Source organism: Mustelus asterias (genome assembly GCF_964213995.1).
Source record: "Mustelus asterias chromosome 26 unlocalized genomic scaffold, sMusAst1.hap1.1 SUPER_26_unloc_15, whole genome shotgun sequence".
Taxonomy (NCBI): Eukaryota; Metazoa; Chordata; class Chondrichthyes; order Carcharhiniformes; family Triakidae; genus Mustelus; species Mustelus asterias.
Genome location: NW_027590082.1, coordinates 834,972 through 979,150, shown reverse-complemented (window position 1 = coordinate 979,150; position 144,179 = coordinate 834,972).

Here is a 144,179-nt window from a genome sequence, read left to right as displayed (position 1 = left end):
TTGTCTGTACACAATCCCACACCTCTTTAACCTGTGCTTCACCCTTTCTCCACTCACATTGTCTGTACACAATCCCACACCTCTTTAACCTGTGCTTCACCCTCTCTCCACTCACACTGTCTGTACACAATCCCACACCTCTTTAACCTGTGCTTCACCCTTTCTCCACTCACACTGTCTGTACACAATCCCACACGTCTTTAACCTGTGCTTCACCCTCTCTCCACTCACACTGTCTGTACACAATCCCACACCTCTTTAACCTGTGCTTCACCCTCTTTCCACTCACACTGTCTGTACACAATCCCACACGTCTTTAACCTGTGCTTCACCCTCTCTCCACTCACACTGTCTGTACACAATCCCACACCTCTTTAACCTGTGCTTCACCCTCTCTCCACTCACACTATCTTTGCACAATCCCACACCTCTTTAACCTGTGCTTCACCCTCTCTCCACTCACATTGTCTGTATCTTTAAGACTTGATTTTCTTCTTTTCTTCAGTGTTCACCAAGGAGAGGGGCCATGTTTTTGAGGATGAGAGTGTGATACAGGCTGATAGGCTGGAGGAGGTAGATGTTCTGAGGGAAGAGGTATTCGCAATTTTGAAAAACCTGACGGTCGATAAGTCCCCTGGGCCAGATAGGATATATCCTAGGATTCTTTGGGAGGCCAGTGATGAGATTGCAGAGCCTTTGGTTTTGATCTTTGGGTCCTCACTGTCCATGGGGACGGTGCCAGAGGACTGGAGAGTGGCGAATGTTGTTCCTCTGTTCAAGAAATGAAGTAGGAATGACACTGGTAATTATAGGCCGGTTAGTCTGACTTCGGTCGTCGGTAAGTTAATGGAAAAGGTCCTGAGGGATAGGATTTATGACCATTTGGAAATAATCTGGGATAGTTAACACGGATTCGTGAAGGGGAAGTCTTGCCTCACAAATTTGATTGAATTATTTGAGGAGGTAACTAAGTGTGTCGATGAAGGTAGAGCAGTTGATGTCGTATACATGGATTTTGGTAAGGCATTTGATAAGGTTCCCCACGGTCGGCTCATGAAGAAAGAAAGGAGGTGTGGGATAGAGGGAAATATGGCCGATTGGATAAGTAACTGGCTATCTCATAGAAGACAGAGGGGAGTGGTGGATGGAAAATTTTCAGACTGTAGACCAGTTACCAGCGGTGTACCACAGGGATCAGTGCTTGGTCCTCTGCTATTTGTGATTTTTATCAATGACTTGGAGGAGGGGGCTGAAGGGTGGGTCAGTAAATTTGCTGATGACACCAAGCCTGGTGGAGTAGTGGATGAGGTGGAGGGCTGTTGTAGGCTGCAAAGAGACATTGGTAGGATGCGGAGCTGGGCCGAAAAATGGCAGATGGAGTTTAACCCTGATAAGTGCGAGTTGATTCATTTTGGGAGGACAAATTTGAATGCGGATTACATGGTCAACAGCAGGGTTCTGAGGAATGTGGGGGAACAGAGAGATCTTGGGGTACATATCCACAGATCTCTGAAGGTTGCCACTCAAGTGGATAGAGCCGTGAAGAAGGCCTATAGTTTGTTAGCGTTTATTAACAGGGGATTTGAGTTTAAGAGCCGTGGGGTTATGCTGCAGATGTACACGACCTTGGTGAGACCACATTTGGAATATTGTGTGCAGTTCTAGTCACCTCACTATAAGAAGGATGTGGAAGCATCAGAGAGAGTGCAGGGGAGATTTACCAGGTTGCTGCCTGGTTTGGAGGGTAGGTCTTATGAGGAAAGGTTGAGGGAGCTAGGGCTTTTCACTTTCTCTCGAGCGGAGGAGGATGAGAGACAATCTAATAGAGGTTTATAAGATGATGAGGGGGATAGAAAGAGTGGACGTTCAGAGACTATTTCCTCGGGTGGATGTAGCTGTTACTAGGAGACATAACGTTCATGGCGGAAGATATAGGAGGGATGTCCGAGGTAGGTTCTTTTCTCAGAGAGTGTTTGGGGTGTGGAATGGACTGCCTGCTGTGACAGTGGAGTCGGACACTTTAGGAACTTTCAAGCAGTTATTGTATAGGCACATGGAGCACATCAGAATAGTAGGGAGTGGGATAGCTTGATCTTGGTTTCGGACAAAGCTCAGCACAACATTGAGGGCTGAAGGGCCTGTACTGTGCTGTTCTATGTTCTATGTTCTATGAAAGAAAATAAAAAAATTCTGATGCCCCTGGCCAACATTTAAATCATTCGACAGTATTACGAGAACAAGTTGTCCTATTGTTAACGGTTAGAACTGCTGTAAGAAATGTGCTTTCCATGTGCCCAACGTTGTAGAATTCCAGCGCTTCAACATTCTGTCACTGAGATTAATTTCAACCATCTGAGGCTGCGAGAAGTGTTTGAGAAACATTTCTATGTTTATTTTATTAGCGGGCCATTTCCTTTACCTTCGTTCAAACTTTTTTTTTTATCTCAGCCACAATCAGCTTTCTTCCTGCATCCATATTTCTATCTCTGTCAGGGGACATTCATCTGTCTCACAGTAAATTACTGCGGATGCTGGAATCTGAAACCAAACGAGAAAATGCTGGGAAATATCAGCAGGTCTACTGCATTTTCCCTTTGCGGTCATCTGGACTCTAAACATCAGCTCTTTTCTCTCCTTCCTGATGCTCCAAAATCAGTTGAGATTTTACAGCATTTACCTTTTGGTTACATTTATCCACTTGTCGATTTAAGTCTCTCTACATCACATATTAAACTTCCCTACCTCTCACTCTCGCTCTGCCTCTTTCTCACTCTTTCTACTCCATTTATTTTTGTTTCGCTGACTAGATTTCTCTGCTTGGCTGCTTTATTTCTCCTATTTTCAAAACCTCGATCAATCATGGGTTCTCCTCGACGACCCCCCCCCCCCCAACACACACACACACACATATGGATCACTCAGTTTGTGCCCCAGTCAATAATCTCTCGTGGCATCTCTCAGAGGTGCTCTCTCTCTCTCTCTCCCCCTCTCTGTCTCTGTCTCTCTGTCTCTGTCTCTCTCTTTCTCTCCCTCTCTCTCTCTGTCTCTGTCTCTGTCTCGCTGTCTCTCTCTCTCTCTGTCTCTCTCTCTCTGTCTCTCTCTGTCTGTCTCTCTCTCACTCTCTTTCTCTCCCTCTCTCTGTCTCTCTGTCTCTCTCTCTGTCTCTCTCTCTCTGTCTCTCTCTCTCCCTCTCTTTCTCTCCCTCTCTCTCTGTCTCTCTGTCACTGTCTCTGTCTCTCTCTCTCTCTTTCCCTCTCTGCCTCTTCTCAAGTTTGTTTTTCCTTTTATACTGGAAAAATAACGATTGCATTGGAACCTGAGGTAAATGTTCTCCTCATATCTGTACCGTCTCCATGCCGTAATAACTCAGCGAGTTTTGCAGCTGCATTTTCACCGCCACCCGGCTTCTTCACTTTCTTCAATTAAATTGCAATGTCTCTTTTGGAAAAGCAGGATTGAACCAGCCCACAACAGACTCTCAGGCAGTTCATTCCGTATTCTGAACATTCGCCGTGTCAGGCCCAGTTTCCCCATCATATCAGAGCCAAGCTTTTTGCATACAACTCCTCAGGTTTTCGATATTTCCTCGCTCTCCTTTCCCGTTTTCTTTCATGCTATCTCTCCGTGTCTGTATCACCTCACCTTCTCCCAAAGCCCAGATAGTTAAATTTAATGCTGTTTGTTAAATATTTACACCTGAAGCGGAACTGCCCTGGCACGAGTCGCCATCCCGTCCAACTCAGGATGTGGTTCAGAAATAAAAGTTGATAATCAAACGATTAATCCTTTCAACTCGTGTAAATCATTATCTAATGACGACAAAGGCTTTGAGGAGTTATGAAATAAACTAAACTTTTAGCATGTTGTGAGCAGTTTGCATTCATGAATGAGAACAAAATGTGCTTCATTGTTTGTCTTTTCACGCGGCATGGGTCACCCGCACAACTGCTGAAATGTTATATCCAGAACTTGCAGTTGGAGGGAATCGAGTGGCCTTAACATTGCGACCAATGAATCAGGGGACGTCAGGATGGATCATAAATTCGATACATCTGGCTGAGGATGTTACATATGTTGCCTTCTGTATTTTCAATGGCTTCAAACACTTTTCCTCATTCAAACTCAAGATATTTTTGGCACGCCCTCCTCTGTTTACATTTTTTTGGCACTGCCACAAAATGTGACCAGATTGCAGAGATTTGCTGTGAGTTTATCTTTGTTGGGTTAGACAATTCTGTCTCTCACAAGTTGATTCACAGGACTGTGTCTGTTTCTTGAAGCTTCAGTTTGGGAGCTCAGTTTTCCAAATCGCCAGTGTGCCTGGTCCTTACATAATGTGTTCATTAATGCCGGTTTTATAACTTTTGTTTGCCTTATCATCTAGCTATGTTTTTCCAAATCACCGTTGAATACAATTCTCTGTTGATGACGGCCGCCTCTTGGGTAACCAGTTTTCATCCATTTATTACATGACGAAACTAACAGAATTTTTCCAATAAAATGTTGCTAAAATTATCCCTTCATCCCTTTGTTGACAGCATCTTGTTCAAATTTACACTGAAAGAAACTAATGTTTGACTATCTACCAAAATTATGATTTTAAACCTTTTTTTTCTCTTCGCAATTAGCAGTACCACAGCCGAGGACTAGTCTGTGCAATGTTATTATGAGTTCATTTTCACCAAATATATATTAATCTGATTTTAGCTACTGATGGACATTCTCCTTTCAATTGTTCAAAATTGATTTCGCGCTGTCTGTTCATTTGGCTGAGTGGTCTATCCTCCATTTTGCTCAAGGTTTTTTCTGAACTCAGCACAAAATGCCTGATTCCATGCTCATCCGCAGAACCCAATTATGGCAGGAAGTTCGAACTACAATTCTGAAGAACAGCTTTAACACTACTTTATTCAACAAGCTGATTCAGGCAGATAATGTTGTGGTGCTGATCACCCCCCCCCCCCGCCCCTCCCCCCCCCCCCGCCCCCGCCATGGTGCTGAAAACTTGGTTGAGCTCTGAGTAAATAATTTCAGATCCCACTATAGAAGCTGCTGAAAATTAGTTTATGTATATCAGAAATTGCTCGTCCATTCGATGATAAAATTTAATCTGCCATCTGATATTCGGGCCAGGGACCAGAAATCTGGATTTCAGGCCATTTTTCATGAGAAGATGAATTAATCGAGGTTTTGGGAGTCGAAGATTTTATCGAAAGTCTGCAACGCAGAGTGATAAGGTGTTTGGGGGAGGTGGCAGAGATAGAGACAGAAGATTTGGAGCGATGCCAGTGAACCATTTTGAACAGCTGAATCGCTATTTGAAAATGTAAAAATACTGGAGGCAAAGGCTCATTATTCTGAAACTTGACAAGCAGGTATCTGTTGTGCTACGCAGTGTTCTGACCATTGACTATTGTGGAGCAACAAACATTCATTTTAATTATTTTGCCCCGTATTGCCAGGTCATTTTCAATATGGCGACATAGCGACCTGAGAGAGGAATGGGACGTGAGGAATGAAGCCAGTTTTATTCAAGTGACTCAGGTGGCAGTGCAACAGGGGCCAGATATCTCGGGGCCTACAAAATTAAATTAAACCTGGCGTTAAAACCCCCACAAAGGCAAAAGTATCACGAATTCATATGGCTAACTGGGAACATCGTTCCTTAATGGTTTAAATTCTCAAATTGGTATACTGCGAGAAAAATATGTGAACCCAGGAGGCGGTAGTTCAGCCGTTGTGTGAATAATTAATAAAGAATATTTATTAAATTAAAAAAAAAACAGAAGCAAGAGAGACTGCAATACACTACAAAACACAAGTTCTCTGATGGCTATGTAAACAGATGTGACATGAAATTGCTAATTAGATCACAAATATCTGCGAGTTCTGCAGTCTCAGTCGCCACTTGTTCCGCAACGACTTCGAATAATATATGAAGCTGTGAGCTAAATCCGAGAAATGGTTACATCACACAAACTGTGTGGCCATGTTTGGTAAAGGTGTCTCCAGTTTCAGCGAAGGTTAATCCTTCTTCTTCATTTCGTGAGATGGTTTAGCAGCTGCCTGTGCTTGTGATGTGTGCAGGGATTCTGCCTTCCTCCTTGTCCCCAATCATTATGCTGTGGATATATCAATACTTCTTGATGTCAAAGGACTGCGGAGCCTCGATCTGGTCCGTTGGTTATGGGATCGCTTAGCTCTGTCCGTCACTTGCTGTTTTTTGCCGTTTTGACATGTTAACTAATTTTAAGATCAATTGCATTCCTATACACAACTGAATAATTAATCATCACTATATTAGAAGTGTGCATTGGGTTATGTACTATTTTTGCTCTCAGTTAAGTTTAGCCTCCTGTTGAAATGTCATTTCCAATTGAAGAAAGCATCGTGTTTAAATTGCCATCAGCATTTTTAGTTAACTAATAACTACATTGATCACGCACAATTTAATATTTAGCTGCATTTATGTAAGCTTGTTTGTTTAAAATGCCCATCTGTAATTAACAACAACTTAATTTCAGTGTGCAGTTATTATCAAAGCAAATTAAACAATTAATCCTAGTATTTGATGACTGCAGCAGTTGTAATGCTGACGGTAACAAAAATCTTTTGTATTATTTTCCTGTGTGCTGGATATCAAACCGAATACAAGTCGCTGCAAATGTATAACCCTTTATAGTTTATCAATTGCAGTTCAGTAATATACTCGAAGATTTTCTGCAGTATTTAGTTAATAATTATAAATAAACAGTTGATTGAAATGTTGTCCTCTTTCGAATCAGATTACAAAATGGCCGAGTCTCCAAGGAAATGGATCCGTTGGTGTATCTGTTATTGTGGAATCGGACGGGCTGTGGATTACATTTGGGAGTGCAACGCGTGACACAACTGGCCGGGTTTCACTGAGGATATCTGCTCCTGTAGAATTGTAAAATTCTACTCAGTGCGGGTCGCGAGGCCGAATGGAAAGAATCAGCACAATTTTGAAACTCGTGATTGATCATTCCAGAAAATGCAACAGATCCTTAGTTTAATTAATCTAATCGGTTACAACTAGGTGATATTTTTGGTGCCGGCGGAAGATATTTGGTAATAATCACTTAAAGCCCAAAGCACTGATATCTGTTTGCTTGCGGCTGAGTACAAACAACACAAAGAACCATTTCCGGCTGACTGAACGGTGAGGAGCCGGACATCGCAGCTGCAACATTCAATTCCTGTGGGCCAAGAATTAATCCAATTTTAACCTAGTTATTGCAACCAATTTTGCTGCTGATCACTCTATGGTCCCGGTATCTTCCTGTGAAGCCCAGGTGCTGACTGCTAAATTTGTGAAGATTTTTGAGACACAGGTTGAATATTAGGTGATTACTATAAGACCATAAGACCATCAGACATGGGAGCAGAATTAGGCCACTCGACCCATCGAGTCTGCTCCGCCATTCAATCATGGCTGATATTTCTCTCATCACCATTCTCCTGCCTTTTTCCCATAACCCCAGACATCCTTATTCATCAAGAACCTATCTTGCTCTGTCTTAAAGACGCTCAATGACCCGGCCTCCACAGCCTTCTGCGCCAAAGAGTTCCACAGATTCACCACTCTCTGGCTGAAGAAATTCCTCCTCACCTCTGTTTTAAAAGATTGTCCCTTTAACCTGAGTTTGTGTCCTCTGGTTCTAGTTTTTCCTATCAGCGGAAGCATCCTCTCCATGTCCACTCTATCCAGGCCTCGCAGTATTCTGTAAGTTTCAATGAGATCCCCCCTCACCCTTCTAAACTCCAACGAGTGCAGACTCAGAGTCCTCAACCATTCCTCATCCGACAAACTGTTCATTCCAGGGATCATTCTTATGAACCTTCTCTGGACCCTTTACAAGGCCAGCACATCGTTCCTTGGATATGGGGTCCAAAACTGCTCACAATACTCCAAATGGCGTATGACCAGAGCCCTTTACACCCTCAGAAGTACATCCCTGCTCTTGTATTCTAGCCCTATCGACATGAATGCTAACATTGCATTTGCCTTCCTAACTGCCGACTGAACCTGCACGTTAACCTGAAGATAATCTTGAACAATGACTCCCAAACCCTTTGTGTTTCTGTTTTCCGAAGCATTTACCTATTTGGAAAATAGTGTGCACTCCATTCATCATTCCAAGATGCATAACCTCACAATTTTCCACATTGTACTCCATCTAACTAACCAATTCTCTCACGCCTTATTGGTGTGACGAACACGCACTTATGAATGAATACAAGCGTCTTCTCATATAATTTGCGGTTATTTCTGTTTTTAGCACAGAGTCCGCTTCAATGGGAAAGATCCCAGCATCGACGATGTCAAATCGCTGAAGGAGTTTCTATATTTCAAGGAAATTACTTCCAATGCTTCCAGAATCCACTTGGTATAGATTAAGACTGATGGAGCTTTATCCCAGGAATCAGCCTTTTGAACATTCTTTAAACCGTCACTATCCTTCCTGTGAAAGAGTAACATTATTCCCTGCATTTCTGTTGCCGTCTCCAATTTCATAACCGGCGTTATTTGCCGGTTAATTGTTTGCAAAACCTAACTTGGCAATCAACACACTTTGATTCAATGTGCATTGCTTCGCATGTCGAAATTCACAAAAAATAAAGTTTATTTGTCATAAGTTGGCTTACATTAACAGGGCACCTTTTTGGATACATAGAGGGAGGATTTAGCATGGCCAATGCACCTTTTGGACTGTGGGAGGAAATGGAACAACTGGAAGGAGCCCATGCAGAGATGGGGACAACGTGCAACGTATAGACAGTGATAAAAGCCGGGAATCGAACCCAGTCGCTGACGCCGTGAGGCAGTAGTGCGAACCACTGTGCCACCGTGCCGCCCTCTGAAAATTGCCAAATAAAATTTAGCTTGAATCTCCTGCGGGTTTGCATATCATGACGTGATTTATAATGGCTTCTCGCCTTACTCTGTGTGCTGTCGATCATATCAAAGCAGCTACAACATAATAGCCTGTGGAATAAAGGGGAAAATAACATCTTGGAGACCCGATGAAGAATTAGTTCCGAGTGTACAGGACACAACTTCAATATTTACATCGTCATGAAACATAGAAGTATTGCAAACTATCAGAAATATTTTGGAGAATTCAAATGGACATAGAAAGTCGTTGGGAATCGGTGGACAACTGACAAGGAATTTACTGCAGAAAAGTGGGAAGTGATTCATTATGGTGTGAAGAACATAGAGAGACAATACACGATACAGGTTAAAAGACTGCAGAAGGTGCAGCAGCAAAATAAACTGGGGATGTACGCGGGACATTAACTTGAGGTTTATCAGTGAAAACAATTTTGCAAGGTAGCCTCACGGTTTGATATGGCACATGGTTTCCTGGGCTCGATAAAGAAGGGCATGGATTATTAAAGAAACGACACTGTAATTCCTGGTGTATAACATTATGCCACACTATTTTGGGTTAAAATCGAATATTATTCACTGTGCTATCCTCCAGACCTCGGAAAATTGGTGTTATTAGGATCTAAACCACACATATTCACAAGGATGGATACAGTGATGAGCAATTTTGGTAGGAAATGTAGCCTGGTAGAGCGTGAATCGTTCTCTTGAGGGGAAAAAAAGAGGTGTAGAAGACAGGTCTAGAGGAATGTGTAAAATCATCATCATCTGTAAATAGCAGAAAGGGAGAAACCATAATTGTTTATATTTGCAGAAGGGTCATAGAATAACTCAATCCGTATAGTACAGGATGAGGCCACTCGGCCCACCGAGTCTGCACTTACTCTCTGGCAGAAAATCTTACTCAGTGCCTAGCCCATAACCCCACATCTTTACCCCGCTAATCCCCCTGACGTACACATCGTGAGACACTAAGGGCCAATACACGTATCCTGGGCATCTTTGGACTGTGGGAGGAAACCTACACAGGCACGGGAAGAACGTGCAGACTCCATACCGTCACCCAAGGCTGAAATTGCGAGCATGGGAGCATAAATTTAAGACAATTAGTGAAAGGAGTAAAAATGTAAATGGAGTCCATGTAAAAAAAAAGGTAATTTAGACAGGCAGATGATATGAATCTGGATCTCACGGCCCAAGGGTGTGGTGAGGGTAGGTTCTGTTGAGAAATTCAAAAGAAATCGGAGTATGGAAAATATCTGCTTATTTTTCCAAACTGTCTTTTGATTTTTTAGCATTCCCAGTATTATGCTTTTTTATTTTTATTAATTTACAAGATCGGGCTGGCTCATGCAGCATTAAATCCCCAACGCTCAATCCCCGTGTGTCCGTGGAGATAAGCTGGCCTCTTGAACCGCTGCAATCCATGTGGTGTCGGTCCATCGAAAGCGCTGTTAGGGAGGGAATTCCCGGATTTTGACCCATCGACATTAAAGGTGATATATTTTCTAGTCAGAATGATGATTGATGGGAAGGGAGAAGTGGAATGCCCGGCTGTTGGTGTTCCCACGGAGCTGCTGCTTTCGCGGTCTGGTTTGCAGTGGTCATGAATTTGGAAGGCGCTGCCCCTGGAGACTTGCTGTGTTCCGGCAGTCTGACTCTTCCGTATTTATTATGGCTTTCACTGTTCTTCGGTATTGGGGAGAGTGAATGTTTATTAAGCAATACCAATGACACGGGCTGCTTTGTTCTGGATGGTGTCAAACTTCTTGAGTGTTGCTGTGCCTGCACCCATCCAGACAACTGGAGAGTATTCAATAACACTCCTGAATTGTGCCTGGTAGTTTGTAGACAGAGTTGGGAATCTGGAGGTGTGCCTCGCAGCAGGACTCTGGGTCTCCTACCTGCTCTCAAAACCATTGTATTGATATGGTTCCTATATTTGATTCACATTTTGCCCATTAGTTTAACGGTACTGTGGTGAGCCGGCTGATGTTTAATGCGAAGACATCCCAAACTACATAGGAGAAACTTGGAATTAAGGTTAATTGGAACAAATGTCAACTTGGTAAAGAAAAAACCTAGTAAACCTTTGCTGTACTCCCTCAATAGCGCTGACTTCCCTCCTCAGAGAAGGGCACGAAAACCACATACAGTACTCATAGAATCCCTACAGTGCAGAAGGAGACCATTCGGCCCATCGAGTCTGCACCGACCACAGTCCCACCCAGGCCTTATCCCCATAACTCCAAATATTTACTCGCCTCATCCTGCTGACGCCATGCGAACATTAAGCATGGCCAATTCACCTATCCTGCACATATTTGGATTGTGGGAAGAAACCGGAGCACCCAGAGGAAACCACGCAGACACGGGGAGAATGTGCAAGCTCTACACGGATGGTGACATGAGCCGGGAATCGAACCCGGGTCCCTGGCTCTGTGATACAGCAGTGCTAACCACTGTGCCACCGTGCCGCCTTTTCGAAGCCCTGTACAATTGGAGCATCTGAAACATCTCTGCATCCTCCTCACCGCTCACTCTTCCAGCCAAATTTGTGTCATCAACAAATTTTGAGATAATACGTTTACTTTGCATTTCCACCCTCCAATCGGTAAAAAGTCCCATTCATGCCAACGTTTTGCTTCATATCTGCCAAACAGCTTTCAATCAATCTCAGGACATGGTCCGTAATCCCATGTGCCTTCAATTTGCATCGTAGCCTGCGATGTGAGACCTTGTCGAAAGCCTTCTGAACGTCTAAATAAACCATATCCCCCAGTTTTCTTTGATCAACTCTACTAGTTACGCCCTCAAATAATCCCAATACAATCGTCGAGCAAGATTTTCCCATTGTATGTGCATGGTGACTTTGTCTGATTATACCATGATAAGAACAACATTTACAATTAACAGTAAATAACGTTTATTATTAACAATAAAGATGAACACTTACATTTAACAGTAAAGAACACCATTTCCAATGAACAATGAAGTAACATATTTACAATTAACAGCAGAAAATAGCATTTGCAATTAAGTACAATGATCTTTTCCCAGGCACACCCTCCATAATCTGAATCTATCCGGGAATGCACATCTCCCAAAATACCATTCTATAGGTTTTAGAAAATACAATAAATTATTACGACAAAGGGCCTGTAGTGCCCTTGAAAGCATTTTTTAAAAAAAATAGTGTATGATCTAAGGGGTCTGGCAGAGATAGATGTTCTTCTGTTTGAATTGCTGTGGATTCTTCCGACATTTATAGGCCATTCCCCTTGTAATACAAGACCGCATTACGTGTGTTTTTCTAATCAGTTGTTACATGTAAAAATTATCTCTAACTGATTTATGCATGAGAACATCTGGATAGATCTGTAGCCCCAAATTCTGTCATCCCTCTCAATTTCATTCACTCATGATGTATTTCTGTTTAAAATACAATGGTCCGAAACCCCAATAATTCTCCAGAGATATCACTTCATCATGTTTCGGGGCATCTCCCGGCAAAGCTATCACTGAACTCTTGACGTGTTATAGAAACCAGCTGAACATTGCAGATTTGGAGCAGTTCTTAATGAAACGTTGCGAGACAGATTGGCATGTGGCATAAATGACTCAACCAACCCACAAGATACGATTGGCCAAATCCAATTTTGACTTCAAATAAGCGTTCAGATAGCCTTGTCAATTGATAATCCATTCAACATCCATCCAACATCTACTATGAACACAACAACATAATGACCAATCCAGTGTGTTAATGATCAAATGGTCAGATGTTCGGTTTGGTGACTCAGTCTTTACTGTGTTATCACAGGCTTGGGGACGAGATGTGACCTGTGCCATGGAAATTAAAAACTTCCGCTTTCAGCCTTCCTATACCAATAAGAGTTGCCTGGAAGGCCATGGATGCGGGTCCAGGTTGATTTCACAAGTCTCTTTATGGATTCTATACTTTCATCGCACGGAATACTGGTTGTCTGGTTTCTGATAATGGCATAGCCTTCTCTCGCGGTAATTTTTCTGAACTTTGTGCTCTCGAATGGTATCTCACACATCCACATTGCACCATATCACCCATCTCAAATGGACTGGCAGAATGGGCTGTTCAATCCTTCAACAATGATAATAAGAAACAACCAGCAGCATCCATGGAGACTGAATTGGCACGATTTCTGTTTGATTACAGGGCCACATTGCAGACCACAAGTCTGCACATTGCAGACCACAAGACCCAGCGGAACTATGAATGGGACGATACCTTTGTCCTTGACAGAGCTCGCTATACCGAGACTTCTTGGAGAGGGTGGAATCCCGACAGGAAATGCAAATCTATACGTTGATTCTGCAAGGGTAGAAATAACTGCTGCATGGACGATGTGATTCATGTAAGGAACTTCGGGGATGGTCGCAGATGGGACCCGAAAACAGGACCGATATCTTACAAGGCCAGAGTCAGGGTAAAACCCAAGAGACGTAATGGACCAGGGAGCCACTGCCCGAGCCGCCCCACCCACCGGACATGGAGATAGCCGCTGCCAGTGCCAGGCCTCAGCTTGAAGCTGATCTGCAGTGGTGATTCCCGATATATAGAGGGTACAGACTCTGAGACTCAATTGGAACCTGAGGAAGAACCTCCTCTGGTAAATCGGCGCCGCTCCCGCCAAAACAAAATGTTACCCTCTTTGGTTTACACCTAGCCCCGCCTTCAACGGACCTCCAGCCGAGCTCCAAGCAATTGAAAGTCCCACCTCGCAAGTGGGGGTGCTGGGACCGACACGGACCTAAGGGGAGGGGGCTGTTATAACAACTACAAAACCCACGAAGAACATCAATAGATCTATCCGTAGGCTTCATGGAAGTTCGCCCAACGGGAAGCAGTCAGCGAGCGTTATTAAACGTATAAATTTACTTGGACTGGATTGTAGGCCCGGGATGAAGATTACCTGATTTTAACCACAGGAGCGGCCTTTTCCTTTGGTGCACAATAAAGGATGTTAATGGCGGGAAACTGGCGTGCGGCTGAATCACCACAGTAACATTCCAACATGTGTATTTTGGTCTCTTTACGGTCTTGCTCGACCTAGCACTTCACTTCATCCAGTGCCATCAGCTAGACCAGTATTCCTGGTGTGCTCTACATCGTGATATCTATATCTTTAGGCAGACGTCCTTTTTATAATCAAATCATTGAGAAATAAAGATCAACATCTGTCTTCTCTTTTACTTGCTGAACTTGCATGCTAGCTTTATGCGATTCGAGCATGAGTACCCTGAATCTTTCTGTGCTGCAGGTTCCTGCAGCTTCTCCATTTTAATAATATCCAACTTCTCTATTCTTCTCACCAAAGTGCATAACATCAGATTTTCCTCCATTATATTCCAACTGCAACTTTTGACCCACTCACTTATCCTGTCCATATCCCGTTGTAAACTCTTTGCTCCATCTTCACCACTTCACTTCCCAAATATTTTGCAGTTTGCAGAAGTGCAGAGAAGGGATATGGAAAATCAGACCCTCAGACGAATCATAAACACATAAAGAATGGAAATAGTTTTAAGAGACGGGAAGATGAAGATCGTTTCTTGTGGAAAATTAGGATAAAAAGTGAGATAACAAAATGTAGCAGTTCGGCCGACCTTTTCTTGTCAGCCCCACAGCAACAACGGCCATTTCTAGTCCCACATTTCTGTACTCGGCCCATAGCCCCGAAGTTTCCAGCAATTAAGATGAAGATGCAGTTACTTTTTAAAATAGTTTCGGATCTCTGCTTCCACCACCAACTCGGGCAGTGAATTCCAGGCACCCACGACTCTCTCTGTAACACAAATTATTCCTCATATTCCTTCAAAATCTACTGCCGCTTATCTTAAACCTCTGTTCCCTGGGAAGAGAACTCTCCACCAAGGGAAACTATTTTATGCTGTCAACTTTATCTCTTCCCCGTATAATTTTGTACACGTCCATCAAGTCAACCCTCAGCTTTCTTAGTTCGAAGGAAAATAACCACAACCTGCCCAAGCTTTCCTCGGAGCTAGCCTTTTCTATCCCCGGCAACGTACGTATTCTCTCCAGAACAAAAACATCCTTCCTATATTGCGTTGACTGGAGCTGTACACAATATTCCACTTGTGGCCTCAGCAGTGTTTAACACAATTCCAACGTTATTTCCTTATTCTTGAATGCTATTCCTTTTCCAATGAAGCAGTGCATTCCAAATGCCTTGTCCACTTGAACTGCTGCTTGAGGGACCTGTATGCTTGTACACCAATATCTCTCACTTCAAACGATGAAGGGGATAGAGAGAGTGAACGTTCAAAGACCATTACCTCGGGTGGATGGAGCTATTACAAGGGGGCATAACTATAGGGTTCATGGTGGGAGATATAGGAAGGATATCAGAGGTAGGTTCTTTACGCAGAGAGTGGTTGGGGTGTGGAATGGACTGCCTGCAGTGATAGTGGAGTCAGACACTTTCGGAACATTTAAGCGGTTATTGGATAGGCACATGGAGCACACCAGGATGATAGGGAGTGGGATAGCTTGATCTTGGTTTCAGATAAAGCTCGGCACAACATCGTGGGCCGAAGGGCCTGTTCTGTGCTGTACTGTTCTATGTTCTATATCTACCCCTCTTAAATTATAGAATATAAATTACCCCTTTATATCCTTTATATTTTTTACATTCTGTAACTGTTTGAAACCTCCCTAAATGCATAATCTCACACTTGTGTGTCAACATTCACCTGCCAATTTATTGCCCACTTCACCAACCCATCTATTTTGTTTCAGGTTAAAGCTATCCTCTGCACCATCCACTTCTCGGCCAATCTTCGCGTCAGCTGTAAATTTCTTAATCGTGAAAAGGAGACCGAAAAAGAGGGAAAACAATTCGGAAAGCAAAGGTGGAGAATGAAAGGAGATCAGTAATTGAAGAAAGCGAAAGAAATCGAGATTAGAGAACTTTACTAAGAATATGGACTTCGCAAGCGAGAATGTAAGAGAGCAGATGATCGAGGAACACGAAAAGCAGTGTCAATGTTGATAGGCTGGTTTTTGAAATGGACATCATTGTGGAGTTAATACAGAGTGAGCATTTATCCTGATCCCAAAAGGCTTATATGTTTTGCTACAATCCCTAATGAGGTCTGGAGTGAGAGAACAGCTGGTGTCAGCAGCTTGTTTGTTAACGAACCTTTAAGTACTATCATTGCAGATGTGTGTATTTAGCATCACTAAGCATCTACTTTAATATAAATAAACCCTCAATTCTCGTTACTGTCTCAGTGTTCAGCGGGACAGATCTTCTCCAGCAGCAGCAGGTTTCATTAAAACACAGAGAATGCGTTGGACTTTAATCACCCAGACAGCAGTTGTGTACTATCCGATTCTCGCAGCAATCGGAGTACCTGGTAAGGTGCTTTGATGTCTTCAACTTCTGAAATTATTTCTGTTTTATTTTCTGTACCAGCCAAATTACATTGGCCTCCAAATCTGAGTGAACTGTGGCGTTGTTCTTTAACGATGTTGAATTGAATATAGGCATAACCACCTGGTCTGGAATGACTTGTCCTTGTAGATTATTTTTTAATGCGACATTTGTCTTTCTGCTGTTTTCTCCCTGACTGAGTTGTCTCTGTTCCTTACATGTTTTGCATTTTGATATTAACATTTTCGTCTGAATATTTATTGTTTTAGATTTTCTTAAACATAATTTCCTCTTCAATTGACATTTTCTTCCCAGGCACCTGCTTCATTTTAACGATATGCTGCTTTTTAAATGTAATGTGGTGTTCTGCTCCCTTGACACCAGTTTCCAGTCGCTGTTCCAGAACTGTTGAGACCGGTTATCGTCTTCTTTCCTGCTGTTTATGCCATTTTTGTCTCGTTCTCTGGTCTTCCGTTTATCATTGGTATTGTCTGCTCCCTCAGCCCGTTCACAATGGACATTCTCTCCTCTCTTGCTTGCACTTCTCTTCAGTTTTAATTTTACCTTTTAAAGTAGCTAAATATCGCTATCTAAAGGCAAAAACACAGCATTGCAGCTGCAAGATGGGACACCACATCATAAACCAGCACCGTACACTGAATATTCAGGAGAGTAATGCAGAGCGCTGGACAGTGAGATTTTCAATATATTTGACATCAAATTATCGTGTGTCCAGCAGATCCTCTACTTTAAGATTGATTAGTTATTACGTTGCTCTATCAGCATAATCATCGTTTGGTTTTGTTACTGTTTTCTATTTCATTTCTCACAGTGAACATCGTAACAATTGCAATCCTGTCTTTCAAAAATTGTGGCGTCTCTAAGTGCACCACCCGTTACCTGGTGGCAATGGCGGCAGCAGATTTTATGGTTATTGTCTGTAATGTAATATTACATCGCATCGTTACACTGTATTGGTATGGCACTTTCCTGTTCCATACTTCCGTGTGCAGATTCATTCTCTACATGTCTCCGGCTGCCATTGACATTTCTGTTTGGTTAACGGTCGCTTTTACTTTTGATCGCCTTGTGGCCATTTGTTGTCAGAAGCTGAAAACAAAGTACTGCACTGAGAAAACTGCTGCTGTGGTTATCAGCATTGTGAGCTCGCTATTCTGTTTAAAGAACATTCCCTGGCCATTCCTGTATTCCTCTTATTCCAACAACATAGAGTTGGGTTGCAGATTATCAATCTTTTTTTATATTTTGCCCTATTGGATAGCATTTTCTTGGATTGAGCAGCTGTTAACCCCAGTGATTCCATTCTTCCTGATTTTATTCTTTAACATTGTCACCGTCAAGCGAATTTTAAGAGCGAATCGGGCCAGAAAGACCCTGAGGCAGAGCAACACTAACAGGAGTGAAAAGGACCCTGAGCTGATGAGCCGCAGAAGATCCATTATGTTACTATTTGCAATATCCAGTAGTTTTATCCTGTTCTGGATGACAACATTAATGTATTTATTATATTACAGTTTTACAACGTCGTTCAAACGCAGAGTTACATTGAGCAGCACCCCCATTTTCGAAGAGGCTGGCATTATGCTGCAACTTCTGAGTTCCTGCACCAACACAGCCATTTACACAATAACTCAGGGAAAATTCAGAAACCTGCTGCTCAAAACGATCAATTATCCCTTTACTTTGATTGGGAGATTCATGAAATCTGGGGGGAAACTTCAGTGAATTCTGAACTCCCATTCATGTCTACATAATTCAAGCATTTCAAAAGCGTCACTTAATGTTACCAAATCAGGGGATCTAAATATTACAAATTCACATTTTAAATATATTTGATGTTAAATTGTTAATCCAGCATAAATTTTCCAACATCTGCAATCCAATAGGTGAAAGTGCATGCTAAAGAATGATGAACTATAGTAATTCAAACTTACATTTTTCAAAAGAGCTTCAAACACTGACCCAAATACAAGCGTCCAAGTTGGCATTCAATTAGAAATAGTATATGTATCTCCACGAAACCTGTCGAATAATTTTACCCAGTTTACAGCAGCGTGTTTATTAATCCTATTCATTAACACATTCCTGCTACAATCTGCCTATGAAAAGTTAAAAATGCCAAATCCACGTTCATCCTGATATTTATTAAGTCAATACCAATTAGAGCATGCTTCCACTTTCAACAGATTTTGTTTTCCAACAGTGTTCAAAACAATTGATTAATTATGGAACCAAGGCGTCACTCAAATATCAGAGTTGAATTGCAGAAGTAGAAATTTCAAAGGAGCAGATTAAACTGACATTCTCCAGTTCACTTGACTCTATTTTATATATGAGTAGAAATGCCACAAGAGACAGAAAAGAGTGAGGTCTATTTGGCTAGAAACGTTGCCGTAGACGATAGCAAAATAAATAGATCATGGCTGGAGGATGAAAGGGTGAAGCATGTGGAAATCAGAAACAGTGCTGAACTCCGACATGGCAAACAGTGAAGATTGTCATTTGTAATGAGCGAAAGTAATAAACATGTAGGCACAAGCTATTGAGGTGCACTGGTGGAAGTTTATCAGAAGGAGTGGAGATTTCCGGAGAGATACATGATTAGCAAATGTTGGAGAGTAAGAAGAGCTGTTTTTAGTAGACATTGAGGAAGGATATCTCAGAGAGATGAAACTCGGAAGGATGTTGGCTGATGAGTGGAGGAATGACAGTGGCGGTGTGGAGGTAGCCATGGAGCTGGTTGCACAGGTGAAGAAATAATTTAATGAAGCCATTGAATTGGGATCTCCACGATGGAGGAATGTATCGGATTCGAGGATTTGTTAGCGGAAGGGAAGGGATTAAACATATCATCGGCTGTGGCGGTACACAAAACGACGTGGCCCACGAGGTGGGGCAGGTGATGAACTATCAGGTGGACGGGAAAATTGCAGTTAAGGATATGAACAGAAATTGATTGAAGAGATTTAGTTGTGGAATGACGATCACAGGGAATATTACATACACTGCATGAAGATGTAAGTGGGAGTGGGTTGGTATACAGCTTGATGGGGGGAGATCGAAATGCAGCTTGTCGAAGGGAAACGGTGTGACAGAAGGGGTCCAGAATTGGGAGGGCTTTGGTATGGTTGCTTGCTGCAAATTAAGAGATTGCATTGGGGAATGTCTGGGTGTTTATGGCCGTATGGAGATGTGAATAAAGGCTGCAGACGGGATGGGTTATTGGAGATGGAAGAACAGAACTGCTAGTGAAGCGAGTGAAAATGCATTGGAGAAGCAGGGTGCAGATTCAGACAGGGGTATCAGGGTGATTTAGGAAGTCCTGAAGTGGAGTTGGGGGAGGGGGGTGGGGGAGGGGGTCAGTGGTACTGGTCTGGAAGTGGGCGGGGGGCGAGTGAAGTGGTGGCAATTTGAGTCTTTGGTGTTAAGCAGCCAGGAGCAGAGTTGTTGGAGATGTTTGCAAGCGATAGGCTGGTCACATGGAGCTGGACAGAGTGAGCGAAGACTGTGTGAAATGGGAGATGCAGAAATGAAAGTAGAAGAGTTCGAAGAGGTGATGTGATGGGTGGGGGGAGAGAAGGAATTGGTTCGGGAGGAGATTAATATTTTGGAGAGGGCAGGATGGTGGGATTGTGACCGAAATAAATGTGATCTTCAAGATGTTTCAGTGCGTCAGGAACAAATGGTGGGGGTATCACATAGAGGTAGAAAATGGAAGGATTTCTGAAGGGAATGTTGAAAGAATTTGAGGAAAATAATTCAGAGTTTTATTGGCTGGCTGGGACCTGATTGACAAGAGAATTAAAGGTTTTGGGAAACAGCCTGGGAAGTGGAGCTAATGTCATCTGTCATGACCTGGTTGAATGATTGAGCTGGCTGGAGCGGCAGATTGACAGACGTTCATTATGATCGTGTAACCAGCTGCAACAGTTATATTGCTTGTACAATTCTACAGCCTGCACACTGCAGTTGGGAATAAGGATCGCATTTATTACTCAGAAATGTCCACACGTTTCACTGAAGCCTGTCATCTTAGAATCCCAACATTGCAGAAGGCCATTCGGCCCATCGAGTCTGCACCGACCACAATCCCACGCCCGCCTTATTTCCACAACCATAATTTACCCTGCTAATCCCCCTGACGCTCGAGTCAACTGAGCATGGACAATGCATCTAATCTGCACATCTTTGGGTTGTGGGAGGAAACCGGAGCACTCGGAGGAAACCCACGCAGGTACCGGGAGAACGTACAGACTCCACACAGACAGCGACCCGAGGCTGGAATTGAACCCGGGTCGCCTATCCTGTGAGGCAGCAGTGCTAACTATTGTGCCACCGTGGCGCCACTTTTGTCACAGTAACAGGATTTGCAAAACACAAATATTTGATTCCAGGCTGGGAAATCTGCCCCATTGAAAGGCCCGTTGCAGTAAGACAATGCTACCAATTATTTCAGTATTTCACTCGCATTTATTCTCAGATAGATGCTGCACTCGGGAAATTTGATTATTGTCCTTAAGATTTTGTAAAGAAAGATTTTTCAACGTAAAAAACGATTGGCAACATGGAAAAAACATAAAACTCACAAGCCCAATGATCTGGCAGCTCACGTTCAAATCTCGGATTATATTTTATAGGAGGGAGACAAATTAACTTCTCCAAACGCTCTCTGTACTGCTGTTCATTAACAAATGGCAAAAAAAGTTCCATGGCCATATGTCTTGATTCATTTCTTCACAGTTTTTAAAGCTCGGCAATTCTCACTTTCTCTGCTTATAAATTCAATGCAATATTTGGAAGATATGACATTGTCTCATTTGTTGCAGATTTTCACGGATCTTAAACAGATTTATCCTTTGTAAAGAAGTTTTCTGAATGTTTGGTTTAACATAGTCATCAGTAAATAAATCACGTGACAGAAGTTGTTGTTTTATTGGAGCAAACGAAAGGTCATACATACCTCTGAACCAATGACGAAAGTCTTATCCTTCGAAGTTATTTTACCATTTTGCTGTTAATTCGAGCTAATATATCCCGGCCTGTTCTTCCTTTCTGCGTCCTTAACACAAATGGCTGCAGAATCATGCTGGAATACCTCCGATTACCATTTCACTGGGTGGGACCTGTCCTCTCAGATGACATTCATTGTTACCTAATCGTTGTCATGGAAACATATAAGATAAGAGCAGGAGGGGCCATTTGGCCCTTCCAGACTTTTCCACCATTCTTCAAGATCTTGGCTGATTGTCCACCTCAGTAGCCTCATCCTGCTTTCTCCCCATACACTTTGATCCCTTTTGCCCCGAGTGCTATTTCTAGCTGCCTCTTGAACACATTCAATCATTGGGCATCAACTACTTTCTGTGGCAATGAATCCCACATGCTCAGCAGTCTTTGAACAAAGAACAAAGAACAAAGAAAAATGCAGCAAAGGAACAGGCCCTTCAGCCCTCCAAGCCTGCACCGACCATGCTGCCTGACTGGACTAAAACCCCCTACCCTTCCGGGGACCATATCCCTCTATTCCCATCCTATTCATGTACTTGTAAAGACGCCTCTTAAAAGTCACTATCGTATCTGTTTCCATGGCAGCAAGTTCCAGGCACCCACCAGCCTCTGTGTACAACACCTGCCTCGTACATCTCCTTTAAACTTTGCTCCTCACACCTTAAACCTATTCGCCCGAGTAACTGACTCTCCCACCCTGGGAAAAAGCTTCCGATTATCCAGTCTTTCCATGCCCCTCATAATCTTATAAACTTATATCAGGTCTCCCCTCAACCTTCGTCGTTCCAGTGAGAACAAATCAAATTTCTTCAACATCTCAAAGAACAAAGATCAAAGAACAGTACAGCACAGGAAACAGGCCCTTCGGCCCTCCAAGCCTGTGCCGCTCCTTGGTCCAACTAGACCAATCGTTCGTATCCCTCCATTCCCAGGCTGATCATGTGACTATCCAGGTAAGTCTTAAACGATGTCAGCGTGCCTGCCTCCACCACCCAACTTGGCAGCGCATTCCAGGCCCCCACCACGCTCTGTGTAAAAAACATCCCTCCAATATCTGAGTTATACTTCGCCCTCTCACATTGAGCCCGTGACCCCTCGTGAACGTCACTTCTGATCTGGGAAAAAGCTTCCCACCGTTCACCCTATCTATCCCCTTCATAATCTTGTACACCTCTATTAGATCTCCCCTCATTCTCCGTCTTTCCAGGGAGAACAACCCCAGTATACCCAATCCCTCCTCACAGCTAAGACCCTCCATACCAGGCAACATCCTGGTAAACCTTCTCTGCACTCTCTCTAACGCCTCCACGTCCTTCTGGTAGTGCGGCGACCAGAACTGGACGCAGTACTCCAAATGTGGCCTAACCAGCGTTCTATACAGCTGCATCATCAGACTCCAGCTTTTATACTCTATACCCCGTCCTATAAAGGCAAGCATACCATATGCCTTCTTCACCACCTTCTCCACCTGTGGTGCCACCTTCAAGGATTTGTGGACTTGCACACCTAGGTCCCTCTGTGTTTCTATACTCCTGATGACTCTGCCATTTATTGTATAACTCCTCCCTACATTATTTCTTCAAAAATGCATCACTTCGCATTGATCCAGATTAAACTCCATCTGCCACCTCTCCGCCCAATTTCCCAGCCTATCTATATCCTGCTGTATTGCCCGACAATGCTCTTCGCTATCCGCAAGTCCAGCCATCTTCGTGTCATCCGCAAACTTACTGATTACACCAGTTACACCTTCTTCCAAATCATTTATATATATCACAAATAGCAGAGGTCCCAGTACAGAGCCCTGCGGAACACCACTGGTCACAGACCTCCAGCCGGAAAAAGACCTTCGACCACTACCCTCTGTCTCCTATGGCCAAGCCAGTTCTCCACCCATCTTGCGACCTCTCCTTGTATCCCATGAGCCTTAACCTTCTTAACCAACCTGCCATGTGGGACTTTGTCAAATGCCTTACTGAAATCCATATAGACGACATCCACGGCCCTTCCTTCATCAACCGTTTTTGTCACTTCCTCAAAAAACTGGACCAAAAATAAGGCACGACCTCCCTCTTACAAAACCATGCTGTCTGTCACTAATGAGATTGTTCCGTTCTAAATGCACATACATCCTGTCTCTAAGAATCCTCTCCAACAAATTCTCTACCACGGATGTCAAGCCTCTAATTTCCTGGGTTATCCCTGCTACCCTTCTTAAACAACGGGACCACATTCGCTATCCTCCAATCCTCAGGGACCTCACCCGTGTCCAAAGAAGCGACAAAGATTTCCGTCAGAGGCCCAGCAATTTCATCTCTCATCTCCCTGAGCAGTCGAGGATAGATGCCATCAGGCCCTGGGGCTTTGTCAGTTTTAATGTTCCCTAAAAAATCTAACACTTCCTCTCTTGTAATGGAGGTTTTCTCTAACGGGTCAACACCTCCCTCCGAGACCCTCCCGGTTAACACGCCCCTCTCCTTTGTGAATACCGATGCAAAGTATTCATTTAGGATCTCCCCTATTCCCTTGGGTTCTAAGCATAATTCCCCTCTTTTGTCCCTGAGAGGTCCGATTGTCTCCCTGACAACTCTTTTGTTCCTAACCTATGCATAGAATGCTTTAGGATTCTCCTTAATCCTGCCTGCCAAGAACCTCTTTTTGCCCTTCTAACTCCCCGTTTGAGTTCTTTCCTACTCTCTCTGTATTCCTCCAGAGCTCCATCTGTTTTCTGTTGCCTGGACTTAACGTACGCCTCCCTTTTCATTTTAATCAGATCCTTAATTTCCCTGGTTATCAAGGGCTTTCGAATCCTACCTTTCCTATCTTTCCTTTTTACAGGCACATGCTTATCCTGCAGCCTTATCAATAGTTCCTTAAAAGACTCCCACATGCCAGATGCGGACTTACCCTCGAACATCCTCTCCCAATCAACATCCACCAATTCCTGCCGAATCCGGCTATTGTTAGCCTTCCCCCAATTTAGCACCCTGCCCGTAGGACAGTACTCATCCTTGTCCATTACTATCCTAACGTTAACAGAGTTGTGGTCACTATTTGCCACATGTTCCCATACCGAGACTTTGACGACCGGACCGGGCTCATTCCCAGAACTAGGTCCAGTATAGCCCCCTCTCTAGTCGGGCTATCTACATACTGTTCCAAAGAACCTTCCAGTACGCATTTTACAAATTCCTCCCCGTCCGGACCCCCAGCTCTAAGCACTTTCCAGTCTGTGCCAGGGAAATTAAAGTCCCCCACGATAACAACCCTATTTTTTCTGCACCTATCCAGAATCTCCTGACATATCCTTTCCTCCACTTCCCGTGGGTGGTCTGTAGTACACCCCCAGCATAGTGACTACACTCTTCCTGTTTCTGAGTTCCACCCACAGCGACTCAGTACATGACCCCTCTAAGTTGTCTACCCTCTGCACCGCAGTGATATGCTCCTTAACTAATATCGCCACTCCCCCACCTTTTTTAGCCCCTCCTCTGTCTCACCTAAAACACTTATACCCCGGAATATTCAGCTGCCATTCCTGTCCTTCTTTTAACCAAATTTCCGTCACCACAACCACATCCAAATTCCGCATAAGCATTAAGGCCCTAAGTTCGTCTGTTTTACCCGTTACGCTCATCGCATTGAAGCAGATGCACTCAAGACCTCCAGGCCCACTCAGGTCATCCTCCTCCAGAGTGCTCCTCTTCTTAGCTAGCCTTGCCCTGGCCCCCAGCTCAACTCCAGCCTCAGTATTTACTGACCTACTGTTTTGTTCCCCACCCCCCTGCCACACTAGTATAAATCCTGCCGAAACACTCTAGCAAAACTCCCAGTCAGGATTTTTTCTCCCTTCCAGTTAAGGTGTAACCCATCCTTTCTGTACAGTTGCCATCCTGACTTGAAGATTTCCCAGTTATCTATGAATTTAAAACCCTCCCTCTTGCACCAGTCCTTTAGCCACGCGTTCAACTGTAGAATCTCCCTGTTCCGAGCCGCACTTGCACTCGACACCGGGAGCAGTCCAGAGATTGCTACCCTGGAGGCCTTACTTTTCAGCCTAGCACCTAACTCCCTGAATTTCTCTCGTATGACCCCCCCTGCTTTTCCTACCTACATCATTTTCACCAATGTCACTCCTCATAGCTAATGCCTTCCATACCATGCAGCATCCTGGTAAATCTTTTCTGTATCCTCTCCAAAGCCTCCACATCCTTTTGGTAGTGTGGTGACCAGAATTGAACACTATATTCCAAGTGAGCCCTAACTAAGGTTCTATAAAGCTGCAACATGACTTACCAATTTCTAAACTCAATGCCCCAGCCAATGAAGGCAAGCATACCGTATGCCTTCTTGACTACCTTCTTCATCTACGTTGCCACTTTCAATGACTTGTGTACCTGTACACCCAGATACCTCTGCCGATCAATACTCTAATGGTTTCTGCCATTTACAGTATATTTCTCTCTGTATTAGACCTTCCAAAATGCATTTCCTCACATTTGTCCGGATTAATCTCCATCCGTCATCTCTCCGCCCAAGTCTCCAACCGATCTACATCCTGCTGTATCCTCTGATGGTCCTCATCGCTATCCGCAAATCCACCAAACTTTGTGTTCTCTGCAAACTTCCTAATCACTCCAGTTACAATTTACTATTCAAACAAGTTACATTTCCCTCCAAATCATTTATATATCTTACAAACAGCAAAATCCCAGCACTGATCCCTGAGGAACGCCACTTGTCACAGTCCTCCATTCAGAAACGCACCCTTCCACTTCTACCCTCTGTCTTCTATGACAGAGCCAGTTCTGTATCCACCATGCCAGCTCACTTGTTATCCCATGCGACTTCACCTTCTGCACCAGTTTGCCATGAGCGAACATGTCAAAGGCCTTACTGACGTCAATGTACACACTATCTGCTGCCCTACTCTTATCAATCATCTTCGTCACTTCCTCAAAAAACTCGATAAAGTTAGTGAGACACGACCTCCCCTTCACAAAACCATGTTGCCTCTCGCCAATATGTCCACTTATTTCCAAGTGGGAGCAAATCCTGTCTCGAGGAATCCGCTCCAATAATTTCCCTACACTGACGTAAGGCTCACCGCCCTGTAATTACCTGAATTTTTGTTGCTACCCTTCTTAACAAAGGAACAGCATTGTTTATTCGCCAATCTTCTGGGACCTTCCCTGCAGCCAATGGGGTTGCAAAGATTTATTTCAAGGCCCCAGCAATTTCCTCCCTTGCCTCTGTCAGTATTCTTGAGTATATCCCATCAGGCCCTGGGGACATGTCGACCTTAATGTTTCTCAACAACCACAACACCTCCTCCTTTTTGATCGCAACATGACTCAGACTATATACACAGACTCACAGGCTTTCCCACACTCATCATCCACCAAGTCCTTCTCTTTAGTGAATACTGACGCAAAATACTCATTTGATACTCATTTAATTGGGCGGCACGGTAGCATAGTGGTTGGCACTGCTGCTTCACAGCTCCAGGGACCTGGGTTCGATTCACAGCTTGGGTCACTGTCTGTGTGGAGTTTGCACATTCTCCTCGTGTCTGCGTGGGTTTCCTCCGGGTGCTCCGGTTTCCTCCCACAGTCCAAAGATGTGCGGGTTAGGTTGATTGGCCATGCTAAAATTGCCCTTAGTGTCCTGGGATGTGTAGGTTAGAGGGGTTCGCGGGTAAAATATGAAGGGATATGGGGGTAGGGCCTGGGTGGGATTGTAGTCGGTGCAGACTCGATGGGCCGAATGGCCTCTTTCTGTACTGTAGGGATTCTAAGAATTCTAAGAATACCTCACTTATTTCCTCTGGCTCCACGCATAGATCCCCTCTCTTGTCCTTGGGTGGGCCAACCCTCTCCCTGACTACGCTCTTGCTCTTTATATATGTATAAAAATCCTTGGGATTTTCCTTAATCGTGCTGGCCAATGCTAATTTCGTGATTTTTCCTTAATCGTGCTGGCCATTGGTTTTTGGTGAAGAAATGTCTCCTCATCTCCGTCCAAAATGATCCATCCCGAATCCTCAGTCTGTGACTCCTGGTTCTGGATTCCCCCACCATCGGAAATTCCTCCCTGCATCAACCCTGTCTAGTCCTGTTAGAATTTATAAATCTCTATGACATCCCCCCTCATTCGACTGAACTTCAGCGAAAACAATTCTAACCTAGTCAATCTCTCATCATGCATCAGTCCCACCATCCCCGAAATCAGCCTGGTGTACGTTCGCTGCACTCCCTCGAGGGCAAGAACGTCCTTCCTCAGAAAAGTAGACTAAAACTGCAACCAATACTCTAGGTGTGGCCTCACCAAGGCCCTGTATAATTGCAACAACACATCCCTCTCCTGTACTCAAAATCTCTTGCAATGAAGATCAACATACCATTTGCCTTCTTTACCACCTGCTGCACCTGCATGCTTACCTTCAGTGACTGGTGCACAAGGACGCCCAGGTCCCGCTGCACACTCCACGATCCCAATTTTCAGCCAATCAGGTAGTGGTCTCCCTTCTTGTTTTTGTTTCCGAAATGAAAAACTTCACATTTATCCAAATCATAGTGCATCTGCCATTGGTTTGCCCACTCACCCAACGTGTCCAGATCATGTAGAAGGATCTATGCATCCTCATCTCAGTTCCCCATCCCACCGAACTTAGTATCGTCTGCAAACTTTCAAATTTTACATTTTGTTTCCTCATCCAAATCATTAGCATATATTTTGAATAACTGTGGTCCCAGCACCGAACCCTGTGATACCCCACTGGTTACTGCTTGCAAATTTGAAAATACTCATGAATTCCTACTCTTTGTTTCGTCTCTGCCAACAAGTTTTTTATCCATCTCAATACACTTCCCGCAATTCCATATGCTTTAATCTTGCACAATAATCTCTTATGTGGGACTTTGTTAAACGCTTTCTGAAAGTCCAAACATGCCACATCAACTGGCTCCCCCTTGTTATCTCCACTAGTTACATCTTCAAAGAATTCCAACAGATCATAGTCCCATGCGGACTCTGTCTGATCCTGCCACTGTGTTCTACGTGCTCCGCTATAAAGTCCTTGATAATGGATTCTATGATTTGCCCCACGATCGATGTTAAGCTTACTGGTCACTAATTCACTGTTTTCTCTCTACGTCCCTTTTTATATATTGGAGTAACATTAGCTACCCTCCAACCTGCAGGGACTGTTCCAGAAACTATAGAATGCTGGAAGTTGATCACCAATGCATCTACTCTTTCTGGAGCCACTTCCTGAAGCACCCTTGGATGTATAATATCAGGCCCTGGGATTTATCCGCCTTCAATCCCACCAATTTTCCCAGCAGCATTTCTTTACTGATATTGATCACCCTCAGTTCTTCCGTCTCACTGAATCTTGCATTCTCCAACATTTCTGGTGTCAGATTTGAGTCCTCTTTTGCGGAGGCAAAACCAAAATATGTATTGAATTGCTCAGCCGTTTCTTTGCCCCGTGATATACATTCCCCCGTTTCCCTCTGTACCTTTGCCTTCACCAACCTCATTCTTTTCACGTATCTATATGAACTGTTAGTGTCAGTCTTTACGTTCCCTGCAAGCTTACTTCCGTGCTTTATTTTCCCCTTCTTAATCAATCCCTTGATCTTTCTTTGCTGAATTCTAACCTGTTCTCAATCCTATTATTTTTCTTCGCCAATATGTATGCTTCTTCGTTGGACCAGATACTATCTCTAGTTCCCTTTGTAAACCATGGATTGGCCCTCTTATCCATTTTGCTTTTCTGCCAGACTGTAATAAACAGCTGCTGCAGTTCCCCCATGTGTTCCTTGAATGTTTGCCATTGCCTATCCACTTTCATCCGTTTAAGCAACTCTCCCCAATCTATCAAGGCCAACTCACGCCTCATATCTTCATAGTTTCCTTTGTTAAGGTTCGGCACTCTCGTCAGCGAATCAACTACTTCAGTCTCCACCTTGACAATAAATTCTATAATGCTATGGTCGCTCATCGCCAAGGGGTCTCGCACAGCAAGATTCCCTTCTCATTACACAGTATCCTGTCTAAGATGGCCTGCTCTCAAGTTGGTTCCTCAACATATTGGTCAAGAAAACCATTTGTGTACTCCAGGAATGCGTCCTCTTCGGAATTGTAGCTAATTTGATTTGCCCAATCCAAATGTAGATTAAAATCACCCATGATCACCGATATTCCCTCATCATTCATCTCTAATTTCCTGCTTAATGCCATTCCCAACATCGCCACTGCAGTTTGGGGTCTATGTATGACACCCAATAATGCTTTTTGCCCCTTGGTATTTCTCACTTCTAACAATACAGGCTCCACATTGTCAGCTAATATCCTCCCTCACTATTGTGTTAACTTCCTCTTTCGAGCAGTGCCACTCCACACCGTTTCCTTTCTGCCTGTCCTTCCTAAATATTGAATACAGTGGAACATTCAGTTCCCACCACTGGTCACCCTGCAGCCACGTCTCTGTAATTCCAATCATATCGTGCTGTTTTACATCTTTCTGCATATTTAGTTGACCAACCGTATTGTAAATGTTCCCCGTATTAAGGCACAGAGCCTTTAAGTTTGTATTTTTTAACACCGTTAGTCTCGGCTCCAATATTTTTGTCAATATCCCAGTTTAATTTTGCCCTTTGTTTATCTGGCTATCACTTTTCGTATTCCCTTTTCTACCTTTTGTTTTTGTTCTTGCCCCCTCCTCTGACTGCTTCTATAGATTCCCACCGCCCAGGCATTTAAGTGTAAACCCTCCTCAACCACTCTCGAAAACAGTTCCCCGTGGACATCAGTCCCAATTCTGCCCACGTGTAACCCATCCAATTTGTAGAGGTCCCACCTCTCCCAGAACCGGTCCCAATGCCCCAGGAATCTGAAAACCTCCACTTGACAGCATCTTTTCAGCCATGTATTCATCCGATATATCCTGTCATTACGATTCTGACTAGCATATGGCACCGGTAGTAATCCTGAGATCACTACTGTTGAGGTCCAATTTCTTAACTTTCTTCCTATCTCCCTGTATTCTGCCGTTAGGACCTCATACCTTTTTTAGCCAATGCCGTTTTTACGATATGTACCACGACCACTGGCTGTTCATCCCCCCAGAATATCCTGCACCTGCTTCGAGACATCCTTGACCCTGGCACCAGGGAGGCAACATACCATCCTGGAGTCTCGTTTGCGGCCACTGGAACGCCCTTACAATTGAGTGCCCTATATTTTTTTCACTGACAGGCTTTTTAACCCTACCATCTGCAGAAGAACCAATCGTGGTCCAACGAGTTTGGCTGCTGCTGCTTTCCCCTGAGAGGTCATTCCCCTCAACACTATCCAAAACGGTATAACTGTTTGCAGGGGAGTGGCCGCAGGAGATTCGTGCAATACCTGCCTATCTCTCTTGTACTGTTGGACACCCATTCCTTCCTGCCTGCGGAGTCTGAACCTGCAGTGTGACCACCTCTCTATTTGTGCGATCCACGATACTCTCTGCATTGCGGATGCTCCACAGTGTCTCCAGCCGCCGCTCCAGCTCTGAAACTCGAGCTTCCAGGAATTGTAGCTGGAGTCACGTCCTGCACACGTGCTGACCAAGCGGACTGGAACTGTCCCCAGCCTGCCACAGGGAGCAAGAGGAGCAAACCACAGCTGGGAGCCCTCCTGCCATGTCTCACCATTTAAATTAAAAATTTGAATGATGTTGTGTTTCAGATTATATCCAATTGTCTCGGACTCTTCCTAATTGATACTTGTTACGACTGAAAATAATCTTAAGAAACTAAAAACCACAGAAATAACAGGGAGACACTATTTTAGTGTAAAACAGCAACACTCCAATGTCAAAAAAAGGAAAAATTTCTTACCGTTCACAGTCAACCACTTACCTGCTGGCTGTGACCATAGAACCATAGAACCATAGAAAATTACAGCTCAGAAACAGGCCTTTTGGCCCTTCTTGTCTGTGCCGAACCATTTTATGCCTAGTCCCACTGACCTGCACTTGGACCATATCCCTCCACACCCCTCTCATCCATGAACCCGTCCAAGTTTTTCTTAAATGTTAAAAGTGACCCCGCATTTACCACTTTATCCGGCAGCTCATTCCACACTCCCACCACTCTCTGCGTGAAGAAGCCCCCCCTAATATTCCCTTTAAACTTTTCTCCTTTCACCCTTAACCCATGCCCTCTGGGTTTTTTCTCCCCTAGTCTCAGCGGAAAAAGCCTGCTTGCATTCACTCTATCTATACCCATCAAAATCTTATACACCTTATCAAATCTCCCCTCAATCTTCTACGCTCCAGGGAATAAAGTCCCAACCTATTCAATCTCTCTCTGTAACTCAGCTTCTCAAGTTGCGGCAACATCCTTGTGAACCTTCTCTGCACTCTTTCAATCTTATTTACATCCTTCCTGTAACTAGGTGACCAAAACTGTACACAATACTCCAAATTCGGCCTCACCAATGCCTTATATAACCTTACCATAACACTCCAACTTTTATACTCGATACTCCGATTTATAAAGGCCAATGTACCAAAGGCACTCTTTACCACCCTATCCACCTGTGACGTCACTTTTAGGGAACTCTGAACCTGTATTCCCAGATCCCTCTGTTCAACTGCACTCTTCCGAGTCCTACCATTTACCCTGTACGTTCTTCTTTGGTTTGTCCTTCCAAAGTGCAATATCTCACACTTGTCTGCGTTAAATTCCATTTGCCATTTTTCAGCCCATTTTTCAAGTTGGTCCAAATCCCTCTGCAAGCTTTGAAAACCTTCCTCACTGTCCACTACACCTCCAATCTTTGTATCATCAGCAAACTTGATGATCCAATTTACCACATTATCATCCAGACCATTGATATAGATGACAAACAACAATGGACCCAACACCGATCCCTGCGGCACACCACTAGTCACAGGCCTCCACTCAGAGAAGCAATCCTCCACAACCACTCTCTGGCTTCTTCCATTGAGCCAGTGTCTTATCCAATTTACTACCTCCCCATGTATACCCAGCGACTGAACCTTCCTAACTAACCTCCCATGAGGGACCTTGTCAAAGGCCTTGCTGAAATCCAGGTAGACAACATCCACCGCCTTCCCTTCATCCACTTTCCTGGTAACCTCCTCGAAAAACTCTAATAGATTGGTCAAACATGACCTACCACGCACAAAGCCATGTTGACTCTCCCTAATAAGTCCCTGTCTATCCAAATATTTGTAGATCCTATCCCTTATCACACCTTCCAATAATTTGCCCACCACCGACGTCAAACTTACTGGCCAATAATTTCCCGGATTTCTTTTGGAACCTTTTTTAAACAACGGAACAACATGAGCCACCCTCCAATCATCCGACACCTCCCCCGTGAATACTGACATTTTAAATGTGTCTGCCAGGGCCCCTGCAAGTTCAACACTAGCTTCCCTCAAGGTCCGTGGGAATACCCTGTCTGGTCCTGGGGATTTATCCACTCTGATTTGCCTCAAGACAGTACGGTTCGATGCCTTTCGACCCCTCATTTGCCCTCGAGTATCCCTCGCAGGTCTGCCTTTTCACTCCTGCCGAAGATGAGTACATAGAGTCATACAATCAAATAGGTTTACAGCAGGAAACAGGCCCTTCGGCCCAACTTGTCCATGCCGCCTCTTTTTTTAACCGCTAAGCTAGTCCCGATTGCCCACGTTTGGCCCATATCCCTCTGTACCCATCTTACCCAGAGAACTGTCTAAACGCTTCTTGAAAGGTAAACTTGGACCCGCCTCTATTACTAACTCTAGCAGCTTGTTTCAGACACTCGCCATCCGTTGTGTGAAAGAAAATGCCCCTCTGGATCCTCTTGGATCTTTCCCCGTTCACCTTAAATCTATGCCCTCTAGTTTTAGACTCCCCTACCTTTGGGAATATATATTGACTATCTCGCAGATATATGCCCCTCATTATTTTATAGACTTGTACAAGTTCACCCCTGAGCCTCCTGCGCTCCAGAGAAAGAAGTCTCAGCCTATCCAGCCTCTTCTTATAACTCAAACCATCAAGTCCCGGTAACATCCAAGTAAATCTTTTCTGCATTCTTTCGAGTTGGACTGTACACAATGGAAGGAGCACCTCAGGAATGGGCCATCATCATCTCAGAGATAATTTGGCCACAGTCAATGTACATTCCAAGCAAAGGCAGAGAGAACAATTAGAGAGCTCACTGAATATCGAAAATGACAGCGATTAAATTTAATAAGAAAAAGAAAGGATCAAGGAAGTTAACACGACTAAGGAGCAGACTCACTATAGAAAGACAAGAGAACTTATAAACAAATCAAATAAGAGAAGCAACGAGGGAAGAGGATAACATGTTGGCTTCTTGCTATAAGAGAATTTCACAGATTGAATAACAAGTAGTAAGAGGAAGAATGGGGCTCATGGTGGGGGATGATTTATGCTTGGCGATATAGGTCATATGTATCATCAAATGAAGTGTTAACATTCACTTATAGTAGCGGAGACTGTAATTCTCAAGTAACCAATACTAAACAAATAATCCACTTACAGGACCCCTGCATCCTCCGTTTGAAGTCTTATATGTTAATCCCCCCTCCCCCCGTCCCACCCTCACCCACCTCACTCTCAGTTCAAGAAGGCTAATCACCTCACGGGCAACTGAAATTTCACAATACGCGCTGGTCTTATCAGGGGCCCGCCTACGCCATAATATGTTAACAATAGTTGCTGTTCCATTTCCATCCTCTGTTCCCTTCCATTTCTGCAGTTAATTTACGGGGAAAGTGTGTCTCTCCAGCTGCATCACTCGCTACCTGATGCCATGGCAGCCGGGGATCAGTGATTGTCATTATCACTGAGATCATACAGAGGCGCTTCAATTTCTCTTATTACCCAGGGTATTTCCTGGACTTGACCTCTGTGTGCAGTGCTGTCGATTGCCTTCTCTGTGCAGCCATAGACTGTTCTGTCTGGTTCACCATCATGTTCAGTTTTGATCGGTTTGTCGCCATTGATTCCCAGAAGCTGAAAGCTAAATATTGTACCAATAAAACTGTGGCTGTTATGATTGCAACAACAACCATTCTGCTCTGTCGAAAAAGATCCCCAGGGACTTTAGATATGAACCGAGTAAAATAGTCAACAATGTATCGTGGCTCTTTTCCATTAAGATAATCTACTATACTCACCCTAGATTGCAGGGGTTCACAAAGTTTTCAACAACATTAACGCCAAAGATTCCAATCGCTGTAATTCTGATCCTTAACGTTCTGATTTTCCGACCCATTTTAATGGCCAGCCGAGCTCGCAAGTTGTTGAAGGGTCATAATATTGGAGACAAACACTGTGACCCAGAGATGGAGAGTAGAAAGATGCCTATTATTTTACTCTTCGCCATAGACAGCAACTTCTTCATTTTGTGGTCATTCTATCTTTTGTATACGCTTGATGTGCCAGAACACATTTTCCATGCTAACAACTATGATATCTTTGAGGCAGTCGCCTATATGCTTCGGAATTTAAGCTGTTGCACAAATACCTTTATTTATATGGCGACTCAGCCCAACTTCAGAGCAGAGTTAAAGAAAATGTTGATATATCCGTTTGTATCGATTGCTCAGTACATTGATTGAAACAACAGTTTAAAGTAACCCAACTTTCCAGTGCATAAGGAACAAGGATAAGGTGGCCCAGTGAAAAGCAACATAACAAATATCCAGCTAATGAGGAGCAAGATGTGACCACGGGAGGAAGTGAAAAGAAATTGTCTGCAGGACTGAACTGCCTCAGGAAGACGTGAGCGGCTCAGGCAAAAAGCGGGAGAACCAGAGCTCTACTGGTCAGAGTAGGTCAAAAAGGGCGAGGAGAAGGCAGCGAAGGACAAAACGTGAACGTGACATAACCCAGCATAAAGAGATTAGAAAGAAAGTCTCCTGAATGTATTGATTTAAACGGTTCCTATACTTGACCAGAGCAGAAATTCAGGTTCTCGGTGGAACCTGAGAGAGGGGGCGAGGGGATTTGTTTTAGCTCTCAGCATGCTATTGCTTTTGGGATCTTACTGTGTGTCGACGACAATTGTGCGGATTCCAACATGATAGTAATGTTGCAGAAACAGATTGAAGGATACAGGAAAAGTGAGTTAGAGGGACAGAGATAGAAACGGCTGCAGATTGTGGGTTAGAGTCAGAGAGAGAAACAAAGAAGCTGTGAGTAATGTATTTGGGGTCTCAATGGGGAACGGAGTCTCCATTAAATTCAGAGGACCCCGGGCTGTGGATATCGCTGTCTCAGCCTCTCTCCACCTCGCTTTTTGTCTCTGTACAAACATTGACCAGATTTAAAAACCAGTCCACACTGCCGACTGTAAATTGTGGGATCTTGCTGTGCAGCAGGCATGTTGATTTAAAAAGTCATCACGCTTTTCATGAGGGACGTTTACCCTTTCAGGGACTGAAGGGACTTATCCAGACTTGGGAAAATGCCCACAGACACAGAGGTAGGGGTGTGTGTGTGTATGTGTGTGTGTACGCATGTTTGTGTGTCTCTCTCAGTGTCAGAATGTGTATCTGTATATGCGTACCTGCGTGTTCATGTATGTGTGTGTCAGTGTGTGTGGCCGTGTGTGTCACCCAGCGTGCGTGTCTATGTTTGTATCTCTACGTGTGTTTGACTATTCACATGTGTTCACGTGAGTTTGGATGTGTGTGCCTGCGTATGTGTTCATATGTGCATGTGCATGTGGCTGTCTCCGTATGTGCGTGTTTGTGTTTGCATGTGCCTGTATTAACGCGATTGTCTATGTGTGTGTGAGTGTGTGTGTCCCAATTTGTGTGTGTATATCTGTCTATATGTTTGCCCCAGTGTGTGTGCGTGTGCGTGCATGTGCCTGTGTGTGACCCAGTGTGTGCGTGCGTTTTTCTGTGGTACACATGTGTTTGTGTGAGTGCGAGTGGGCGTGCATGCGTGTGCCTCTGTGTGCCCAATTGTACATGCGTGCATGTCTGTCGATGTGGCTGTGTGTGTTGATGTGTACTTGTGTGTGTTTTTGTGTATGTGTCGGTCTGTGTCTGTGTGAATGTGTCTGGGTGTGTGTGTATGTGAACGAGTGTGTTTGCATGTGCGTTTGTGTATGTGTCTCTGTCTGTGCTTGCGCGTATCTGTGTGTGTGTATCAGTGCCTGTGTGTGTGTGTGTGTCTGCATATGTTTGTGTATGTCTCCGTGTGCTTGTGTATCTGTGTTTGTGCGTGCAGCTTGTTTCTGTGTGTTTGGCTCAATATCAGTGTGTGTGTTTCAGTATGCTCTGTGTGTTGAGGTGTATATGTGGGTGTGTGTATATGTTCATGTGTGCTTGTCTCAGTGTCGGTGTGTGTATTTCTGCCTGCATGTGTGTGTGTGTGTGTGTGTGTGTATGTGTGTGTGTCCCTGTATGCGTATGCCCACCTGCATGTGCCTGTGTGTGTTTCCCAGTATCCATGTGTGTGCCTCAGTGTGTGTGTCCATGTGTCGCAGTGTGTGTGATTGCCTGTGTGCATGTATCTTTGTGTGTGTGCGTGTGTGTGTGATTGTCGAAATGTGTGTTTGTGTGTATGGTCGTGTTCGTGTGTGTGCTCGCTCCAGTGTCTATATGTCAGTGTGTGTTTATGTGTGTACACCTGTGTGCGCCCCGTGTGTGTATTTGTGTGTGTGTGCGTGTGTTCCATGTGTGTGTGTGTGTGTGTGTATATATAGGTGTTTGTGTGTGTGTGTGCTCGCAGTGTGTGCCTGTGTGTGTGTGTGTGTTTGAGGAGACACAGTGAGGGGCGACTGTGAGGCGACGGATAGTGCGGGAATAGAGTGAAGAGGGAAAGAGTGAGCGGAGACAGTGTTTGTGTGTGTTTATATTTGCTTGTATGTGTTTGTGTGTGTGTGGGGACCTATGTGTATTTCGGTCTATGTATGTGTTTGTCTGTGTCAATGTGTGTTTCTGTGTGTACACCTGTGTGTGCCCAGTGTGTTTGTGTGTGTGTGTGTGTGTGCGCATGTGTGTGTGTGTATGTGTGTATGTGCGTTTGTCTGTCTCAGTGCGTTTGTGTGTGCATGTGTCTGCACACGTGGGTGTGATGGGAGACAGAGTAAGGGCGGACAGTGAGGGGCGACTGTGAGGCGACGGATAGTGCGGGAATAGAGTGAAGAGGGAAAGAGTGAGCGGAGAGAGAGTGAGACGGAGAGAGTGTGGCGGGATAGAGCAAGGGGGAATCCATCGAGGGGAAGTGGGGTGAGGGGGAAAGAGTCTGACCGGGAGAGAGCTGGGGCAGAGTGTGCGGGGAGAGAGAATAAGGGGGAGAGAGTGAGGGGGAGAATGAGGAGCGGGAGAAGGTGGTTAGGGTGTGAAGGGAGAGAGTGTGAGGGGGAAGGAGCAAAGGGTTGAGGGAGTGAGAAACTGTGTAAGGGAGGAACAGATGGGGTGAAGGAAAGATTGATGAGTTGAAAGGGGAGTTAACAGACAACAGTTGGGGACAATATAATTTCATGAAATTAAATCATAATTTGAATTTAACGTGAATTAATGAATTCGAACGTTCTAACTGAAGGAATTCACATCTGAGGATTCCAGTTAAAATCCCAGTGACCCTCCCATTGCGATGTTTCTGAAGCTTCTGTCTTTTGAAAGTGGAAACTTTATATGTCACAATGAGAAAATAAAATTTAATCCAGATTTCTAATGTAAGCATATCCTTACTGAAATGAGGAGACCAAAACTGTACACAATGCTCCAGGTGTGGTCTGGCCAAGGTTCTGTAAATTGCAGCAAGGCACCTTTACTGCTGTACACAAATCCCCTTGTGTGAAGGCCAACGGACCATCAACCTTGATAAATTCTTGCTGTCCCTGCTTACTAGCTTTTAGAGTCCCATGAACAAGGACACCCTAAACTCTTTGGACATCAACACTTTCCAATCTTGCACCACTGAATAATTACTTTGCTTTCCTGCTTTTACTACCGAAGTGGAAAACTTCACAATTACCCACATTATATTCCATCTGCCGTATCCTTGACTATTGACAGTTATCCAAATCCCCCTGAACAACCCTCACAAGTGTGTGAATGTGTGTGTATGTGTGTGTGCGTTTGTGTGCGTGTTTGCGTGTGTGTGTGTGTGTGTGCGTGTGTGTGTGTGGCTTCAAGGTGATTTAAACAAGTTGTGTGCGTGGCCAAATACACAATGGAAAGGCAATGTAATATAGATAAAAATAGTATAATGTAGATAAATGTGAATTTATCCATTCTGGACGGAGAAACAGAACACTAAAGTGTTATTCAAATGGTGACAGAATACATTTTAGAAAATTCAGTACTCAAATTCACAACAGCAAAGTGTTGGATTGGACATGTTCAATTATTACCCCAGGATTAAAGTTTCAAACATACACATTCACTTTCTGAAAAAGGAGAGTGACTCACAACTTCGATGTTGTTGGTCTTTGGCATCTGACGCTCTGTATATTACACTATCTTTGCCTCACTTCATGCGTATGGAGACTTGGAAATTCAAGAAATTGGTATTTGATTTCATTCTCTGTGAAAAATATTCTTCACAGAGATACCAGCAAATTCACAGCTTCCACAATAACCAATCCCTGAATCTCCCATTCAAATATGCCTAAATCTGTTTGAGAATAGCCTCCAATTCCACGATCCAAGTGTTTCAGCTTTGCACATTTACCAAATCAATTGTGAACACTTTTTTCAGGATGTGAAAAACAGTTTCAACTGGCAGATCCTAGGCAGCAAAATGTGTCTCTAAAATGAAGAAATGACATGAAATCCCAGGCCTCTCTGTTCCTGCATCGATTTTAACATTGTCCCGTTAAGTTTAAACTGTCTTTCCACTGTGAAAATTAAATTTCTCAGCCGCGGGTTTAAGCATCAATTATTGACTGAGCATCAATTTCCATTTTGCAGAAGCTTTTTCCAAAACAAAACTACACCTGGTGTGGCAAAATGTTCCTGAATTCCACCCATAAAAGCCTAAAATACTAAACATTGAGAGCCAATGTCCCAAAGACCCGCACACCCCATACAGCAGAAAGAAAGTTGCACTTCATCAGCTCTTTTCATTTTCCTTAGAAGAGGTCCCTCCCTGCACACAAACATCTGAATTAGGGGGCAGTCGGCCCCTCAGTCCCTTGAACCAGTGATAGTGATGGGCAGAAAAATTGAAGGGGAGAAAGAAAGATGGGGAGAGTGAGTGAGGGGGAGAGAGAATGAGTGGGGAGAATGAGTGTGGAGAGCGCTCGAAACAGATCCCACTATCCTCCCCTTTCCCAAAAATCCTCTATCAATCCCAAAACTGATCCCACTGCCCCACGTTCTCCACATAGACCTGTATCAATCCCCAAACGAATCCCATTGCCTGTTCTCCTCCAACCACCTGGAGAGAATATCAGAGAGGAAGAGAGACAGGCTTGAAATGGAGGGAGAATAAGAGAGAGGGGGAGGATAGCAATGATTTGAGAGTTGAAGAGAGAGAGAGAGGAAGCGATTGCGATGGCGAGTCCTGGGTACTGTTGCTGCAAATCTGAGGGCAGTGGCCTTGAAGGTACCATGCAGAGCATAAGGAATAGAGTCATAGAGATATGGAGCAAGGAAACAGGTCCTGCGGCCCAAGTCGTCCATGCTGACCAAGTTTGCTAAATGGAACAACTCCCATTTGCCTGCATGTAGCCGATATACCTCTAAATTTCTCCCATTCATCTACCTATACAAATTTATTTTAAATGTTGTGATTGTACCCACCTCTACCACCTTCCCTTTTAACTCATTCGATACACGCACCTGTGTCTGAAAACGTTTCCCCTCAGGCCCCTTTTAAATACTTCCTCTTAATTTAATTCTACGCCTTTTGGTTCTGGTTTGCCCCACCCTTGGGGGAAAATGCATTGGCTGCTCAGCTTATCCATGCCCCTCATGACTTTATAAAGCTCTATAATGTCATCCTTTATCATTATACGCTCCAGTGTAAAAGTTCCCAGCCTATCCAGCCTCTCCTTAGAATCAAATCCTTCCAGGCCCGGTAACATTCTTGTAAATCTTGTCTACATCTTCAAGTTTACTACCATTTTTTCTACAGCAGGGAGACCAGAATTTTACGCAGTCCGCCAATTGTGGCCTTCCCAATGTCTTGTAGAGTCGTAGCAAAAAATTATAGGAAACGTATTAGGCTATTCTGCCCTTCAATTCTGCTGCTACCCTCGATAATGCCATGGTTGGTCTGATGTGCTTCTCTTCCCTTAACCCTGTAAATATTTTCCCTTCAGATTCCCATTCAAATTTCTCTTGAAGTTCCTGATTGAACGTGCTTCCACCACAATCTCGGGAAGTGCATTCTAGATCCTAGCCACTCACAATATTAAAATAAAAATCCTCATGTTCGTTTTGTCGTTATGTATCTTAACTCAGCATCCTCCCCTTTTCAACCGATCCGCCAATGTGCTGATTAACTCAAACGCAATTGTCTCAGTCCCGGACATTGCCGCAGGAGTTCCTCAGAGTTATTGTCCTCGGCCCAGCCAACTTCAGATTCTTCATCAATGATCTTCCCTTCATCATAAGGTCAGAAGTGGGTTGTTCATTCATGATTGCACCACATTCAATACCATTCACGGCTCCTCAGATACGGGAATAGAAAATGTGAATATACGAAGCAGATCTGCCAGCATCTGTGGGGAGAGAAACAGAATATTAGCACATACCTGCCAGAGCGGGACTGCTGAGACGGTTCACCAGTCTGATTCCTGGGATGGCAAAATTATCGTATGAGGACAGATTTGTTCGACTGGCCCTGTGTTCACTGGATATTTTCAGAATGAGAGCGGATCTAATTTAAAGGTGTAAAATTCCGATACGGCTGGACAGACTACTGCAGGAATGCTGTTTCCACTGGCTGCATGGAGCCTGGAACAAAGGGGTCCCAGTCTCAGAATACAGGGAAGGCCATTTAGGTCTGAGATCAGTGGAAATATCTTCACTCAGGATGGTGAAACTTGAAACATGTACCACTGAAAGCTGTGAAGGCCAAGTCATTGAACATATTTGATAGTCACTAGATCTTCTCAGTGATTACAATCTAGGTCTTGTGTGAGAAAACACTGTTCAAAATTGCAATCTTATGCATGTATGAGTAAACACAGCACTAGATCTCTCTCAGTTATGACAGTCTGGGGATTGTATGAACATTTGCAATGGTGTTGCTTAGGAGGATGGTGCATCAAGTAAACGACAATGGAATTGGAGGAAGTCTGTGAGCATGGATTGAAATCGGCTGAAACAGAATGTAATCTATACAAATTTGGCGATGACACTAAGAAAGGTGCAAGGCTATGTTCTGATGAGGATATTGTGATTCTGAAAAGGGCGATAGATCGAGTAGGTGTCTGGGCGAAAACCTGGCAAATGGAGTTTAATGTGGGCAAGTGTGATGTGATGCTCTTCATTAAGAGGAATAAAAGGGCAGATTATTATCTAAATGGAGAGAGAGACTAAATGGACCGGGCCCTAGGTGTTCTAGTGCAGGAATCACAAAAAGCTAGCAGGCAGGTCTAACACGCTGTTAATGAGGGAAAAAAAAAACATTTTGTTGCAAAAGCGTTAACACATTGGGAGGTTTTGTAGTCCAGCAGAGATTCCCCAGATAATTCCTTGGATCAGAGAGTTGTCCTGCCAAGAGAGACAAAATTGTGTATTCCTCGGAATTTGAGGCGTTTTGGTAGGGTAGCTGGTAAGATGTTTTCACCAATGAGAGAGTCTCGAACAAGGGGACATAGCTACAAGATAAAGAGCAGGTCATTTAAAATGGGCTGTGTAGAAATTTCTTCACGCAGAGGATGGTGTATCTCTGGATTTCTCTGCTCCATGGGGTAGTGGAGGCTGGGTCATTAGAAATAATGAAAGTGGAAGTGGAAATATATTTGATAGATTGGGGAATAGAGAGTGATGGGGAAATGACAACGGAAAGGAGTTCAAGTCAACATAGATCAATCATTATCTTACTGAATGGAGCGCCCGGCTTGAAGTGTCTGGTGACCTCTCCTGCTTCCATTTCTTGAGTGTTCCAGTGTAAACACATCACTGGACGATCTCGTTTATTACAATTATGTATGAGTAATCCCCACACTAGTCCCTCTCAATTTCAATTAATGTGGACCCTATTTTAATAATACGATTCAAAGCCCTGGCTCAATTTATTGCACCACAGTTTGATTAACTGTAAATGCTGCTTGACACTCTGTCTGAATTATTACTGCATTGGTGATTGCCATTGTGAATATTACCTTCGTCGCAATGTAATATTTTACTGCTGACCATTTCTCTAGTAGGTCCTTTCCCAGCAATCACTGCACTTGACCCTGTCGCTGTTTATACCATTAGATCTTATTTCAGTTAATACTACATTGCAGTATATTGCTGCCGACACCACAGTGAACCCTGTTGGAGTCTTATTGCATCCATGCCCTGTACCCAGCTTGTGAGCGAGTGGGACTATCATGTGAGTGGTGTGGAGGATGTTGAGGGGATTCAATGTGAGTTAAACAAATTCAGTGAGTGGGAAGATATGTGGCAGATTCAGAATAATGTGGATAAATGAGAATGTACCCATTTTTGGTCACAGAAACAGAACGGCGGAGTACTATTTCAATGGTGTCAGGATGGGAAATGTTGCCGTAAAAAGGGACCTGTGTGTCGTAGGATACCAGTCACTGAAAGCCCAGGTACAGCTTGTAGTCAGGAAGACAAATGGCATTTTTGCCTTCATTGCAGGAGGAACTTAGTTCAGGAACAATGACGTCCTACTGCTACTGTATAGTGCATTGGTGAGACCACACCTGGAGAAATGAGTGCTGTTTGGTCCTAATATTTAAGAAATGATATAGTTACCATAGAGGGAATGCAACCAGACGTTCTCCAGACTGATTCATGGGATGGCAGACTTGTCATATGCGCAAAGATAGAGTCGGTTGTATCTGTCTTCATTGAAATTTAGAAGAATAGAGGGGAGCGAAGTGAAACATAACATTCCGACAAAGATGGACAGACTGGCTGTAAAGTCTAGAGCAGGGGATCACCTCTCGTTCTTCTAAATTACATTGAACAAAGACGCGGTTTGTTTAATCCTCCCTCGAAGACAATCCCTCCATCCCAGGTGTTCATCTGGTGTACCCAATTTGAACTTCCTGTCTGACAAGCACAGCATTCCTTAGGTAAGCAAACCATAACTGCACCTAACACTTCAGGTGTCCTCTCGCCATTAATTCAGCCATTAATTCCAAATCACATAGAGGTGTCTTTACCTCTTCCTCACAACCACAATTTCATTTACTTCCATATCACCTGAAAACTCGTAAATATTACATTTAAAGTTTCACATCATTGATACTGAATGTGAGTAGCTGGGATCCCGGGTCCTGATCCTCATGATAAACAACGGGGAGGCTTAAATTAAAGAACCAGTCACAGTCCGCTAACTTGTCAATCACCCATTTGTCGTAAGCTCGGTGTCGTTCGTTAAGCTGTTCTCAATCTATGCCAGTAATTTTTACCGATTCCCACTCACTTTAATTCTATTCACTAACCTCTTGTGTTATCAAAATCTTTCTGAAAATCCCAATATATTTGGCCTTTGAAAATTTGGTAGATTGGTCAGGTCATTGGCTGGTGGAGTTCAGTGTACATTCACATAAAGTCTTAGAGTCATAGAGTCACACAACATAGAAACACCATGACCATCAAATGCCAATCTATGGTAATTGCATTTAGTAGCACTTGGTCAATAGCCGACTTTGCCGTGGGGATTCAAGTTATTGTGCAAATAATTCCTAAATGCTGCGAGAGTACATGCCCCGATCACCCTCTCAGGCTGCATGTTTCACAGCATGTTTTTGTTTCTCATAAACCCCCTAAACAACTTGCTTCTCTCCTTAAACTTATGTTCTCTAGTCTTAGACACTCCCGCCATGGGGAAAGTATTCTAACGATCTACCTATCATTGCATCTCATAATTATGTGTACGTCTATCAGATCCACCTCAGCCTGCTGTGTTCCTTCGAAAACAAAACGAGCCTATTCAGTCTCCCCTCACAGCTGAAATCTTCTTTTCCAAGCAAAATCCTGCTGAAACTCCCATACACCCTTTCCAGTGCAATCACGTCCTCATGATAGTGTGGCGATCAGAACTGCACTCAATAACTCATCTGTGGCCTAACCAATATTTAGTTAAGCTGCACTAAGTCCTCCCTGTTTCACGTCTGAGGCGTTCAAGTCAGGTGACAACGAGCCAGATACGATCTAAGGAGATCCATCAAAGATTCCAAAAGGCAATACCGGACCAAGCTAGAATCGGAGGCTTGCCACACCGACCCCCGCCGACTATGGAAAGGTCTGCAAGACACAACAGGCTACAAGACGAATGCATATAAAATCGTCAGCTCCAACCCACCCCTCCCTGATGAGTTCAATGCATTCTATGCCCGTTTTGAGCAAGAGGTCAGCGAGAGCATGCCATCCACACTGGAAATCCTGGATGAATCTCTATCGGGCGCCACCATTATAAATGTCAGAGCAGCTTTCTTGAAAGTCAACACATGGAAAGCAACCCATGGGAAGCAACCCATGGGAAGCAACTGGTCTGGATCGGGTACCCGGACGTGCACTCCGATTCTGCACAGATCAGCTGGAGCATGTATTCACAGACATCTTCAACCTCTCTTTACTACAATCTGAGGTCCCTTTATCTTCAAGAAGACAACCATCATCCCGGTACCTAAGAAAAACCAAGCAGCGTGCCTTAATGAATATCGGCCGGTGGCTCTGACATTCATCATTATGAAGTGCTTCGAAAGGTTAGCCATAGCATGATTCAATTCCAGCCTCTCGGACTACCTGGATCCACTGTTGCCTACCGCTGCCACGGGTCCACAGCAGAAGCAATATATCTGGCCCTGCACTCAACCCTGGAACACCTGCATAACAAGGACACTTATGTCAGACTCCGATATAGTGACTGCAGCTCAGCCTTCAACACTATTATTCCCACGAAACTCATCTCCGTAGCCTGGGCCTTGGCACCTCCCTCTGGGACTGGATCCTGAACTTCCTAACTCACATACCACAATCAGTAAGCATAGGCAACAACACATCCTCCACGATCATCCTCAACACAGGTGCTCCACAAGGCTGTGTTCTCGGCCCCCTACTATACTCCTTATACACCAATGACTGTGTGGCTAAATTGCCCTCCAATTCGATATTCAAGTTTGCTGACGACACCACCGTCGGATCTCAAACAATGTCGAGACAGAGTACAGGAATAAGATAGAGAATCTGGTGAACTGGTGCGGCAACAATAATCTCTCCCTAAATGTCAGAAAACGAAGGAGATTGTCATCGACTTCAGCGAGCGTAAAGGAGAACATACCCTTGTCTACATGAATAGGGACGAAGTAGAAAGTGTCGAGAGCTTTAGGTTTTTAAATGTCCAGATCACCAACAACATGTCCTGGTCCCCCCATGCGGACACTATAGTTATGAAAGCCCACCAACGTCTCCACTTTCTCAAAAGACTAAGGAAATATGGCATGTCAGCTACGACTCTTCCCAACTGTTACAGATGCAGCTTAGAAAGCTTCTTTCTGGTTGTATCACAACTTGGTATGGCTCCTGCTCTGCCCAAGACTGCCAGGAACTACAAAAGGTCGTGAACGTAGCCCAATCCATCACGCAAAACAGCGACCCATTCATTGACTCTCTCTACACTTCCCGTTGCCTCGGCAAGGCAGCCAGCATTATTACGGACCCCACACACCCCGGGCATTCTCCCTTCCACCTTCTTCCTTCGGGAAAAAGATCCAAAAGTCTGAGGTCACGTCCCAACCGACTCAAGAACGGCTTCTTCCCTGCTGCTGTCAGAGTTTTGAATGAACTTACCTTGCATTAAGTTGATCTTTCTCTACATCCTAGACATGACTGTAACATTACACTCTGCACTCTCTCGTTTCCTTGTCTATGAACGGTGTGTTTTGTCTCTATAGCATGCAAGAAACAATACTTTTCACTGTATGTTAATACATGTGACAATAATAAGTCAAATCAAATCAAATGAAATATTCTACGTCATAGCTAATTCAGTCAAGTTTTCCATATGCCTTGTTCACCACGCTAACTACCTGTTCTGCCACCTTCAGGGATGTATGGACTTGTGCACCAAGATCCCTTTGATCCTCAATACGCCATAGGGCCCAACCGTTAATTACACGTATCCTACCTTATTAGACTTCCCAAAATGCATCACCTCACGCATGTCAGGATTAAGTTATCTGCCAATGAAATTTCGTGGCCCATCCTTGTCCTCCGAATTTATTTCTTCAACATCCCCGATATTCTTTTTACTGCTGAAGGGCCTGCAACCTTTTAGTGTGCTGTCACTATCAACTTTCCACATGTAGATTTACCTGCAAGTAGCTGCTTCCCGTGTACCTTTGCTAGATCCATTCTAATATTATCGAAATCGGCCTTCACCGAATTCAAACACTTAATTTCTGGATTCATATCCATTTACATTGAAACTTACAGAGTTGTGGTCACTGTTCCCAAAATGCTCACACAGACACTTCGACACGTCCCCGGCTTCATTCCCGAGAATTAGGTCTTGCACTATCCCATCCCGAGTCGGACTACCTACGCACTGGTGCAACAATCTCTGCTGGATGCACTTTAAAAATGCCACCATGTCTAATGACGTCACATTAAGGCAATGTCAGTCAATATTGGTGAAGTTTGAAATGCGCTATTCTCATCATCCTGTTGCTCTCACATCTCTCTGTGCTTTGCATACATATTTGCATCTTAATCAAGACTCAAAGGACAAAGTCCCACATGACAGGTTGGTTAAGAAGGTTAAGGCTCATGGGATACAAGGAGAAGTGGCTGGATGGGTGGAGAACTGGCTTGGCCATAGGAGACAGAGGGTAGTGGTCGAAGGGTCTTTTTCCAGCTGGAGGTCTGTGATCAATGGTGTTCCGCAGGGCTCTGTAATGGGGCCTCTGCTATTTGTGATATATATCAATGATTTGGAAGATGGTGTAACTGGTGTAATCAGCAAGTTTGCGGATGACACGAAGATGGCTGGACTTGCGGATAGCGAAGAGCATTGTCGGGCAATACAGCAGGATATAGATAGGCTGGAAAATTGGGCGGAGAGGTGGCAGATGGCGTTTAATCCGGATGAATGCGAAGTGATGCATTTTGGAAGAAATAATGTAGGGAGGAGTTATACAATAAATGGCAGAGTCATCAGGAGTATAGAAACACAGAGGGACCTAGGTGTGCAAGTCCACAAATCCTTGAAGGTGGCAACACAGGTGGAGAAGGTGGTGAAGAAGGCATATGGTATGCTTGCCTTTATAGACGGGGTATAGAGTACAAAAGCTGGAGCCTGATGATGCAGCTGTATAGAACGCTGGTTAGGCCACATTTTGAGTACTGCGTCCAGTTTTGGTCGCCGCACTACCAGAAGGACGTGGAGGTGTTAGAGAGAGTGCAGAGAAGGTTTACCAGGATGTTGCCTGGTATGGAGGGTCTTAGCTATGAGGAGAGAGTGGGTAAACTGGGGTTGTTCTCCCTGGAAAGACGGAGAATGAGGGGAGATCTAATAGAGGTGTACAAGATTATGAAGGGGATAGATAGGGTGAACGGTGGGAAGCTTTTTCCCAGATCAGAAGTGACGTTCACGAGGGATCACGGGCTCAAGGTGAGAGGGGCGAAGTATAACTCAGATATTAGTGGGATGTTTTTAACACAGAGGGTGGTGGGGGCCTGGAATGCGCTGCCAAGTAGGGTGGTGGAGACCGGCACGCTGACATCGTTTAAGACTTACCAGGATAGTCACATGAGCAGCCTGGGAATGGAGGGATGCAAACGATTGGTCTAGGTGGACCAAGGAGCGGCACAGGCTTGGAGGGCCGAAGGGCCTGTTTCCTGTGCTGTACTGTTCTTTGTTATTACATCATAGACCACGCCCTTCAGCCCTCCAAGACTGCACTGACAATGCTGCCGATGTGAACTAAAAGCCCCTACCCTTCCGGGGACCATATCCCTCTATTCCCATCCTATTCATGTATTGTGCCCCTTAAGTGTCACTATCGTACCTGCTTCTACTACCTCCACCGGCAGCGAGTTCCAGACACCCACCACCCTATGTTTAAAAGGTCTCGCCTCCTACATCTCCTTTAAGCCTTGATGCTCGCACCTTAAACCCATGCCACCTCGTAATTGCCTCTTCCACTCTGGGAAAAAGCTCGCCTAATTTCACTCAGTATTAACGTTGTCTGCCTTCTGGACAGACCTGGTTTTCCTTCTCGACCGAATTGCTCCTCGCTCCCAACTGTAGGTTCAATCCCTGTCCCACGTATTCCATGAAATTGAGTCGGTTCTCTGATACCTGGGAAGTACGAAGGGCTAACCCACCAAAAACTTAAAGGCTTTCATTCTGTGTGAGTGCTTTAAACTCCAATTGTTGTTGTTTGCTGTCAAAATCCATATGTGTTCCTCAGCAAATTGCATTTCTACCTGAGATCTGCAAGGTAGGACACCTCCCGCAGACTGAGAGTGTCTGGATAAAATGTAGGATCAGTCGGTAGATGGGAGAACTACGAAGGCCAGGAAACTGTTTCGATACACTTTCCTCTCTGTGGGCAATGCGTTTTATGGAATGCTTTACTGCCATTTTCATTTCTGGAGACGGACTTCATGTGTAATATGTAGCATTTGAGGCATGGATCAATTGAAATGATGGACTTGTGCTTAATTTATAAGCTCAGCATTTATTTATCTGTATTAAACAGCTGCGTTCATCTCATTCTCCAGGTCAACGTTTATACTGAGTGAAATAAGGCGAGCTTTGTTTTCCATTCAGGTGCAATGTACAGTGAAAGGAAAGAAGGGACTATCTTCAAATCTGGTCTGTACGTCGCATCATGCCATTAACCAGTTACATACAAACACACTCATAAATGGCCATTCTCTTCATCATTTGTCACAATATTGTTTTATTCATTTGGCTGCATGTACACATGCAGTGACACAATATTAGCATTGCGTGGTTGTTCATAGACGTTTATAATACCACCGAAGATATTTTTGCCTTTCGTCTACCCGACATGAATGATAGAGTTGGTCTCAGATTCCATTAATCTGACTACTTGCGTTTTCTTGACATCAATCGTACATAGATTAAATTAGTTCTGCGTTGCAGATGAGAATTCTCATGAGGATAAGTTTGTTTGCGTCAAATAAGTTTTGCTGCATTTACGGGGAAGTAGTAACATCGGCCAGATATACTCTGAATATATCATACTGTTTTGTATTTTATGTTGTTGGAATGCTAATTGCAAGGGTAATTATCCAACTGCTGTATCTTACTATTGAAACAGAATTACCATCAAAACAAGAGCAGAAATACCCCCACTGTTCCAGGTGTTTCCTGTTCGTTCAACAGAATAGCAAACCACACAGTCTGAGGGTTGGCAGACTGTGAGTTATTTTGTCATACTTTACAAGTCAAGAAAGTTATGGAAAGTTCAAAAAATATAAGTGGGCTTCAACGGGGAAGACATTACTTCGCTCCAGTAATGTTGCACGAGTGATTCAACATTTAATTACCGATGGCTAGTAAATGTGTTTGTGCGTTTGTTTTCTCTCCGATATTCAGACTGCTCACAATTCCTCAAGTATTTGGCAAGTTGCCCGATGAAAATGCACGCACCACATCCTCTGCAAGGCAGAGCTGAGAATGTCTGTCGCTGCAAAATGTGCAAATAAATGAAAAAGGGCTGATATAAATATTGATATTGCCGGTTAGCTAATTAATGAAACATGGCACCGTGATGATAGTGGCTTGCATTTGACTAGCAGCATGTGCCGAAGACTGACATCGAGAAGACAAACTGCAGAAATGTACTCTGACCCACAATCTCGTCTCCCCAAAAGTATGTGGCTGTTTTGTTGGCATTTGCGTTTCTTTCAGTTGCATGCAAAATTCCACATAAAAAGGGGAAACATATATACCAAGTAAACGCTGACGACATTCTTCTTTGACATTGCACTGGTGCCAGAGAACTGAATCAGTTCCAATATTACTTCTCTATCGGTCAAAAGGAGAATATAACTGCTGGAACGAAAGGCTAATTTATTATTAGTGTTAGTTGGAAGAGCCGTTAGAGACATTTATCCGAGAAGATATTACTCCACACCAATGGGCAAGTGACTGACTTGAGCACAGAAAACTTTTTCACTTTTCTTGTGGATCGTACAGCATTTAACATGGTGGAAATTTTGAAAATATTAGACGCAGAATTTAGGAAGACATAGACACATTGGTGAAATGTGCACACATTGCAGATTCAAGTTCATGTGCTTATGTGAGAAGTTATGCACTTTGGTATAATAACGTGGAGTGAAATAAAGCAACAAGTGCGTTAAAAAAACATAAATTGTTCTATGGGATATGATTTATGTACAATGGTAAGTAGGGCTAAATATGCTTTCTTCCTTGAAGATTACAGGGCAAGATAGAACTTCAGATGGGATATTTCAGATTGAAATATGTAAATTCAAACATCAGGAAATTATGTCAAATACTTGTTTTGTGGTGTATTTTTTATAATTCTTGGAAGTACTAAGTCATTGTTATGTCAATATCCTGGAGAGAGTGCAGAGGAGATTTCCGTGAAAGAGATGAGGGAAGATCTCATAGGCCACGAGAGATTGGATGAGTTTTATATGTTCTTTGGAACAGGGAAGTTGTCGGTAGATTTAACAGTTTGTTTATTTCATACAAGTCGTTGATGAAGGAAGATGAGGGAACTTGCTTTCTCGCAATTGAGTAAAATAAAAGTTGATAGGATTAACATAACTAGCGGGTTGACAAGGAGGGTCAGTTCACACAGAGGTTGTCCTCTTTTTAGGTCAAACCAAACCAAGTAAACAAACTCAGATTAAATCAGGACACAGTAAAAGGGGCAGCTCCCCAAAAAGGAGGGGGAACAGCCCGAACAGAAATCAAAGTACAAAGGAAAGTTAAAAACATCAAATTAAAATTTGATTGTTAGGGTCAATAATGCACCCCAACCCCTGCGGTGCCCAGCGGGCGCGGAAAGCGTCAACCGTGCCCGTGGACACCGCATGCTCCCTCTCCAGGGACACCTGGCCGCGAACGTAGCCGCGGTAGAGGGGCAGACAGCCGGGATGGACGGCCCCCTCGATCGCCCGCAGCCTGGACCGGTAAATGGCGCGTTTCGCCAGGCCCAGGAGTAGGTTCACACAGAGGTTGCCAGTATGTTGAAGACACAACCTGATGCAGAGTTCAGCGGCACTATGCTAAGTTAATTGAACATGAATTGGTGAGGTTTAATTTTAAGCTTATTATCTAAATATTATTGTGAGACGAAAGTCCACATCTCCTTCAAAGCAACCGAGTTGAATGGCATTCTGTGATTCGAAGGTCCTGATTTCAATTGCGTATTCAGTTACATTACAGACTGTTAACCGCAATTTGCGTCTTTGGATAGGCTGGTGATTGGGTCATAACTTCATTTTACCTTTAACTGGTCATATTGCTTCTCATTGGTGCATTTCACCAGACGAAATTGACGCTGAATACTTCCCAGAGTCTATTGCTGATTTGGGTGACTATCTTTTCTGTAAACCTGTGTCAAACTATTCTCTCCTTCAGTGGGACTGTCAGAAGGTTTGCAGTGTCCACTCAGTATCTTCGAGAAGAATCCACTGATTTGTTAGGCCTCATCACTGTAACTGGCAGTCGAACAAATGTTGCGATCTTTCCTTGCCTTGTTTCTACTGCAGCTTTTGAACTGTGAGTCGTAAATTACTGGACATATTCGTTTATCTACTGTTACGCTGTTCCTTTCTCAGATTTGAGTATCATTATTATGTTTAATCAGTTTTTGCTATGGAACGTATTACTTTATTTTGGAAAGTGAAAGATGTTTTCTTACATTTTAAAGAAATTGTGGAAAGTTATATTCGCTGTCATGACATATTTGTCTATCACAATCAATCCACAGTTTCAGCACAGCACAGACAATGAAGTTAACATTCTAGTTTGATTATTTACCCTGCATCCACCAGAAATAGAATCTGATTCCTGTTGAACAGCGTGTTCTGGGGCCAAGTTTCAATATACAGTATTATGTGCTCATTAATTCAGATTTTTCAATGTCTTATGGTCTAAAATTTATATAGTGTTGTATATTTTGGAATGCTTGTTTCATTTTTAATTTCTATCACGCTTCAATAAGAATTCAGCCTTATTTCATGCAAAAAAATCCCCTTTCAGATCATTCCATTCACGTCTTCAGGGAAAGTGAAATACCAAAATGCCAATGAGATATGTTTAAAATGTCCACACCACGTAGTCCACTGTAGGAAACGCTGCTTTCTAATTAAATCCAGACTATTGCTACGGACAATTCTGTGGCAATTGCCAATTAAAGATGTTTTGTAAGTGGTTTCAGTGATATGTTTTTGCCATAAAAGCAAGGGGGTACACCGTTACCTTGTCTGAATTATCCACCTGAGCAGACGTTCAGGAAAACGTATTAATGTCTAAATAGTGAGGGGAAATCTCGGACAATATCCTCAGCATTGAATTGGGATGTCAGCTGAGACTCTGTACTCAAGTCTCTACAATGAGATTTAAAAATAAGATAGACTGACACAAAGGTAAGAGTGCTTAACAGAAGGCAGAGTTCTCAGTTGAAATATCCTCATGGCAGTGTGAGTTAACAATATTTTGACTCTGATTAAAAAAAAGTTTTTTTTTTCTTATTACTCAGTGTTTGTCAAAATCAGATTGGAAGCCGAATCAAATACAATTAGCACGGCTGATTCCGTGTGATAGGCTCCTGCGCTAGTTTTCCAGGCAGACAGGCCTCAAATTCGGATGATAACCGTTTCAGTTAAACATAATCTGCAAGGATAAGAGCTCACTGCTGTTACATTAGAATATATTCTGCTGTGTGAGAATGTATCTGCGGGGTGTGGGACACCCGCCTCCCCAGCACAGCTCAATGGCTGAAATTGGCAATCTAATTATTTAAGCTGAGTCTAGTGAGAGATACAGTTGAACGCTTTTGAACAGGCTGTTGTGGTGCTTGGGTTCAATTTACAGGAAAAAAAATGTTCGATCTCAGTCAAATTTGGCTTTTTGTATGATTGCTTAAATTGGAAACTGAAGTGTTTTAATTCATTTGTTTAAACAAAAACTTATTTTGGAGTGTATTTTTCGTAGTTCTATCACATTTTAAAAGGTAATCAACTGCGCCGGATAGAGAAAAACAAACCCCGTTAAATTTCACGCCATTTATTTCCTTGCGGAATTCCTCCAGGTTAACTGCCATGAGATACATTTAAAATCCCTGTATCAACTATTGTACTGTAAGAAAATTTGGAGTCAGTTTAAACTCCGTGTGCTGCTCCGTGCAACAGTTTGAGCACGGTCACCTTAATCCGGTTTGCCATGCTATTGGAGCAGCAGATATTAGACAGTCCAGCCGAGTTATTCCCCTGCCTTGTTCGAGTTCTCCTTATGAACGAACAATGGGACATTTGCATTAAGGTCTTGTCCGAAAGTGATGACCTCAGACAATGCAGCACACTCTCCGATCTGAACTGAGATATCTGTCGAGAAATTATGCTCATGTCTGTTGAACAAGACTTTAAAAACGGACTGATACAATGACATTAAATTGAGAGTGCGAAAAATGAGCCAACTTTCGCCGTTTCCCTTTTCCTGGCAGCTTTCCATTGGATACAAATATGTGTTATGTTCCCTATTGAGAGTTGTGTCAGTCTTAGATTTGACACTCAGTCCAACGCAATAAGTGCCATTGATTGTGTGACTTTGTGCACTGCAGTTCTTTTCCAGACACAACAGAGTAAAATACTGATCCTACCCACTTACTGTAAACCAAATGTTATAGAATTGGAGCGCCATTCTATTACGCAGAATGTAATGTCGTGGAGTAAAAGATAAAGCAGCTAGCGGGGGCACTAGGCCCACATGCACACATTTCTGTCACAGAGATTTCTGAGCAGACGCCACAACTGTCAAAATTCATAGAACTAAAATTTATTGCTCAGTGACAGAAATGTGTGTGACGATCGAATTGTTAGATACCTAACTGATACGTTCAGTACATGTATTCATTATTGCATGTATTTTGAATTGCACATTGGCAAAAACGATTTTATGAATATGCTGTTTTTGAACAGTGTTTTAGGCTTCCTTCCGAGGGCGAGTCTGTTTGTTTGAGTTGCAATGCAGAATTCTCAGTTTCCTTACTCACTATTGCCAAACCGTGTTTGATAGCATTTATTAATCGACCAATAATTTTTAAATATACTCTTTAACTGACGCGATATCCCTGTCACAGCATTTATGCTTTTCACGAATTGGACATCCTGGAATATTATCTAACTGGATCAAAAAACTATGCTTCATGTGGGAAAGGGAATTCCATAGATTATTTTGCACGGGTTCGGAATCCAGTTTTATTGAGATATAGATGGGAAAAAGAACCGTGCGAGTTCAGTCGGCAGCATGCCTTGGTTTGGTTGATGTTCTGCACTAAGAGACTTAATTTTCTCCCAGTCTTGTGGTTTTAACAGCTCTGCTTTCTGCACGATTTGCTCGGATTTGCAGTTCCTGTCTGCTATGTAATCATAAGAGTCTCAGTGGCTGCAAAAATGGGCTGTGGAATTTAACTTGTTAAAATCTAATATAAACGTTTGGAAAATTAGAATGTTGCTTAATCAGTTCCAATTAATTCTAAAACGTAAAAATATTTCCTACGACAAAATTAGGTAAATTATATTTCTTGTTGCAGTTGAAATTTCGAATAGAATATTTTGAGATGTGTTTTAAGCATGAGTTTTGCCGTTCAAGTAAACAATTTCACTCTTCACTTCATGGCGGAAGGAAATAACTAATTCATTTTTATGAAATATGCCCATTTAAAATACTGATTCTACTCAGCAAGCGGCGGGGTGAATGGACACGGAGTTGTGTCCACGGAGAATGGACTTGGCAGTTTTCTCCTTCGTGTGACTGAAATGCATGTTGCACCGTGAATCGTTTTTACCAGGCGACAGCTGACCAAAATCAATGAACAGGAAAAGTGCACATTCAATTCAGATGAACGATCATCTTTAGCGAATATCGGAACAGTTTGTTTCGAGGAAAATTCACAAGTTAATAGGTAACTAGTGTTATTTGACTTCCAGCTGTACAGTTTGAAATAGGCAGTTTTATTTCCAACATTTGTTGCCGTCAGCCTGGAGGTGAATTTATCCTCTTGCGATTTACAAACAGATCAGAAGAGAGAATGCTCAGTGACAGAATATTGCGAGCTCTGAATCAGAATGCAGGGCGAAAAACTGCAGCTGCGCCGACTCTTCCCACAGCGAACATTATGTCACTGGAATTTCAAACTAGAATTTTGGTGTGGTGTAAGGAATTAAAATAATTAATTTAAAATCCCTTGTCCTGAATTTAGAATATTCAGGGAAAAAAAAAAGTGTTGCAGACATATATTAAGGGGAGGATGCAAGAAAGTATCTTTATTGCTATTAAAAATTAAGACTAATCATAGCAGCGAGAAGATTCAAAATAATACCACTGATTACACTTACATTTCTTGCATCAACATTATGCCTGGTTAGTGATGGCCTCCAACATTCTGAACTATAACATTCAATGGCGTGTTTTATTTCATATGTTTTATTGTACAGCTCTTTGCAATAATTAATAGTCTTCACAGACTCTTTGTTAATGACCCATATCATTTTGGCCGTACTGTTTTTTTCTGAATCACCTGACATAATTTCCAATATCTTGTCTGTATGCCTTATCAAGATTTCACAATCTCTGGAGTTTTTAAGCTCATACACCAAAAGACATTTTAAGTACATTGGAGAAGGTTACTAGGCGTACTTAGACCTATTAACTAATTTAAGCAGCTGGAATAAGCACGATTCACTGAATGTCACTGTGGTGTTTCATTCGAGTCATCCCAACGAAACAGTCCAAACGCAATCTTATTTGTATTGTGGAAAGAAGGGACCCAACGACAGAACCTGCAAAGATAGACGATAGCCATGTGTCAGTGTGTATCTGTGAAAACAATTCGTGTTATTATAGCGTATTACCAATGTTGGATTTCTGCAGAATTACATGTATTGTTTGATAAGGAATGCGGATCTAATGAAATCACAGATGTCAATATCATTACTTATGCAAAGTGAGGGGATTTGTTTTCCACCATCGGCTGGTATATTTGTATGAGATCTTCGCTCATGTCAATTCTGGGCAAACTCTAACTCTCAGCATTTCATTACAGACGGACCCGGACACAGTCAGCGCCTAGGTAATTGCCCTTTATTTACACACTATCTGATTTTATCTGCTCCAATGTATATCATTACATGCGGAGACTGGCTGAGAATCTCAGTGCATTTCTTATCAGTGAACAGCCCCTCTGCCGTTTAGCAATCACAAGTAGAGTGGCTCACCAGGCATTACCTAAAGGTGTGTCATTACAGTTGAGAGACTGCTGTTGTGTTAATGCATAATGACAATTAATGTCGTTCCCTTCAGTGCAGAGGTTGAAGGATCCTCTTCAATCATACGGCTGTCTCTGACAAAATGGCTGTGTTTTGCATCTCAACAACATTGGCATAGAGACGAGAGGAACGCATGAGTTTTTCTTATTGACTGTCGGACTCAATTGTATTTCAGCATACACCAAGCATTCCCGGGACTCAGATAACGGTGCACCATCAATTACTGCTAATCAAGGTGGATAAAGGCGCTGTCTCCTCGCCTGCCCGTCCATTCCCCCTTAAACTTTTCCTGGAATGTGGATTAAATTCCGGGCCCGCAGCGACCAAGATCATTTTTGAACAGTTGCCTTGGCGGAATCTTCCGTGTGACTCCTGGTCCCTGCTCGCTCACATGGGTTTCCATATGTTTATCTTTGTCTTGTTTCATATTTCCAATTAATCGGGTTGTTTAATGGGTGGATGAGGGAGTGCAACTGGCAGATTCATTCTTCATTGTAATCTTGAATGTTTCGTGCCTGTGCTGGGAGACTGGGGGTTCAATTGATTTTGCAAGTTGTTATAATTTCTCTACTGTACAGAAAACCTGCGACTGGTAGACGGGAACAATGAGTGCGCTGGGAGAGTGGAGATTCGCCATAACAGGAAATGGGGGACAGTGCATGATTCTTGCTGGGACCTGGAAGATGCTGCTGTTGTGTGTCGAGAGCTGGGCTGTATGACTGCACTCTCTGCACCTCGTGGGGCTTACTTTGGCAAAGGATCCGGGTACATTGTGACCTATAATGTTCAGTGCAGAGGGAACGAAAACGCCCTGCGGGAATGTCAGTCAGGTAGATGGTCGCGATATCCCTGGTCACATTCCGATGATGCCTCTGTCATCTGCTCAGGTATTTATTTTTCTGCTATCTCTATCTTTTTTGTCCCGACGACGAGGGAACTAACCTGAAACTGCCCGTCACCAGAAATGGAATGATAGTCCTTGTCCAATTTGTCAGTGCATACTCATGTTGCATTCATATTACAATGAACAAACCCCTCTATAAGCAGTACATGAATATTTGCCCTTTACCGCTCATCAGATCGTCCAGTGAAGTTTTTCCGAAAGCCACAGCCACTGATCTAGATTGCGGGGAATGTCACAATCACAGTTTAAATTCCCATTCGCAAAGCCAGCAGCCGCTACCAGGCATTGATCAACCAAAAGGTTCTTGGTTGCATTGGCCGTTTGTGGTGCGTTTGATCGGGTACATGAAGGTGAAGTAGGCCAAGGAAGTTTCTGAGCTCCAATGGGTCAGCAGTTGGTATCGGGAGCTGAGAATGAAGAGACATAGTAAGATGCATATTTCATGATATATTGATTCGCATTTGAATATTTATGCCGTGCTCTCAGAGATGGAAACACAGATTGGTCATAAGAAACACAGACACGTCCCTGTGACAGGTTGAGAAAGAAATCATAATTCATCAGTGTCCCTGACCCACATTGCTCTCCCGGTCTCACTCACAGTTGATTCATTGGCGATTTACAAAATGTATAACAAGTGGGTTGTTCCTACGTAAACGGAAATGACGTTTGCTGATCAACTGCTTGTGTATTTTGCGAATATATTTCCAGTGAAATGTTTACGAACATTCGTAAGTCTCTCTTTAAGCACATAGCCAAATTAACCGAAGCTGGCAATCCATAAATCCTTTGCACAGCTATCTTCCATTGTCCCAACTGAATGTCTTCAGGTACCTATCCGATTTCGCGTTGATTTGGCAGATTCCGAATGTCCCATCCAAATCCTTCCAATTTCTCTCTACTGCATATTCTCGGGGTGTGAACAGAATGACCAATTGTCCCACAGAATAGAGATGGCCAATTCTTAAACTGATTTTGATGGGATTCCCTTGTTTGCAATAACTTCCTAATTTGAAATTTCATCAGGTTCCACAAACACAGCCAGGTGACAGGAATGTACAGTTGAAATGTTGAATTCGGACAGTTTATTAAGCATGAGTCGGAATGATAAAAGGCCAAGTTTCCGTTGGCATAATTAAAAATAATTAATATTAATTGGCCAAATATTATTTGTGATGTAATTCAATACGCATTTTATTTCGTAAGAAATGGTTAGAATGCAGCATTTCAGTGACATTTTCATTGTTGAAAAGAAAGCAAGGCAACATACAGTGATATCTAAAAAATAATGAATATAATAGCAACTACGTTAAAACTGATATCTCCAGCACTTCCCCACACAGGGGGACAATAGAGTTCATGCGATTAAATGTGCCATGTGACGTTGATCAATTGCGATGTGGGATTAATGTTGAGTTTTGCCGACATTTTCTCGAATTTTTCAGCGAAAATAGTTTCAGAATTATGTTTATCCAAATATATTTCTCAGGAAGTACACTGCCCAGGCTGCTGAATGGAAGCCATCCCTGTGCTGGGAGGCTGGAGATTTATTGGAATGGAAACTGGGGAACAGTTTGCAAAGATGAGGCATGGTCGTCACCTGAGGCGGAAGCTGTTTGCCAGCTGTTGGATTGTGGTTCTGTCACAGCGATGCCGCTTATCTCTCACTTTGGTCCAGGGTCAGGGCCTGTGATTGGTCGAGAAGGTTGTGGACACCAGCAAGGTTTTGCAGTAATCTGTTCAGGTACAAACCCTGATAATTCGGGAAATTAATGTCTTATCCACAAACAATACGCGGTCTGCCTCAGAAGGCAGCGGACAAATGCGGAGCTTTCTTTTTAAGACAGTTCGATAGATGATTATTGGACAAAGGGATCAAACGTTATTGAGTGGAGGTCGTAATGCATATATCTAAATACGAATAAGCCAGACATTGTCTTATAGAATAGCGGTGCAGTGTCGAGGAAGTGAATAACAGATCACTGCTCCTATTTGGTATTCCCGTACACTCTTATTAATAATGTCGCGATTTAATAACAGGGACGCATTCCTGCCCATTTTGCTGCAACATTGCAACAATTTCTGGACGAAAACAAATACAATATTCCTTGAATGACTATAATAATCCATTACTGATTACATTACTTTTGCAATAATAAATTTGTTGCAATATTTAATTGGGCGACAGGAAGGTTGACTTCATGCGCCTCTGGACTCACTGCTCAGGTTCCTCCTACAGGCAAAAGGGAATGGCTGGATCACTGCCGGGCACAGCACAATTTATAATAACTGAGGAAGAGAAGCCATTGGCTTCGACAGCGCTGAGATTTCTGAAAAGAAAACCGAATACTGCTCTGCTCTAATTGCAGAGTGATTCATATACATTCCCGAATAACGAGCTTCCTCTATATTTCGTCAATCACAGAATTCATACAGTGCAGAAGGAGGTCATTCGGCCCATCGATTCTGCACCGACCCTCCAAAGCAATATCTCACTCAGGGTTCTCTGGTTCTTATCGCACTCCTGTCCATCCCTAACTGCCCTAGAAAAAGTGGTGTCATGCTGTCTTCTTCAGCAACTGCAGTCCATTTAATGTGTCTGAGGTATTTGCCCTTTCCACTATCTTTCAATTTACGAATACTGAATTCTTGAAATGTGGGTGTGGGTATGGATGAGAGGGGGGAATACAAAGTGAGGGCAGAGGTATTGACCTGGCGTGGCTAAACTCAATTTCTGTTCAGAAGACAGTTTGGAGGCCTGATTTGCGCTCATGACTCAGGTGGTATCTAAGTCTGTTTTATATTATTGTGCCAAACTGTTCTCCCATTACAGTCCAGCTGACCAGACATGAATGTCGTACTGAACGGAAATGTTATACGTACCTGTCCACTGCATTTCTTGTTCTGACTGCACTAACACGTAGAGTTTCACGGACTTATTCTGTCCCTAGTTTCCTTTTGTTTCACCAATCGTTGCAACTTAATGTCAGCTGCAGAAATAACACTTCAGCGTCATTTTGGATTCAAGTGTTCGATTGAAATATAATCAAGTGTGGACAGTGTTACAGGCTAGGATGACTATAGGGACTATGGTTATTCCAGATACTCAAGTTTCTCTCGTTCAACACAGGGTAAAAGTGAAAGTGAAATGTGAAGCCTAATGTTGCTCTCTGGGTTCTGAATGAAAACATTAAAGAAATAAAAAGGGAGCAAAAAATACATTGGTTTCGAAATAGAAATTGAAATAGAAACCCTACAGTACAGAAGGAGGCCATTCGGCCCATCGCATCTGCACCGAATACAATCCCACCCAGGCCCTACCCCCATATCCCTACATATTTACCCACTAACCCCTCTAACCTACGGATCTCATAACACTAAGGGGCAATTTTAGCATGGCCAATCAACCTAACCCGCACATCTTTGGACTGTGGGAGGAAACCGGAGCACCCGGAGGAAACCCCCCCAGACACGAGGAGAATGTGCAAACTCCACACAGACAGTGACCCAAGTCGGGAATCGAACCCAGGTCCCTGGAGCTCTGAAGCAGCAGTGCTAACCACTGCGCTACCGTGCTCTGAAAGAGATTATTTGTCTTGGATTTCTCAATTTTTCTCTTCATAGATGCTTGCAGAGCTTTCAGTGGGGATAGTGTTTATTTTTTACATCACACTGATCGCATTGGATTCGTCAGAATAAAAATATATTACCAACAAACGTACAGTGATATTTCAAACAGACGCTTTGGCCGGGTGTGATGGTGGAGGTACATTGGGCGTTGGGAGGCGGTCTTGCTGCTGAACAATTGCTATTGGACGGAAATCCAATCAAACTCAGAACGAAATGTGACAAATTCATGTTGATGAGCGATGTGATAAGTGGTCATTGATAAGTGGTCATTGATAAGTGAATTGCACTATCGTGAATTGATATCATTCAGGTCGCCGAAATGCTACACTAGCAGATGGGGAGTCCCGATGCTCGGGTAGATTGGAAACCCAGCACGCTGAACACTGGGAAACAGTGTGTGATCTTCACTGGGATTGGAATGCCGCAGATGTGGTCTGTGCTCAGCTGCAATGTGGAGTCGCTGTGAATCTACCAAGACGCGTCCAGTTTCGACAGGGGACTGGTCTCATACGGAGGAATCGCTTGGAATGTAAAGGGAATGAGACAAGTCTGTTCCATTGTCCTCTTTCTCCAGTAACTCAACACGAGTGCACACACAGAAACGATGTCAATGTGATTTGCTCCACTGAGTACAAAGAAAAAAAACTAAACAATCCCTGTAATGAATAAAACCAAAGGAGATGACATTATTGCCATTCCCACTAACAAAAGCATATCCAAACCAGTCTAACAGTTCAAATCGTTTTGACACTGGCCTCATCGAACGTTACCAATAATCCGCAATCACTTTTCAATGAGGAAGTTATGGAAATTACGTTTGTTGCTGGGTAATTTGATACATGTTTTTTTTTACTTCGAAGTTGGGTCTCCTTTCTGCATATTTGATGTACCATTCATTGTCAAATGAGTAGTACTGTGCCCTATCACTAACCGTGCAAAACCTCAAGAACAATCATGGGACGACTCTTCATCCAGAAGTGCTTCATTAACTGTTCGTTCGCTTCATTAACCATACGGTTACATAAGTTGCCAAGTGGGCACTCAGATAAAATTGAATCATTGACATCTAAAAATATATATACATCGTAGGTTTATCTCATGGTTAAGTGCAGAGGGAACAATTTCCACTTGCGCACTTTGTTCATCAAAATATGTATTTGCTGTCTTTTACATTCAATTTCATTTGAGTTCATTGACCGTGATCTCATGTTGCACACACCCTGTTGCCTTCCTTCCCCGAGCAATGGCGTTAAGTTTCTAGCTCTGTCAACATTAGCTTCTGCCAGAAAACCTTCCCAAGTCACCACACCAGCACTGTTCTCAATTTTCGTACTCTTATACTTCTAGTCCCCTCAGTTGACATTAATTGGCTATTGTTTCAGTTATTTGCTGCAACATCTCTTTCAGTAATGGTTAGGGAATCAACATTGACCACGCGCTTAAATGCCACAGGTGACAGAACAGGTCAGTTGATGAAATCTGCGCAACGATTGCTATGACAACCCAACTCTTCTGATGAGGCGGATGTCAAAATTAGGATTAAACTCGCTGCAATCGATTTGCAAGCAATTCTCAAGGACTTAAATGGTCCCGAGGCAAGCAATCGAATTGAATGGCAGCAGTTAATGTTCCATCCATCCTGCTACTTACACAAGCCATGGCGCATTGGTCTGCTTCAAAATTCTAGAGCCCTCTATCGAACATGAGGACCTTCTAAAATAATAAATTTCAGGTTCTTTTCCTGCGTGATCCTGGGAAATATAGCAGGTGAGTTTTGTTGCTTTGAGAATAATTCATCAGACATCTTAAATGCGACACGTAATATTCTGTTTTAATTAAATTTCGAATGTATGACAGATATGTGTTCCTTTAATTTCCCCTACATTGCACTCTGCTTGGTATCTGCATCAAATGGATTATTTCTTCAAAACGTATTCACTGGTGAAAAATATATGGCTGAATGCTCTTATTAAATTTCTGTCAGCTATTGCAAAAAAGAGCAAACAATGGCAGTAACTTAAAGTGCCAGTTGTAATAACCTTCTTTCTTATTTAGTTCAACTTCTGCTTTATAATTTGTTCCTATTTTTCAGATGAAAGCTGGTCACTGAGATTGACGGATGGGGGAAGCAGTTGCGATGGGCGAGTGGAGATTTACCACAACAGCTCCTGGGGCAGAGTGCAGGACAGCTTCTGGGATCTGAATGATGCCAACGTAGTCTGTAGACAATTGGAATGCGGAGATGCAATAGCCACTTATAACTCTTCAAAGTACGGAGAGAGTGATGCGCCCGTGTGGGTGAATGATGTCCATTGTGAAGGAAACGAATCACACCTCCGGAGCTGCAGATCATTTCTACTGGATTCCTCTCTCGATGACAGATTCGGCGTTGGCGTTCTGTGCTCAGGTGAATAAAACTGTCGTTGCTTGAGAAACATAAAGAACACATTCTAACTGCTGAGGCATTTAGTAATGTTATTTTCCCTTCAATGGTGTCACCAACACATGTTGTTAAGGTACTGAAGGTAGAGATGGGTGACCGAGCTGGAAGTGCACGGTGAACAGATTTTATGCTGGATTAAATCAAGGCAAAACTCACAACGGTCAACACAGGAACAAAATAGAGAACACAACTCGAAATAGTGCCTAAAAAGACATGGCCAGAATAAACATTAAATTTGTAGCTCTATGAGTTTCACACCGCAATGAAAGACGGTGATGTGAGGGAGGAAATCATTTCAGAATACACGAGGGGTTCAGAACAACGTTGTAGCTTCTGTTAGGACTCAGTACTCGAAGCACTTTGAGCAGCCGTTCAAATCTTTAGTTCGGCGGCATTTGAACTATGTGTGCTGTTATGGTGATCACACTACCAGAAGGACGTGGATGCTTTTGAGAGTGTGCAAAAAAGGCTCTTCTATACATCTTGCCTGGAGGATTTCAGGTATGAGGCAAGGTTGGATGAACCAGGATTGTTTTCACTGGCAGGACGCAGGTTCAGGGCGACCTGATTGAAGTCAATAACGTCATAAGAGGCATAGATATCGTGGATAGTCAGAGGCTTTCTTCTCAGCGTGGAAAGATCGACGACAAGAGGGCACAGGTTTAAGTTGATAGGTGGTAAGTTTAGGGGAGTCCTGCGGGGAAGGTTTAGCACAAAAAGGGTGGCGGGTGCCTCCCAATCATTGGCTCTGTCTACACGTCCCGCTGCCTCGGCAAAGCAGCCAGCTTAATTCAGGACCCGGCGCACCCCGGGCATTCTCTCTTCCACTTTCTTCCGTCAGGAAAATATACAAAAATCTGAGGTCACATACCAACCGACTCAAGAACAGCTTCTTTCCTGCTGCCATGAGACTTTTGAATGAGCCTACCTTGCATTAAGTTGATCTTTCTCTACACCCTAGCCATAAATGTAACACTACATTCTGCACGCTCTCGTTTCCTTCCTTTTGAACTGTATGCTTTGTCTGTTTAGCACGCAAGAAACAATATTTTTCATTGTGTGTAATACACATCACTATAATAAATCAAATCAAATCAAATGAAAAGAAAACACTGCCAGTGGAGTTGGTGGAAGCAGGCAAATTAGCAACATTAAAGGTGTACACAGATGAACGGGAGGCGATCAGAGGCATAGAAAACATGTCTTGGCGCAGTTTTAGTAGGGCCTTTTTTCCTGTGCTGTATTGTTACTTTTTCTTTCTTTTTAAAAGACATCAGAGGTCCAGTGAACCTGAGATGGTTAGATCTGGAAACGCTGAGGAGATGTGACATGATTGTGGGTGTGAGGTACAAAATGGATATGCTTGAACACTATGATCCTAATTTAAAATTGAAGACGTTTGTTGAGCGGACTTCCTGTGTAGAGCAAGCAGAGCAGCGACGTTGAGGTAGATTTCTCAGGAATGGGTTAACAACGGGTTATGTGAGAAAAAGTTTTAAAGAGTGAATAATGGAATATAGGCCAGAAGGAGAGTTAAATCTATGTAATCCTGGCTACAAAGCGAAAAATAGCACTTAAAGGGCTTATGAACGAGGCAAATGTGAGCCTTGATATTGGTCAAACTGCTCAGACTTGTGAAGAGGAGTTTGTGGGACAGAAAGGCCGTTTCCGTTAAAATACAGTTATGGCTTGTTTTGTGCGATTTGAAGCATAGAAAAGTTGGAGCGAAGTTATCGCTATTGAAGTTTCATTATGTTTTGCATTGTTGGAACTGATATTTTTTTGTCGAAATTGTGTTATTCTGTGAATACCTTTGTTTGTGCAAGCGTGACTGACACAATTGTTTTCTGCAACAGTTCCTAAATACGAATAAAGGCACAGGAGATAAACATCTGTCCAGGAAGTATTCTGGTCCAGTGCGTTTTAATAAATAGCCGAGGATTAGAAACTTGCATTACGAGATACATGGGATCTGTTGATTTCAGTTGTTACGTTTTAAATGTCAGTGAAGTGATGGATTGTTACAGCTGACAGTGCTATCATCTGCAGGCAGAGGTAGGTTACTGACTTTTATTTAAGCTGAGCAGATGTTTGAATAGGAAAATATGATTTTTTTTGTTTTGGTATATTTTACTTCAGTCAAATACTGATGACAATCTAAACATATTTCGGAATTTTGAACTATACTCTTAGCTATCGAAAGGTTAGGGGTTGGCTCTGTGTGTGTGTGTGTGTGTGTGTTTATGTGTGTGAAGAAGACGAAAGCCTGGAAATTGAATTGTTCTGCTCTGGGTGATGGTGCAGAATGAATCAGACATAGAAATAAGCCTGAAACGTTGTGAGGTTGGTATAAGCCGAAATACTGAACTTCTAAATTAGATAGACCGAATGTCCCGAGTGTGTGTTGTCTACTTTATTGAATTCAGAGCAGCTATGTATTGTGCAATATTGCTGTATTATTATAAATAAGCACCAATTTGCGAGTTGGGTTGCTTACATGTGTGTATGACGAAGTGGTTAGTATTTTCTTTTGGGGGGTGATTGTTTTGAAGGACTGATTTTCAATCTGAAACTGTAGTCTTGCGTGGAAGAATTCAATTTTCTTTCGGTTAATAACCCTTTCAGGTCAATAACGCTTTCTACCTTCAGGAAACTAAAATGATACAATTATAATATATAAAACTAAACAGGAAATTATAAAATTATGAGGAAATTTCGCGCTGTTCAGTCCAGTGGGTTAATTTGCTCGTTTTCTGAATACAGAAAAAAAACATATGGCCCAGGACATCAAGAATGTCTCCGAGTTAAGATTTTATCAGCAATACGCATTTCTGGCACAATAACAATATAACAATGGGTGTTGCGCTGGTATAGTCGGTGCTAATTTCAGATATGAACCATGCAGCTTCAGATCATATTTTTTTACAAATATTAAATAGTAATATTGAAGCCAATTTAGTGGAATAGTGTCATAAAGCACCGTGCAAATATCATAAAGTAAACCACAGAATGATATATTTAAGGTTTTAGACACAGTAGACATTGGGTTAAACATTTCACCAGGAAATAATTGAAATTAATCCATTGCAACGTTCGCTTAGCAATCGGATAACGTAGGTACAGCATTCAGGAAACTGGTGATGAACTTGCAGTTTCCCTGACGAGCTTCAAAATGGAGGAATCCCCCTGCCCGGATGAATTGCATATCAGGCTGCTGTGGGAGGCGAGGCAGGATACTGCAGAATTTCTGAATTACTCTCTGGGGAAGGGCCAGTGGACTGGAGGATGACTAATATGTTTCCAATTTGCAAGAAGGGTGATAGAGATGAACAAATAAATTACATATTTCTGAGTCCCACATCAGTGGTAGAGAAATATTGGAGAAAATTATTGAGATGAGAATTAGTATCCATTCGGATAGGCATAGGTTAATTATGGATAATCAGCATGGCTGTGTCAAAGGCTGGTCATGCCTAACATACTTGTTCCGACTTTTGGGAATGCAATCAAGTTTGGGGATGAGGAAAGTTCAATTGATGTAGTTGATATGGGTTTTAGCAAAGCTTTTGACATGGTCCTATTTGAGAAACAGGTTGTGAAGGTTTAAGCACGTGGAATTCAGGAAAACTTGGCGCGATAGCTCAGGAACTGCCTCGTAATAGCGCACAGATGGTAGTTTAGAAGACCGTTGAGTGACTGGAGGCCAGGGGCTAGTGGTGTGCCATGCAGATCACCACTGGGTCCTTATTGTGTATTATATACATAACTGATATAGACAGAATATGAGGGGAGTTTTAAACAAGTTTGCAGACGAGACGTCAAATGGGAGGGTGGTTAATACTGAGGAAGATGACCGTAATTTATCGAAATATGCAGATGGGTTGGTCAGATGGACAGAACAGTGACAGCAGGCATTTACCCCTGATAAGTGCAAGGTGAAGAAGAAACAACACCAGGACGCATTTAATGAATGGCAGGGAAGCTCGTAGGAACAGACGGATCATCGCTAATATTGGAACTGTACAGAACGTTGATTAGACCCCAAATGGAGTACTGTGTGCAGTTATGTTCAACCCATTATAGGAAGGATGTGATAACACTAAAGCAGGTAAAGAGGATGTTCAAAAGCATGCTGCCTGGGATGGAGAATTTGAGCTACAATGAGAGACTGGATAGGCTTGGATTGTTTTGTTTAGATAAGTGAAGACTGAGGGGTGGGGGCATATTTGAGGTATATAAGATTATGAGGGGCATGGACAGAGTGATTATGGAGCAGCTGATCCCCTTGGTAGAGCGGTCATTCACGAAGGGGCATAGTTTTTGAATATGAGCAGGAGATTCAGATGGGATCTCAGTGAAATAAAATGTGTTGTGAATCTGTAATACACTGCAGCGGAATGTAGTAGAGGCCGGAAAACGTACAACCTTTCCAAATAATATTAGATGAGCACTTGAAATGTCATAAAATTCAAGAACATGGGACAAGTACAGGCAAATAAGATAAACGCGTCTTTAGTGCTGATTATTGTCGGTGCAGACTCAATGGGCCAAAGGTTTTTTTTTGCACTGTATGACTCCATGACTGTAATACTTTGCGGCAATCTTTTACAACATAGAATGTTAATCATATTAATCTTTGGATCCAGTGAAGTGCCGTCTTGTTTAACTTGCTGTCAGTTCGTACACAGCAGCATTGTCCTTAGCTTAAGGGTGAACGATTTTTTTTATTTTCCAATTCTGTATCTGAACGTTAATTCTTTCAAATTCCCTGGTCACAAGCTGCAGTAAGACTGGTTAGGTTTTATCGTGTTTCCTTAACTTTTTGATCTGAAATTGTTTATCGTACATAGGGTCCTGTTTTTTCTGACCAAGATTCGGTGAGGTATTTGGTTTTTATACCTCTTTCGTCCCATCCAATAGCCACATCTTAGCTAATCAGTAGCTAAATTCATCAAACATTTAACTTTGCTAAGAAAGGTCATGGCAGGGCTTACACATCGCCCATAATCTCTTTCCTAGTACGACTCGCGTATTCAGTTTGATCAATCGAAATGGATTCTACTCAGAAAGGCAAATAGCATTTCGAAAGATATTCAACTTAGCACATTATCAAAGGGAGTGTCCGATGCTGGGAATAACATTAGTAACAGATTGAGATAGGAGATATCACACGTTTGTAATAATATTCGCATTATCTCCAAACATGCTGCACATTTAGAAAAACAATGCAGGAGATATGTACATTTAATTCGAACTATATTTTGAAGCCGAGGTTATATAGCGGGTCAATGCAACTTTACACAAGGTTGCTGAGTGGGTCATATAAAACAAAACATCAGGGCATGCTCTGCTTCTCTAACAATGTCCATCATGAAAGGAGCATCCTAAAAAAACACAAATAACACGCATCAATCATCATCACAATCACGGAAAATCTTTCTGAATCACCCAAAACTGCCTCTTTTATCCTGGCATCCAAGAAAAATTAAATCCCACCATTGGATTTACTATTCAGAGTTTATTCTCCTCGGCATCCCCTACCTTGACACCGTCAGTGTGTTCAATCTAATAACAGTTTCGCCTGCACCATAACATGAAATTGACATATCGAGTATCTCTCCAATATTTGATCATGCCCCATTCGAGCTAGCTTGTTGGCTTCAATCTCTTGCCCACTGGATTCCACTTCCACTGAAATCACACACGATTTTTATCTCTATTTCTCGGTTAGTTAATACTGTGCCGATTCTTCCTACATGTCTGTTCCCCTTTCCTTTGAGAGGTCCTTGCAATATATTTGAAACACTAGAATCATATTTACCGCACTACTAAACCACGGAAACAATCCTTAGTGAACGTGCCAAAGACAAACTATTGCTCCTTCTCCTTCTGTATCATTCTTCAGTTTACAATATAGTTGGTCATGGATCTTTTGTCGCAAAACGTCTGTCCACTGACTGAGGTTGGTTGGGAATGCAAGCTCTTGGTTCCACTCTAATCTATTCAATCAATATGATAGAATTATCAGCAATAATCTTCACTTTCCTCGACAATAGGATCTTGTGGTGTCCTCCAAGCATGATATCCTGATCAAAAACTGATTTGTATTTACCTGTTGTCTTTTAGTGGCATCCTGCGGAAAGAGCGTGTACATTTCCAAACAAACGCAGTGGACTGCAAATGCTGGAATCTGAAACAACAACAGAAAATGCTGGAAAGTCTCAGCATGTCTCTCAGCATCTATGGGAGTGAATAGAGCTATGTTTCGAGTCCGGATGATCATTCGTCTGGCTGAGAGACTCGAAGTGTTAGCTCTATTCTGTCTCCAAAGGTGCTGTCAGAACTGCTGAGATTTTCCAGAATCTTCTTTTCTTGTTTCAGATGCCAGGATCCGCAGTATTTTCCTTTTGTCATGTCATTTGTCATGCTCGAACGACATCGAGGTGTCTTTCCCTGCACCTGTTCATACCGTCACTAAAGCTCTTTATTTTCTTTTGTTACCTTTTGTTACTGTTGGTGATTCAAATTCACTGGTAGTCCGTCTCTCCAAATCTATACCTTGAAAAGTTAATGTCACTCAAATTTCATCTGCCTATTGACCACCTTTGAGGAGGTCTCTCGACCGCATCTCAAGCGGCGGCAGTGAATTACCTTATGTCCACACAAATGCTTTTGCAAAATCCTATGTTCTAACAGCTCGCAGCACACTTCAATTTCTACCACTTCTGGCCTTATGAAAAAAAGCTAATAATTGTCAACACAACATTCGTTCGACTGTTCATAAAAATAACACAAATACTTTTAAACATCTTTTGGTTACCTGACTTTATCGAAGTTAATGTCAGATTTTCTTTGACGTCAAATCTGCAAAACGATTGGAATTTTCATTTTGTGTTGCTAGCTAGCAATATTAATATACGTTATTGCTGAATAACATAAAATAATTAGAAAGCAATGGGAAATTTCCGACTGATTTCGTGTTATACACGAACTAATCAAACATCGGCATGCAGTGACAATTAAGAATTGATTTGATTTGACTTATTATTGACACAAGCATTAGCATACACTGAAAAGAATTGCTTCTTGTGCATAATACAGTCAAAGCATTGCGAACATCGAGAGGGAATGTAGTCTTACAATCATAGCTAGGGTGTAGAGAAAGATCAACTGAATATGAGTTAGGTCCTTTCAGAAGACTGATGGTAGCAGGGAAGAAGCTGTTTTTGACTCGGTTGGGACTTGACCTCACACTTTTGCATTTTTACCCGACGGAAGGAAGTGTAAGAGAGTCTGCCCGGGGTGCGTGTGGTCCTTGATTATGCCAGCTGCTGTTTCGAGGCAGCGCGAAGTGTAGACAGAGTCAATGGACTGGAGGTTGGTTTGCAGGATGGACCGGGCTTCGTTCACGACACTTGTAGTTTTTTGCATTGTTGGACTGAGCAGCAGCCATACCAAGCTCTGATACAGCCAGAAATAATGCTTTTTATGATGCATCCGTAAAAGTTGCTGAGAGTCGTTGGGGACATGCCAAATTTCCTTCCACTCCAGAGAAAGTAGAGGCGTTGGTGGACTTTTTTAACTATAGCGTCGCCGTGGAGGGGTGAGGTCAAGTTGCTGGTGAACTGCTGACCTAGAAACATGAAGCTCTCGACCATTTCCACTTCATCCCCTTTGATGTAGGCAGGGCATTTCCTCCAATGAGCTTCCAGACATCGATGCCAATCTTCTTTGTTTCACTGACATTGAGGAAGCGATTATTGTCGTTCCACCAGTTCACCAGATTCTATGTCGCCTTCCTGCAGTCCGTCTCATCATTTTCTGACATCTGACCCCATTCGGTTGTGTTATCAGGAAACTTGTAAATCGAGTTGGAGGGAATTTGGCCACGCATTCACAGGTGCATAAGGAGTATAGAAAGGGACTGAGGACATGATCATGTGGGGCACCAGTGTTTAGGATAATTGCAGATGAGTTGTTGTTGCCGTTCCTTACTGCTTGCCATCTCTGGTTCAGGACATCGAGGATCCAGTCACAGAGGGAGCAGCCGATTCCCAGGCTACTGACCATCCAGTGTTGGTGTTCAGTGGTGTTGAATATAATCCACCTACCGTCTTGCCCAACAGGACATGAACCGTTAAGACTATCAGACGGTGGAAACCGATGCGCTGGCCGAGTGGAGATTTATTACAATGGGACATGGGGCTCAGTGTGTGATGATTCCTGGGATCTCGCGGACGCCCATGTGGTTTGCAAACAACTGTCATGTGGAACTGCATTGGACGTTCAAGCACTTCCTGCTTCAAGTGGACCCACTGTGGACCCAGTTTGGTTGGATGAAGTGAACTGTTCCGGGAACGAGTTGTTTCTATGGGACTGTCCCTCTGCATCATGGGGTAACCATGACTGTAATCATAAAGAGGATGTCAACATTATGTGTTCAGGTAACGGAGATTTCAATGTGTTAATTGTTCTCAAGACAAAAACATGAGTTCACGCAACAGATATTGCATTGATACAGATGAAAATGCAGCACACAAAAACAACCTAGAATTACGAATGGTTATTTTATTTAATTCTGCAGGAAACATAATTTTTCATCGAAACAGTTCTGTCAATGGGATCACGGCCCATTCTTCCACATTCCAATGAGTCGAGTCCTGAACTGTTTAACTATTCTCATAAGACAATCCCTCCATACTGGGGATCATCCGAGTGAAACTTCTCTGCACTGCCTCCAATGAACAATTATTTTCCTTCAGTAAGGGAAACGAAGTTGCTCACAGAAATTCAGATATAGTCTCGACAATGCTTTGTGCACTTGCAGCAAGACTAGCTGTATTGGCCATGCTAAATTGTCCCTCAGTCTACCCGAACAGGCGCCGGAGTATGGCGGCTGGGGAGTTTTCACTGTAAATTCATTGCAGATGTAAACCAAATTGTGACAATAATAAATACACTTAAACTTCCGCAATTTATACTACAGCCCCCTTGAAACAATGGCCATAATTGATTAAAGAAAATCCCAAAGCGTTTTATACATATATAAATAACAAGAGGGTAGCCAGGGATAGGGTTGGCCCATTCAAGGACAGCGGAGGGAATCTATGCGTGGAGCCAGAGGAAATAGGGGAGATATTAAATGAGTATTTGCATCAGTATTCACCACAGAGAAGGACTTGTGGGATGGTGAGTCTGGGAAAGGATGTGAAGATAGTTTGAGCCAGGTTGAGATCAAAAAGGAGGAGGTATTGGGGTTCCTGAGAAAAATTAAAGTAGGCAAGTGCGCAGGGCCTGATGGGATATACCCCAGAATACTGAGGGAGGCGAGGGAGGAAATTGGTGGGCCTTGAGAGAAATCTTTGTATCCTCACTGACAACATGGGATGTCCCAGAGGACTGGAGAACAGTGAATGTTGCTCCTTTGTTTAAGAAGGGTAGCAAGAATAATCCAGGTGATTACAGGCCGGTGAGCCTTACTTCAGTGGCAGGGTAATTATTGCAGAGGATTCTGCGAGACAGGATTTACTCCTAGTGGGAAATAAAATGACTTATTAGCGATAGGCAACATGGTTTTGTGAAGGAGACGTCGTATCTCACTAGCTTGATCGAGCTTTTCGAGGAAGTGGCGAAGATGATTGATGAGGGTAGGGCAGCGGATGTTGTCTCCATGGACTTCAGTAACGCCTTTGACAAGGTCCCTCATGGCAGACTGGTGCAGAAGGTGAAGTCGCATGGGATCAGATGTGAGTTGGCAAGGTGGATACAGAACTGTCTCGGTCACAGAAAGCAGAGTGTTGCAGTGGAAGGGTGCGTCTCTTAATGCAGGGCTGTGGCAAGTGACGTTCCTCAAGGATCAGTGATGGGACCTTTGCTGTTTGTAATATATATATATATATATATGATTTGGAGGATAATGTAACTGATTTGATTCGTAAGTTTGCGGATGACACAAAGGTTGGTGGATTTGCGGATAGCGATGCGGACCATCAGAGGACCAGCAGCATATAGATCAGTTGGAGACTTGGACAGGGAAATGGCAGATGGAGCTTTATCCGGACAAATGGGAGGTAATGCATTTTGAAGTTCTAATACAGATAGGAAATATACAGTAAATGGCAGAACCCTTAAGATTATTGATAGGCAGAGGGATCTGCGTGTACAGGTGCGCAGGTTACTGAAGGTGACGATTGCACTTTAGCCGAATTTACAGGCAACACAAAAAAAAACGTGGACAGGCATGTTGCAACAGGCATGAAAACAGTTTACAATGAGAGCCTGGTAGGTTAACGCAGGAGAAGAAGGTCGTCACGAAGACATGCAGCATGCTTGCCTTATTGCGGCATTGTGTTAAAGATTGGCAAGTCATGTTGAAGCTTTATAGATCCTTAGTTAGGCTGCACTTGGAATATAGTGTTCAATTCTGGTCGCCACAATACCAGAAGGATGTGGAGGCTTTGGAGAGGATACAGGAAAGATTTACCTGGGTGTTGCCTGGCATGGAAGGCATTAGGTGTTAGGAGAGGTTGGAGAAACTCGCTTTGTTCTCACTGGAACGACGGAGATTGTCAGGCGACCTGATAGAAGTCAACAAGATTATGAGGGGCATGGAAAGATTGTATAGTCAAAAGCTTTTTCTCAGGGTGAAATAGTTAATTACTCGGGGGCATAGGTTTAAGGTGCGGGGGCTATGTTTAAAGGAGATGCACGATGCAAGTTTTTTATACAGAGGGTGGTGGGAACCTGGAACTCGCTGCCATTGGATGTAGTGGAAGCAGATACGATAGCGACTTTTAAGGAGCGTCTTAACAAAATACATGAATAGGATGGGAATGGAGGGATATGGTTCCCGGAAGGGTAGGGGGCTTTAGATCAGTCAGGCAGCATTGGCGGTGCAGGCTTGGAGGGCAGAGGTGCCTGTTCCTTTGCTGGAATTTTATTTGTTCTTTGAATAATCCTTCCAGAACACCTGCTACATCTTTGTGCCAGCTTTCTGTGCGTTTGCACATTTAACCCAAGTCCAATTGTGTTGCAGCTTTCTGAGGTTTTTCACCCTTTAAATATTATTTTGTTCTGTGCTCTCCCTTCCAAAATGAACAACTTCACGGTTTTTCACAATTTTTGACAACTATTTGGCCACTTATGTAACCTACCATGCTCTCATTGTAAACTGTTTTCATGCCTGCCGCAACATGCTTGTCACGTTTTTTTGTGTTACCTGTAAATTCGTCTAAAGTGCAATAGTTTCCTTCCTGCAAATCATTAAACTATGTTGCAAATAGTTGCCACCCCAGCGCTGTTCCTTCTGGAACACCACTGGATACTGGTCGCCAACCCGAAAAAGAACCCCATCTCCCTGCTCGCTGATTCCTGCCCGTTCGCTAATTCTCTATCAATGCCGAGTTACTGCCTCCAAAACGATGGGCCCTTATCTTAGGGCTTAACCCTTGGCGTTGTGGAATTCCTTGTCGAAATTCACTTTGGTTGAGAATTCCTTGAAAACATCTGTAACTTCTGCAAATGATCCAATAACAATGGACGAGAGTGAGATCATCACTTAATTTCGTGTGTTTTTTATTTACATCGTTACCCACCGAAACAACGACCAATAGGCAGTATTTTGATTATGGATGACCTGCTCATCGATCATGCAGGGAGCTTACGAATGAACCATTGCACATTTCCAATTTCATTGGCAGAGTACAAAGAGTTACGGTTGGTGAATGGAAAGCATCGCTGTGAGGGGAGAGTGGAAGTGTTCTACAATGGCACCTGGGGAACAGTGTGCTCGGACAAACTGGATAACCATGATGCAGAAGTGATTTGTAAACAGCTGCACTGCGGCACCTTTTCTTACATTAATTATGACGCTCAGTTGTTCGGGCCAGGAACCGGACCCATATGGCTCGATAAGATTGAGTGTAATTTAAATGAGAGAACCCTTTGGCAGTGTCAGACAGACCCTTGGGGTAAACACAACTGTGAGCACTCGGAAGATGCGGGTGTTGTCTGCTCAGGTAAGCCAGCACAAGTATAAATCATGTAGCCTTTTCAGACATTGGTGCCCAATTCAACTATATTTTCCTCCTCCTAACAGAATCCATCGTGGGTAAAGAGGAACCCGACAGACCAGCGGAATGCGATCGCAAATCAGGTGTTTGCATTTCTTCATTGCACTGAATATTTGGGGTACTCGTCGCTTTAGGAATGGAGATGTCAATAATAGTTTCTATTTGACAGATTTGGGACTACCTGTGCGCTTGGTTGGAGGAGCCAACAATTGTTCAGGGAGAGTGAAAATATTGTGCAATAACCGCTGGGGTACGGTATGTGATGATTCATGGGATATTGACGATGCCAATGTCGTCTGTCGTCAGTCGGATTGCAGTTCCGCTCTATTTGCCCCAGGAGGGGCCTATTTCACTCAGGGTGAAGGTGATATCTGGCTAGAAGAGGTGAAGTGCACTGGAATGGAATCCTTTCTCTCAGACTGTGCTGCATCATCGTCCGCACAATCCGATTGTAATCATAAGGAGGACGCCAGTGTGATCTGCTCTGGTAAGGGTCCAGACACGTGGTGAGTTTGTTTTGATCGGTGAGAATGAGGCATACTTTTTTCATAAATGAGTGTCAGCAGTTTCATTTCTTAAGATAAACTCTAAGGTGTCAAGCTCATGACTTGGTATGAAATGTCTTCCACAGGACCCGAGGCCGCACTCACAGATACCCCATCCTCACCTGCAGGCACTGTTCCTTAAAATCTTTACAATATCTTGAATATTATTCCTGTTCTCCATAGTGCTCGGACTAGTGATACTCATATTATTGACATTGTCTTGGTATTGTAAATTTATAAAGAAAATATCAGTATTTTCATCAGTGACTTACTTTTGTTTGAGAAATGCAATCGCTTTGTCTATTTATTAAATCCCTCTGTGATTTTCCGCTTAAGCACAGGGAATTGAAAAGAGTTCCATACCTGTTGCCATCTGCATTACACTCGGAGTTTTGTTAATCTGTGAGCTATTAGCACTAATAGCTGTCATACAGAGAACGCTAAAAAGGAAAGGTGAGTTTCATATCTTACCTCTGATCTAACACTGGACCAATCATCATATTTCACATCCCGGACAGTCTGCATTTATTACACTTTTCCAGAGGGTGTGAGTTGACAATGTGACAAATACATGTTAATCTACTATATTCATTTTTTTAAACGTTCAATGCAGTTGTTGATTACCATAAAGACAAAACAAAACTGGAACACATCAGCACAGAGAGCAGCATATGGAGAGGAAACAGGCCTAACTTTCTTAGACGATGTGCCTCTTCCTCAATGCAATTATTGAAATGTGAATTAGTTGCAAACTTCACATTCGTTTTTCAAGTTCACACATTGTATTAGATACAAAATAAGTAACTTGTTGTACTGATGAATCACATTTGTTTTCATTAAAAATTCATCTGTGACTCTTCCTTTCCCACCAGGGTTCCATTCTTCTTCTTCTTTTCATTCCTGACACGCAGTAATACATAAAACATTCCAATACAACTAATATATAATATTAAAAAGAAACCCTGAATATGGATACGCTGATCACTTTTCAAACTGATGAGATAAAACAAAGAACAGTTTTGTCCTCATTCGCCCTTCCAAACTGCTACACTCCGCAGAGTTCAGCCGGTGTCATACCAAATTACTTTGCACAAGCACATACACACACAAACACATTTTAAAAATATACCTGTTACATACAAATAGTCTCCCCCTTATTCCAGCTGACTGGCTTTGTCAAATCACTGTTTTGATCGATTTTGTTTACTCCTGTTGCACATGAGAACTCGTCCTGCACTACATTTCTCCGAAGCAGAGTCAGTGAAGTGTAAAATCCCTCCGCATTCTAGCTTGCAAATTCTGGAACAATGATCATGTCCGGAGCATGAGGCGCGCCTGAAAGTCAAACTAAATGCAGCAAAACTTCAGAAGTTTCCAGAGATTAAATCGATTTTACAACAGGGTTTATGATTATAACTAAACATCAAAAAAATCGAAATTTAAAAATGGTATCAATAAATATAAATATATGTAAATAATTAATGTTCTTTGCTCAGAGGGAACACTTGAGGAGCTGTTGCTCTAGTTAGGATAGTTTGTGGGGGGAGTTATGTACAGACAATTTATCTCACTTGTTCGAGAATGGGACTGGTCAAACAGCACATTATAAGAACATAAGAACATAAGAAATAGGAGCAGGAGTAGGCCATCTAGCCCCTCGAGCCTGCCCCGCCATTCAATAAGATCATGGCTGATCTGACGTGGATCAGTACCACTTACCCGCCTGATCCCCATAACCCTTAATTCCCTTACCAATCAGGAATCCATCCATCCGCGCTTTAAACATATTCAGCGAGGTAGCCTCCACCACCTCAGTGGGCAGAGAATTCCAGAGATTCACCACCCTCTGGGAGAAGAAGTTCCTCCTCAACTCTGTCTTAAACCGACCCCCCTTTATTTTGAGGCTGTGTCCTCTAGTTTTAACTTCCTTACTAAGTGGAAAGAAACTCTCTGCCTCCACCCTATCCAGCCCCCGCATTATCTTATAAGTCTCCATAAGATCCCCCCTCATCCTTCTAAACTCCAACGAGTACAAACCCAATCTCCTCAGCCTCTCCTCATAATCCAAACCCCTCATCTCCGGTATCAACCTGGTGAACCTTCTCTGCACTCCCTCCAATGCCAATATATCCTTCCTCATATAAGGGGACCAATACTGCACACAGTATTCCAGCTGCGGCCTCACCAATGCCCTGTGCAGGTGCATCAAGACATCCCTGCTTTTATATTCTATCCCCTTCGCAATATAGGCCAACATCCCATTTGCCTTCTTGATCACCTGTTGTACCTGCAGACTGGGCTTTTGCGTCTCATGCACAAGGACCCCCAGGTCCCTTTGCACGGTAGCATGTTTTAATTTGTTTCCATTGAGATAGTAATCCCATTTGTTATTATTTCCTCCAAAGTGGATAACCTCGCATTTCTCAACGTTATACTCCATTTGCCATATCCTCGCCCACTCACTCAGCCTGTCCAAATCTCTCTGCAGATCTTCTCCGTCCTCCACACGATTCACTTTTCCACTTATCTTTGTGTCGTCTGCAAACTTCGTTACCCTACACTCCGTCCCCTCCTCCAGATCATCTATATAAATGGTAAACAGTTGCGGCCCGAGTACCGATCCCTGCGGCACGCCACTAGTTACCTTCCTCCAACCGGAAAAACACCCATTTATTCCGACTCTTTGCTTCCTGTCGGATAGCCAGTCCCCAATCCACTTTAACACACTACCCCCAACTCCGTGTGCCCTAATCTTCTTCAGCAGCCTTTTATGGGGCACCTTATCAAACGCCTTTTGGAAATCCAAAAACACCGCATCCACCGGTTCTCCTCCATCAACCGCCCTGGTCACATCTTAATAAAAATCCAACATGTTGGTCAAGCACGACTTTCCCCTCATGAATCCATGCTGCGTCTGATTGATCGAACCATTTCTATCCAGATGCCCTGCTATCTCCTCTTTAATAATGGATTCCAGCATTTTCCCTACTACAGACGTTAAGCTGACCGGCCTATAGTTACCCGCCTTTTGTCTCCTTCCTTTTTTAAACAGCGGCGTAACATTAGCCGTTTTCCAATCAACCGGCACTACCCCAGAATGCAACGAGTTTTGATAAATAATCACTAACGCATCCACTATTACCTCTGACATTTCTTTCAATACCCTGGGATGCATTCCATCCGGACCCGGGGACTTGTCCACCTTCAGTCCCATTAGTCTACCCAGCACTGCCTCATTGGGAAAATTAATCGTATTAAGTATTTCTCCTGCTGCCAACCCTCTATCGTTAATATTTGGCAAACTATTTGTGTCCTCCACCGTGAAGACCGACACAAAAAACTTATTTAAAGACTCAGCCATATCCTCATTTCCCACTATTAACTCCCCCCTCTCGTCCTCCAAGGGTCCAACATTCACTCTAGCCACTCTATTCCTTTTTAAATATTTATAAAAACTTTTACTATCATTTTTTATATTAATTGCTAGCCTAGCTTCATAGTCTATCCTTCCTTTCTTTATCGCTTTCTTAGTTTCTCTTTGTTGTTTCTTAAATTTTTCCCAATCACTTGTTTCTCCACTATTTTTGGCCACTCTGTACGCAGCTGTTTTTATTTTAATACTCTCCTTTATTTCCTTCGTTATCCACGGCTGGTTCTCCCTTTTCTTACAATCCTTGTTTTTTGCTGGAATATATTTCTGCTGAGAACTGAAAAGGATCTCCTTAAAAATCCTCCACTGTTCCTCAGCTATCCTACCTGCCAGCCTGCTCTCCCAGTCTACCTTCGCCAATTCATCCCTCATCCTATCATATTTCCCTCTGTTCAAACAGAGGACACTGGTTTGGGACCAAACTTTCTCCTCTTCCATCTGAATCAGAAATTCGACCATATTGTTGTCACTAGACCCAAGAGGGTCCTTCACAATAAGATCCTTAATTCTACCTACCTCGTTACACAATACCAGATCCAAAATAGCTCGTTCCCTCGTCGGTTCCGTAACATGCTGTTCAAGGAAACTATCCCGACAGCATTCTAAGAACTCTTCCTCCATTCCACCCTTACCGACTTGAGTCTGCCAGTCAATGTGCATGTTGAAGTCCCCCATGATTATTGCCGTTCCGTTTTTACACGCATCCCTTATCTGCTTGTTTATAGCCCTCCCTACCTCAATATTATTATTTGGGGGCCTATATACCACACCTACTAGTGTCTTTCTCCCTCTACTATTCCTCATCTCTACCCATAATGATTCCACGTTTTGTTCCTCAGAGCCTATGTCATCCCTCAGTACTACCCTGATATTATCTCTTATTAATAGCGCGACCCCACCACCTTTTCCTTCCTGTCTATTCTTCCTAAACGCCTGATACCCCTGGATATTCATCACCCAGTCCTGGTCACCTTTCAGGCACGTTTCTGTAATGGCCACTAGATCGTACCCACTTGTGCTGATTTGCACCATCAACTCATTTACCTTGTTCCGAATGCTTCGTGCATTCAGGCAAAGTGTCCTTATTCCAGCTTTTATCTGGACCCGCTTTGATGAGTCGCGAACACCCTCTCCCTCTACTCCCTTATCTAAATTACCGCCTTCATTCACTTGCACCCTCTCCTCTACCATTAATTTTGTAATTCCCCTTACCCCTGCATCCTCCCCCCCCATCAATTAGTTCCTTGATCCTAGTCAACTCTTCTAGCTCCCCTCCCCCCAACCTATCTAGTTTAAATTCTCCCCAGTAGCCTTAGCCAACCTACCGGCCAGGATATTGGTCCCCGTGTGATTCAGGTTCCACCCGTTTTTTGTATACAGATCACCCCTGCCCCTAAAGAGGTCCCAATGGTCCAGGAACCTGAATCCCTGCCCCCTGCACCAGTCCCTCAGCCACACATTCATCCTCCACCTCACTCCATTCCTGCCCTCACCTTCTCGTGGCACAGGCAGTAATCCTGAGATTACTACCTTTGCTTTCCTCTTTCTCAGCTGTCTCCCTAATTCCCTGTACTCCCTTTTCATGACCCCTCCTCCCTTCCTACCCACATCAGCGGTACCAATATGTACCGCTACCTCAGGCTCCTCTCCCTTCCACCTCAGGATTTCCGGGACGCGACTAGCGACATCCTGGATCCCGGCCCCAGGGAGGCAGACATTACCTTTAATTTTCATAGAACAAATGTCACTTTCATTTCTCAGAAACTCACAACAGGAAGTGGTTCAAAAAAATATTCGTTTGTCAATTTCAGGCGTGTTGCATTCACCAGTGAAGAATTATGTCTGAATCAGTGTTGATTTTCTTAATGATTTGCAGGTTCGTTTTCCATATTACTTCATGAATAGCATTGCATCTTAAGGTGCATCTTATTTATGAATCATAAATATATAAGGACTTATGATATACTTTCAGGATATAATATACTTTCAGGAAATACATAATTCAGAGGCAAAGGCAAATAACTTCAATTAGGAGAGATCTTTTGCAGCAAAGAGTAAGAGGCTGACACATTGACCCTATTTCAACATGCACAGGAACAGCTCCTCTATTATGATAAGGCGCAATTAAACAGAACCTCAAACGTAAACGCGGGGGAATGTACTGAAAAACAATTCACTCTTTGCTTCCTGAAATAGGTGCCGTCACTGGCGCCAGCGGTCCGCCTGCTGGCTTGTATCAAGGAATTTATGAAGAATTTGAGAGTATTCCATCTGGAAAGATTTTCGGTGAAACATGTGGCACAGGTATTTATACACATTCAGGTTGATCGCGAACGTTCACTGAAGAAATGCCCCTTCCACTGAAATTCCCATTTCCATTTGAAACTTCACCGAAATGACACGATCAGCAGTATGATCAGTATCCTCTTGTGATGGAATACTTTCACATTGAGCGTCTCCCTGAATATGAGTGCAGAAAAAAGTGATGAGTTTGGGAAGATTGCCCCTGCTCCTTTCTGTCTTATTTCTTCTTTGAAAAAAGCAAAGAACAAAGAACAAAGAAAATAACAGCACAGGAACAGGCCATTCGGCCCTCCAAGCCTGCATCGACCATGCTGCCCGACATAACTTAAAACCCCTACACTTCCGGGGACAATATCCCTTTATTCTTGTATTCATGTATTCGTCAAGACACCGCTTAAAAGTCACTATTATATCCAATTCCATTACTTCCCCCGGCAACGAGTTCCAGGCACCCACCACCCTCTGTGTAAAAGATCTGCCTCGAACATCTCGTTTAAACCTTGCCCCTCGCACCTTAAACCTGTGCTCCACATTACTTGACTCTTCCACCCTGGGAAAATGCTTCTGACTATGCACTCTGTCTATGCCTCTCGTAATCTTGTAGACATCTATTAGGTCGCCCCTCAGCTTCGGTCGTTCTAGTCAGAACAAACCAAGTTTATCCGACCTCTCCTCATAGCTAATGCCCTCCATACCAGGCAATATTCTGGTAAATCTTTTCTGTAATCTCTCCAAAGCCTCTTCATCCTTCTGGTAGTTTGGTTGAAGACAACGAGAAGGAATCCCTTTTATCATTTCTCACTCGGCTGCATACTGACTACTTCAGATGTCTGAACTGTGAAGAGTAACTTTATTGACTATAACATAATTCAGTCATTCCCGTGGCGGACAGTGTGTGTGTGTGTGTGTGTGTGTGTGTGTGTGTGTGTGTGTGTGTGTTGAGGGGGGGGGGGGGTTGTCGTGGGGGGAGTGTGCTGGAGGGAGGCGGGAAGGTGGCTGCTACGGAACAACAAGCAAAGCTCTATTGAGGAACATATAGAACCATACAGAACAGAAACAGGCCCATCGGCCCACCATATGTATGCCAATCAGCAAATACTAAAGCATATTAATTCAATTATACAATACTTGGCCCAAAACCTACTATGTCTTGGCGATTTAAGACCTGGGCCAAATGCTTCTTAGATGTTGCGAGAACATCTGCCTCCACAACCTCTTAGGCATTTGTTTCATATTTCCATCACCTTTTGAGCAAAAATATTTCCTCAGATTTCCTCCAATCCACTAACTGTTCAGCTCAAATCTCTGCCCCGTGACCATCGACAGCTCTGCTATCGAGGATCATTACTATGTTCTACCCGATCTATGCCTCTCATAAATTTGTATTCCTCTATCAGATTCCCTCTCAGTCTGCTGTGCTCCAGGGAAAACACACACATCTTATCGAGTCTTTCCCCACAACTGAAACGTTCCTTCCTCGTGAATCTCATCAGCACACCTATTCGTGCAATCATGTCCAACTGAAAGGCAGACAATCAAACTGCACACAATCCTTCATCTGTGCCGAAACAATGTTTTATAAAGTTGTACCAATAAATTGTTGTTCCTACAGTCCATGTCTGGCTAATGAAAGCAAGAATTCTGTACGTCATCTTCACCATAATGTCGATGTGTTCTACCACCTTCAGGCAACTATCGACTTGTACATCAATGCTTCTTTGCTCGTCAATACTCCCTAGTGACTGATTGTTCATTTTGTATATGGTACCTTCGTTGGACCTCCCACAATACATCAGCTCATATTTCTCAGAATGTGTAGTTAATTTAGGGTAAATTATAAAATTATCCATATAAAAATAATCATGGAATTATTTCCAGTTCCGATAAATTCATAGACTGTTGTTGCAGGAAAAATTAGCAAGGGAAAATATACTTACAATGCATAAATAATAATTTAATCCGAGTGGGAGTACAAAAGAATAGGATTCTCCACTGCATCGAGAAAGGGGGAATGAGTCAGAGCAGACGGACTCAAAAGGTAGAGCAACAGCTGGAACCGAGTCACTTTAATGCAATAGCCTTTCAGATCGCATCTGGAATTGCAAAGTAATAGGTGGGAGGGGGGCAATTGAGGGACAACATCGATACCTTAGGAATCAAAAAGTCACAACATTTACAAAGGTTCTCTATGTCAATCCTCAGAAAATTTGAAATGTTGTATAGCAAAGAGCTGCGAATATATAAGCTGTCAAATGGGTAAGAAAAAGTCAAGTATGAATGTCAAATTGTGGACCAAAGAAACGTTGTTTGAATTGAAGCTGAAGGAACAGGAATGCACAAAGAATATGGAAAGCTGGAGATGGGGAAACCAAAGAAAGAAAACAGGATGGTAGGAGGCACGAGAAACAATGAAGAAGGCAATGAAGTTAAATTATATAACAAAGCAAAATAATATCGCAACATATTGTATAGGATATTTTAGACATTTCTGTCACAAGTTAGCGAACATGAACACTGCAATGAAGTAACTGTAAAAATCCTCCAGTTGCCACTATGATATCGGAGAAAAAAATAGCAGACTGCAAAATGGAGAAAAATCAAATGGCCATGCACTAGAAGTTCAGATTAGAAAGAAAATGTAATCAATATCTAATTGAGAAGATTCAGAATCTTAGTAAGTTAGGTAAGCTGAAAACATAAAACAGATGGTGTATTTTCAAATGATCTAAAAATGACAGTGATGACATTACATCTGTTAAATATACAAAGCAAAAAGTATGCAACATCTGAATTCCAGCTGATAAGTAATAATAACGATATTTGAAATGTGCAATGCAACATGTCCCTTGCACAATAGAGAAGTCATCTTTAGGTTGTTAGACAAGATACAATGGGATACCTGCTAAGTGAGAAAATACAAAACAAAACACAAACATATTATGATAAGTAAGTGGACTTTGAGAATGAGAACTACGTACGCCTCAAATAGTAGATGAGGTGATCAACAAATTGATCAACATTTCAAATTCCACTGAATGTTGCATCATTACCTCATGAAAATGCCTCATGTATGTGTCAGCCTTCGTTCAGGTGCCAGCAGTGTTAGGCAGCGCTGTTATAAAATCATTCTACAGAAGCAAGGCTGAATTATCAGTGCTATTTTGAGGGAATTATCCACATACCGCGGGGAAGAAGTGGATGAGACGTTCAAAACGTTCAAATGTACATTGGTATATTTCAGTCCAAATGAGAGGTCCTTGTTTCCCCTCTCATTTGGATTGAAATGTACCACAGAACTATATTGAAGCAGGGCATGGCAATTTTCCAGGTGCTTTAGCAAATATGTTTTTCCATCATGTTTCATCACATAATCAGACCATCAAACTTAATTGTTCGCATTTAATTGAGTAAATCAGCTGTCATGTTTTATCTATTACTTCAGTGGCTGTACGTAAACAAATACCTAAGTGGCCGTAAGAGCTTGTCAATGTCGTCTGGTTAAGAGCATAAATATGTTAATGCAGATATTATGATGCTCTCTCTGGTCACAGTTTAGAAAGCACAAACCACGAGTCATGCATACGGATACAGAATGGTAGAATGCGGGGCCTTGTGTTTCACAAGGATCCATGCAAAACTGAGATTTATGATCCAAACATGGGAATTAATCCTACAATTCCTATATTTGTCAATGAAACTAAATTCCAAAGGTGGGAATTTCAACATTCGGACAATTTCAATGGTGACTTTGTTCGTTTCTTTGCATTGTGTTCATAATGGAAGCACCCATTCTTATCCAACTGAAAATTCTGAAATTCTAAAATCTGATATTTAATATGAATTGTCCAATTATGTGCTGCAATATCAGTTCAAATACACTTATGCTCTATTTTGGGAATGAATGAATGGGTAAGATTACTTTAACGCATTGAGATATAGTATGATGCATTTATCTAGTTTGTCATTCCCACAGTCACTGCCGGCGAACTTACATTAGCAATAATAAACAACTGCGTGCGGTAGGGGGTAGGTGTTGGTTCCGAGGAGGATTCATCATCAGGTTACACCACGCAATGTCTCTATATTAACAACGTACATCATGCCTTATAATCTGCAATCACTTCCTTTGTTTCAAACAACAAATAACCAAGAACAAAGAAAATTACAGCACAGGAACAGGCCCTTCGGCCCTCCAAGCCTATACCGACCATGCTGCCCGACTTAACTAAATCCCCCTACCCTTCCAGGGACCATATCCTTCTATTCCCATCCTATTCATGTACTTGTCAAGACGCCCCTTAAAAGTCACTACCGTATCCGCTTCCATTACCTCCCCCTGCAACGAGTTCCAGGCACCCACTGCTCTCTGTGCAAATAATCTGCCTCGTACATCGCCTTTAAACCTTGCCCCTCGCACCTTAAACCTATGCCCCCTAGTAATTGACTCTTCCACCCTGGAAAAAGCTTCTGGCTATCCGCGCTCTCCATGCCTCTCATAATCTTGTAGACTTCTATCACGTCTCCCTTCAACCTCCGTCGCTCCAGTGAGAAGAAACCAAGTTTCTGCAACCTCTCATCATAGCTAATGCTCTCTATACCAGGTTCGAAGAGATCTAACACTGATAGTATGGATCCTGGAACAGCTTTATTTGGACAGCATTGCTCTGATCAGAAGGGGTTGATAATTCTCCTTGAACTATTGTATTTCTGATTATTTAAGGTTATCACTGAAAGGCGCCCTATCAATTTTCCGGTATAGTGACACAGGAACGATGTACGTACTGTGCTCTCTGCCCCTACATTCCAAGCTATCTCCCCAATAACAAATCATTTTTTCTTTAGCAGTTTCTGGTTCCATGGACTCCCTCAATCAGATCGAATATTACACCAGTCACAGTTTAGATGACGCGGATCTGGGATCAGAACTTCCAGCGGGGAACTGCTCCAGCTTTCAAGGTCAGTATGACTTCAATTTTCTGACTGTCAGTTTTGATCCCTTACCCCACTCCAAGCCCCTCACCACCCCGCCCACCCACTCCCACGGCTCCCCCTGCACCCCCCCCCCCCCCCCACACACACACACTACACACACTCTCTCTCCCTCTCTCGCTGCTATCGAATCGTATCAACTCAGCATCAAAGCGACCAAACCGGGTAAGGACGCTGCCATGAACGCGCAGTGATGCAGTGGATAAATTTAACAATGATGGAATAATATACATCTGACACATTATCAAACTATCTGCACCCAGCCGCAAAGGGAATGAAATGTTTTTTCGACTTTCTGCCGGGAAAATAAGAAATGCCTGTTCATATTTGATGGTTGATGCATTGTGATCCTTCTGCCTTCCAAACTGAGACCATCCGACCACTAATTAGCGAACTGCAAACCTTCTCGATACTCTCGTTTTTTTCTACATATAAGATGAACGTTGATCAATTTTCCTGTGCTCAAAACCGGGTAGATTGACACAAATATGATAATTTCTGTGTGTTCAGTGTTAGCAAGTGGTTTTAATGGAAATCTCTATTTCATTGCAGATCTGGTATTGGGCGATTATGCTGATGCTGAGACTGAAGCACATGGGACACAGGATGGTCACTTGCTGATGAACAGAGATCCTGAAAACGGCTTCACAGAGCGGACTGCTGGCGACGACCTCTCTCCTCTTGGTGAGTTGAATCAGTGACACTATTCCAGTAAAAGTGCTCTGTGTAAAAAGGCTGCGTTCAATTCAATTCTAACCAACGGCCAGAAAATTGAGAGGTAACCTCCAAAAACATCAGAGTTCGCTAGGCAGAAGGTGTCTTTGCAAATCACCAGTCGTACTGGAGAGGATGTCCATGGCAAGATATTGTGGGTACACTTTCAATTTAAACAAACTCATACTCAATACATCTCGTGAAATGTAAACTATTCAGCAGAAGACAATCTTGTCTTAATGGAGATGTGGAGAACAAGTTGTAAACTACATAACCTGATAGCATTCCAGCAATTGCAGGCAGTCAGCAAATCCGCTGTTTAATTGGAATACATATTGCCGAGAAAGAGAATGAAACACCAGGTTTCTCATTGACGGAACTTTAGTTGGTTTAGTTCTTGTTTGCTGTTAAGGCAAAGGATATTTTGAAGTATCAGTGGGCCCTCTTCCGTATCATTTCCCGTCTCCTCAACCGGTTCAGCTGGGGAAAACAAAGCCATTCGTTTGGAAACTTTGATGGTTACTTTCCGAAACAGTCTTGCCTCAGCAACCACATTCTATACTCCGTACAATTGAGTTCATTTGAAAAAAAACGTTAAGGTCGAAACTTCCTGTTGTTCCTGTAGTACCATCGATCCCAGTTCATCACTGGCCAGATTTATTTTCTCACCCTCCTCCAGTAATTAAGCACGCTCTCTGCAAATTTTCCAGCCATAAATCTTCCCGCACATCATGGCCTTTTGGAAACCCCGCAATGAAATCCCTACGTGATTTGTGGCTGAAGGCCACTCTATCGCTCTTTGTGTCTTGAGGTCACAATTCCAGACATAACTTTCTAAAAAGCAATGATGTTGCTATCTCCCTGATTTTGCCATTATGCGGCTTTACGTAAACATTTGTTTGCAAACGCTTCCCTGCAAGTGATGAGAAATGTCTGGTAGTCAATTTGTTAGAAAAATAAGAGTTGCATTATTCCTTCACTTCCATCATAACACAATACTCTTTATCTAATCACAAACACAACACTCATAACAACACAGATCCTACTGTATTGTCATCCTCCTAGTTTGGTAAGAAAGAGGGCTTTCGCCCTGACAGTTAGAAGTTGTGCGATTCCCGTGTAGAAGGCTAGTGACCCTGTGTCTGAAAATGAAGAAACATTTCTACCAAACTGTTAACAACAATGTTTAATTATCTGTTCCAATGTTTATGTGGTGGTGGTGAGATTGTGCAGTGTGTGATTTCTGTCGCTTGTAAAGTGACTATCCATTAGCTAAGATTAAAATTATGCGAGCGAACATGTTATTTATTGATTAATCACAGTTATTTGAGGTGAACAGGTTCAGATTGACGAGTAAAGATGAGAATTATCATGTCCTAGTGGCGGTTGGAATTGTTTTAATAGAGCAAAAGAAAATGAAGATAGACAACGTTTGACCAACTCAGGTCAAAAGCACGCTTTAACCATGTGTTCGAAATGTAATCACTCTTTATATAACGGACATGGGGACGCCGTTTGCACTACAAAAACGGAAAACTTGATTCAGTGAGAACGGCAAGATCAGTTGCTAAATGGGATGGCTGATTGAATGGCAGATAATGGTCAGATGTTGGCAAACTACAGGATAATTCTTCTAGTCTTTTTGAAATTAGTTCTCTGGTACTTCACATTCACTTCCGTTGACAGAATGCCTTAACTGCCAATTCTGCTCTCTAAGATGGCCTTCACATTTGTCAGCGTAGGACTTCCTCGCGATTGCTTTGGCGTGTCAATCACATATTTAAAAATAAAGAAACATTGATTTGGGAATTGAACTAGAGGTTGACAGGTGAGATTTCGACCAACTGAGTGGTAATGCACATCGCCCTTACTCTCGCTTTTTTCTCCATTCCAGGTAAATGTCAGCGTCTAATCACAACGGATAAGACAGAACTTCAGGATGCATTCTGAGAAAATTGTCATTATCTTAGCGAACTGTATGAACATGCTGACTACGATTGAGTCGATGCGAATTTACCTTTATGTCAATTAATTACCATGATATTTTGGGCTGAAATAACTGCAGTTCAATTTTCTCATTTTTTTCAGATTTTGTAATGCAGGTGTTGAATTAAATTTTTAAACAGCGTTAGTTTTAAATAATTTAGCTGGTTATATTAATAATGAAAACTATTGCTCTGTTTGCATACGTTATCTCTTCTACAAGACTGCGAAACTTGTGTATGAATGAAAGGCATCAAGGAATATCAACTACGTTGTATTTGACACCCCATTAAATAGTTGTAAAAGAATTGGTCAACCTGTTGTATCGCTATTTATTTTAACATCGTCCTGCGCTGCCAAATGTCCCATATGCAGGAACTAATGTTCCCTTAGTCTGTATGCATTCATATGTAACGTTGCTGGATTTTATCAATAAACGTGTACTGACTAAATACTTCAGTCAGAATGTGTGTTTCGTCGTTGTTTATGTTCTATCTCAAACTTGGAAGTTGCAATTATTTCAGTTTCTTTTGAACGCAGCAATTATTTCGAGAATGTAAAAGAAAACAGTGTTGTTGTGGTAGTTGATGGCAACGTCTCCTATATTGACATGGGCTCTCACAATGTCTGGGTGCATGGATGGGTGTGTGTGTGTCTGTGTGCGTGTGTGTGTGCGTGTGTGTGCGGGATGCGGTGGAGGAGAGGTGATATTTGTTTGATGCATCTAGCAAGGTTTCTTGAAGCAATATGGAAATAGTCAAATAGGGAATGGGCCGTACCAGATCTACTATTGGTGAATCAGAGCAGCGAGGTGACACGAGTATCAGTGTGGAAGCATTTCGGTAAGGGACCATAATCACTGCGATTTGTCCTGATGGATAAGGAACAGAGTAGACCTCTGCGCTAACCTGTGGAAAGGCGATACGACAATGTTAAGCAGCAATTGGGTAATGTTCATTTGGGCGGCTGTTTGAGGCTAAATCCACATCTGTCATGTGGGAACATTTTAAAGGCCAGTTGATTAGAGTTCAGGATCAGCACGTTCCTGTAAACCTGACAGATAAGGATTGAAAGATTCGGGGATCTTGAATCACAAGAAAAATTGTGAGCTTAGTCAAAAGAAAAGAGGACAGCTTTAGGAAACTGAAGACAGACAGAGCCATCGACGAATATTAACAAAGCAAAAAATAAAACTAATAAGGAGGTAGGAGGGTTAAAAGGGGACATGAAATGTCTTTTGCAAACAGGATAAAGGAAAATCTCAAGGCGTTTTCTGGATTGGTACTGAGAAAGAGGGTAGCCAGCGACAGGGTAGGTCCACTTAAGGACAAAGGGAGGAGTTTATCCGTGGAGTCGGAGAAAGTTAATGAGGCTCTCAGCGAAACATTTGGATCGCTACTCCCAAAGTAGAAGGAGCTGTTGGATGATGAATCTGGAGAGGGGCATGTTGATATTCTCGGGCATGTCAGTATAAATCAGGAGGATGTGTTGTGTGTTTTGAGAAGCATTAAGATAGACATTTCCCAGGATCTGATGGGATCTATCCCAGAATACTGAGGGTGACGAGGCAGGAAATTGCGGGGCCTTCTACAAAAACTTTGTATCGTCTTTAGCCAGAAGAGAGCTCCCTAAGGATTGGAGAATAGCCAATGTTGTTCCTTTATTTCAAAAGGATAACAGGGATAATCTGCAAAATGTGGATACAATGAAAATTATAAATTCTTGCGCGCTATACAGGCAATGCATACTATATATGGATAAGGAAAGGAGACAGTGCAGAATGTGGCTTTGCAGTCATAGCCAGGGTGTACAGAGAAACATCATATTAATATGAGGACCATTCAAAGGTCTGATGGCAGCACGGGAGAAGCGGTTCTTGAATCGGTTGGTACGTTTTTTTCCTAATGGAAAAGGTGGAAAGAGGGAATGCCGGGGTGCGTGTGGTCCTTGATTGTGCTGGTTGCTTTTCCGAGGCAGTGGGAAGTGAAGACAGATTCAGGGGATGGGAGGCTGGTTTGCGTGGTGGTTTGGATAAGGTTGTTAAGAAGGCATATGGTGTCTTGGCGTTTATTGGTAGGGGGATTGAATTTAGGAGTCGTAGCGTTATGTTGCAACTGTACACAACTCTGGTGCGGCCGCACTTGGAGTACTGTGTGCAGTTCTGGTCCCCACATTACAGGAAGGATGTGGAGGCTTTGGAGAGGGTGCAGAGGAGGTTTACCAGGATGTTGCCTGGTATGGAGGGGAGATCCTATGAGGAGAGGCTGAGGGATTTGGGATTGTTTTCGCTGGAAAGGCGGCGGCTAAGAGGGGATCTTATTGAAACATATAAGATGATTAGAGGTTTAGATAGGGTGGATAGTGATAGCCTTTTTCCTCTGATGGAGAAATCCAGCACGAGGGGGCATGGCTTTAAATTGAGGGGGGGTAGTTATAGAACCGATGTCAGGGGTAGGTTCTTTACCCAGAGGGTGGTGAGGGATTGGAATGCCCTGCCAGCATCAGTAGTAAATGCGCCTAGTTTGGGGGCGTTTAAGAGATCCGTAGATAGGTTCATGGACGAAAAGAAATTGGTTTAGGTTGGAGGGTCACAGTTTTTTTTTTTTTTAACTGGTCGGTGCAACATCGTGGGCCGAAGGGCCTGTTCTGCGCTGTAATGTTCTATGTTCTATGTTCTATGTTTACGACCCTTTGCAGTTTTTCTGTCGTCTTTGACAGAGCAGGAGCCACGGCAAGTTGTGATGCATCTAGAATTGGTAAGCTGCAGGGATGGGAAATAATGGATTGTCTTCTCTTTTTCGTTGGGGTAGTGGAGGATGATGGGGATTCCAAGAAACTGTACACAACTGTAAGGTGTCAGGATAGACTATATGGGAAGTGTGTGCTTATTTTAACAGATACTTTCATGACTAAGGGTGATAGATTTCCACAGGTTTTTGGAAATATTAAAGGGGAGATCAGAAACAAAAATCACACAGAGCCCTGTGGGTCTCTGCCATTCACAGCCTTGATGGTAATATGTACAGAATGCCTCAACGGTTTATGGATATCCATCGCAAGTTCCAGAAACTTTAGAGCTACGGAGCAAATGCAAACGGTGGAATAAGGTTGCATGTTTCATTTTCGGATGGCGACAAAAATGATGGACCAAGAGGCGCTTTTTGTGTTTTGAGATCACTGCAATTTCATGCTATGTTACACCATGTTGTTATTTAGAAGAATAAATGGTGATCTCATGTCAACTTCGACATTCCCGATGGGACTCAGAGACTATAATCGGATAGGAATGCTCATTAAACTCTGCATTCCAACGATATTTCCACGTACGCCAGATGTCTCTTCTTAACTTCACTTGCCATTTTTATTTCCCCTCAGCTCCAGTTGCCTCCAGATATATGTATATGTAACCTCGGCAAATATGTTCAGTGCAGCCGGGACATCCCCATTTTTCCTGGTTCTCGCCACAGTGCTTCGGCCCTGAGTCCCGCTATTGCCCCATTTCATTGCAGGACAACGCCTGTCATCCTTCTTTCCTAATTTACACATTCACACTTTGTTCTCGGTGATTCGAATTCCACCACACCCATTTATGTTTCCTGAAATGTCCTGTACAGACTGATAACGGGTATTTAATATACCATTGAGCGAGAGCATCAAAAAAGCGGCCCATTGATATTGACCCCATGTGTCCCAACTCGTTTGCTAACACATCCTGTAAATGCTTTATCAGATGCAATGAGACACAGTCGCGTTTTTTTCTGCCTCTCCCGTAAACAATTATTTTGTCTTCATTTGCAGCGGTTTGCCGTCCAATTAAAAACATTTCTAGGAAAGGAAATAAATCGCACACCTCCTGCCAGGCGGTCTTACAAACGTGAACACCCTGCAACAATAAGACCATAAGACCATAAGACATAGGAGCGGAAGTAAGGCCATTCGGCCCATCGAGTCCACTCCACCATTCAATCATGGTTGATTTCAACTCCATTTACCCGCTCTCTCCCCATAGCCCTTAATTCCTCGAGAAATCAAGAATTTATCAATTTCTGTCTTGAAGACGCTCAACGTCTCGGCCTCCACAGCCCTCTGTGGCAATGAATTCCACAGACCCACCACTCTCTGGCTGAAGAAATTTCTCCTCATCTCTGTTCTAAAGTGACTCCCTTTTATTCTAAGGCTGTGCCCCCGCGTCCTAGTCTCCCCTGTTAATGGAAACAACTTCCCTACGTCCATCCTATCTAAGCCGTTCATTATCTTGTAAGTTTCTATCAGATCTCCCCTCAACCTCCTAAACTCCAATGAATATAATCCCACGATCCTCAGACGTTCAATCTAGGGGAGTAACTAATTGCCCCAGAATGTGAATCAGTGGCTCACTGCCTGACTATATGAACAATATACTGAACTGTGGAATGTTCACATCTCAACTGAAATCAATTGCTCACTGCCTGACAATGTGAACAATACACTGAAATGTGGAGGGTTCCCATTTAATCAGTGTTAGAAAATGACCATCTTGCTCCTTTTTGCCGAACATGACTGAGCTGGGCTTGACAATTTCATTCTTCCACATACCCATACGTGCATGTGAACGATTATTGCAGAGATTAAGGCACATACAGCAGATTTGTTTAGACCAAAGACCATGATCACTGGTCTCCTTTTATTAGTTCTAGAGCAGGCTCTTTCAAACTTGTCGCTCATGAAATCATACTTTTATGTTTTCTCCATCAAGATGGACAGTTTAAGGATAATAACATTTGGCACCACGATAACCTGAATTTCAATGAACAGTTGAACAGTTAAGTATTTTTTTTAACTGATGAGTGAAACTAAAATAATGTCACAACATTAATTTGAAAAATTGAAGCAAGTGATTCGTGAAGATGACCAAGTGAAGGGTTCATTGTGTGCTTGATTACCTTACTCCAAGTCCCAGGCTACTCATTTGCAAACGCTCAACCATTGTAAATTGGTGCTTGTATATATGTTGGTGGGAAAGGTGAGAGTCACGGGACTAAACAGAACACACAATTATTCTCGCTCACTGACTTCCTCAATGACGCACAAGCACACCCACTCTCAGTAACTTACAACCCCACGCTGTCTCTGCCACACCCTCTCAGTTATTCTCACTGTCACACACGTAAAATCACTCAATCTCACTTCAACACAAACACAAACACACATACACACAGACGCACACACACACACTCACACTTACACTCACACACAGTTACACACACTCACTGACACGCACGCACAATTGCTTTCACTCTCTCTGTGTACCACTAACACACTCTCACTCTCACCACTATGGACACACAAACACTCCTTACAGCATCCTCACCGGGCAACCATACTTTTCCTCCGCCTCTGGGTCCACCTCGACTTCACACATCCCAAGGCGCCCGCGACTTCACACTTCCCAGACCCTTCGCAAATTCGCCGTTCAGCGGCCCACTTCAAAATCTCTCCCTCCAATCCCGCAGTAACTTCTCGACATACTAACACATGCGATCTGACCACTGCCTCTCCGCCCCCCTGTTTTAAATTAAGTCAGGGGCCACTTCAGGACTCCCGCATTGCGTTCTGGTCAAACCACATCATTTCCAGCCCTACGCTGCTGCAGCTGTTTCGAGCTGTACTGACCTGTGATTCATTCCTGCCCACGCTGGACTCGAATATAACAACTCACCTGGGACTAACTGCGTGCTGCTGCGTCAGTCTGGTTGTTCGCTGCATTGGTTGCTGATAGGCTTACACATTGGCATCTTAACAACGAATCAATAGAGAGACCAAAGTGTTATTGGGCAATCGGGTTTACATCATTTTTTAAAAAGCTTGTCCATTAAGATTTCAATGGCTGAGGCCAATGACTGGGGGATCCGAATCCAAATGTCTGCTGGCCAGAGGCTGAAGCAGCCGAGAATAACGGTTTCGTCTTTGTGTGAAATACAAAGTTTTAACTGAATGGTAAGCAGCTGAAAAGCGGCATTATTTAAACACAACTATCCAGGATGTCAGCTGTGTATTCGCATATAAAACAGAAACATCTGCATTAAGCTGCCAAACGTACCACCTTGAGTGCAGAAATAATCAACTCATTCGGTTAAATTTGAGAAACAAAACGGATCTCGCCACGTTTATGTGGGCATTTTACTGGGCTCCAAATACTAAGAGGGAGACTTCCAAATTTGGAGGGAGCAGACAAATGTGCAAGGCATGTAAAAAGGATGTAGTGAGGAATTTTAAATCACAGAGATTTAAGATCAGATGAATTAGTGTAAGAATAAAGCATAAGGAGAGAGAATATTTACCGAAATGGTTTCAGGATAATACTTTGATTGGCATACTCTTTGTCCCATGATGAATAAGGATGAATTTCTGGATCTGATGTTAAGAGACGAGCCATATCAAGTGGAGAAAATATCCATGGGGAACATATTGGGAAAGCTGTTCTTGTATCACAGAGTTTCCCAAAGAGTGAACCTTTGAAATCACCTTGAAAGCCATTTAGCCCGAAAGCAGTTACGGTGGGCAAATCCCGCAAACGAATAAACAAAAAAACAAATAATGCTGATCAGCAAGTGAAACTCAAATGAGATCGTGGCAGATACTGCATTCTGTGACATTTATCAATAGGGCTATTGATAAATAACTTAGAGGGAAATTAATCTCCACTGTCTCAAAATGAATGAAAAAAAACGCAACTCGCCAAGGTTATTTCAACAGCAGTTTGAGAACACCTTATCTCCAATTCTTCGATCGATATTGAAAACATATGTTTGTGAAGACAGCCGTCGTATGTCCCCCATCGATATAATTTCCATATTAAAACGGTATCGCCGTTATTTCAATTTTGTTTGGTCAGAAATCTCGAAATATCTACTTTGGAATACTTGAACATTTCCCAACTGGGGATGTATTGCATTGGGTAAAAAATTGGCTTTCTGAATGCAAATGGCGATGGCCAATACATGTTGGCTTTGTCTCGAACCCTCACTTCCCATCAATGAACGAATATCTGCATCAGATCCAAAATGGTATCAGATATCTGTAGTACACTGTTTAAATGCGTTTTGATCAAGAAACAGCCGCACATATAACATATCTACAACACTGTAGACGAATATTTCTCGGTCACATTTTGCTGTTTATTGCTGACAATACCACATCAAGCTGTACTTCGGAAGACGATGTCCGTGCGCCTCTCACATCATTGCCCAAATTAATTCATCTCGCCTTTTTCTGGCGAAACATATGGGCACTAGTGCACTCTATTGCTCTGCAGGACAGTTCAACGAACCAGTGCACTCGATTGTCACAATTGCTTATCCAGGTCTACTGAACAAAAACGTATAGAACCGTAAAACCTCTTGAGTGTAGAATGAGGCCATTCGTCCCATCAAGTCACCCAAGGCTGAAATCGAACCCGGGTCCCTAACGCTTTCAGGCAGCAATGATAATCACAGTGACTATTTGGCCACCGTGTATATTTCACGCATTCCACTGCATTGTTTGTGGAGACACAGAGTGCCATTCTGCATTGCATTCCACTCCATTGTTCACGAGAGCAAACTCAATTGTTCTGTAGAGGAGCACCCTTGCGTTCAATGCACAGTCATATTCTGAAAACAACATCCTTCTGTAGCATTGAACCGCCCATCTGTGTCCCATTCCACTCCACTGTTCAAAGCAGCACACCCACTTGAACTGAAGATGGGGACCTATGTGTTTGATTTCCATTCTGCAGTTCATACACGCCTACGACCCTGTCCTGCAGAAGAAAATCTCGGCGTTACCTTCGATTATATTGTTTATCATGGAAATCATAGAAACCTACAGTGCAGAAAGAGGCCATTTGGCCCATCGAGTCTGCACCGACCACGATGTTTATAGTAAAACATCAGAACGTTTAACACGCTCAGCTGCACCGACCATGATGTTTATATTATGACATCAACTGAACTCTAGATCAACATACATATCTCATTTCGAAACTATTGTTCAAAAAACATATAGAGTTTGAATGTAGATTCCTATGTGCCACATCAATCTATTGTTCACAATGACCCATCCAGTTAAATGGCAGAATAACATCCCAGTTTTCCAGTCCACTCTCATGTTCACAGTATCACATCCAGCTGTACTGTACAGAAATGTGTCTGTTTTACGTTGCCCTTATCGTTTACAATACCACATCCTGTTGGACTGGAGAAGGACATCACTATGCTGGACCCCAGTCCTTATTTCACAATTCGACATTCAACTGTGTTTTTGAAGAACATCCCTGTGTTCCATTCCAATTGATTTTCACGAAAACTCAGTCGTTGTACTGTAGAATTTATTTTGTACAATGGAACTCTTTATCACAATATCACATCCAGCTATGCTACATATGAATAATGATGGTCTCTAATCTACCGGATAAATCTCAGTAAATCAGTTAGCTTTGCTGTAGTTTGCTCTCTGTTCAATATGGAACATTAATCTGTACTGCAGGGATGATTCATTTGCTCAATTCCACTTGATTATTCTGAATACTGCATCCAGCAGTACTCTATTGGAATGTCTCTGCACAGCAGTACATGCTACTGTTCAGCGCAATACATTCAGTTGAACCATATAAGTATACTTGAACTAAAATAAACGCTATATTGTCCAATAATATATCCAGCTCCAGTGGAGAACTATATTGCTTTGTCACATTCTACTTAATGATGCACAATCAAACGTTCTGATGTTTTGCAGATGAGCCTTTCTCTATTCGGTTTCACTATATTGTTCACAATAACACGTCCAGCTGCACTCCAAAGAGCAGCTCTGTCTGCAAATCCAGTCAAAACTTCACAAATGTTGTTCCAAACGTACTGTAGACACATGTCTCAGAAAAATGCATTCAGCATTCCAAAGAATTATTCATTTGAATGAATTCTTCCTTCCAGTCCATTGTCCAAATTAGCATATCCAGCTGCACTCCAAGCGAACATCTCTGCACTCATTACCAGTCAGTTTGTTCACAATTTCAGAACAAGCGTTTCTGCAGAGAAACATATTGTTTTCCAATGTTCACTCATTTGTTCGCAATGGCACAACCAGCTGTCACTGTTAATTTTCTAATAATTGTGTTCTAACCCACGGGTAATATGAAACGCATAAAGTTTGCGTATGCAATGTCAGTCTGTTCCTCCAGAAATACACTTGGTTTAAATGATTGATGAATGGAGCATCAATTTGAAGTCAGGCAAAGCACATGGGATGGCAACATGATGCCAAATACCAGAATTATCTATACCAATACCTGATTGCTCCGGGAGACGGTCCAAATCTGGAAAAAGGAATCCTGTGGATTTAAAGGAGAACTTTGCATGGAAGTAATTAGAAATGCATTAATTAATCAGATTCCACTTCATGTCATTCATACAGATCAATCCAATGGTATCAACCGAAATACCTGTCAGGAATAAGTTGCTGTATAAAAACGTGGGTTAAAAAGGGTTATTCTGCTTTTCAGTGATTGGAACTAATGTTATTCACTTTGGGATCTCAACAAATGCCTCTCGTCTGTTGCTCACAGTCAGTAGAAAAAGCAGAGTTCGAAACGTTTCTCAATTAAGTCGTATAAGATCGCAAAATGTTTTTTTACAAAATCCGCAGAGAAATGCTCAGCTGAATTCAAGAAGGCAATCTGGACCAGATGAATTGCGATATTCACTGAATGTGTGAAGTAAGAGATGTCATCACCTCCAGGAATTGAAGCCCTCTTGATTAATGCTGACATGCAGGTTTCGATTAATGCAGGTCCAGTGTTACTGGAGGATATTGCAAAGTGGTTTTCTGTTGGACAGGGTCATTTCATTGTCAGAATATTGCAAAGAGTCACAATTTAGAACGGATTTTGACTCGTGCAAAGGACGAGTATGTCCCATTTGGCATTGATTGCAATCAGGCAGTACATCTAATTAATTTACTTTACTTGGGAACTCGACACATAAAACAGAAAATGTATGCAATTAATTCACTAAAATTCTAAAGTGACTGGACTCTAAACTGAAGGAGTATTTCGCAAAATATTGAAGAAAAAAAGTAACGGGAGACTTGTATTCTGATAGCATGAGTGCTATACCTGCGCTGGAATATATTAATGGGACGATATAAACGGAGATTTCAGTGCATCTCACCCTGTGCTACCCCGCTCTGGAGTATATTAATGGGAGAGTGTAGAAGGTAACTGTCTGTGTATCTCACCTTGCGCGAGACCTGCATTGGAGAACTTGATGGGGGAATGGAGAGCAATATGTCTGTGCTTTTATCCCTCTGCTACATCTGGTCTGGAGTCCATGGGACAGTTTAGATGAAGACTTTCGGTCTAAAACAAACTCTGGTATATCTGCACTTGAGATCTTGATGGGACAATGTAGAGAGAGATATACCGCACGTCACCCTGTGCTACGCTTGCAGTGGAGTGTATTCTTTAGACAGTGTAAAGGGAGACTTTCTATGTGTCCCATCCTACACTACCGCTGTATTGGGGTTTATTGATGGGTAGTGTAGAGGGACATTTTCTCTATGCCTCATCCTGTTTTACACTTGCTCTGTAATATATTATTTAGATAGTGTAAAGGGAGATTGTCTGTGTGTCCCATCCTGTTCTGCCCCTGTACTGACGTTTATTGATGGGACAGTGCAGAGGAACATTTTCTCAGTGCCTCACCCAGCTTTACACCTGAACTTTAGTGTAGAGGAAGGTTTTCTGTGTCCCATCCTGTGTTATCGCTGTGCTGGACTTCCCAATGGGACAGTGCAGAGGGATATTTCTGTGTCTCTATCCATCTGCTATGGAGTTTATTTATGTAGCAAGGAGATGGATACTTTCTGTGGGAAACACCCTCTGCTACACCTGCACTGGAGTCCATGATGGGACAGTATAAAGGGAGATGTATGCGTGTCTCATTCTGTGCTGCACCTGCACTGAAGTTCATGATGGGACATTGTACAGGGACATTTTCTGTGCCTCGCCCTGTGCTATATGTGTACTGGAGAATGATGATTAGAAAATGTAGGGCGATATGTTCTATGTGTCCCTCCCTGTGCGACACCTGCAGCAGAGTTTATTGATGGGGCAGTATAGAGGGGGATGTTCTGTACATGTCACCGTGCGCGATACCTTGACTGAAGTTTATTGATGGGAATGTGTAGCGGCTCGTTTTCTGTGTGCCTTTCCCATGCTACAGATGCATTGGAGTTCTTGATGGGACGATGTAGAAGGACACTTTTCTGTGTATCTTCCCCTGTGCTACACACTCCTTCACTGGAGTTCTTGACGGGACGGTGCAGAGGGACATTTTCTACGTATTCCCTCCTGTGCTACACCTTCACTGGTGTTCATTATGGGGCAGTGCAAAGGGGCATTTTCTATGAATGTCGCCCTATGCTACATCTGCACTGGAGTTTGTTGTTTGGACAGTGTATGGGGACATTTTCTCTGTATCTCAGCCAGTGCTGCATCTGTACTCGTGTATTTTATTGGACAGTGCAGAGGGAGCTTAAACTTGTGAATGTTTGATGGGTTCAAGCTTGTGGGATATAGAACATAGAACATAGAACAGTACAGCACAGAACAGGCCGAGCTTTATCTGAAACAAAGATCAAGCTATTCCACTCCCTATCGTCCTGGTGTGCTCCATGTGCCTATCAAATAACCGCTTAAATGTTCCTAAAGTGTCTGACTCCACTATCACTGTAGGCAGTCCATTCCACACCCCAACCACTCTCTGCGCAAAGAACCTACCTCTGATATCCTTCCTATATCTCCCACCATGAACCCCATAGATATGCGCCCTTGTAATAGCTCCATCCATCCGAGGAAATAGTCTTTGAACGTTCACTCTATCTATCCCCTTCATCATTTTATAAACCTCTTTAAGTCTCCCCTCAGCCTCCTCCAGAGAGAACAGCCCTAGCTCCCTCAACCTTTCCTCATAAGACCTACCTTCCAAACCAGGCAGCATCCTGGTAAATCCCCTCTGCACTTTTTCCAGCGCTTCCACATCCTTCTTATTGTGAGGTGACCAGAACTGCACACAATATTCCAAATGTGGTCTCACCAAGGTCCTGAACAGTTGCAGCATAACCCCACGGCTCTTAAACTCCAACCCCCTGTTAATAAAAGCTAACACACTATAGGCCTTCTTCACAGCTCTATCCACTTGAGTGGCAACCTTTAGAGATCTGTGGATATGGACCCCAAGATCTCTCTATTCCTCCACAGTCTTCAGAACCCTACCTTTGACCCTGTAATCCACATTTAAATTAGTCCTTCCAAAATGAATCACCTCACATTTATCAGGGTTAAACTCCATTTGCCATTTTTCTGCCCAGCTTTGCATCTTATCTATGTCACTTTACAGCCTGCAACAGCCCTCCACCTCATCCACTATTCCACTAATCTTGGTGTCGTCAGCAAATTTACTGATCCACCCTTCAGCCCCCTCCTCTATGTCATTAATAAAAATCACAAAGAGCAGAGGACCAATCACTGATCCCTGTGACACTCCACAGCAACCTGCCTCCAGTCCGAAAACATTCCATCCACCACCACCCTCTGTCTTGGATCAGATAGCCAGTTACCTATCCAATCGACCAACTTTTACTCTGTCCCACACCTCCTTACTTTCATCATAAGCCGACCATGGGGGACCTTATCAAAATCCTTACTAAAATCCATGTATATGACATCAACTGCCCTACCTTCATCAACACACTTAGTAACCTTCTCAAAAAATTCAATCAAATTTGTGAGGCACGACTTGCCCTTCACGACTCCGTGCTGACTATCCCGGATTAATCCGTATCTTTCTAAATGGTCGTAAATCCCACCACTAAGTACCTTTTCCATCAATTTACCAACCGCCGAAGTAAGGCTAACCGGTGTATAATTACCAGGGGCATTTCTATTCCCTTTCTTAAACAGAGAAACAACATTCGCCACTCCCCAGTCCTCTGGCACCATCCCCGTGGACAGTGAGAACGCAAAGATCAAAGCCAAAGGCTCTGCAATCTCATCCCTTGCCTCCCAAAGAATCCTAGGATATATTTCATCAGGCCCAGGGGACTTAGCGACCTTCAGTTTATTCAAAACTTCCAGTGCATCTGCCCTCTGGCACGGTAGCGCAGTGGTTAGCACTGCTGCTTCACAGCTCCAGGGTCCCGGGTTCGATTCCCGGCTCGGGTCACTGTCTGTGTGGAGTTTGTACTTTCTCCTCGTGTCTGCGTGGGTTTCCTCCGGGTGCTCCGGTTTCCTCCCACAGTCCAAAGATCTGTGGGTTAGGTTGATTGGCCAGGTTAAAAATTGCCCCTTAGAATCCTAAAATGTGTAGGTTAGAGGGATTAGTGGGTAAAATATGTGGGGGTAGGGCCTGGGTGGGATTGTGGTCGGTGCAGACTTGATGGGTCGAATGGCCTCCATCTGCACTGTAGGGTTTCTATGATGATTTATTTCCTCCAGCCTATTAGCCTGTAGCACCTTCTCTTCCTCAAAAACATGGCCCCTCTCCTTGGTGAACACTGAAGAAAAGTATTCATTCATCACCTCGCCTATCTCTACTGACTCCATACACAAGTTTCCACTACTGTCCTTGACCGGCCCTAACCTCACCCTGGTCATTCTTTTATTCCTCACATAAGAGTAAAAAGCCTTGGGGTTTTCCTTGATCCGACCCGCCAAGGACTTCTCATGCCCCCTCCTAGCTCTCCTAAGCCCCTTTTTCAGCTCACCCTCAATCGAGCCATTTGAACCTTGTTTCCTCATCCCTACATAAGGTTCCCTCTTCCTTTTCACAAGACATTCCACCTCTTTCGTGAACCATCGTTCCCTCACTCGGTCAGTTCCTCCCTGCCTGACGGGGACATACCTATCAAGGACACCCAGTATTTGTTCCTTGAAAAAGTTCCACTTTTCATTCGTGCCTTTCCCTGACAGTTTCTGTTCCCATCTTATGCCCCCTAATTCTTGCCTAATCGCATCATAATGACCTTTCCCCCAATTGTAAACCTTCCCCTGCCGTACGGCCCTATCCCTCTCCATTGAAATAACAAAAGACACCGAATCGTGGTCACTATCTCCAAAGTGCTCTCCCACAACCAAATCTAACACTTGGCCCGGTTCATTTCCCAGTACCAAATCCAATGTGGCCTCACCTCTTGTCGGCCTATCCACATATTGTGTCCGGAAACCCTCCTGCACACACTGCACAAAAACTTCCCCATCCGAACTATTTGACCTACAAAGGTTCCAATCAATATTTGGAAAGTTAAAGTCCCCCATGGCAACTACCCTGTGACCCCCACACATATCCAGTTAGAAGTTGGTTTCTGGGACCATAACTTTCCCCTAGTGTCGAACCTGTCAGTTATCTGCCATTGGACTGCCTGACTTTACCGCTTGGAGAGGTGGGTGGTGTAGGTCATTAACCTCACTCTGACTCTCTCGCTACATTGGACTATTTCATTGGATGGCGTTGATGAGGTTTTCTCCGTGTTCCCCAGCGCTATCTCTGCCCTTCTCAGTTGAGGTGAGGGGGCAGTTTTACTTTGCACCTAACCTCTGCTGCAAATATGCTGCTGGTGTTTGGTGCAAATATGTACAGTGATGTAACTCCACATTGACTGCGGCCTGGAATTAAAGAAAGGAAAAATATAGAGGGAACTTTACACAGTACGTGTGAGCTCGGAATGTTAAAGGAATCAGTGCTTCTCGAAGATTACATTCCATGTCAATCAATGTTTTAGCTGCCTTGGGTCTATCAAAGAGGACAATATAAAATTGAAATATGGATAATTTGCATCTGCCCAAGAGCACGGAATTCTCCAGTCAGTTAAAAAAAAATTATTGCCCATTGTAGAGCAGACTTGGAACTGTATTGAACACTGTGCTGTGTATGGCCTTGCAGTGTTTGTTTGGACACACTAGAAAAAAACATTGTCGCTTATCTATCTCAGCACTCTACCTTTGTAGGAACTATATGAAGAGACAGGTTAAGAAGTAATTTATTTGTATGTAGCACTGTACAAGTCCTGCTCTAGAATTGTTTCACGTGGGGTGTGTGGGAGCAAGTTTGCTCTCTAACTAATCTGCGTCTTACGTGTCATCTGAGTGTTGCTGGCTGTACGAAGGGTTGATTGGGACGATTACAGGGAGGCCTGCTCTGCATCTAACAAGGTTATGGATATTCCTTCGGAAATCTTCATGATGCATCTGAATTTGGGCTGTTCTTGTCCTGGCAGAGTTTGATAGGACACTGCAGAACGAACTTTTGAACCATGTTTAATCAGAAGTCGTACCTGCACTGGTGAATTTAATGACTCCTGGGGATAGATATTCATGACAGCAAGAGAAAGATATTCACGCAAATTCCGGAACCAGGGTGTTCTATGTATAACATTAGTTTTTCGTCAACTGCAGTATTGTGCCCCAGTTCGGGACATTTAGGGGTGTCAGAGTCTGTGCAGAAACCATTCCTCAAAATGTTGACAGGGATGAGGAACTTCAGTTTCTTCGATAGATTGGAGAATTTGAAGCTATTATTCTTGGAGAAGGGGAGTTTGAGAGGGCAGAGGCGATAAGACTAAAACTTTCCCATTGCTGAAATGATCAAGAACCAGCGGATATTCATTTGAGGGTATTGCCTAAGAGGTAATGGCGATATGAGGTTATTTTGTTTACTAAATAAGCAGCAGGAGGTTTGTTTCTAGTGAACAGAGATACACTTGTCACTATCCAAAGAGATTCGCAGTGAGCACAGGCACAGTGGGTCGAATGGCCTTCGTCCTGATTGTAACCAGTCTTCCTGTCTATTCGTCTAGAATTCATGTAACACATGACATACTGGATGGCCAGTGTAAAATCACTGTAAGAAAGAAACCAGTGATGGTGTTTCATCAATCAATAAGGAAACCAATTAACCCAGAGAATTGAATGCCTGCTGTCTTGCTTCACCGTGTTTCTGCCTTGCATCATTTGAGAGGCAGGACAATAAATGTTGCTCTCCCATTTTATTAGTTAATGTGGACTAAAATATTCTGTTCAAGGTCAGTGTCAATTGGTTCAGCTATGCTCTCGAGTTAGTGATCAATCTGTACCGACCTGCACCGTGCTCAGCACGATGATCTCTGATAGACTAGTGTAAACACAGTAAGAAGTCTCACAACACCAGGTTAAATTCCAACAGGTTTATTTGGTGGAAAAAGCCACTAGCTTCCGGAGCACTGCCCCTTCGTCAGGTGAGTGGAGTTCTATTCACAAACAGGGCATATAAAGACACAAACTCAATTGACAAAATAATGGTTGGAATGCGAGTCTTTACAGGTAATCATGTCTTAGAGGTACTGACAATGTGAGTGGAGAGAGGGTTAAGCGCAGGTTAAAGAGATGTGTGTTGTCTCCAGACATGACAATTAGTGAGATTTTGCAAGCCCAGGCAAGTAGTGGGGATGACAGATATTGTGACATGAACCAAAGATCCCGGTTGAGGCCGTCCTCATGTGTGCGGAACCTGGCTATCAGTCTCTGCTCAGTGACTCTGCGCAGTCGTGTGTCGTGAAGGCTTCCTTGGAGAACGCTTACCCGAAGATCATAGGCCGAATGCCCGTGACTGCAGAAGTGTTCCCCAACAGGAAGAGAGCACACTTGTCTGGTGTTAACCGAGCGGTGTTCATTCAACCATTGTCGTAGCATCTGCATGGTCTTCCCAATGTTCCATGCATCGGGACATCCTTTCCTGCAGCGTATCATGTAGACAACGTTGGCCGAGTTGCAAGAGTATGTACCGTGTATCTGGTGGATGGTGTTCTCACGTGAGATGATGGAATCCGTGTCGATGATCCGGCACGCCTTGCAGAGGTTGCTGTGGCAGGGTTGTGTGGTGTCGTGGTCAATGTTCTCCTGATGGTTGGGTGGCTTGCTGCGGACAATGGTCTGTTTGAGGTTCTGTGGTGGTTTGAAGGCAAGAAGTGGGGGTGTGGGGATGGCCTTGGCAAGATGTTCATCTTCATCAATGACATGTTGAAGGCTCCCGAGAAGAACGACTTGCCTAGGCTTGCAAAATCTCACTAACTGTCATGTCTGGAGACAATTCACAACTCTTTAACCTGCGCTTAACGCTCTCTCCACTCACGTTGTCTGTACCTCTAAGTTGCAAGAGTATGTACCATGTACCTGTCATGTCTGGAGACAATACCAAACAAACCTGTTGGACTTTAACCTGGTGTTGTGAGAATTCTTACTGTGTTTACCCCAGTCCAACGCCGGCATCTCCACATCTAGTCTCGTGTAAGACAGGATTATGAGCAACTTTGTGCTAGATAGGGGGAAGGAACCTGCCTCATCAGTTTATAAAGGAGAAGGCCTGTGAAAGTATTTTACACAGCTACATAATGCGTATATTCTCCGAAATGATGATGGGAAGTGAATCGACAGAAACATCAGTGGGGCAAAGTTAATGAATGGGTGGGAATTGGAAATGTTTCTGATTGAATCTGGAATCAGGTCTTTCCTCTGTCTTGACATGTGCTGTATTACACATTCTGCCATGTCTAGCAGGAAGCATCAGATATGAGAGAGAAGACAATCTCAGACAGCAGATTATGACAGGTCAAAATTCCCCTGGACATGGACAATGGCGCTGTTTACTGCTGTGATCCAACTTCACTGCGCAGAGTGATGCGCCTCTGTGGCCAATGGCCTCAGGAGCCAAAATGAATTGTGGCATGAAGCAGGGCATGTTCCTTGGAAATAGGCTGAGCTAATATCTATCCTCTTGACAGTGAGCTCAGACTGCCTGAAGTTGCTGGGCAATGGCACGGAGGATCCGTGGAGTGTTTTTAAAGCTGGAAGCTGGATGTTGCCATAGTTACACAAAATGAGGACATGTGGGAGAGGCCGTCCCTCTCTATTGCACGTTAGAACCAGGTCACCAATTCCAAGTTGCTCTGGTGTTGCTGTACGTGGAGAATGCCTGGTCCACACAAGAGTCAATTGCCATGGTGATTATCTCAAACATCTTCCACTCTCTCTGGATATTTATAATGAGCCATTTCCGCATATACATTATATTTATGCCTGGCTGCAATTTCTCGGGTGTTTAATTGGACAAGCAATATAACTGTTACAGCTGGTCACACTATCATAAGGAATGTGAGCAGGAGTCTATCAATCAGTCGGTCCAGCCAGCTCAAACATTCGATCAGATCATGACTGATCAGATTGTGATATTAGCTTCACTTTCCAACCTCTTCCGCAAACCAATCAAATCTCAGTCAGCCAATTAAAATACAGAAGCGTGTCCCTCAAATTCTGCTTCAGAACTCCTTCCATTTGCGATCATTAACTGACAGTCGCCACCAGATATTCCTGGCCCTGAGACATCTGGCGGATCACATCTATTCCCGTCACGTTTCCACCATCCCCCCAAAAATCTCAAGTAGCTCCCTGACCAAGTCCATCCATCCATACATCCATCACATCACCTCTTCAACCACTTCTCCTTTCACTTCCGTATCTCCCACTTCACCAATCTTTACTCAATCTTCCTTCAGCTTCATGTGTTTGAACGATCCCTTCCAAAGATGTTCAACCCCTCTGCTCCTGTCTCCTTAACGCCAGCGTCTCATTTTGTCGCCTCTTCACTCGCTCCCAGTCTACCGCCAGTCAGCTACCAAAACGCTCCCCCAACTCCACTTTAATAGTTCTTAGTTCACCCGTTACTCCAGTATGTACCTGCACCCCGCTTCTCCAAAACATTTCACTCTCTTCCCCACCATTTCTGTAATTCCGCCACCAATTCCATTCCTTCCAGCTTTATTCGTCCCACTTCCATAAGTCCATTGTTACCCAAACATTCTTGGGTGGAATCTATCCAATGAGTCGCAGCATGCGTACATCCCATAACCTCCCAATTCTGGACATCTTAAGTGATACCATTTCCCTCCTGCCTGTCTGCACATCGCAATTCAATCACACCCCTGTCCAGCTCCATGCCGACACAGTCCCACTGCCTTATGAATTCCATTAGTCCATTAAGCCCTCAATATCATCAGCCATCCACTCCTGAAAGCTCTTACCCAAACCCTGTCAATCTCCTTAATTGGAACATTTCACTGCACTGTTTCCATTCTCACTCTCCTGTCCACATCGGTTCCTGCACCTCCTCAATCCATTACATCTTTAATGCCTTTCCTTCACAGCAGAAAATCTGCGATTCTGATACATTTTCCAGTATGCCAGAGCCAATTCAATGACTTCGTTGTACCCTTTCTCCACTAGCTCCATGGACACCTCCACACATCCACTGCCATTCCTCCTCTCAGTAAGAAGTCTCACAACACCAGGTTAAAGTCCAACAGGTTTATTTGGTAGCAAATACCATAAGCTTTCGGAGCAGAGCTCCTGCGTCAGATGGAGTGGATATCTGTTCTCAAACAGGGCACAGACACAGAAATCAAATTACAGAATACTGATTAGAATGCAAATCTCTACAGCCTGCCAGATCTTAAACGTACAGACAATGTGGGTGGAGGGAGCATTCAACACAGGTTAAAGAGATGTGTATTGTCTCCAGACAGAACAGCTTGTGAAATTCTGCAAGTCCAGGAGGCAAGCTGTGGGGGTTACTGATAATGTGACATAAATTTATGTGACATAAACGGTTTAGGCCGTCCTCATGTGTGCGGAACTTGGCTATCAGTTTCTGCTCAGCGACTCTGCGCTGTCGTGTGTCGTGAAGGCCGCTTTGCATTCTAATCAGTATTCTGTAATTTGATTTCTGTGTCTGTGCCCTGTTTGACAACAGATATCCACTCCATCTGACGAAGGAGCTCTGCTCTGAAAGCTTATGGTATTTGCTACCAAATAAACCTGTTGGACTTTAACCTGGTGTTGTGAGACTTCTTACTGTGCTTACCCCAGTCCAACACCGGCATCTCCACATCATTCCTCCTCTCAGCAACAAACATCCGCCCAGTTCTATCTTTCGACGATATCCTCTCTCAAGCTCTTCAAACACCCCCTATATGATCATTACCACCTCCCAGTTATGTATCTCTTCAAGTGGTGAGGATGATAAGTGGTGAGGATGGCGCAAAGTGTTCTCAAAGGCATATAATCAAGGTAAGTGAATGGTTAAGACCCTGCAAGTTGGAATATCACGTCGGAAAATGTAACATCATACACATCGTCAGGAAGATTATTGGAGCTGCATATTAATCAAACGCGAAAGACTGCAGATACCTGCAGCAGAGAGAGATTCAGGGTATTGGTCCATAAAATATAAAAAGCTAACATACAGCTTCAAGCAGGATTCGAGAAGGGAGACTTAAGGAAGTGAACTGCTATGTGGAACAAGGCCTTAAAGAGACTGGAAAATACATATTGGAATGCTACTGGAGCAATTCAGCCAAACACCAGTTTCGCGTCACCAACACCTTTTCTTGTGCATCAATGGAAAAGGTCCCTCCTGCAGCTTACAGTCAGATAGCCTTCACCTCGGCATCTACGAGCCTGGTTCTGGTAAAGTTAGGGGTTTAAAAAAATCCGCTGGATGCGTCCCACTTTGCGAGCCTCAGTCTCTCAGTAAGGCAGCTCCTACTATAGGAAGGACACAGGAAGATCGATTGATGATCTACTGTGGTCTTTGTGGGCGCTATAACATCCAGCTCAGGTTCCACTTCAGCCTGGAGGCCGACTTCTTCACTGTTTATTTCGGAGTCCATGGCTTCACTATACTGAGGGGAGAACACTGAGTCACCGTTAAGCTGTGGACTGTCACTGGCAGGGCCTATCTCCATTGCCTGTAGCGGGATACCCCGGGCAATGACACCATGATCCTGAGGTAGCTTCAGTGCTTCTTTTGGATGCTATCCTGAACCTCGTCCTTGTAAGATACCGATCCTGTTTTCTCCATAACGATTGCAGACCCATTTGGGACAATTCTGAAAGTTCCTTAAATGAATCAGGTCATCCGTTCCACAGCTTATTTCCGACATTGTGGAATCAAAGTTTCTTTTATGGTTTTCCTTTTTGGACACCACTCTATATGCCACATTTGCTAATTATAGTCTAAATCTTGTTCGAACCGTCATTCCATTGACAGCGATGCTGGAGCCACACTTGTTGTTGTGTATGATGCGGTTGCGATACAGTTTGAAGAAGTCCAGTAAGCCGTTATGGTCGATGACTATCAAAAATTATCTTTGGAACATTGGTGGCACTTCTTCATACCAAATGCGAACACCAGCCCTTCCTTCTCAATTCGAGCATATCATTATTCTGCATCCAACAGGGTGCAGGAGGCATACACGATGGGCTACTCCATCCTGTCTTTCCAACAATTGACACCACTGCACCAACTCTGTATGGGGAGGGGTCACAAGTTGAAATGAGAATTGAAATCCTAGAGTCGAAAATGGCCAGAATGTTAATGACGGTACCTGGCGTTTAACTTTAGATAAATCCACTGCCTGCAGAGATTCCGAGGATTAGCTGTGATATATTCGTAGTAGGGTCTGTAAGGGGTAACATCGAAGCCACATTCAGGATACATTTTCTGTAATAATTTACTTACCACAAGAAGTATTTAACTCCGTGGTGTTCATTGGGTTGCTGCTTCCCAGATAGTTTTTACTTTATCCTCGACTGAATGTAATCACTTCCAATCTATTGACCATCTAAATACGTTACTTTGGCTGTTTGGAAAACGTATTTCTCCATCTCCAAGCGAACTTCCGCTCTGGAAATGCTGCAAGACTTTTGCTCGGATGGGCAGTCGCCCCTCTTTCAAAGCCACCGTGAACAAGACCTCATCTAAGTAGGCTGCTACTTTGGTTAGCCCTCGAAGGGTATTCACCATAAATCTTTGAAGATGGCACACGCTGGCGTAATCCACAGCACAGACTGGTGAAGTCCCGAAGGGCAAAGGGGAACATTCTACAGTCCCTTTTATGTGTTGAAAGTCACAGATATTTCAGGGTAACTCGTCTAATTCAAGTTTAGGGTAAGCGTGGCTCACTTCAAATTTGGAGGCTCGCTTGCCACTCCGTAACTTAGGGTACACATCTTCGATCCTGGGCATGAATTACACACCGAGCTTGGAGACCGGAATGACAATTAATTAATTTTCCCCAGAAAGACGAAGTGAAGAACAGGAACGATGGACACAGCCCATTCTGCAAATTGCATAGGCCTTATTATAACCAATTTTTTAAGGTGCGTTAGTTCACTTTCCACGTTTTCCACCTGGAGTCAGGAATTGGTTTGGCTCTGAAATACCCAGGTGTAGCATTCGTGTGAACATAGATCTTTGCCTTGACTCCTTTTATTTCACCCAGGCCCTCCTGAAAATCTCCAGGGTATCCCCTGAAATCATTGTACAACTCCCACAAACTGAGCCTGAAGATCTCCTGCCAGGTTAGCCAACTGGAATCTGCTGGAGCCAATCGCTCCCCCGTATTACAATGAATTGAAGATGATCTGATTGTTGTCCAGAACGCAATGTAGTCACCGTGGTGCCTTTAATTTGTAAAGCTTCCCGCGTGTAAGTCATTGGCTGGGCCTTCAAATCTTCTAAGCACAGATATTGGATGCCCAATTGGAAGTGCGTATATGTCTGCTCTCTGATAATGGAGACTGAGATGTTAGTGTCCACCTTCATCTTCAAGAGATGGCCATTTACAGTCATTCAACCATTCCCAGTTGTTACAATATGATTCGTCTGTAGTGTCCCTGTCTCTGTAAAAGATTCGCTGAGCAGAAACTGATAGCCAAGTTCCGTACACATGAAGACTGGCTCAACCGGGATCTTGGGTTCATGTCACACTATCTGGAACCCGCACGACTTACCTGGGCTTGCGAAATCTCATTAACTGTCCGAGCTGGAGACAATACACATCTCTTTAACCTGTGCTTAACCCTTTCTCCACTCACATTTTCTGTACCTTTAAGAATTGATTACCTGTAAAGACTTGCATTCCAACCATTATTTGTAAATTGAGTTTGTATCTTTATATGCCCTGTTTCTGAACAGAACTCCCACTCACCTGATGAAGGAGCAGCGCTCTGAAAGCTTGTGGCTTGTGCTACCAAAGAAACCTGTTGGACTTTAACCTGGTGCTGTGAGACTTCTTTCTGTAAAAGGGGACACCTGTATTGTACACTCAGATATTAGTCTTGGCTTTCATCTTAGGCAGCACAAATTTTGCCCTCCCTGAAGCATCACTGTGGATTTCTACTTCGACAGTGCTGGCAGTTGTGATTCAACTGGCAGGTACGCCACTTTGGAGTATGTTCTTTCATAATCTTAGTGCTGGCCTTGACATTCCAGTGGTGACATTCGAATTCCTGTATTGAATGGGGCCATTTCATTCCTGATTCTCACAGGCACACTGCATTGAGTGTTGTTTACATGTGATCCCTCTCCCCAGTTGGAAGGTATTGCTAGTTGATGCCGTGTATAACTGATCCCCTTGTTTGGCATTTTTAATTGGCGATGGTAGCTCAACGGGATTTTTCAAGTCCTCATTCGGTTCTGCCAAAAGCTGCTTTTGGGTGGTTAGGTCTTTTATGACACGTACCAGTCTATCTCACAGCATTTCATTAAGAGGTGATCCAATTTCGCATTGTTCAGAAAGTTTCAGGAACCTGGCCAAGAACTCATTGACAGATTCCACAGGTGATCCCCGAGCGATGTTGAAGCGGTATCTCTGGAGTATTAAAGATGAGTTTGGCTAGTAGTGGATTTTCATCAACCCTACCAGTTCATTAAAAGTTTTTGAGTCGGGGCATTCGGAGAGGTTCGGCTTATGACTTCACTGAAAGTCGATGCCAGGCATGCTGTTAGCAATGTCACGTTTTGTTTTGTCTCCTTCAATGATGTTAGCACGGAGGAAGTGATGCATGCAGTTTACTGGACCCGGTCTTCCCCAATGGATTCATAGTTTTCAAGTTTCCCGAAAAGAGGATTAATGTTTTTTTTCTTACCTGAGAAATTCTTTATTATCGGACTTGTCTGTTTGTTTTTCTCCTCGCTACCAGTGTAATAGTTCAGCCAAATGCCAGTTTTCCGTCACCAACACCTTTTATTATGCCCCAAAGTAAAAGGCCACTCCCATGATTTACAGCCAGGTAACCCTCAACTCGGGACAGACAAATCAGTTCCGGATAAATCTACAGGCTTAATAAACCCAGCTGGCTGCTCCCCATTGGGCGAGTCTCCACTCACTTTATAAGGCATCAGGCCCTCCACAAACCCCACGGATAGAACTAATGATGAATTTTGTCATTGTCACAGCAGTTGCATTTCTGTTTCTGTTTTTTATATTGTATCTGGGCAACATCAATGTAGAACAATGAAAATATTCACCCAGCGATCATTTTAATTGTTTTAGCCAGACAGCTATTTTTACTGAGTGAATCAGATATGAAAGTTCAATTCAGATGAACGTGGGGTGCAGTCAATTCAAATACTCAAATTATTTTGATCCAAACTCAAAGTTCAAAGCATAGAACGCATGACATTTCATCTGCATTCAACCCGTCACAGATCAACCGCTTCCAACCCATTACGTTTCAGCTGCAAACAGCCCATCACATTTCAACAGTGTGCAACATATCAGCGGTAACCTGCAGAAAACGCATCACTGTTCAACTGCATGCAACCCATCGCAGTCGCCCCTCTCTTCAGCTTCGAATAAGAGGAAAATGATCACGAAACTTTAACTATGTTTCTCTTCACACAGATGTTGCCGGAGATGTTGAGTTTTTCCAGATTTTCACGTTCTCATTATAGATAATAATAGGCTTGATAACATTCTTAATTTCATAGAAACAAAGCATTTTTCCGAAACACTCCCCTCCATCAAAGGCTAGTCGTATCCACCAGAGTAAAAAATAGTAATTTGTGTTACTTTGAGAGAACGAAATTTAATATTAAAACACAAAACATTGAAAATGTCTTTCGGAAACCTCAAGTAACGAAGGTGTGTTGTATGTGTGCTTTCGGGATTCGCATTTCCGGTTCGTTGGGTGTTATTATTCTTCATAAAGAATGCAATTTATTACATGTGTGCCATGTCGATACTAGTAACTGGAAAAGCAAACTATATTTAACTAGTTATAGGCCTTACAAGTAAAAGTGGTGGTGAGGGAGGGATGTGTGGCGCGTGCAGCTTCTGTGCAATATGGATCTTGCAGCTGTAGACCTGTCATGAATTCAAATGTTCTGTGAACTGTTTAGTGTGCTCTTGTGCAGCTCGGATGGCATTCAGAATGTCATTGAAGACAATGGCTCAAATACTGCTGGAGGGAAAGAGAAAAATCGGACAACACTCTCTGGATTTCTGAATAATCGGAAGTGATCTGTTGAAAGTTACGACATTTTTGCAGGGTGTGACAGCTGAATGCATACATAGCGTTTCCTTGTCTGTGAGTCCAGAATAACCTATCAACGTGTCATAATGAGGGTCAGGTCAATTCAGAATGTGGTACGGAGGATTTGTTTCACTGGGAGAGTGGTGCATCGTTCAAATTTCCGACTAAAATCAAAAAAAATGTTGGACATCTAAATCCAATGGACACCATTGAATATGGATAGAGTGGGGAAATGTCGGAGATGTACTCCATGATCTGCCACGATCTCATTGAGTGAGAGCTAACTTGCCGAATTCTTGCTTCAGCTTCTATATTCCTTTGTTTTGAATATTTCCTTTCATTTGAACTACGAGGTCAATAAAATGTTTTTACTTTTTCAGTGACATTATTTTAACACACTATTAATGTGTTGATAAGTCAATGCATAATTTCAACAATAAGTAGGATAAACTGATATAACACTTGTTGCAGGTGATGGGCCTCCATTGACCTTTGCTCGTTTTGGCTGTAAGCGTTGCCATTTTTAATTGTGGTGGGGCAGGATTAATTTGTACACATGTTGAGACAGACAATGACATGCATATTAAAACTGCACAGCAAAGCACTCAGAGATTGCTATGTTTCCACAATTTGATCTATTACAGGATCAGTCCATTCCAGGCACCAACTCTGAAAACTATTTGATAACGATCATTCTTATGGTCCAAATCCCGAGATGTTCACGGTGGCAGAATGGTGAGCACTGACGCCTCACAGCGCCAGGGACACAGGTTTGATTCGTGACATGGGTCACTGGTCAGTTTGGAGTCTGCACGTTTTCCATGTGTGTGCATGGGTTTCCTCCGGGTGCTCCAGTTTCCTCCCACAGTACAAAAGACGTCCTGGTTCAGTGCATTGGCCATGCTAAATTCCCCTCAGTTTACCCGAACAGGTGCCGGAGTATAGTGACTTGGGGATTTTCATAGCAACTTGATTGCACTGTTTCTGTAAGCCTACTTGTGAGACTAATCAATGAACATTATTGTAATAAAAATGATTGGAACAGCTTGTGACACTAATAAATAAACTTTAAATGTGAAAATATCAGTTCGTAGGTAAGTTGAAGTAACTTTGAAATCACCCTCGTGCCGGATTTCTTTTGTGCCTTTGTTCACTGGTGACGTATCAAACAATTGGAAACGCGGAATGGTGCGTGTTACATTCAACTTTCCAGAAAACACACTTCGCCAATAGACAGCAAATGTTCTACAATCCAAGATCTGAAGACTTCCCATGACAAATATAAGGCAATAATTCAGAATTTTGGGCGGAATTTTGTTTTCCTGATCCCTGAAACCATTCATGTGCACAGATGGATATTCAATTTAGTCGGTTCGCCGGAGACTACTTTTTTCGTTATTCGTTCATGGGATATTGGCGTCCATGACAATATTTGAAGGTCAGCAACGTTGCTGTTGACCAGGTAAGGACGGCAGGTTTTCTTACCGAAAGGATATTATTGAAGCACATTGCTGTCATGGTCGTAACTGGATTTTTAATTCCAAATTGTTTTTTTAAAATTCAAATGTTATCATTTACCACGCTGGGATTGGAACATCGCTCTCCAGAACATTACCCTGGGTCTCTGGATTACCATTCGAGTGGCAACACTACTTTGCCACTGTCTCCAGCATGTAAATATTTCTATGCACCTTTTTACTCGAACAAAGGATTGAACTTCGACTTCTGAGAACTTAGAGTCATTGAATCATGGAGGTGAACAGCATCGAAACAGGCCCTTCGGCCTAACTTGTCGATGCCGCCCCTTTTTTAAACCACGAAGCTGGTCCCGATTGCCGCATTTGCCCATACACCTCTATACCCATCTTAATCATCTAACTGTCGAAATGATTTTTGAAAAGACAAAATTGTAGCCGTTTCTGCTACTGCCTCTGGCAGCTCGTTCCAGAAACCGACCACCCTCAGTGCATAAGAATTGCCCCTCTACATTTAAAAAAATCTTTTCCCTACCACTTTAAACCTATGTCCTCCCGTTTTGAACTACCATATCTTTGGAAAAATGTATTGACTATCTCGCAGATCAATGACCCTCATTATTTTACAGACCTCCATACGATCACCGCTGAGTCTCTTATGCTCCAGAGGAAAAGGTCCCAGTCTATCCAGTCGCTGGTTATAACTCAGACCATCAAGTCTCGGTAGCACCCCATTAAATCTTTTCAGCACTCTTTCTAGTTTAATATGATCCTTTCTATAATAGGGTGACTATAACTGTACACAGTATTCCAAGCGTGGCATTACTAATGTCTTATACAAATTCAACAAGACGTCCCAACTTCTGTATTCAATGTTCTGACCAATAAAATCAAGCAGGCTGAATGCCTTCTTCTCCACTCTGCACATCTATCACTCTACTTTCAAAGAACTATGAATCTGTACCGCGAGATCTCTTTCGTTCTATTACTCCCCACAACGCCCTGCCATTAACTGTGTAGGTCCTATCCTGGTTCGATCTACCAAAATGCATCACCTTGCATTTATCTAAATTAAACTCCATCTGCCTTTCGACAGCCCACTGGCCCAATTGATCAAGATCGCAATGGTTTCCTAGATAATCTTCTTCACTGTCAACTATTTCACCCATCTTGGTGTCATCTGCAAACTTAGTAACCATGCTTACTAAATTCTCATCCGAATCATTTATATAAGTGACAAATAACAGTGGACCCAGCACCCATCCCTGAGGTCCACCCCTGGTGACAGACCTTCAGATTGAAAAACAACCCTCTGCAACCATACTCTGTCTTCTGTCATCAGTCCAATTTTGTATGCATTTGGATACCTCGTACTGGATTCCGTGAGATTTAACATTATGCTGCAACCGAACATGCAGTACCATGTTAAAGGCCTTGCTGAAATCCATGTAGATAACATCAACTGCACTGCACTCATCTACCTTCTTGGCTACCCCTTAAAAAAAACTCAATTGAAATTTGTGAGACATGATTTTAAAATATATGCTGCCTGTCACTAATCAGCCCTTGCCTCTCTATATGGCTGTTGATCCTGTCTCTCACAATACCTTCTAACAACGTACCCTATGCAGATGTGAAATTCACCGGCCTGTAGTTCCCAGGCTTTTTTTCCCTGAAGCCCCTTTTAAACAAAGGCACGACATTCATCACCCTGCAATATTCAGGTACCTTACCTGTGGCTGTCACTTCCAGTTGAAAGATTTTTTTTAAAAATTCAGCGATTCACCCTCTCTGTCACTGCATGAAAATATATTGTATTTTGCCTGCCAGGAATAATGTCATTTGTAGTTTTCGCTTATGGGATAAATTAATTATGGTTAGAATGTGGGTTTGAATAAGAAACTGACAGCCACTCCAACATTTGACTCGTAAATTGATTGCACCAGTAAACCATGTAAAATGTGCATCCCTCTCTGATGCATATTCGCTGAAGTATTTGCATTTCTGAAAGACAATCGTATCACTCAGATATTGCAGTTTCCATTGTGAAGGCCACGGATGGATCGTGCCTTCTCCAGGCTGGATCTCGCTTGCAAATTTTTGTTTTGTTTATTTTCTCATGCTTCACGAAATTTGTATTCCTTATGTTCACGAGAATCACTTCACGTTTCCCTGCCAGAAAGTGCACAAAGGCGCTGTCATCTTACTGGATCATAAAATAACTAAGTGAAAAGCGCCAGAAAACCAGCAAGCAACACTGAAAACTGCAACGGTTCCTGGTTTGAGTAACTCTACCACCAAACATGCATTCCCTGTATGGGGGTATTTTACTCCGATTCAATCACTGCATGTTTGCAATGTTCTGCACAGATAGTTTTTTTTTAATTGAAACTACCTCTTCAAATATGTCAACTGGAAAGGAAATTCACTTCTACGCATTTAAATGGCAACATTTAAATCCATTTAAGTTGCCACTCAAGTGGATAGAGCTGTGAAGAAGGCATATAGTGTGTTAGCTTTTATTAACAGGGGGTTGGAGTTTAAGAGCCGTGGGGTTATGCTGCAACTGTACAGGACCTTGGTGAGACCGCATTTGGAATATTGCGTGCAGTTCTGGTCACCTCACTATAAGAAGGATGTGGAAGCGCTGGAAAGAGTGCAGAGGAGATTTACCAGGATGCTGCCTGGTTTGGAGTGTCGGTCTTATGAGGAAAGGTTGAGGGAGCTGGGGCTGTTCTCTCTGGAGCGGAGGAGATTGAGGGGAGACTTAATAGAGGTTTATAAAATGATGAAGGGGATAGATCGAGTGAACGTTCAAAGACTATTTCCTCGGGTGGATGGAGCTATTACGAGGGGGCATAACTATAGGGTTCATGGTGGGAGATATAGGAAGGATATCAGAGGTAGGTTCTTCACGCAGAGAGTGGTTGGGGTGTGGAATGGACTGCCTGCAGTGATAGTGGAGTCAGACACTTTAGGAACATTTAAGCGGTTATTGGATAGGCACATGGAGCACACCAGGATGGTAGGGAGTGGGATAGCTTGATCTTGGTTTCAGATGAAGGTCGGCACAACATCGTGGGCCGAAGGGCCTGTTCTGTGCTGTACTGTTCTATGTTCTCTGTTCTATGTAACATCAAAACACCATGTAATTGCTTAACCATAAACCATGTATCCTGGTTGATGGAAAAGATGAAATCGATGGCTTGTGCGTTGTTTATGAAAGCAAAGATCCTCGACATGAATCCATCATGGACACTTTGTTATTTACCAACCATGCATGATTCATTCTTTGGAGTCTCTGCAACAGCATTTCCATTCTGTGACATAGCCCATCATTATATACACACTCTATGATTCTTCCATGCAGTCAATGCGAGGACATGCATGTGAAGAGCGAATATGTGAATCGAGGGCTTCAAGCTCAGTAACCTTTATGCCACTCTTTCACTTTCCAAGTGAAATTGGCATTCAATCTAGAGTACAGTGTGACGTTTCTGCGTGTGCAGGACCAAACTATGAATTTTACTCAGGTGTTGATATGAATTCGAACTGTTCCAATCTACTCATTTATTTTGATTTTAGGGATACAAAAATGCATTTTCTGACTCTGGCATGAAGACCCGTGTCTTTTTGAAAATTTTACGTAAATATCTGGTCTGTACATCACACCACTGTGAACATTTCATTTATTTTTGCTGAGGTCTTTGATCATAATATTCCAACATTTGATGTGCTTCACTCACGCCTGTTTAGTGCCCCGTGTAATTTTGATCTAGAATGTCAAAAGTCCTGTTTAAGGAATGAGTTAACACCGCCGCTTGTTCAGTTGCTGTAATTAATCTGTGTCTCCATGGAGTCAACCTGTGTCAACAGAGGCATCTCATAATTTATATTAAATGAATCAGTTCATGGTGATGTTCCACAGAGTCAACAAGAACATCACTGCAGAAACGGGACTCACCTGGTGAAGAGAGAGTGCTAAAGAGACTACAATAATGGCGATAAATTATCAATTAGAGAGAAAAATGAATTATTATATTCGAAATATACGAAGAATTTACTATCCAGTTCTCGCTGCTATTGCTGTACCTGGTGAGTCTTCTCGTTCCATTAACAATATTTTGAATCGTGTTTTGTTCTATTAAAACAGTTGAAACATACATCATAAATATCAAACTATTATACTTATTCAACGAAATGGTTTAACTTTGTATGCAATTTTTAACTCATATATGACTTACATTCGTTCAAACTGGTCTTGCACAACTGAGAGGTTCTGCCCTCCGTTAGCTCCAATTCGGCAAGACTGGTGAAAGTAAATGAATCACCGCAACATGCTGCAATTCTGGAATATTTCTGATAGGGGAACATAATCGGGCGAATCAGGCTGTTGATTAAGTATGGGGAAGGATCACAAAACGGAAAGTTAATATTTGGATCTGCTTGATTCCTTGGCCATGTCGATAATCATAGATGAAAGACGAACTTGATGTTCCAGAGCATCAGAATTGTACTTTACCATTTGCTGAGCCACTAATACCATTTTCATTATCCAAAAACCTCGAACAACAACCTTGGCAGCAACACACATTTGCAACCTAGCAGCAACTGTCAGCTGCCATGTTTATGTTACCCAATGAAGACGTTCCACTTCTCTGTTGGCTGAACTGAATCTTTCTGATGAACAGTTTGTGTTCTTCTAAAAATAATATTGTCAGTTGCACCACACTCCCTTCGCCCATCACTGTTTTGCATGGTGACACACATAACCTGCATGACAGGAATTTTAACATCCCCATTCTTGCTCCCCAATCCAATAGGCACTACTCCTGTCCATCTGTGGAACAGCCAGCAATAATTGTACATTTTAGACATTTATTGTGTCCAAAAGTGACCTCATGTGCGTCCGTGATATTAACTGCTCCACATTTGCAGACGCAATTTCAGGTTCCTTGGAGTTATGATCCCCAAACCGTTCCCCTTCCCTACATCTACAGCGACATTTAACATTTTTCTCTAAGTCGAGCTCATTCGGATCACACACTGTCACATTTCATTGTCTTCCCTGCCGCTGTGTCAAATAAAATAAATTTGTCTTAATTGATATTGCTCTTTTTTGGGACGTTTACATAGAGATATAGATACCATATGCATGCATCATACATATTTCATACGCCAATCTATCTAACTCATGTCTATCCATCTATCTATCTATCTATCTATCTATCTATCTATCTATCTATCTATCTATCTATCTATCTATCTATCTATCTATCTATCTATCTATCTATCTATCTATCTATCTATCTGTCTATCTGTCTGTCTGTCTGTCTGTCTGTCTGTCTGTCTGTCTGTCTATCTATCTATCTATCTCTCTATCTATCTATCTATCTATCTATCTATCTACCTGTCCGTCTGTCCGTCTGTCCGTTTGTCTACCTGTCTGTCTGACTGTCTGTCTGCCTATCTGCCTATGTTTATATTATATATCCTTCTCAAGCAATTATTAATGGTATATACTTGACAATTAGTCCTGATATCGAATCTGATTTCCTATGGCTCATAAAGCAGATGCAGGTGTAACATTCGCTTTCCCGTATCTCCCAAATTACATGAATGCTCCCTTTTCGCAAATTGTTTCATAACATTGCAAACATAGTGGTGTAAAGTGCAAGCTTCGTTTTTGCCTCAATATTCAGCGTACCATCATCACGTTTTGTTTTGGAAAATGAGCGAATTACAGGGTCATCTGGCATGACTGATTGAATATTCCAGTTTGCAGAAGAAACATCATTCTTCCTTTTCCAACTGTCCTTTCTTATAAGCATCTCCATTGAGGCATCTATTTTATTCGGCTACGGACCAGGAGGAAGGAACAGGGGACGCCAAAATTAGCAGGCGATCCCTGGTTGACAAAAGAGTTAGAGAACAGTAAGCAGCAAAGAATGAGATCACGTGTCATGTCAGTATGCTCACACAACGGAAAACCGTTCTGAATATTAAACAAAGAGCAGTGAAGAGATTAGGTGCAGGATGGGTAAAGTGCTATTGTAAAATGGCAACTAAATGCCACATTTAAGCATATTAACATGAAAGTAATGTGACAAGTGTGTGGCGGGGTGGAAATGAGTCAATCAGAAGGGCAATTGGTTGAAGTAAAATACATGACTAAGGAGTAAAGGGGTAGTTTGCATTGGTGTTCTGTAAGTACTTATTTTCAATGGGACGGAATAAACAACTTTGTCAGAACAGCACAAGATATAAAAGCATAAATAGGTAAAAAGGCCTACTTTTCAAAAGTGAATATGTTGCAATGGATGTGTTCTCTGCTGTGGAAGGGGTGACTGATATTCTGTCCACAACTTCTTCGTTCTGCCCGGATGCAGCACGTTCTGAAAGACTGGTGAACTACAAATGTCAAATATTGTACAATAATGGGTAAAACGAGCAGTTTGGTGCAGGTGACAGAAATTTATTAAATACAACACCAGGTGAAAATTTCGTGGCATCTAGAATAGTAGTGGAATATGAAGAGATCGCCAACATGACTTTATTGATGCAAAATGCTTTGGAAAAACAATGCTTCCGAATTATACAAAGAGATGGAAGAAATGGAAAGTAAAACAGATTAAATTCTGCCAGCCTTTATTTCCAAACAGCTTATGATAAATAGCTATATGTTACTTTGGGCAAACAAATGTCCTGACAGTGCCGCAGAGACATTTAAATTAAGGGTTGGCAGCTGTAGTAAAAACAATTATTGAAAATAATATCTGTTTCTTGATTTCAATGTTTGGAATATTCCCAGTTTTTAATTACCATAATAATTGGAAGCAGCACTATGTAGCAAGTTACAGACTAAATGATTTATTGATTGAGGAAAAAAAAAGTGTATGCAGCCAAGTGTTTAACAGCACATCGTTATAGGTCTGCTCCGAACAGGCCTGATGTGGAGATGCCGGCGTTGGACTGGGGGAAACACAGTAAGAAGTTTAACAACACCAGGTTAAAGTCCAACAGGTTTATTTGGGAGCAAACTCGAAAGCTTGTGTGGCTTTTGCTACCAAATAAACCTGTTGGACTTTAACCTGGTGTTGTTAAACTGCTAACAGGCCTGGCAGAGCTGAGGATGTACATCCTCGCTCCTGATCGTGTCAGGATCATGCGCTCACACCATTGATTCCGGACCGATCAATAGATCCATGAAGCATTGCCCGTTAAAAGGTCAAAGCGACCGCAAACCATTCAACCTAATCCCTTGGATTACGTATGGCAAAACAGAACGTTAAAGAGTTAAATACGTAAGCAGACAATCGACACTACTGCAGGAGGGTCACCACAGAAAGACAGTTCATAACAACAGCCGGTGTAGAAATTCTGTGCCTTTGTGGCATGTCGGCACTGTGTCAGGTGTTCTTCCAACGGCAGCCAACGACACACGACCCGCTGATGGAAGCAACGTGCTCACTTGCTAGTGCTATTCTCTGCCTCAGGCACCAAAGTCAGAACTGGCCGGGGCCGCACCACATGTGGCAAAATATGTGATTCAATTGCTGATACATACAATCTGGATGCGGACGCACTTGCTTGTCTCCCGCTGCTTAACTGCACGCTCCTGCGTAAGGGACCATCATGCTTCTTCACTCGAAGGCCCAGTGCCTCCATTGAGACAATCTCTCTCTTCTCCACAAATGTTCTTGCTACCTATGCAGGCCCGTCACATAATTTCCTTGTGAAGACAAGATCGTCCGCATGATACCATTTCTGAGAGACTTGCGTCGTCTCCCCCCTCCCGACAAACCTGAGAACACCAAATTCAAGCAGGTACGCAGGTGCCGACTTATTAACAATTCTGCATGCATGACGCCACTCTTAGCGTGTGTGTAGGACAGTAAAACAACCGACCAGTGAAGCTGCAACCATGGACGGGGTGTATATTTGCTGGTGATGATGAAATCTGTTGGTTCTGACACCTGTCACACAGCCCAATTATTTTCTTCGATTACTTTGTCAATGAAAGGGCATTAGATGGAACATCTGGCTGACACTCTTATTGCGCTCTGACCTTGGGTGGATATCATGCAATTTTTAGAAAAATGGCAGTCACTCCAGCAGCTGTACTACGACACGGAACGCATTCAATGGCACCCCAACTTCCTTGGTTATCTCATCGATGCATTGCAAATCCGGCTGTCTTAGTGGAACCCTGGCAGCTTCATTTTATTGACCTTTGACAGCAATAGATTGCCACTTGTCCACAACTTAATGTTGGGCTGCCGAGAAAGGCATGGTTTCCAGCAAGCACAAAGCCAGTACCATCCTGTAGAACATCAGATGATGGTATCGTGTGTGGCAGTGGGAGGTGGCTTAGTGTGTCTGCATTTGATACCTGACTTCGTAGCCTATGCTGGAATTTATAGTTGTCCGCTGCCAGCAGCAACGGCCATCTCTGCTCTCTCGCCGAGGCAACATGAGGTAGCAACTTATCCTCCTGCTGAAGTCCGAACAATTGTACGGTGTGAAATGACATTGAATACTTCTAACTGTGCACGTTAATGGTAGACTTTCTTTTTCTGTTCGTGAGTACTTTATCTCAGTGTCTGACAAAAGTCATCAGAGCAAATGTTTCTCCATCCTATCTGTCTTTCTGTGGGGCAGAATGTCTCCAACTCAGTGAGTCGAGGCACCGTATGTAACTATGTAATGACGTGCAGGGTTAAACATGTCCCAACAATATCGATTACTTTAAATCCTGGTTGACTTTGACAAAATCTTATTTTTGCAAGCCGCCAACTTACATTGCTAATGTTTTTTTTTATAACCTGGTATCTGTCTGTGTGTTGGGGTGAGGGGAGCAGTCTTTCTGATAAATTCAGCAGGAATGGTGCATTATAATTGGCCATTCCGAGGAAAGATCTGTCAATTCCTAGGCGTTAGTACTCTCTTCGTATCGCTTACTATGTTTAATAGTGGGTCAAACCCTTTTGCATTCACTTTGGAGCTGAGGTACCTAACTTCCTCAACTGCGCACATATATTTCTCACTTCTTAAATACATGACAGTTTCCTTAAACCACTGCAAGAACTATTCCAGGTTTGCATTATCCAACAGTGTGACACCTGTATTTAGGATATTCTTCAGTTATACCACGACTTTGGAGATTCCTTGCAACAGTGTCCACAGTGCACTGAAAAATGCCGCAGGCTAACAAGACAGATAATATTAATCTGTTATAATGATATAATTACTTGTGGGTACTTATTTTAATTAACTTTCTGGAGTCCACTTCCAGTTCCAGTTGCACATTAGCATGACTTTGGCCTCGGTTGGGACCACAACTTTCACAATATATATTAACGATTTGGAAGAAGGAACTGAAGGCACTGTTGCTAATTTTGCAGAGGATACAAATATATGTCGAGGGACAGGTAATATTGAGGAAGCAGGAGGGCTGCAGAAGGACTTGGACAAGTTAGGAGAGTGGTAAAGGAAGTGGCAGATTGAATGCAATGTGGAAAAGTGTGGGGTTATGCACTTTGGATGAAGGAATGAGGGATGAACTATTTTCTAAATGGGGAATGCTTCGGAAAATAGAAACACAAATGGGCTTGGGAGTCCTTCTTCAAGATTCTCTTAAGGTTAACGTGCAGATTCAGTCGGATGAATGTGTTCTGCAAAGCACGTGAGGCAGTGTTTCACCTGAAAAGAGTGTTTGGGCCCGGGGACGGTGGGCATGTGGATAGGCAGCCATTGCACCAAATACGATTGTATGGGAAGGTGTCATTCGCAGTGAGTGAGGTGTTGGTTGTGATGATGGAGTCGACGAGTGAGTCCCAGAAAGGATCGTCCCTGAGGGCTGCTGGCAGCGGGAGTGCGAGGATGTTCTGTTGAGTGCTGGAATCATGCTGGAGTTGGCGGAAACATATTTTCACCCCACCAGTCTTTGCATTCAGAGTATCATCCTCCACCATTTCTGCCAACTCCAGCATAATGTCACCGCTCAATCACCATTTACCATTCTTTGTCAAATTACAGCTCCCCAACCCCAAACCTCACCCTCATTGTATAAATCATGTCCGATATTCTTTGTCTTCAAGACGTTGGTTTATTCTCCCTCCACAGATGCTTTCACACCTGCTGAGAACTTCCAGCATTTTCTGGTTTTGTTTCAGATTCCAACATGCACGTTATTTTTGCCCTTATTTCAGTATGGGTACGACAGGCCCATTCGAAAACTGCTCATGCTTCCTGATGCCTTGGTTTTCCTGTCGTTTCTTTCCGACATCTATTTTCTGATGTAAGGCCTATGACACCGGGCAAGTTCAGAAAAACCTATGCATAGCCTCGGGGTTTAAGAAAATGTTTCACCTCTTGAATCCGTCTTTGTGCTCCCTGGAATAACTCCTGATAATTCTATAGGATTTCTTGTGAACTTCCATCCTGGACATTAAGCATTTCCAGCTCGTCAGTTATATTTATTCTATTTGTTCTCACTATTACTGTCCCATATCACTGTGACTCTGTCCAACAATTACTACGATGGTCAGCTGAGCTGACTGGCACCTGTATGCTACTGGTACCGAATTTTAATCCACTATCTACAGTATCACTCCAGCACGTGTCAACAAGAGTAGCGTCAGTCCAGCTATGACTTAAGGGCTGTCGTCTTATCTACATATGTTTCAATATGTTATCACATATAACAATGGCCAAAACGCCTGTGATGACCTCCATTATCAGGGGCTGGCTGTTAACCATCAGGGAAAATTCCATAGGTGGTAAGTTCATGGGTTGGACTTGATTAAGTGTAAGACTTGGATCCTTCTCTGTTTCCTCCGCTACTTTATTCAAAGGGGTTGTACTCACTGACCCTTTATTTTGCGAGTGTTCTCCATAGCCTGCTTCACTCTACATCGAGCTTGCAGTTGGCCCTTTTCTTATATCTAAAACAGGTAAAGTTATTTCACCTCTTAGGGTAGTCTCCCCCACACAGAAAACCTTCCTCAGACTCTGGTGCTGAACTACTCTTCACAGGGTGCACTGGACCCTCACTTGGATTGTTCCTCGAAGCAACCTTTTAGCATCACAACTTGTTCACCTCGTTATGCACGCCTTGCAGCTTACACATGCCTTGCTCAGTTCTCTTGGTCACGTGAACCATCTCCACTGCCTTCGCCAGTGATACCTTAACTTGAACAATCTGTTTATTTTGGCTGTTGTGGCTGTTGTTCCCCTTTATCAAAAGATGACTTGCAACAATTGCCCGAACGCACAATGCTGAGCCTGCCGTCAATGTCTGACCAATAAGCCAAAGAATACCTCTTCTGGCTCACTAAGTCCAGAATGAAATGTGTACATTTGCATGATGACTGGAGGTTGGGAGTTCAGTGATGCTTAACTAAATTGACAAACGGTCGAACGTATTTGTGTCTGAAGCTTCGGGTGACATCAGCTTCTCACCAGATTGTAAGTCTATAGGCCGCAGAATGTAACCTTCTATTTATCCTCGGCTGCTATTCTGTTTGTCACCAAAATATACCACAGACTCTCAATTTACTGCCTCAACTCTCGATCATAAAGTCGAATGGCTCTATTTTCCAGGATAGCGGGAGCTTTAAAATGGAGCCTGTACCTTTTCTCATTTTCTCATTTGACCACTCATCTCCCCATCTAACTTTGCATTGTGGGCTATTCACCATTGATCCGGTTTGTCCTTATTGCCAGTCTCGTACCTCAAGGTGCATTGATGTGGCAAGGAACAAATTAAAGGACGTATTGACTGTGCATAACAATGCAGAGTAAAATAAATAAGAGCACAGCCATATATTTCCAATCCGAACATATCCCAGAATCCAACTGCAGCTGCTCTTCCCCGGGAAGAGGCGCCCACGCTGCCGATTGGCCCATGTACGCATGCAGATTCTTCACTGGATATGACCCGGTCACATGGCCCGCAAAGGCTCGGCGATTAAAGGGGCCAGGCAGCCATAATTAGCAAGACAGTTACACAAGATAAATGTTACTAACTTTGGCTTGAGGCTGCCGTATATATTTCCAAAATGTGCCACTGATTATGTACACAGAAGTGAAAAAAACACAAAATCATCATCGACTCATACAAATTAGAAGAGGCCATTCGGCCGATCGAGTCTGCACTGACACATTACAAACACCTAAACTCCCATCTAATTCCATCTGCCAGTTCTTGGCCCATAGCTCTTCGTGTGATGATGTGCCAAGTGCACATCCAGGTACTTTTTGAAGGATGTGAGGGAACCCTTTTCCCAGTCAGCGCATTCCAGACCGTCACTACCCTCTGGGTAAAAAGGCTTTTCCTCACATCCCCCCTAACTCTCCTGCCCCTCACCTTGAAGCTATGTTTCGCATCCTACCTATAACGTGGCGACTAGAACTGCACAGTACTCGAGCTGTGGCCTCATCAAAGCTCAAGGCAACTCCAACATGGCTTGTCTGCTTTTGTGATCTATGCCTCAATTGATAAAGGCAAGTGTCTCATATGCCTTTTCAACACCACACTAACAGTACATTTGCAGATGAAACCAAGTTTTGTGGCATAGTAGAGAGTGAAGAAGGTTATGTAGGATTGCAACTGGATCTTGATCAATTGGGTCGGTAAGCTGACGAATTGCAGATGGATTTTAATTTAGATAAATGCGCGCTGAGATGCATTTTGGTAAATTGAACCAGGGAAGGACTGACTCAGCAAATAATAGGGCATTGGCGAGATCGAAGGAGCAAAGGATCTCGGGATGCAGGTTCATAACTCCTTGAATGTGGAGTCACAGGTGGACAGAATGGTGAAGAAAGCATTCGGCATGCTAGGTTTCATGAGTCAGAACATTGAATACAAGAGTTGGGAGGTCCTGTTGAAGTTGTACAAGATATTGGTAAGGTCACACTTGGAATACTGTGTACAATTCTGGTCACCCTATTATGGAAAGGACAATATTCAACTACAAAGAGTGCAGAAAAGATTTACTGAGATGCTGCCGGGACTTGATGGTTTGACTTATAAGGAGAGGCTGGGTAGACAGGGACTATTTTTCCCTGGAGCTCAGGAGGCTTCAGTGTGATTTTACCGAGATATATGAAATAACGAGGGGCATAGATCAGGTGGATAGTCAACATCTTTCCCAAAAGTAGGAGAGCCTACAACTATAGGGCAGAGGTTTAATGTGAGAGGGGAGAGATACAAAACGGTTCAGATGGGTATTTTGTTCCCACACAGAGGTTGGTGAGTGTCTGGAACAAGCTGCCAGAGGCAGTAGTAGAGGCGGGAACATTTTGTTTCTGTTAAAAAGCATTCAGAGAGTTACAGAAAATAAATGTAGAAATTCTGAAAGAATATGGTCCCACATACTCGGAAGATAAATAAAGACCATAAGCAGCACTCTACGTTAAATATAATTTTGAAAATGGAAAATTAATCGCAAGAGCTAGATCAGGTATGCAAATTTGATTTCGACAGAAATTTTCAAAAATAATTTGATTTCATTCCCCTGTTGATGAAAGTTGATTACACTGGTGTGTTGTGGCAAACAACGAAATATCCTTCCTCTTTTCTCCATTCGGGAAAATCGATAGCACTTTGAATCAAGACGTAACCAGCTTCTTTGATTGATTTTAAAATTTGAGATGGTCGTCAACTGAAATATCCAGTTGACCTTTCATTATCATATCATGTTTTGTGAGTTTTACTGAAAAGTGTTGCAGGGTTTGCATTTCAAAGTGTACAGAATGAAACTCTCCCGCTCGTTTCCTATCAATGCTGATTCGCCACTAAGGCAAGACAGTTATTTAAGTATTAGTCCTCATTGCCCAAATCTTTCTCAAATTACAAAGTTCAAATGCGCAAGCTCTTTTTTTATCGAGAAAAAGAATGAATTATTCTGAACACTTTTATTCAATCGTTGATGTAACGTGTGTAACAGCAAAATGTTGTGTACACAACTAAAGAACAACAGGACAAAAGACAAATATAATAAGAACTTATCTTTCATTGTGCGCATTATTTCAAACATACCCCCTGTCCTTTAACATCAAACATTATAGAAAATGTTCCATTTTAATACCTTGCTCGTGAATAATTAAAACTGTGGATTAAATTTATTAAACATCAATAATGGCAGCTCTGTAGCCAACTTATATCTTTTGGGTGTCGCTTGACGTCGGTGCATATGTAATGCAAATATATATGGTCAAGTATGTAAGGAGAAAGTCAATCTTTGAGTGTAATGGAATAAGTCAAGATTTCCTCAATGGATGCCCACTTTCAAACATAAAATATTGGGGAGAATTCTCCCGTCCGGCCCGCCACTGGAATTGGAGCGGGCGGGGGGCGGACCAGGCAAAGGTCAATTGACCTCGAAAGGGATACATAGAAAAGCACAGCATAGGAAGAGGCCCTTCGGCCATGTATCCCTTTATCCCCTATTCATGGAACCAATCCAGATGCCTTTTAATTATTGCTGATGCGCCTGCTTCCACCACCTCCTCTGGCACCACGTGCCAGGCACCCACTGTTCTCTGCATAAAATCCTTCCCCCTCATATTTCCCTTAAACGTTCCATCCCTCGCATTGAACGTGTGTCCCCCCCTCCACCCCCATATATTTCGAACCTCCACCCTGCGAAAAGGCTTGCCTATCCACCCTTTGAATGCCTCTCATAATTTTGTAGACCACTATCAGGTCTCCCCTCAGCCGACATCTTTCCAGTGGAAACAATCGTGTTTTATTCAACCTCTCTCCATAGCCATTACCCTCGAGGCCAGGCAACATCCTGGTGAAACCGTTTGGCCCTCTCTCCAAATCGTCCACGTCTTTCTGGTAGTGTGGTCACTGAACAGCATGCAATATTTCAAATGCGGCCTCACCAGGGTTTTATACAGTTGTAACATGATTCCCCAAATCTTGCACTCAATGCCCCGGCCGATGAGGGCAAGCATGCCATTTGCTTTCTTAATCATCTTGGCCATCTGTGTTGCCACTTTTACCGGACTGTGAACCTCCACGCCCAGATACCACTGTATGTTAATGATCTTAAGGTTCTGCGATTTATCGGATAATTGGCACCTAAATTTGATCCTCCAAAATGCATCGCCCAGATTAAACTCCATCTTCTAATTCTGTGCCCAAGTCTCCATTCTATCTATACCCTGGTATATTCTCTAACAATCCCCGGCACCATCAGCAAATCCACCGATCTTTGTTTCATCTGCAAGATTACTGATCAGAACTCCCACGTTTTCCTCCAGACCATTTAAGCATACTACAAACAACGGGGGTTCCAGCACTGATCCATACGGAACACCACTAGCTACAGATCTGCATTCTGAAAAGCAACCTTCCACCGCAACTCTCCGTCATCTATTGCCAACCCAGTTCTGTATCCAGCTAGCCAACTCCGTCGAATCCCATGTGATTTAAATTTTTGTACCAGTCTGCCACGTTGGATATTGCCGAATGCTTCACTAAAGTCCATATAAATTTCATCCACTGCCCTTCCCTCATCAGTGTGTCACCTCTTCAAAGAACTCAATCAAGTTGGGGAGACATGACCTTCCCCGTACAAAATCGTGCTGGCTGTCAATAGCTATTGCATTTTTTTTCCAACTGTGCTGTCGTTCAGTATCTTCTCCAAAAACGTCCACACCACTGACGTCAGGATCACCAGCCTATAATTTCCTGAATTTTCCCTGCTTCAGAATATTTTTCCAGTCCTCTGGAACCTCGCTTGTGGTCAAAGAGCATGTGAAGATATTTGCTGAGGCGCCAGCTGTTTCTCCCCTCGCCTCCCGCAGTAACCTGGGATAGATCCCATCTGGCCCGGGGACTTGTCTACCTTAATGTAGTATAGGATAACCAACACTCCCTCCTTCTATATACTGACGTTTACTAGGTCGTTCATACATCTATCTCTGACCTAAACTTCCGTCATGTCGTTCCTCTTTGATGAATACCCATGGAAAGTACACATTGAGGATCTCACCCACATCCTGTTACTCCACGCATAACTTCCCTCTGTTACACTTGAGTGGACTTACTCTTTTCCTTGCTACCCTCTTGTGCCTAATATATGCATAGAAAGCCTTTGGATTCTCATTGACCCTGTTTTTTGAAAACATTTCACAGCGTAATTTAGCCCTCCTAATTCTATGTTTAATTTCCTCCCGATCTTCACTATACATCGTCAGTTTTTAGATGCTGAGACTTATTGTATGCCCCTCTTTTCTTTATGATAAATCTTACAATTTCCCTTGTCATCCATGGTTCCCTGCTATTTCTAGCATTCATTTTTTACCGGCACATGCCTGCCCTGCACTTCATTCAACTGGCATTTAAATCTTCCACAATTCAAACGTGGATTTCCCCTCAACGAGCTGCTCCCATTTCACATTCCCCAGTTCCTCTCAAATTTGGATATAATTGGGCCTCGCGCAATTAAGAACCATCAACTGAGGGCCACTCTTTTACTCAACCGTGACTACCCAAAACTTACGGAATTATGGTCGCTCATCCCAAAATGATCCCCCAGTGAAACACCGATCAACTTGCCCGGTTCATCCAAAATACCTATTATTGCAACCTTGCTTGTTGGATTCTCAACAGACTGTATCAGAAGCCCTCCTGGACACAGCTAACAAATTGCATTCCATCTGAGTCTCTGACTGTAAGTTGGTCCCAGTCAAAATGGGGGAAGTTAAAGACAACCACAACAACTGCCCTCTTTTTTCAAACGTCTTCAGCACCTGACTACACAACTGCTTCTCTGTCTCCTCCAGTTTGTTAGGAGGTCTATAGTACACTCGAATAATTGTGATTTCTCTCTGCCTTTTCCTGAACTCCACCCATCATGCTTCTCTACAAGATCTCTCCAATGTGTGCTCCCTCAACACAGCTGTGATGTGCTTTCCCAATCAGCAATTCAACTCCCCCACCCATTTTGTTTTCGTTTCTGTGTCGTGTAAAACAACGATATCCCTGAATGTTAAATTGCCCCTCTGTCCCTTCTTTAACGCTGTCTCCGTAACTGCAATAAGATTATAATTCCATGCACTAATGCAGGCTCTCTGATCATCTATTTCACCTGTTATACTTGTTGCATTGAAGCAAACACATTGCAGACCTACGGTTCCGCTCAGCCCTCGGCTTTCTTCTGCCTGCTCTTATTCTCCGCTATGTTTATCTCAGTCTATCTTTTCTCCCTAATCCCTACACTTACTGGCCTGCTGCCCCGCCCCTCCAACCGCACCACCATTACCACCACCACCCCGCCGCACTAGTTCAAACCCCCCCGAACAGCACTAACAAATCTCCCGCCCAGGATATTGGTGCTCCTTCCGTTCAGGTGCAAACTGCTCTTCTTGGACAGGTTCCACATTCCTCAGAAGACAACACAGTAATACAAATATCTAAAACCCTCCCTCCTTCACCAGCTCTGTAGCCACGTGTTCACCTCGACTGTCTCCCTGTTCCAAGCCTCACTAGCACTCGATACGGGGACGAAGTCAGAGATTATCCCCTCGAGTTCCTGCTTTTTGCTCCCTAACTCCCTGAATGTCTTTGCAGGACCTCTTCCCTTTTCCTGCCTATGTCATTAGTGCCAATGTGGGCAATGACATCTGTTTGTTTACCCTCCCATTACAGGAAGCCCTGTACCCGTTCAGAGACATCTGGTATCCTGGCACCAGGGAAGCAACACGCATCTCGTTCACGGCCACAGAAACGTCTGTCTGTGACTCTGACTATCACGTCCCCCACTACTATCACACGATTGAAGTTAGCCTGACCCTGCTTTACAGCAGAACCAGTTTTGGTGTCACAGGCCTGTCTGCTGCTCGTATTTCCCCTGAGAAGTTATCCCCCCAAAAGTACGCAAAACGGTATTCATGTTTGACACAGGAATGCCCAGACGAGATCCCTGCCTTACCTGCCTGCCTCTCAACCACCTTTCTGGACATGTGATGTGGCCACCTCGTTGAAGCTAGTGTCTGTCACACTTTCTGCCCCCTCCCTGTATGTTCCGCTGTGTGTCCAGCTGCAGTTCCACCCGAATCACATGGGTGGTCACACCAGCTGCAGACATTATCGTCAGGAAAGTTACAAAGTTCCCTGATCTCCCACATTTGGCAGGAGGAGCATATCACTGCACTAAATGCCATATCTGCCCGTGTACACACAAGAAATATATAAGATTAAGAATCATATCTTGTGTTTATGTTGCTTGTCCTCTTCCCAGTGCCTTTTTCGGTTAGAGGAGCAGGGAGGGATTTACTAATGTAGTGTCTCCAGCGTGGCCGTTCCTTGACACCAGTTCTTCACGACCCATTGTCAAGCCGACTGAGTTCACTTCTCCCAGAATGCTGCTTTGCCACCTCTGATGGATGATCTTCCTCTTGTTTATCACTGGAGCGGATCATCCGCTACTCATTGTGCAATTGAGGTGGCTTAGTCGACTTCTCCCAAAGTTCTCCTTTGCTGCCTCTGCTGCAGAGACAACAAGTATCCAAAAGTCAATAGCATCTCGAAAGATAGGGAGAAACGGTACAAAAAAGAGGAAAAACTTGGCTCAGATTTATTACATAGCCGGATACATTCAGGCAAATAATTTTGCAACTTGCTACCTTTCGACCCTGAACTATCTTATTAGCATGGAATCATTATTTTCTTCCTTCATGTGATGTGACCGTCGCTGCCTTGGCAAGTAATTATTGCCTTTCCCTTTCTTCTGTTGATAAGTCGTCCCTGATGACAATGTCTGTTGCCGAACTACATTTTTGAACCCCTGTATTCAAACAATTTGTAGGAACATTTACAGAGTGACATTGATAGCCGGGTCCTGGATTGTGAACCACGGAGAGTGAAGTATCGGCAATAAATTTCCAAGTCAGAATAGCTTGTGATCCAAATAGGAATTTGAAGTGAGTAATATATCAATGCATCTGCTGCCATGATCGTTCGAGGTGGAATGGCATTGTGCGTTAGGAAGCTGCAGTCGATGCAGACATGACACTTTGCCGCGGTCCATTTTCTAGATGGTGCACACTGCTTCCACACTTTGTCGGTAGTGGAGGGGGTGATTGTTCGTTGTTGCAGATGGGGTGCTAATCAATGGGGAAGCTTTGTACTGGTTCATGTTGAACATCTTAAATTCTTTTGCGGCTGCATTCAGCCAGACAATTGTAGAGAACACCATTGCACTCCTGACTTGCGCCATGTGGATGCAGGGCAGGACTTGGGAATACAGGAGGCAGTTACTCTGCAAAATATATAACCTTTCACCTGGCCTTTAATCACATTATATCAAGGGCTGACAATGTTCAGTTTCTCGTTAATGTCAACCTTTTGGGTTGTCAAGGTTGAGGTATTCTTCTAGAGTCATGCATGATAATCAAGAGGTAGTCATCTTCTCTCTTGATGATGATGAGCGTTCGAACATTTTACCACTGCAACCCATAAATTTCTCCTTGGGAAATCTAGAATTCGTTTTCACTGCAGTTTGCATAGCCATGTTCCAAATCGATGTTAATGTCCATTTGGTTCACGCTGTAGCGCCACGCCCATATCTGTCCAACATATTTTGATAGGAGAAAAAGTGTTTGGATAGAACACAGAACCGTTGATAGAACCGCTTTATACTTCATGGGGTACAGTTACATGCATGGACTGGTAAACACACGGGTTCTGCCCTTCAAATGCGGACGACTTTAAGGGGATTTTCAAAATAAAAACGGATTTAATGTCTTCAAAGCTCCAGCAGAACATAATAGGCCAGACACAGTAAGCAATTAAGTAGCCTGCATAAACAATATCCGATTCGAGATATGAAAATATCACTCCCCACCATAGCACTTAATGTCAAATGTAAGATGCACTAGATCAATGCAGCAAGGCTCTTTCCGCAGCATTTTCCCAGCATCCACCTGTGAAGCTCAGTGCAATAGATTCCAGGGAACTCTCTTGCATGTAGCATCTGCTCCAAATAAAACACCATCATTTTCCTGGAATAATTTAATCTTTCCTTCAGTGTGCATCGTTCCTCTATTCCAAAAAGCACTCTGGGTATTACAGCACCACATGTATATCAGCACTTCACGAGGGTGGCTCACCACCACCTCGTCAGTTTCAAAAATGAATGTGCAAGCCATTCTGGTCTTACCAGGAGTTTTCAGATCATATGAAAAAAGCAACACGAGAAAATAGAGCAACGACTGCAGGATGGAGACCAGGTTAAATTGGTTTAACCTGGTCTCCATTCTTCAGTCGTTGCTCTATTTAAATTGGTTTAACCTGGTATTGACAAAAATTGACAAAATAAACAAAGGCGGCGAAAGACTTTTCAAAAAATTATGTGTCAGGTGCAAGCAACAGAGGCAGACTTAAAATGACATTATCACATGGAAATGAGAAAAATAATTGAAGAAGGAATGTAGGGAATTTAGGAAGGAACTGCATAGCTGAGCTCCATGAATTTCTCTTCGGTAAGCAAGCAGCATGTTCGATGGCCAAAGGGCCACTTTTGTGTTGTCCCCATTAAAGTTTTGATTCTATGCTTTTGCTAGAATATCCTTGCTGTTCGACTTCGACTCATTTTCTGTGGCTGTTTGCCATCTACACTCATTGAAAGTATATTCTGTTGCCACCATTCTGACAACAACATAGTAATGGAGGAACAATACATTATAATGCATCATTAAGCATGTATTTCTACTGTAAGCTGTAAGGTGATTCATTTTGGCAGGTCGAATAGGATGTAAGAATATAATATTAAGGGTAAGACGCTTGGCAGTGTGGAAGAAAAGAGGCATCTTGGAGTCCGGGTTCATAGGACGCTCAAAGCGGCGTCGCAGGTAGAGGCTGTGGCTAAGAAGGTGTATGGAATACTGGCCTTCATCAATAAATGAATTGAGTTTAGAAATTGGGAGATAATGCTGCAGCTGTATAGGATCCTGGTCAGACCCCACCTGGAGTACTGTGCCCAGTTCTGGTCGCCTCATTACAGAAAGGATGTGGAAGCCATAGGACGGTTGCAGAGGTGATTTACGAGGATGTTGCCGGGATTATGTGGGAAGCCTTATGAGGATAGGTTGAGAGAGCTAGGTCTATTCTCCTTGGAGATGCGAAGGATGAGAGGTGACCTGGTAGAGGTGTATAAGATGTTGAGAGGTATTGATAGAGTGGATTCTCAGAGGCTTTTACCCAGGGCTGAAATGGTTGTCACAAGAGGCCACAGATTTAGGGTGCTGGGGAGTAGGTATAGAGGAGATGTTAGGGGTATGTTTTTCACTCAGAGGGTGGTGGGTGCGTGGAATCGGCTACCAGTAGTGATGGTGGAAGCGGATTCGATTGAGTCTTTTAAGAGACTTTTGCATAGATTCATGGAGGTTAGTAAGATAGTGGGTTATAGATGAGCCTAGAAGGTAAGGAAATTGTTCGGCCCAACTTGTGGGCCGAAGGGCCTGCTTGTGCTGTTGCTTTTCTATGTTCTATGTTCTAAGCTGAATAACCGATTCACATTACTGACAGAATGTTCGATTCATTTTTCGGGTTCCACCAAATAAATCCTCCAGAATAGCTCCTTGCAGTCAATTGATAGCAAAATAAAGAAACTCTTAAGAAGCAGAATATCATTAACTATGTCGCCATTTGATCTGTTTTCAAATAGTTACTTCCCTCATTTCCAAGGTTTGTTTTCTTCTATGTTCTGTTCCATTGGGATACCTTGCTATTCACAGGCATAATCAGATATGAGCTTTCCCAAGACACACTTCAGTTTCACTATTTCATTCGCCAATAGATTCCACAGATGTGCTGCACTTGAAATTCTTCTTGACGTTGGCTGGCTAAATTGGCTATTGCTGCTGGCTTTACGAATTGCTTTTATCAAGGCTGGAATTAGAGTTATACTAATCTGGTTTCATCAACATACATGAACTAAACAGAAACTAATATACTTTCCAGTGCAAAATCCGACCAAGTTAGACTTTGGACACAATTCATTTCCTATTTTCTTTCACCAATGAGCATTTATTCGAAATGAGTTGCATATTGCTTCCACATAATTCAATATGCACATTTGACCCTAAATCTGAAATAATGCCACATATTGAAGTGGCTCAGGAAAACCTTAAGATGCAAAAGTGTGAATTGATTCCCTCCAAACTATCTCAGCTTCACTTGCTGACGATCAGGGGCAATAATTCATTTCTACCACACTTGAGACGAAGCGTCACTGAATGAAGATCAGGCGGAAATCTGGGCTGAAACCTCGAAGAAAAGCCACTTTCACAGGGCAATGAGAATAATTTTATTTCATTGGCTAAAGAAAGAACCTGAATCGCAATCCGAGACGCCAAAGATGACCAGGTGTCTGCAAAGCCAAAAAAAGTTTTCCAATTCTAACCATAGATGGCCAGGTAATTAGCAATAACTAGAAACAGTCCTGACTCCTCCAGCCCTAACTCGGAGAAATAGTGCCATGTGAGGTTGAAGAACAAGCGTTTCATGCAAATTAAGTTTCAGTCGGTATGATCAAGAGCAGACTTGCACCCTGCTTCCTCATCTTTGTGTAATGTTTGCAAGTAGTAATTCATGGTGATTCTTCCACCGACACACTTAGTCACAGGTTATATTCAGAGTTTTGACCTGAGTCGTTTCCCAAATAAACACGAGTTTAATTCGATAATATTCGGGAGAGTAATTCAGGGCAAATCTCCCCTTTCCAAAGCTGAGTCATGGAGAATTGATAAGTAACACTGATCGGTGTCAATTCGCCCATTGACGAAGAGTCATTGGATAATTATCTTTAGTTGGAACTGAGGCTGATTTATACAATGAAGCTATCAATGATATACCGAATTCTATGATACTGTACATTTGAAATCAAAGGAGAAATTTCTAGAAGCAGTCAACTGGTTAGACTGCAGCAGTGCAGAGAAATAAATCTAATGTTAAGCTAGTTAATCAGGATTGTAAGAAATTGCAAGCCTGAATGCAATACAAAAAAATATATATATATTTAAGATGCATTGTACCATCCAACATGGTGTAAGGGCTGTTTCCAAACTACCTGGGCCACGTTTTCACCGTACACACAATCAAAATCATTGGTCACTATGAGCATTAGGAACCTGTACTAACATCCTTATATTGATTCATAATGTTTTCTGTAAATTGGAATGTGCTTCCCCGATGTTGCGTCACTGAGGTAAGTGTTAGACCCTTCAATTCAAGTTGATTTCAACTGGCCTTTATTGTTTGCTGCAACATCGAACAATGCATTTCAGGAAGCATAAAGAAATGTTAGGTTAGCTCAGCAGTCGGTGTTTATATTCTGATTATTTGTCTGTCGGGATTCCACAATGGAATTGAATACCCTCCTTGTTGGCAGAAGCACAAATAATTGGCAAGTTGCTGTTACAGCCCAAAAAACGCTGGATTAACTTTGACAAGGTTTGCGATTGAAGAATGTGCTAATTGAATAAATCCACAGGCTTTCAACAATAAATTGTTGCTGTCCAACATAAGACACTAATTCAATTCCATAATTGCATGAGGGTGATAATGATAAAATCGAAGAAAATACATCAATGCATTAGTTTTTTTTTGTGCTGATGTGAATTTTTGATATTTATGTCTAATTTCTCAGTTAACTTAATCACAATTGTGATTCTATCTCGTGGTAAATGCGATCTTTCCAAAAGTGTCACTCGTTTTCTTGTCGCTATGGCAACGGCTGATCTATTGGTTGTCATCCTGGATCTGATATGGAGGCAGATACCGATTCTATATTGGAGGGAGTTTCTGTTTTTAACATCCATTCCCGTGTGTAACATACACGCCGTGTTGCTTCACGCAACAACTGATTGTTCCGTCTGGTTCACTGTCACGTTCACCTTTGATCGCTATGTCGCCATTTGCTGCCCCAAACTGAAAATCAAGTATTGCACTGAGAGAAATGCTGCTGTGATTCTGGGAACAGTGACTCTGGTGAGCTTTTTGAAGAACATTCACTGGTACTTCATGTTATTGGATGAATATTCATTAAATCTCAGTCCCTGGTTTTGTCATGCATATCTTGATGTCATCTATTCAATAATATGGTCAACAATCGAGGTCATCCATTACCTTCTCACGCCGGGGTTGACATTTTTTCTCATTCTACTGCTGAATGGTTTTACCGTAAAATACATTTTAGCTGCCAGCAGAGCAAGAAGGAGGCTTTACCTTCAGAACCATACGGACAGTGACCGAGACCCAGAGATGGCGAGCCGAAGGAAATCAATAATTTTACTGTTTTCAATTTCTGGTAATTTCATCCTGTTATGGGCAGTGTATATGATTTACTTTATATGGAGTCGCATCTATTATTTGGGACATATGCATGTTTACATCCCATATTATGCACTGCACATTGGATTTATGCTGCAGCTGCTGAGTTGCTGTACAAACACTTGTATTTATGTTGTGACACAGACTAAATTCAGAACACAGATAAAAAATATGGTGAAATATCCCTTCACTCGTATTTCAAAATTAACAAAAAGATAACACAAGGTGATACTCCTCCTGCAGAGGTACCTGGCGCTTTGACAATTATCAACCAGATGTTCACTGAGTTATTGGCGAAATTAGATCTTGTTCTATACTGTCTCTGAATGGCTTAGCAGTTTGGCATTGATTGATTATTCGGCTAATGATTATCCCAGAGACATGAGGTGAAATAGTTGCTGATAGAAAATGTTGAAAGATGACCAGACGCAAGGACGATGGGTAATATGTAAAGCGTGAAACAGAAAAGCAGTGTATTTTGCTACTGTTTTTATTCATGTTTCCAAAACAGCTGAAGGCAGTTAACGAAAATGAAATCAATCACGAAACGCTGCGGTCAGATTCAAGCATTATACTGCAGCTGTGGTAGTAAGTGATTGCAGAAATGAAAACTTGCAGGTACTCATTTTCCTTAGTGAACAGTGCGCCCTTCACTAAATGAAATGTAGATGTGGGAACGGGAAAACTGTCAGATGAGCTTCAGCATTAATTTTTTGTAACGGAGAGAAAGATGCTGTTTGGGATATAATACTTGTTTGATAACATTTCAGGAACAAATCCATACATTTTTGCTGTTCAGAATTTAGGTTTGGAAAAGTTTACAAATTACTGATGAATATAAATTGTTTTGTGAACACAATTATTTTGGGATGATTGAGGCAATTTGAGAGGGCATTTGAGTGACGTGACGAGAATTATGTATATAGTAATGACGTTTCGGATCAATAAAAATGCATCTTCAAAGATTTTCGTTGTGACTCCCGATGCTTTCAGTTCATCTGTTGGATATTTACCCATAATTTTCCACAAATCAAATCGCACAATCAATCGAAATGATTCGCCAAATACAAGCAGGGGTCAGAAAAGGAGACGTGAGGCTTGTTGGGATTGATGTGACAGGAGTGGAGATTAGGATTGTGACCGTGCTTATTCAGTATACAGGATATATAAAAAAAACGTCATCCACAGTGCCTCTTCCACTTCCATTCGTCCAAATTTTATTTTCCTACACCAGGTCAGAAAGAGAAAGGCAGTTATCTGAAATATTATTCCTGCCCGATTGTAATATTTTATTTGAAACACTTTGTTTGCGTCTGTTTCCCGTCCACCCCTTCCACATGGTCAGTACATACACTCTTTCTCTCTTTATCCCCCTCTCACTTCCTGCCTCTCGCTCCCTTCCTTCCCTCTGCTCCCTCCAAGGCACATGCTTGGTGGCAGTATTATTTTCAGTATGGAAAAACCCAAACAGAGTACTCAAGCGAGGAGAAAGGGATGAGAGAGAGACAGAATATTGCAGGGCTGAACAAAGCCTCGAATGGCTGGTTGCTCGAATGGACGGCGCCGATTATCTTCCATTGTGCAATGTTAGCTAATAAATTCTCTTCTAAAGTTCATGTTTCTTTCTCACACAAATTTGCAGTTGCATAAAAATCATTTCACCTTTGCCCTTGCAGACAATCGTCCCACCTCATCACCGCTTCCATCTCCAGTCTTTGACCATATTTTCTCCTTCGAAATCGGTCCTTGTCTTTCAATGAACTTCACGTTTGAGTCCGGCCAATCAGATTTCTGCCTTCCCACAATACCAGACAGGTTCCTATCACAGTCAAAAGTTACATTCTCCATGCCTACGACGAAGGGTAAACATCCTGCTGATTTTTCTTTTTCTCCAGTTTCGCTCCCTGGAATGTTCAACGACACCATCTTCATTCTCCATTTCTCCACTAGTTGATAGTGTTTCATTCTGGATTTTATTTAATAATTTAAACAAAGAAATCACCTCGAAAGGCAACTCCCATTACACTCCGAGCCCTTTTCATCACAAATCCTGGAAATTAGCATGTGGATTATTTGAACCTTCATCACATCAGTCAATTCTACCTCTGAGTAATCACAATTAGGGTCATTGATTGGCGGTGCAGTTATGAGCTTTGACCATCTCCATTAGAGTGTCGATCCCCTTTCCGCACCAGCCTTCACAGCCAATCCAGAGATGGTCACAGCGTGATTGATAACATAGGGCAGATTAAGGCAGTGTTTATTCATTCCAGAAATTCACTTCTCCTTACCAAACGTTGTCCACTTAGGAGGGGAGAGAAAGTGGAGGACACAGAGGCAGGCAAGAACACTTAGGGGAGATTGGAAGAGGACGACCCTGGGACTGACAGTCAGAATGACCTACAAACGAGAGCAAGAGGAGGACATGAAACTCGGCAGTCAGCATAACGTAGAGGAGGGGGCAGGTGAAAATAGATAAGTACATAAACAGAAGAAGCATCTGAACGATTATTTTTGAATATCTCAAAGACTAACATAAAATTGCAAACATAAGTTCATCCAGTAGTACTAAAAGAAAGTGGGAGATGAGCAACAGGCTGAGCAATTAAGACCAATTGAGTTTTTGTACTCCAAACTCTTAAAAGCACCCTCTTTAGTCCATATTAAACGCTGTTTAAGTTATAAGAAGTGACAATGATATATCATGCACTTTCGGTAATATTCCTCAAGTTAGAGGCAGAAAAAAATCGGCGGTAATTGAAGGGTAAGTCATAGCAGGACAGCCCTGTCATTTCAAAACTACCATGTCTGTTGTCAAGTCAGCGACACCT